The 144,179-nt window shown below is 44.2% G+C and overlaps 1 protein-coding gene across 2 annotated transcripts; it reads left to right on the top strand.

The window, feature by feature from the left end:
• The first annotated feature begins 34,322 nt into the window (after positions 1-34,322).
• LOC145417414 (uncharacterized) lies at positions 34,323-99,724 on the top strand. 2 transcript variants are annotated; one of them, XM_080286099.1, is made up of 6 exons: positions 34,323-34,867; positions 94,436-96,584; positions 96,826-97,078; positions 97,554-97,653; positions 97,887-97,986; positions 98,262-99,724. In XM_080286099.1, exons 1-6 carry the CDS (start codon positions 34,865-34,867, stop codon positions 98,372-98,374), a joined length of 2,718 nt encoding a protein of 905 aa, XP_080142225.1. In that variant the 5' UTR covers positions 34,323-34,864; the 3' UTR covers positions 98,375-99,724. The 2 variants fall into 2 exon arrangements, with proteins under 2 accessions (XP_080142225.1, XP_080142231.1); XM_080286105.1 differs by lacking the exon at positions 34,323-34,867 and adding an exon at positions 52,888-52,906.
• The last annotated feature ends 44,455 nt before the right edge of the window (positions 99,725-144,179 follow it).

The raw sequence follows: 144,179 nt of genomic DNA, 5'->3' as shown, positions 1-144,179 counted from the left end.
TGCCGCCGGAACTTCCACGACCAAAACTAATTTCAGCCGGAACTAATCTCACGGTCGGAACTAATCTCACAGCCAGAACTAATCTCACGGTCGGAACTAATCTCACAGCCAGAACTAATCTCACAGCCGGAACTATTCTCAAAGCCGGAACCAATCTCACAGCCGGAACTAGTCTCACGGCTGGAACCAAGGCCAAGAAAATAAAAAAACTACCCGTACTGGAAAGAAAATGGGACCTCTCCTGTACGTGACGTCACTCACTCCCCTCCATGCCCGCTAAGACGAGAGAGAGAGAGAGGAAAAACAAAAAAAATTGGGAGAAATGGAGTTACCCCGAGCTAAGCCCTGTATTGGACTATATAGCCCCGCTAGGGTTACAGGAGGGAGCTACCCCTCCCGGCACGGCAGCCCGGGCGAGGCTCGAACTTGCAATCCCCCGATCTCAAGTCCAGCGCGCACCACTGTGCTACCGCGCCCCACAGAGAGAGAGAGAGAAAGCTAGGATACCCATGTGAATAACGCGTAGTTCAGTAGTTTCTCGGCATTTCAGAAGAATGTTGTGCAATAGTGACTGCTCACACACACACACACACACACACACACACACACACACACACACACACACACACACACACACACACACACACACACACACACACACACACACACACACACATTCTGTCTTCTTTCCCTCTTTCTCACACTATTTCTGTATTCTTTCACATTATCTCAATTTTCTCACATTTCTCGGCCAAGATGGTGTGACATGTATCATAAATTTCGTATATTATCTCAAACTTTATATAATTTTGGTATTTTGTAAAACATAAAAGGTGTGATATTTGGACGACAGAGAGAGAGAGAGAGAGAGAGAGATGGTGTAAAGAAGTAATCTAAAAGCAAGCTCTTCTCAATAGGGTGGAGTCAAAGGCTTTTCGTCTCATTAACTCTCCTCCTCTTACTGACTCCCTTCAACCTCTGTCTCTTCGCCGCACTGTTGCATCTTTATCTCTTTTCTATCGCTACTTTAATGGTCACTGCTCCTCTGAACTGTCTGCTTGCATTCATCCACCTCTACGACGGGCGCGTAGCACCCGTCTGGCAGCAAACTCTCATCCCTTTTCTGTCCAACTCTCTAATGCAAGAGTTAACCGTTACTCCCAGTCTTTCATTTATGCAACAGGTCAGCTCTGGAACTGTCTCCCTCTGTCTGTGTTTCCTTCTGCCTATGATCTCCAGTCTTTCAAACGTAGTGTGTCCAGGCATCTCAAAATGATCGGATCTTGAATTTGGCTCTCTATTGTATTTTGTTTTTCTCTTGGAGGGAACTGTTACTGCGGGCTCATGGCCTTTGGTTCCTTCTTCCTCGCATAAAAAAAAAAAAAAAAAGTTGCATAAAAATCACAAGACTGTAGAACTGGAGCAACACAGAAGCAGAACTTCCCAGGATACAATACTCTTGAACACAGAATAGAAGGCTAATCTGCTCACTGGTGTTTAAGTAGAATCGATTATTCGTAGAGGTAAGACAAGAAGAGTACATGTAGTTCGAGTAGGATTGAGCTTAGTGACATGAATAGAAGAAAGCTACCCTTGTGAGTTAGTGGACCGAGTGATCTTGTCGACAGAGAAGAAAGAATACCATACTCTTTTTATATTCACTTGGCCTACAGTTGTTGTCTAACCATTATGAATGCCGAGTAGTAAGTATACATTAGCACTAGAATACGATCCTTGTCGTGAGGAATACCTCTGGAAAGGATGTAGACCCATATATATATATATATATATATATATATATATATATATATATATATATATATATAATATGGCCAAGTTGGGGAGAAAGAAAAAGTATAATACTACCCTTATAATAATTGCGTGTAGTAATGTGCTGGTATAAAGGTCAGAAGCACGGGAGGGGAGGGGGCTGGAGGTTCTTCCTCTTGCACTGGCGTTTGGATATTGCCGCTAGAGAATCAACAGTATTTAGTGGTCAGACAGCGGTAGAGGTTTCGTTGCACCACAGCCTTAGCCATTTATTTTGCACAGTACACCTTGAATATTCAGTTGTATATAATTATGTTGTTTTAATATCGACATAATTTGCATCAAGGACGTAGAAGAGGATACTAAGGTATAATGAGCAGAATAATCCGCTAAGGACGAGGTGCTACGAAACTCCAGTCACTTACAATGCCACCCAGTATCCCTTTCCGTTCTCTGAGTACTGTTTCGCCAAGAGTCTTGCGCTAGATATCTCCAATCACTTGCTGTTGATTTTGTTGTTGTTGCTGAACCCCGGTCTGTCTGTCCGAGCAGACCCGTCGACCACGGATAAGCAATTGCATTTGTTGGGCCATCCTACAGGTACTGTATAGTACATACACCGTGTAGGGATTCGGCACCCCCTTGAGGTAGGGAGCGACTAACCTGGATCGGACCAGGGTCCTTCCACAGTGAATTGCAGGGAAATATGGGGAGGTTCAGCACCCGGATAGACGCTGCAGCTGTCCCATCCAGGTGCACAGTGCCACCACGTGTAGGTTACCCTCCCTCCCATATGACCAGCATGAACGAAATTGACAGAACTGACTATTCTGGCTATTTATAGGACAGACAGGAAAGCAGGGACGAAGCAGGGGAGAATAATATGACAGACGAGCATTGGAGAGAAAGAGAACAGGGAGGGGACAGCACGAGGGAAAGAAGGACACGAAGGACAGAATTAGAAACAGGACAGGGGGGAGGGGAGAACAATAAGAGCGAAGGAGGGACAAATAAAGAATACGTTAAAATAGAGGAGGACAAAGTTACAGGACAGAAAGAGAAAAGGGAGGGGGACAGCAAAAAGAAAGAAAGAAGGACAGAATAGCTGCAGAGTAGAGAGGGGACAATAAGAGCGAAGGAGGGACAAATAGAGAGAACGGTAGAATTGGAGGAGGACAAGTAGCAGGACAAAAATACCAAAGGCATTACGAGTAGGGGGGAGAATTAAGACATGTAGGACAGACAGAGGACAGGGAGTGGGGGACAGAAGTGGATTGCCCTGTCTAAGTGTCGGCTCCCTTTAAGACGTTACCACCACCCCTTTGTCCGTCTCTTAGCCGCAGTTCCCCCTCTCCCTTCCTAAACCCCCCCCCCTCACCCACCCTGCACCTTAACCGTCTTCCCCTCTTCTTTCCCCATCCTTTCCCCCTTTCCTCCCTTTCTCCTTTCTAACCCCTATCCTCCTCTTTCTTCTCGTCCTCATCTTTTTAACCCCCCTCACCACCCATCCATCCCACTCCCTTCCCTCCATCCTTCCCCCTCTCCCTCCCCATCACGCATACCTTCACTCCCCTCACCTCCCTAACCTACCCATACCTAATCCCTTTTCATCCCTTATACCGTGGCCTACCCATACCCTTTTGCTCCATTTGCCTTCTCTTCTTTCGTCTATCTATTTATTAATTCAGGTTCCTGATTGGGTGGCACTGGTTGCTGATTGGGTGGCACTGGCTGCTGATTAGTGGGCACTGGTTCCTGATTGGGTGGCACTGGCTGCTGATTAGTGGGCACTGGTTCCTGATTGGGTGGCACTCACTGCTGATTGGGTGGCACTGGCTGCTGACTGGTTGGCACTAGCTCTTGACTGGGTGGCACGGGCTCTTGACTGGGTGGCACAGGCTCCTTGTTGGGAAAAAGTTTGACTGGTGTTAACTGGAGTAGAATATTTAAGAGTTGTCCCGTCTGTGAGATGGTTAGTGGTATTCGTATTAACACTCAGGCGTCTGTACACATTGTCAGTTAAATGTAATCGTCTGCCTTTAATCTTCTGCCTTTAAGTGGAATAGAATACTAGATTTGTTCCGACCATGAGAAGGCTAATTATAATCAATGGGGCTGTTGCTGTTTGTTCCTCTTTATATTGTATCCTGTAGTCTGTCCTTTCGTTTTCTCGTATCCTCATCCTCGTTTCCTTGTCTTTCTCCTTCCATCCCATTTTGTTCACCACATTTTTTATGCATTTTGGCCTAGTCCCCCTCCCACATACTTCCCTCCCCCTCCCCCCCGCCCACCTTCTCGGCACCTCTTATACAGCCACCAATATACCCATACAGGCTCACCGCCCCCTCTCCCCCTTCCCTCGCTCCCCATCCTCCCCTCTCCCCCTTCCCTCCCTCCCCATCCTCCCCTGTGTTCTACCCTCTTTTTACAACCCCCACCAGATTCCTGTGGCCCCCTACATCCCCCTGTCTCCCCCCTCCCCTTACTCTTCCCCTCCCTTCCTCTCCCTTCTAGCCGCCCCTCCCTCCTACCTTTTCTTCCTCTCTTCCTCCATTCCCTCCTACTTTTTTCTCTTCCTGTGTTTCTTGCTTCCTCCCTCCCTCTCTCCCTCCCTCCCGTCCCCCATTCCCTCCTGTTTTTTCCCCTATTTCTGCTTTCCCTCCTTCCACCGTCTTTCCCTTTCTTCCTTCTCTCATTCCCTTCTTTCTTCTTACTTTTTCTTTCTTTCCCTTTTCCTTCGATTTTCTTTTCTCTCGTTCCCTTCCTTTCTCTGTCTTGTATTTCCCCTTTCTGTTTTTTTTCCCTCCTATCGCTGTCTTCTTACTGTTTTCTTTATTTTTCTCTCTCCTTCATTTCTTCATCTCTACCAACGTTTGATGCAAAGACCGAATCCTTTCCTTCTTCCGTTCTTCTCTTTCCCCTCCTTTCTTCCATCGCCCTTCACTTGCTTCTGTCCCTCCTTCCATTTTTCCCCCGTCCTTCCACCCCTGTCCAATTCCATCCATCCTTCTCTCCTTCCTCCGTCCCTCAGTCCCCTTTCCCTATCTCATTCCTTCATGCATCCCTCTTCCTTCCATACGCCTCAGTTTCCCTTTCCTCATTTTTTTTCAATTTCTTCCATCCCTCCCTTCCTGTTTCCCTTTTTTTTTTTTTTTTTTTTTATATAACTTCCTCAGTCCTTCTTCCCATCATCTCACGTTCACCCAGCCATAGTTTCATCCCTCCATCCATCCCGCTTATTCCCTGCTTCCTTCCCTCCTTCCACTCCCCTCGCCACCCTTCCTCCCTCTCCCATCCCTCCCCCTCCCTTCCCCCCTACTCTTCCAACCTCTCTCCATTTTATTACCCTACGTGATTTTTATTGATTTTTTCTCTCTTATTCCCAGGTAAACTCGGCCCAAGAATGTGAGAGTCGGCATCTTAAACCAAAAGGAGACTATTACCTGGTCTCCCTCGTACCTGTATCCCTCTAGTACCTGTATTCTGCCTGTACCTGTGGCCGACTTAGGTATGTTACAGCCATTTATGTGTACCTCCATGAGCTTCTTGGCTGAGGATGATTCATTGCTGCTACGAGATGAGGTGTGGAAATCAGAATGTTTGGTTGAGACTTATTATGGTACCTGTCTTCCTCTACCTGTATCCCCCTCGTACCTGCATCTCAGTGTACCTGTTGCCGTTTAATTATGTTAATCTTTTATGTACCTGCCTAAGTTTTTTTTTTTCTATGATGTAGCGCTCGAAAAAGATGAGGAATTGAGAATATCTAGTTGAGATTTTGGCAATATTTCTACTATTGAGATATTACAGTTTTTCATGCATATTACTTCGGTTTATTTTTAATTTATTTACTTATTTTTATTATTTTTTGGAGGATCTTTACGCTGTTGCCCAGATCAGTCTCCCCTCCCCTACACCTCCAAATGTCTCCTAATTTACCCGGCCGAGGATAAGCACTCACTCAAGAATTTCGGGCTAGGCACCACCAGACGATTTTATTCTGCAGAAGAAAGAGAGAGAGAGAGAGAGAGAGAGAGAGAGAGGTTGTTACTTAATATAGATTTGCCAGAAGGTGTGTTTTATCAAGGCTACTCCACACATCATAGGAACAGATAAGGAGTTTATTGTGGTCATTAAAGTGGTGTTTTGTGTGTGTGTGTGTGTGTGTGTGTGTGTGTGTGTGTGTGTGTGTGTGTGTGTGTGTGTGTGCTGTTGGGGAATTGTGAGGATTGTGTGGGTGTCAGAGTGGTGGAAGTGAGGGTAGTTTTGTGAGTGTGTGTGTGTGTGTGTGTGTGGTATGAGGGAGGTATGAAGGTGGTATGGGGTGGTCTGAGGGTATGAGTGGTGTGGTAGAAGTATGAGTGAGATATAAGGGTGCGGGGAGGTTTAGTATGCGTGTAAGGGTGTGGGGGAGAAGCGCTAGAATTTTTGGTTGGTATAATTTTGTGCGACTGGTGTTAGGTGGTGGTGTGAGGGTAGTACGAAGTATGAGGTGTAGGGTAGGTGTAAGGATGGTATGAGGGTGGTATGAGGTAGTGTGGATAAGGTAATAGGGTAGTGTGGAGGTGGTGTGAGGTGTGGATGAGGCTTCAGGGTGGTGTGAGGGTGGTGTGAGGTGGTGTAGGTGACGTGTGAGGGTGGTATGAGACGGTGTCGGTAAAGTAATAAGCTGGTGTGAGGGTGGTATGACAAAGTGTGGATGAGGTATAAGGGTGGTGTAAGGGTGAAATGAGGTGGTGTCGGTAATGTAATAAGCTGGTGTGAGGGTGGTGTGAGGTGGTGTAGGTGAGGTATAAGGATAATATGAGGTGGTGCCGGTAAGGTAATAAGGTGGTGTGAGGGTGGTATGAGGTGGTGTAGGTGAGGTATTAGGGTGGCCAATATATGCATACTCACGCTCTCACTTTTTCTCCACCTCTCTCTCCACATAATCACCTGCCTCGCCTCCCACCTCCTTTATTCTCGTCTCTCTTATTCCTCTTACTCGTCTTCCATCTCTTTTATATTCCTCTTTATTTCCTCCTCTTCTGTGCGGTATCACATGCTTTGTAAAAATTTTGATACGGAATAAGCATGCATAAGTAAGGAGGAGGAGGAGAAGGAGGAGGAGGAGGAGGAGAAGAGCAGGAGCAGGAGGAGGAGGAGGAGGAGAGGAGCAGGAGGAGGAGGAGGAGGAAAATACAGAAACTGGGCGAAAGAGCGAAGAGAATCGGAATCCACCATTTCCTTCCTTTGTTTTCGTTTTTTCCTAGTTTTCTTTCTCTTTTTTCTTGTTTTTTCCTTCCTCTCTGCTTGCTTTCTTTTTCCACGTTTCTCCCCTTATTTCTCTCTCTCTCTCTCTCTCTCTCTCTCTCTCTCTCTCTCTCTCTCTCTCTCTCTCTCTCTCTCTCTCTTTCTCATTCGCTTTATTTCTGTGACTCACGCTGAGATTCACCCACTCTATTCCTCTCTGTCACACTTCCCTCCGACAGACACACACACACACACACACACACACACACACACACACACACACACACACACACACACACACACACACACACACACACACACACACACACACACACACACACACACACACACACACACTACGAGATGAGATTATACACCACAGATCCTGTTTATTTATAGAGCCATCGTAAAATTGCCTCTGTTTACAAAAGTTACGTCATACCCGTTGCCTTAGGAGTGCTCGTCACGCCTCTCATTCGGCGATTTATTGTACCTATAACAACTTAGCATCCTTTAGTATTTTATTGAGGCAAATAAAGTCGATACCAGTAATAAAAAGGTATACCCTCTATGTATGTGCCGTAGCTTTAATGTGTAACTAACCGGAGAGAATATTAATGTTTGACAGGGAAAATAAGTCGCTAAAGGACATACTCTGCGAAGTCGCCTGCGTCATCATAAAGTGACGTCATCCTCCTGACACCTAGATGGTTACTATTACTCTTAGCTTTTATGGGCATTATCTTTCATTGTTGTAATTTTTTTTTTTCGTAGTTACATATTGCACCAACGGAGTCATATTATACTGATGACATGCACAGACTCTCTCTCTCTCTCTCTCTCTCTGTATGTATATATATATATATATATATATATATATATATATATATATATATATATATATATCCTTCTTGAATGATCAGCAGTAACAATAGATTAACGTTAGATTATGATGCTAGGTACGAAGAAATTATGTGAAGATGTAGATCCTAGGCGCTGTCTTTTTCTGCCACTGACCTACGTGAAATGAGCTGCAAATAAACGAAATCTGGGCCAAGTTAAGGTGAAAGACCTGTGATTATGTTATTTATGCACTAAGCAATAAAACTTCATTACAAATTTCTCATGCTTACATTTCTTCCCAGCTCTGTTTGATTTCAGGAATACTTATAATGTTTTGTTCATTGGTATAACTTATAGGAAAAACACCCAGACATTTCCCACAACAGCGACACGCAACTATACCTTTACTCTCCAGGTCCCTAACTTAAGGTTCTAGGTGCGAACAGACTAGATTAAGATAAAGAAAACCAAATCCTATTGGTCTGGTGGTCTAGCAGAGAATCGAACCCGGGACTTCCATATGTTGCGTGTTTATAATATTTTCGATTGAACCACCACTATTTCCTTGGTCGACTCTAGTTTGTCCATCTTAACTTGGCAGAGATTTTTGTCCTTTTGCTGCTAATATCTCGTAGCTCGGTGGCAGAAAAAGAGAATAATTTAGCTCGACATCTTCCCCATGGCACTTCATCGTGACTATTTTTTTAATCTCCCGCGAAATCTCAGCATTCAAGACGGAAAGGTGGGAATATTAGGCCAAGTTAAAGTAAACAGAGTATAGTATCTTATTTATGTTATCTGCCAGGCTGATAACTTACACGTATAAATTTTGAAACGCATTTTTGCCTCTCAGGTGTGTCAGGTATTCCGGTGCACCTGGGCTGGCGAGGCACAGGTGTTGTAGGTGGACACTTGTTGCCTCAGCCACCACCCCCACCTCACCTCACACCTTACACTCGTTCACATACACAAACATGAATTATATCTCGCCAATAGTAATAATAATAATAATAATAATAATAATAATACTGTAATAATAATAATAATAATAATAATAATACTGTAATAATAATAATAATAATAATAAAAATTGGATACCGAGCTTTCGTCTATTGTTTCACGACACCTTCAGGGTAAAAAAACTCCACGTACACAAACATGCATATACACACACACGTACACATATATATACACGTGCACAGACACATCATAAACATAAACACACACATACATATATTCATGGAAATACAGGTACACGTAGAACCAGCACACACACACACACACACACACACACACACACACACACACACACACACACACACACACACACACACACACACAATCATTAAGCTTTTCAGTGAACAGAACCAAACTTTAAACAGTGCAGTTTTTATAACATCCGTCCATTGTTTCAAAATACATTGCACTCCTGAAATGTCAGTTTATATATTACTGTTTTCATTAAATTTCTTCTTACGCAATATCCATTATTTGTTATCCCTTCCAGTCTTGTTTTTCGATAACATTTATAACTACCTAATTAGCTGATTTTTCTTTCTCGACACGTCCTCAAATATTTAGTTATTCATCCTTACTTATTTTTATTCTGTTACTGATATACACTGATAAATATTCCGTTTTCAATTTATGATGGGGTAAAGAAGCAGCTTAGAGTATATTTGCCTAGTTTCGCGTCTACACGGTTAAATAATGGTTTCACTGATCGATTCTTTTTAGTATATAAATTCGCTCGTGGTGAGAGGAATGGATGTTGAGCCCTTCAGAACGATAGGTCAGGACTTAGACGCCTGGAAGTCCTTCTGTCGGGCCCCCTCCCCACCACTTCCAGCATGCAGAGTCAGGCAGTACATACATACATGCATAGATAGATAGATGGATAGACAGGTAGATAGATGGATAGATACGGTAAATAGATAAATGTGGATATAAAGAGACAGCTAGATATGTAGGTAGATTAAATACAGATAGACAGAAAGGTAGATAGATAGACAGATTGATGGCTTGATTGATTGATTGCTCTGGTGCTAGAGGTAGGAGAACCTCATTCTTGTGGGCTTAGGAGGCTCACCAACACTTTCCTTCCAGTTCATTTATGCTGATATTTTTCTTTACGTTTATAACCATTAAAAAAAAAAAAAAAAAAGACAGGATATAATTAACCAGTTGCTTTTATATCTTGTGTTTCCTGACGGTGAGCCTCCTAAGTCTACGAGAATAGGGTCCTGGAAGAGTAGGGATAGACGGAATGAGGGAGAGAGGAAGAAGGGAGAGGATGTGGATGGTGTGGATGGCCATGAAGGAGAGGGAAAGAGGGAGGAAATGGAAGAAGGAAGTGAATGTCGATAGCAATGGAGAGGGAGGGAGGGAGGAAGTGGAGATGAAGGGTAGAGATGGACAAGGGAAAGGGAAGAATGAGGGAAGGGAGAAGAATGAGTGACGGAGGTGTTCAGGTTGAGGGTGAGGGTGGGGAGTAGACTGAGTTGGGATGGGGAGAAAAAGAGAAGGGGAGAAAAGGAATGAAGATGAGGGAGGAGGAGGGGAAGAAGGAGGGGTTGGAGTGGGGATAGGGAAGCGGAAGGAGAAGAGTGTTAGGGGTAGGAATGGGGAAAAGAGTAGAGGGGAAAGATGATGGGGATACGGATGGGGGATGAGGGGGAGGGATGAGGGAGGGCAACTTGTCACCACCTTGTTCACCACTGCTCCCCTTTGTTGAGTCTGCTGTGTCGGCCACCCAGTTATATACACATACATATATACACAGACATACATACATACGTACGTAAGTTTGCACGTACATGCATACATACATACATAATGACAGTATGTAGCCTACTCTCTCTCTCTCTCTCTCTCTCTCTCTCTCTCTCTCTCTCTCTCTCTCTCTCAGAGACACACAAACACACACACACACACAAACGCGCAAACACGCACGTATATACACATGTACACACAGGAAAACATACATGCAAACGAACCGACATTTAGGGTACAAACACATAACGTAAATAAAAATGTATATGCACATTTTTTCCTTTTCAGGTTACACTATGATAGTCTCTATTCTCCTTTCACACTTTCCTGTAAAATGTCCACGCCAGTTTTTCTATACTGCGTGGTGTTCTTTCTGACTTTTTCCTGCCGGCTTCGGCTGGAGGATTTGGAGGGCGGGGGACAGCCTTCTTCTTTGCTATCCTTATCTCATTCTAGTAATTCAGTTACTCTTCTAGGAGCTGCCTAGCATGGGCCAACCGGCCTACTGCAGTTATCCTCTCTTCTTATGTTCTTATGTTCTTATATTCATATACTGTACATCAGATTAACATGCAAACAGAAACACCCGTAGTCTTTAAAAAAAATCTTTTACATAATACTTACGAATATTCTAATATTAAATTACAAACTAGCAGTGCGTGTCCATGCACACGGGCGCTTGTGTGTGTGTGTGTGTGTGTGTGTGTGTGTGTGTGTGTGTGTGTGTGTGTGTGTGTTTAAGGCACTTCTGTTTTAGCCCTGTCAGTGTTATGGTTGAGCGATGGCAATTTTTCTTGCTGAAGAAAATCGCAAAGCAGATTACACGAGAGAGAGAGAGAGAGAGAGAGAGAGAGAGAGAGAGATATTTATGATTATGTAAATGCATCTCGTCTACCTGTCCTATTGTTTGCACCTGCACGTGCGAGGTACAAGTGATCCACTAGCAAGAACACGTGTTGTTTCGTTCACCTGTCTCCTGTCACGTGCACCTGTGTGTGTGTGTGTGTGTGTGTGTGTGTGTGTGTGTGTGTGTGTGTGTGTGTGTGTGTGTGTGTGTGTTTTATATTTGGCATGCATACAAATGAGAAGGAGGAGGGAGTGCTGCCTGTTCATGTATGTTTTTTATATTTTTATTGTGCTGAGAGAGAGAGAGAGAGACTGAAGAACGAAGGAGTTAGCATGTTCTATCTTGCTCAACCTTTGGTACCTATTCACCCCCTCTCCCTAGCCCATCACTTCCCCCATACCCTACTCTCTCTCTCTCTCTCTCTCTCTCTCTCTCTCTCTCTCTCTCTCTCTCTCTCTCTCGATATATTGTCCAAATGGTCTATATATTGGCAGATGGAATTTAACGTTGAAAAATGTAAAGTATTGAACATGGGGAAGACCATCGTTGATATTAGGTGTAACTTAGATAATAAAGAAATTAATGAACCGGAATGCGAGAGATCTAGGAGTCATGGTTAGTAAAGCCCTCAGACCAAGGCAACAGTGTATAAATGAGAGAAATAAAGCAAATAGGGCCCTAGGATTTATTTCGCTAAGAGTGTGCAATAGAAAGTCGAAACTCTATCTAAATTAGTAAGACCATGTTCGGAACCTTTCGTATGAAGACAGACTGAAAAGACAGATTTACACTCACTAGAAAGGCTTAGCGTAAGGGGAGATTTAATTGAGGCGTTTAAGTGGATGAAGGGAATAAATAAGGGAGATATTTAGCAAGGTACTTAGTGAGCATACAGAACAAAACTAGAATTAATGACTTCAAACTTGACACATTCCGTTTTAGTATAAGGAAATAGGTAGAAATTGGTTTAGCAGTCGAGTAGTGGACGAATGGAATAAGATAAGAACATAAGAACATAAGAAGAGAGGATAACTGCAGTAGGCCGGTTGGCCCATGCTAGGCAGCTCCTAGAAGAGTAACTGAACTACTAGACTGAGATAAGGATAGCAAAGAAGAAGGCTCTCCCCCGCCCTCCAAACCCTCCAGCCGAAGCCGGCAGGAAAAAGTCAGAAAGAACACCACGCCGTATAGAAAAACTGGCGTGGACATTTTACAGGAAAGTGTGAAAGGAGAATAGAGACTATCATAGTGTAACCTGAAAAGAAAATTTAATTTTGAATTAGTATTGGTTATAATATTTTCTTTATTCTATATCCACCCCTTATTTGTCATATGCTTATCTAGCCTATGCTTGAAACTCTCAATGGAAGAGGCAGCAACTACTTTACTAGGTAGCTTATTCCATTCGTCTACTACTCTATTACCAAACCAATTTCTACCGATTTCCTTTCTGAAACGGAATTTTTCTAGTTTGAAACCATTATTTCTAGTTCTATCCTGTATGCTCACTTTAAGTACCTTGCTAATATCTCCCTTATTTATAACATTCATCCACTTAAACACCTCAATTAAGTCTCCCCTTACTCTACGCCTCTCTAGCGAATGCAGACTTAGTCTTTTCAGTCTGCCTTCATATGACAGGTTCCGGACGTCATGTATCATTTTAGTCATTCTTCTCTGTACATTTTCTAACGAATTAATATCCATTCTATAGTAAGGACACCAAAATTGTACTGCGTAGTCTAAATGTGGCCTTACTAATGCTAGATAAAGTTTCAGTATTACTTTAGATGATCTATTGCTCACGCTTCTCGAAATAAATCCTAGGACCCTATTTGCTTTATTTCTCGCATTAATGCACTGTTGCCTAGGTTTAAGGTCGTTACTAATCATACCTCCTAGATCTCTCTCGTATTCAGATTTGCTAATTTCTTTGTTATCTAAGCTGTATTTAGTATCTCCAATGGTCTTGCCTACGTTAAGTACTTTACATTTTTCAACGTTAAACTCCATTTGCCAAGTTTTAGACCATTTGGACAATGTTTCGAGGTCTTTTTGTAAGTAATGGCAATCGTCAGTCGAGTTAATGATACGCCCTATTTTTGTATCGTCGGCAAATTTGCTGATTCTGCTATTGACTCCTAAGTCTAGATCATTTATATATATGATAAATAATAAGGGACCGAGTACTGAACCCTGTGGTACACCGCTAGTTACTAATCCCCAGTCCGACTTAGTTCCATTTATTAATACTCTCTGCTTTCGTCCTTTCAGCCAGGATTCTATCCATTTTAAGATATCGCCGTCTATACCGTGTGCTCGAACCTTTCTAACTAACCTTTCGTGTGGGACCCTATCAAAAGCTTTACTAAAGTCCAGATAAATAACATAGACCTCCGAGTAGAATGACAACAAATTTGTGAGGCAGGATCGTCCTTGCCTGAATCCGTGCTGACTTTCGTTTATAAGATTAAATCTTTCTAAGTGTTCTCTAATCCTATTTGCCAAAATTGACTCTTAACATTTTTCCTACTATTGACGTTAGACTTATCGGACGATAATTCGACGCAGCTGATTTATCACCCTTTTTAAAGATGGGCACTACGTTTGCGGTTTTCCACGCCTCTGGAACTTCTCCTGAACTTAAAGAGTCATTAAATAACGTTAAAAGTGGCTGACATAATTCTTCTTTGGTTTCTTTTATAATTTTTGCATATATATCGTCCGGACCTGGCGATTTTTGAGGTTTTAACTTGTTAATTTCTTTCAATACGTCCTCCTTACTAATGGTTATTTTACTAAGAATATTTTCCGTATTCTCATGGTAAATATTTGCTGCTTGAGGAACCAGGCTTAGATTTTCCTTGGTGAATACTGATATGAAATAATTATTTAGGATGGAGCACATTTCTTTATCTTCACTGGTAATGTCACCTGATTCTGTTCTGAGTGGTCCTATCCTATCTTTATTTTTCGTTCGGTACATTTGATAAAAACCCTTGGGGTTTACTTTTGATTCACTTGCAACCTTAATTTCATAACTTCTCTTTACTTTTCTTATCTCCTCTTTACTTCTCTATTTAAAATTGTGTACCGGTTACGTAAGTGTTCCTCTCCACGTTTTATTTTTCTATATATTCCTTTCCTTTGGCCTATGAGAGATTTTAATCTGTTGTTTAACCATCTTGGTTCTGAATTGTTAGTTCTAAACGGTTTTGAAGGAATATATCTATCTTGGCCTCCGTATATTATATTTATTAACTCGTTATACTTCTCACTGGTCGAACGTCTGTTTGGTACTGGAGCTGAGTTAATTTCCGTCACCTGGACTACATTCCTATCTACCACCTCCTCCCTCACAGACACCTGACGGACAGCCCCACGTGCTTCCTGCGCCTGACCTATGACCTGGGGATCCCCACTAACCTGACATTCCCTCAAATAGCTAATCTCCCTGTGGAATACCGTTCGAAAATAAGCTCTTAAGCCATCGAAATCTCCTAGACGAAAATTAGGAACGGTGGAGGTATTTTCAGTGGAACAGACATCCCAAATAAATTTGAACTTAATTTCTTCACGATCGCTATTACCAAGTCGTCCACCAACCTCTATATCGCTAATGATATTTTCTTTATTAGCTAAAACCAAATCTAGTATATTATTACCTCTGGTGGGCTCCCTGATATACTGATAAAGGAAATTATCCTGTACTACCTCTAGAAATTCCTCTGACTCTGCATCTCCTGTCTGATTTCTCCAATCTATCCTTGGCAGATTAAGGTCCCCAACAATTATTACTAAGCTGGACTGTGATGCTTTCCTAATTTCCTCCCAGAGGTATTTACTATCAGCTCTACTTAATTTAGGAGATCTGTAAATTGCTTCTAAGACTAATTTCTCCCTATTGTTACTAATTTCAACCCAGACACTTTCTGTGTCCCTATTTACTTTAATGTCTTCTTTATTGTAACAGATTAATGAATCCTTTACATAAATAGCTACCCCTCCCCCCTTTCTTCCCTGACGGTTTGACACAAAAATATTATAGCCTTTTATCTGATATTCTGCTAAAAATTCTCGAGTGTCTGTATTCATCCAAGTTTCACTAATAACGGCAATGTCTATTTTCTCTGTACAAATTAAAGCCCTCAGTTCATCCATTTTATTACGTAAACTCCGGCTGTTTGTGTAGTACACTTTCAGATTATTACGAGTAGTTATGCCTTTACCTTGGCATTTACTGTTATTTATTTTATTACTAACTGGGAAACTCTTTACTTTACTAATATAACAATTTTTTGTACTATCGCTTATCGCCCTTCTATCATCGCTTGTTCTATCATCTATCATCGCCTGCTCAATTTGAGGTGCCTGAGTGGATGTATCTACACTATTGGTTGAACTTTTGTTCTTAATTTTGCAAGTATCGATGCATCTATCCAAACATGGTAATAATGATTTCTGACTGTAGTTGCTGCATCTTCCTGTACACCTACTTCTCAATCTCGAAAAAATCCCTCCAACTCCCTGTCTATCATTCCAGCTAAAACAGTAACTCCTTGCCTGCTAAGATGAGTCCCATCCCAACTATACAAGGCACTTCGTCCATAAAACCGGTCCCAGCTGTCTATGAAAGGTATTGCATTATCTTTGCAATACCTTTCAAGGCGGCAATTAAACCCTATTGCCCTGCTCAACCATTCCCTTCCAACCCGCCACCTTGGTAAAACACCAAGCACTACAGGGGTTCCTCCCCTCCCTAACCTTTTCTAACATCAACTTGTACCTTTTCCACAGTACCTCACTCTTACGGCTACTAATATCATTGCCTCCTACACTGAGGCACACAGTGGGTTGTCACCACTTTCCTTTACGATATTTGAAATTTTATCTACCACATTAGCCACCCTGGCCCCTGGAAGACACACATGTTTAGCGAGTGGAGTATACATGGCCCTGTTCAGATATCTCACCTGGGAGTCTCCAACAACAACAACATTTTTCTTACCTTTCTTGTTCTGTTTATACTTACCTGTACTGGAAGTTCCCTCACCGTCCTTCTCCTCTACTTCCCTTTCTGCCTTCCCTTCACATTCGTCCCGTAGTGTGTCGAATGTATTAGTTGTCTTAATTTCCATTTGCTTTTTAAGAGTGAACTTCGTTGCACCCTTGTTAACTAGTGTCCAACCTTCAGCCTTTTTCTCTTTCTCCTCCAACATCTCCTCCAACAATTCCCTCATCTGTGCCTTCTCCTGCCTGAGAATTTGTACCTCCCGCTTCAGTTCGAGAAGTTCCTCCTTTAATTCAAGGTAGTCCTTTTCAGTACCTGCAGTGGGGACACAGCTCTCTGCCGAGGAAGCCATTACGCACTAGTTCACACAAGGTAGCACACACTATCACGGGTCACTACGGGTCACCACAACACACACACTTATGGTGTAATTGCTGCCCTTTCCATTGAGAGTTTCAAGAATTGTTAGATAAGCATATGACAAGTAAGGGTTGGATATAAGAAATTATAATAACCAGTACTAATTCATTCTCTTCAGGCTACGGTATGAGAAGTCTCTTTTCTTCTTTCGCACTTTCTTGTAATATGATCACGACAGTTATTTTATAATACGTGATATTCCATCTCACATTTTCCCTCTGGTTACTTTCATGGGCGGGGAAGAGCCTTCTTCTTCGCCATCCTTCACTTATTCTATATATAGTAGTTTTGTCACCCTTTTAGGAGCTGCCCAGCATGGGCCAACTGGTCGGCTTCTCTTCTTATGTTCTTCCATTTCTTGTTTTATCATATTCAAAAGTAAACTCACTGTCACTCAACCCGTCCTCTCCTCCCTCCCTCTTTTCTTCGTTTCCCATACACTTCCTCATAATTCACTTTTTCCTTCTCTTCCTGTTATCATGCATTCATTTTTTACCAGCCTTTCCTGTCATCGCCTCCATCCGTCTTCCATCATCCTTCTCTCCTCCCTCCTTAACTTCCATCCCCTTCACTTTTCCCCCTTTTCATTTCCAATCATTATCTTCACTTTCTTCCCCTTCAATGAACCTTAACTGCAACAGCAAACACAACAGATAAAACCACCACCACCACCACCACTACCACCGCTGCCACCACCACCAACACCAACAACAATCGTACAGTGCAAGAGAAAAAAGAATTACTACACCTCTGCTCTTAACCCCCTGATAGACCACTCATTCCTTCGTGTGAATTGTGTGTACTAATTTACCAGCAACAAAGTCCATCACTGCCACAATGAAATAAATTAATGGCTTTCTCCTGCCTCGATTCGTATTGCTGTTGTTAAGGATGTGGTGTACTTGTTAGGGAAGAAAAGTAGATGTTCATATATTATTTTATGCTGCTGGAAGGTGATTGGGGATATATATATATATATATATATATATATATATATATATATATATATATATATATATATATATATATATATATATATATATATATATATATATATATATATATATATATATATATATATATATATATATATATATATATATATATATATATATATATATATATATATATATATATATATATCACTGTATCTATCCTATCCTTATTCTGTTTTCCATATAATCCTTCATAAACACTCCCTATTGTTTTCCATAATTCATAAGAACATAAGAAGAGAGGTTAAATGCAGTAGGCCAGTGTGACTAACATATATTTACCTATCAGATCCTTTTCTTCCTCTTCATCCATTTTACGCCTATATGATAATCTCAGTTTACTTACAAGTACTATTTTCCATCTTTCCTGGCCCGTCAGCTAATAATAACATCCCTCCACTCCCACTCCCTCCCCCCCGCTCATTAAGGCCACTCCTATCACACTCCCTTGGGCCCACGCAGATTTTTCCCTCCCTCCCTCCTGCCTCCTGCCTCTAATCCCCTCTCTCTAATCTCTGCTCCATCATTCTCTCACTCCTCGCCACCTCACTTCAGATATCACAGCAGCTGATGCGCGAAAAATACCCCATATATGAGAGTGACAACAGTAAACAAACGTCCAGGGCTCAAAGGAAGGTGAATAAGTGAGCCCTTCCTTTGCTGCCCAGTATTACCCCTCCCAGTGTGACCTTTCCCAGTGTGACCCTTCCCAGTATGACCCTTCCTTTTGCAGCGCAGCATGAACCAGTCGATCTGCTACAGTTCTTCTCTTGACCCACTTCGTATGTATTCTTGTGGCGCCGTTATGTTCTTATCCCCATAAACTGTACAGATAGATGCCTACCCTACAGTCCTTTTACCTTCTCTTAGACCACCTTTTTGTCCTTTTGCAGCTAATTTTACGTAGCACAGTAGCAGAATAGTACTATGGCACCACAGCTTCTCCTTGGCACTTCTTCATGACTAGTTTCATATTCTAGTGTTAATCAGTTGGAAAGAGAAATTTTTGGCCAAATCGGAGTGAACTGCGTATATTATGAGTAGACCAGTCCACTCAAGTCTCCCGTCAGCATAAATTCAACGTCCTGAATTATATACATTTTTGAACTTAATCCCCCTTACAATTAACCCTTTTGCCGCGACTGACCTACTTTGCAACTTATTTCAACTAACGTCAGACTGTTTTACTACTCTCTGAGGAACCCTAGGGCACCCAAGATCTTAGAGTATCACGATTAACGTTTGAGCTGAAAGTGAATAATTTCATATTTTCTCCTTACAACTGACGATCTTATCCACATCTTTGAAACTCACCGCAACTCAAGGGTTAAGATTTTAATCACCCCTGACTCCACCTTTCGAAGCGATTCCAAATTTAGCTGTCTTAATCCGTCCTCATTTGGAAGATTCTAAATGTTATACCTCATTTGTCATTTATATCCTTCGAAACTATTATTCCCGGTTCTATCTTTTAGTACCTCACTTTTAGTACCTTGCTACTGTCTCACTTATTTACTCTCTTCATCCCCTTAAAAACCTCAATTAGGCTACCCTTACCATACACCTGCCAAGTGAGTGTAAATTTAGAGTTTTTAATTTGTCTTCATATGAAAGGTTCCGACTATCATGTATCATGTTTGTCATTCCTCTCTGTACATTTTCTAACCAGTTTATATCCAGTTTATTATACGGACACCAAAATTGCACGGCTTAGTCGAGCTGTGGCCTTACCAGTGCTAGATAAAGTTGCAGTAATACTTTACATGTCCTGTTGCTCACACTTCGCGAAATAAATCCCAGGACACTATTTGCTTTATTTCTCGCATTAACACACTGTTGCCTTGGTTTAAGGTCATACTAGCCATTACTCCTAGTACCCTCTCGCATTCCGATTTATTAATTTCTTTATTATTTATTTAGTATCCAGTATCACGAGTGGTCTTGCCAATGTTAACCTACATTTTTCCACGATTAATTCGATTTGCCAAACTTTAGACTTTGTTGGTTTTATTGCGTGTACTGGTTTGGTGGAAACTAGATTGATGATGATGATGATGATGATGCTTGATGATGATGATGATGATGATGATGATTGATGATGATTTTTCCTGTTCCACTCCTTTGGTGGGAATTAGAATGATGATGATGACAAATCCTGTTGCACTCCCCTCCTCCCTCCATCACTGTTCTTCCTTTTAGCCTCTTCTCTTCATCTTTGCTATCCTTGTCCTATTCTAGTAATTTAATCACACTTGTAGGACCTATCTAGCATTGGCCAACTGTCCTACTTCAATTATCTTCCATTCCACCCATCAGCTCACCTCCTGCATCCTAATCTCACCCTCTCTCTCACTCTTCTTTGTATTCTGTCTCACATTCCTCCACTGTTTTTCACTCCTTCGTCTTCCACATTCCTCCTCCCCCCATATTTCTTCCTTCTCCGCATTCCTCCCCCTCCATCTTTTTCCCTTCGCTTCCACATTTCTCCCCCTCCTTTTCTCTCCTTTCTCCCCCCAACACATTCCTCCTCTTCCCGTTCTCTCCTTCCCCTTCCACATTCCTCCGTCTCCCCCTCCACATTCCTCCCCCTCTCCTTCTTTACCCCCCTTCCACATTCTTCCAACTCCCCTTCTCTCCCTGCCCTTCCAGCTTCCTTCTCCATATTCCTTCCTTCCATATTCCTTCCCCTTCTCAGTTCTCTTCTTCATCCCTCCACCTACCTCTTTCCTTCCTCTCTCTCTCTCTCTCTCTCTCTCTCTCTCTCTCTCTCTCTCTCTCTCTCCACATTCCTCCTCTTCCTCTTCCCACCTTCTTCCCAGTTCTTCTACCCATCTTCTCCCCTCCTGTTTTCATTGTTCTCCCTCACTCTTCCCCAGTCCTCCTCTCCATAAACCTGCCTCAACCTGTACCCATTATAATTGTGCCTATTTTTGTGTCTACCTGCGTGTGGGTGCGTGTTTTCTTGTGTGTGTGTGTGTGTGTGTGTGTGTGTGTGTGTGTGTGTGTGTGTGTGTGTGTGTGTGTGTGTGTGTGTGTGTGTGTGTGTGTGTGCATTCCTTTGCCAATTTCCTCCTCTTACATCTTTTCCCTTCTCCCCCATTTAACACTTATCCTCTTCCCCCTTTTCACACTTTTGCCTTTTCCTCCTCCTCTCCATCCTACCTCCCCTCTTTCCCTCCACTTTATCTCTCTTCTTCCTCCCCTCTCACTTCCCGTCTTCTCCCTTATCTTTTCCCTAAATATTTCACCTTCCGTCAAACCATTTCAATCCTCTTCTCATTGTTCTGTCATTCTCCAGTTTGTTTGTAAGTCTTTCTATTAATAACAAAGCATGACCACCTAAAAGGGATTGAAAGTTCTGTGTAATCTGTGTAACTATGTATCTCCTCCAATTTACTGATCTTCCTTTCTCCGTTATCTCCTCTTATATGGGTCTTTCACTTCCTTCTCCATTCTAAATTTCTCATCTTTCCCTTCCTCATCTTAACTTTGTCTCCCCTTCTCCTCCGCTTCCCTTCTCTCCTCCTCCTCCTCCCCCACCCCTCAAAGCTTCATCATTCTTTCTACATGTCTGCATCTCCCCTTTCCTTCTCTCTCCCTCTTCCACATCTCTACTCCCCTTCCCTTATTGTCTGTTATTATACCCCTTTATTTTCCCTTACCACATATTCCACATTATCTATTTCTCCAGTTATTCTCCCAATTTACTTCTATCCTTCCCCCTCCCATCCACGGTCTTTTCCATTACCCTATTCTCCCCTCCCTCCCTCCCTCTGCCTCTTATCCACCATGTACCCCTCTCCCCATCCCTTTATCCCCATCCTCTCTCCATCTACCTATCCCCCCTCCCCTCCCCGACTCAACAAGCTTCAACCTGCATGACCAACTCTGTGAAGGGGGAGGGGAGGGAGGAAGGATTGTTGAGGGGGAGGGGAGGGGAGGGGAGGGGGAGAGAAAACAACGTGGATGGGAGGAGGGAACGAGGATAGGAAGAGAGGGAAGAGGAAGTCAGAAGTGGTGGAAGGAAGAGAAGAGGAAGGATTTAGTGGAAGAGGTTATGAAAGGAGGGAAAGGGAGGAGAGGGAAAAGGAGAGAGGAGTAGGGAGAAGGGGATGGGGAGAAGAAGAAAGGGTGAGGGTAGGGGAAGGGAAAAGGGAAGAGAGGGAGAAGAGAAAAAGGGTAGAAGGTGAGGTGGGGGGGACGAGTAGGGCTTCGGGGGAGGAAGGGGTAACTCGCACCTATAACACCTGTGCCTATTATAATGGTACCAATTTTTGTGTTTGGACCAGTGTGTGTGTGTGTGTGTGTGTGTGTGTGTGTGTGTGTGTGTGTGTGTGTGTGTGTGTGTGTAAATATTCACGTGCGTGCTTATATGTAAACATGTGTGCGTGTGTATCTCCAGAAATGCTTGGTCGCGGATCGGTGTGCGTGCGCGTGCATATACGTGTTTATCTACGGAAACGCTCCGCTGCATATCGGTGTGCGTGCGTGTTCATTCAGCGTATGTGTTGGTGCGTGTGCGTGTGGCTCCCTCAGACCATTACGAAGCCTAGTTTAGTGTTTTTTTTAGTCTTTTTGCGGGTGTGTTTGCGTGTGTTAACCCTTTTGTGTGTGAGTGTGCTTGTATTTATCCATTTGCATGTTAATTTGCGTGTTATATTCCTGTTTCGAGTGTGTTGAGTGTTTTAGCCCTTAGTGTTTATTTTGTCGAGTCTTCGTGTTATCCCGTGTGTGTGTGTGTGTGTGTGTGTGTGTGTGTGTGTGTGTGTGTGTGTGTGTGTGTGAGAGAGAGAGAGAGAGAGTGTGGAGGGGACAGGTGTGTTTGGCTGTTAGATGGGCAGGTATACCCTTTCTCAGGAAACATGAAGGAGAGAATTTTACAAAGCCTTTGCCAAAATCGGAACACGAGTGACCGTGTGAAGGATTAAGAGGTCCCCTCGGGATTCTGGACCTTCCTCCTTCCCTCTTCCGTTTTCTTTCCTCTACACACACACACACACACACACACACACACACACACACACACACACACACACACACACACACACACACACACACACACACACACACACACACACACACACACACACACGACGCTTAAATAATAAAACAATGTGTAGCCTCTATTTATCTGTCAGTGTCCTGATATCGGTCCATATGAGGAGGGATATAGGATGGGAGTGGCCCGGGTCGGAATGTGGGGAGGGGTTGGGAAGCCATGAAAGATGAAGAAAAATTATTTTATTTTATTGTTTTATTATTATTCTTTATGAAAAAACATAAAGTGATTTACAATAGTATTACTGATCGAAGGATCAACAGTAGCATTTCCTTTATAAATATTCATTATACTCTAAAATTTCCCTTGAAAATACAATCTCTCTCTCTCTCTCTCTCTCTCTCTCTCTCTCTCTCTCTCTCTCTCTCTCTCTCTCTCTCTCGATATTCATGTCTCCCTCATCTAAACCTTCTTCACTGGTGGAATCATTCCCCACGTTAATGGCGAATTCTTCGACCATGTGATTGCGCACAATGTCATTTCTGATATATTCCTGTTCTAGCTTTCTCGTATGCACCATACATTTTTGCCAGTTTTTTGGTGTCACTTTCCTCACTGCATTTCTTGTGATGCTAGAGAGAGAGAGAGAGGTGAGGAGTGACCACCTGTCCCCTGGGAATGACCAGCCCCCCCCTCTCTCTCTCTCTCTCCCTCCCTCCCTCCCTCCCTCCCTCCCTCCCTCTCTCTCTCTCTCTCTCTCTCTCTCTCTCTCTCAAGGTTCTGTAGTAGTGAATAATAATGTCAATGCAAAGTATAATTTAACTGTGATATAAGTATTATAAAATAATAAAATATTGGAATATATTTATTGAGAACAACTACAAGAAGTCCCCTCGAGACGTCAGCATGTGGAACTGTCATTAATTCCCTGTGGGCCAATTAACGTTCACCTTCATACATGTCTACACCCTTCTGCCACAATATTCGCCATAGATTCCACAATATTTCTCCTCATCTTTACTTTCCAATACAAAGCATACCATTAGTCATGATAATGATTGCACACACACACACACACACACACACACACACACACACACACACACACACACACACACACACACACACACACACGAGAGAGAGAGAGAGAGAGAGAGAGAGGGTAGATGGGGGAGAGAGGAGGGAGACAAGAGAAAAAAAAAAGTTGCATCCAAAAACAGGAACCACAGTTCATATTGACCTGTGAGCATAGCGGGTCACTTATACCCATTCATTGATTGTGTGTGTGTGTGTGTGTGTGTGTGTGTGTGTGTGTGTGTGTGTGTGTGTGTGTGTGTGTGTGTGTGTGCCTCTTGCCCTCAGGCCTTGTCCCTGGCCAGCCTGTATTCCCACAGGTCGTTAAATCAGATGCCTTCGGCCTTTGACAGTGACTTTGGAGTAAAATAGACGATATTCTACATTCGTTTTTCCTGAGACAGACTTTAGTAAGTGGAAGGTTGAGTGAAGAGTACAAGGGTGGGTAGGAGAACATAAGAAGAGAGGATAACTGCAGTTGGCCGGTTGGCCCATGCTAGGCAGCTCCTAGAAGAGTAACTGAACTACTAGAATGAGATAAGGAAAGCAAAGAAGAAGGCTCTCTCTCGCCCTCCAAACCCTCCAGCCGAAACCGGCAGGAAAAAGTCAGAAAGAACACCACGCAGTACAGAAAAACTGGCGTGGACATTCTGTAGGAAAGTGTGAGAGGAGTAAAAGAGACTATTATAATGTAACCAGAAAAGGAAAAGGAATGAATTAGTACTGGTTGTAAGATTTTTTTTTTTTTTTTAATCCACCCCTTATCTGTCATATGCCTATCTAGCCTATGCTTGAAACTCTCAATGGAAGAGGCAGCAACTACATCACTAGGTAGCTTATTCCATTCATCCAGTACCCTATTGACGAACCGAGTTCTGCCTATTTCCTTACTAAAACTTAATTTTTCTAGTTTGAAACCATTACTTCTAGTTCTGTCCTGTATGCTCACTTTAAGTACCTTGCTAATATCTCCCTTAATTATTCCTTTCATCCACTTAAACACCACAGTTAAGTCTCCCCTTACTCTACGCCCCTCTAGTTAGTGCAGATTTAAGTCTGTTTTCATATGTCAGATTCCGAACATCATATATAACTTTTGTCATTCTTCTCTGTACATTTTCTAACGAATTTATATCCATTCTATAGTAAGGACACCAAAATTGTTCGGCATAGTCTAAATGTGGCCTTACTGATGCTAGATCAAGTTGCAATATTACTTTTGATGCAAGGCGAGACAGAGAGGGGAGGCATGAAGGCTGGAGGAGGCAAAGAGAGGCAGAGGGGGAGCAGGGAAGGAAAGGGGTGAGGCAAGGATGCTGGAGGGTGGGACAGGGTGGGGAGGGGGTGATAATCGTTCACAAGGACAGGTATGCAATGTGACAGATGGAGGGGACAACACGCAGGAATGCAGGCACGCTGAGGCAGGTGCACAAGCAGAGCAGGCAGGCAGGCAGGCAGACTGTGAGGCAGTGAGGTAAATCAGTCAAAAAGAATGCAGGCCGATAGGGATCCAACCGGGCAGACAGGCAGAGCAGGCAGGCAGGTAAACAGTGAGGCAGGTCAGGTAGAACGGAAACAGGCAGATAGTGAGTCAGGCAGGCAGAGTGGGCACCAGCAAGCGGTGAGGCAGGTCAGTGAGAGGGAAAGCAGGCAGATTTGGAGTTAGTCAGGCAGACAGAAGCAGGCACATGAGCAGAACAGGTAGGAAGGCGGTGAGGCACATAGTCAGAAAGAAAAGTTGGAAGGTTGGGAGCAAGTCACACAAACAGACAGACATGCACAGTAGGAAACAGGTAGGCAGGGGCAGACAAACAAGCAAAGGAGGTAGTAGGAAGGTAGACGCAGACAGAGAGGCAAAATAGAAGCAGACAGGATGAAAGCAGGCAGACATAAAAAAGACAAGTGGACAAGCAGAGCAGGCAGTGGACAGGCAGGGAAGGGGGCGGATATACCAAGAGAGCAATCGGAAAGCAGGTAAAAGAGGAAGGAATGAGCGGGGATATTCGCAGGCCAAGAAGAAGAAAAGTAAGCAGTCAAGCAGGCAGACAAGTAAGCAGGGAGGCGGTAGTTAGGTAGAAAGATTGGTTGGCAAGCAAGGCAAGTGCACAGTGAGGCAGAGACTGAGGAAAGCTAAGTGGCAGGGAGGCAGACGAGGAATAAAGAAGGGATTTAGGCGAGTCATTTTGAAGCAGGCAAGCAAGCAAGCAAGCAAACAAACAAGCAAGCAAGCAAGCAAGCAAGCAAGCAAGCAAACAAGCAAACAAGCAAGCAAGCAAGCAGGCCGAATCAAGCAGGAGTAAGGCTTGTAGATATGGTTAGGTTTGGGCAGACAGGTAGGTATATGGGAAGTTAGGAATGCAATTAGACAGTTAGGAATGCAAGCAGGTTGGTATGTAGGCAAGGAGGCAGGGCCGTTAGTCCGAAGGCAGACACACACACACAGGCAGAAAGATAGACAGGTAGACAGGCATGCAGGTACGCAGGCTAGTCAGTCGAAAACCAGGTAAGCAGGCTGGTATCCATTGAGGCATGCAGGCAGGCAAACAGGCAGACATAGTACGGCAGCGAAATACAGACAGGTAGGCAAGCAGACAAACATGTAGACAGGCAGACAGGAAGCCAGACTTACAGGCTTGCAATAAGGTAGTGAGGAAGACAGCTAGGCTGGTAGAAAGGCAGGCGAACAAGCCGGCAAGTTGGTCAGGCAGAAGATGGGTAAGCAGGCAGGCACATAGGCTGGCGAGGTATGCAGGGAGGCGCAGGCAGGCAGGCAGGCAGGCAGGCTGGCTGGCTGGCTGGCTGGCTGGCTGGTCAGTCGGAAGCTAAGCAGGCAGACGGGCATGCAGTGAGGCAGACAGGCAGGCAAAGGCGGCCGTCTGTGCCCTGAGGGAGTTAAGGGGGGGTAGGCAGGGAGGGAGGAAGACGGGAAGAGGGAGGAGTTGCAAGAAGGGGGAAGGGGGATGAAGAGGAGAGGGAGAGGGACGATAAGAAGGAAAGCAAATAGGAAATTGAGAGAGAGAAAACGGGAGAGGAAAGTGGAGGAAGAGGGAAGGAGGGGGAGAGGAGAGGGGAGAGAAGGGGGAGAGGGGAGGAGAGAGAAGGAGGAGAGGGGAGGAGAGAGAAGAAGGGAGTGGAATTTAGAGGCGCAAGAGTGAAGACGGTGGGGGAGACGAAGGGAGGAGAGTGAAAGGAAAGATGAGGGAGAAGATATCGAGAAAGAAAATGACAATATAGGGAGAGAAGACAGAGTTGAAGGGAAGGGAGACAGGGAGGAAAGGGAGAGGGAGAGAAGGAAAGAGAGGAAGAATGAGTGAGGAAGAGTGAAGGAGAAGAAAGAAGAGGAGAGCATTGGATAATAAAGCAAGTGCAGGTGAATCGTTATTATCATTATTAGTATTAGTATTAGAGGAGGATCACTGTAGTAGGCAGGTCAGCCCATACGGACTCATAATAAAGGAGATGAAGAAGAGATTAAGAAAGTTAGGAGAGAACTGAGTGAAGACGAAGGTGAGGAAACAGAAAGGGAGGAAAAGATGAAGGAGGAGAAGGAGAGAAAGGGAAGAAGGAGGAGAAGGAGCAGGCCGAGGAGCGTGAGAGGAAAAAGGGAGGATTGTGAGAGGAGAAGCAGAGGGAGGGAAGAATGGCAAGAGAGAGAGGGAAGAAAGGAAGAAGAAGGAGGGAAGAGAGAGGGAGGGAGAGAAGAAGGGGGTGTGATATTTCCTTAAGTTGAGGTTACCTACTGACCACACGCTTCTTCCTCGCTTCTCCTTCCTCTTACTCCTCTTCTTTCCTCGTCATTCTCTCCTCTTATTTCTCCTTCCTTCTTCCTCTTCCTCCTCTTGTCACCATTTCCGCTTTTTTCTTCTTTTCCTTCTCTTCCTCCCGTTTCATTTCTCCCCCTTTCGTCTCCTTTTCCTCCTCCCGCTCTTCTTCCTCTCACTGCTTCTCTCCCGTTCGTCTCTATTCTCTCCTCTTCCTCTTCCCATTCATGTCTTCTTCTCATCCCCCTCTTCCTCGTCCTATTCTTCTTTTCCTGTCCTTTCTTCCCTCTTCCTCTTCCTCGTTTATTTGCGTATCTCTCATCTCCCTCTTTTACTCGTCGTCTTTGCATCTCCCTCTCGTTTCAGTGACTCTTCTTCCTTGTCTTCATCCTTCTTCTTCTTCTTTCTTTCTTTCTTTCTTTCTTTCCTTTCTCCCTCCCTTTAATTTTATTCTTTTTATTGTCTTCGTCTCTCGTTTTTTTTTTTTTTTTTTACAATTCTTTTAGCTTGTCTGTTTTTTCTGATTCTTTTTAATCTTATCATCTTTATTATCGTCCATTCTTTTTCTCATTCGTTTTGCATCTCTCTCTCTCTCTCTCTCTCTCTCTCTCTCTCTCTCTCTCTCTCTCTCTATGTATGTACAGTATATAATCGCTTTTCATGTTTTCGCATTTTTCTTTTTACCTTGCACATCATTTTCCTTTTTATTTCCTCATCTCTCTTCTCTCCCTTCTTCACTATCATTATTTTATTCTCTCCCTGCCATCTAAGGGTGAACGTATCCAGCCCTCCCATTGGCCAGCCTCCCCCCTGTGTCCCTGCCTCTGATTGGCCGCTCCCTCGCCCTCTAAAAATAGCCCGAATTCTGATTGGCTCTCCTCGCTGTTTCTGTGTACGTGATTGGCGGCCTTATTATTTGGCGTTTTGGGGGTATTCTGCGAAGGGAAATCTGTTTAATAATAATAATAATAATAATAATAATGATAATAATAGTAACTGAACACCGATAATAGTAAGATAAGAATTGTTTATCATCATTTATTATTATTATTGCTATTATTATTATTATTATTATTATTATTATTATTATTATTATTATTTATTATTATTATTATTATTATTATTATTCCGTCGTTTTACTTCACACACCACTCGTATAATTTTCATGAATCGATTTATTGTGCCTGACGATTACCGCGATCCCGTCTCATTACTGTCATTATTAGTTTGTTGCGGCAATTTGCGTGTTTGGAGCTAATGGTGTTCTGTTCCTACACATAATGGCCTTATATGACGGCTTCTTATTTATCATCATCATCATCATCATCGTCGTCGTCGTCGTCGTCGTCGTCGTCAATACACTTCCAGCTTTTCTTCATCATTATCATCATCACTCTTCCAACTTTTCATCATCACTCACCATCATCTTCATCACTCTTCCAACTTTTCATCATCATCATCATCATTATTATCTCTTCCAACTTATCATCATCATCATCACCACCACCACCATCATCATTATCATCATCATCATCTTCACTCTCTTCCAATTTTCCTTCATCATCATCATCATCATCATCATCACTCTTTCCAACTTTTTATCACCACCACCACCATCATCATCATCATCATCATCATCATCATCATCACTCTTTCCGACTTTTCATCATCACCACCACTATCATCATCATCACTTTCCAACTTTTCATCATCATCGCCACCACCACCACCACTCTTCCATCTTTTCAAAATGAGTTTGGTAGTAATCAGAAGCAGTACAAAATAAATAAATAAATAAATAAATAGGAACACTGCCACCCCTCTTAATCACTCAGTAATTAAGCGTTCCAGATTTCTCAATAGATTTAATGGTACTTGAAAATAACGAAGGAAAATTAATAGGCCCTTCTTATTTTCCTGATTTTCTTTCGTATTTCTTTTCCTGATTTTCTTTCGTATTTCTCAAGTCTACCCACAGCCTTATTATTGATCGTATTCTCAGTGGCTCAGGAGGTTTCGTCATTCCTTTTCCTTAACGATTTATTTTGGACATTACCCCTCAGTACCCTCTTTAGTGTTACTGAAACTCTGTCGGTATTATGACGGTATGGAAAGGATAAGAACAGGAATTTTAAAACGAAGAGTAAATCGCTAAGAATGTGGTGCTAAGAAGCCACCCCTCCTAACAGCAGATGGACTAAAGATGACCTGACAGTAATCCAGATGATGATGATGATGATGATTAACACTGAAGTCACATATGAAATAAATCAGGGCGATGATGATGATGTGAGGATAAGGATGTGGATTATGTTGATGATGATGTGAGGATGAGGATGAGGATGTGGATTATGAGGATGAGGATGAAGATGACGTGAGGATGTGGATAATGATGATGATGATGATAAGGAGGAGGAGGATGTGAGGATGACAATGCGGATGATGATGATGATGATAGTTAATCTTTGAAAATTTATCACAACTCCGAAAATTTACAAGTCTAAATCCGTAAAATCCTCCCTTAATAGTGTAAATCTGAAACCAAAAAACAATGCCAATATTTACAAATGATTTCCTCCCCCATTCTTCCTATCAGTCTTCGCCGGAATCAGTATTAACACTCTCGGGCTCATATGACTCTTGTAGCTTAATAAAATCGTCTGGCGTTTAGAGAGTACTAGAATTTTCACGACAGGTTAATAATGTAAATCTGAAGCTAATACCCAATACCCATGTTTTGCCAGTAATTTCCCCCTTCTTCCTGTCCATATTCGCCCGGAAATTTCACAGTTCACCCAGCTCCCTCTTCCTCCATCAGGCCCTCCTTAAGTATTGGAGGTCCCTCGGGTATTGGGGGTGGGGGTATTGTGGGGGTGGTGGTTGGGGGGTTGGGGGTAGCTAATGGAAGGGGGAGCCTAATAAGACATTTCCTCTCTCTCCATCTCTCTCTCACCCTGCCTCCTGTGGTCTACCTGTCTTTTCCCCTCCATCATCATTGTCTTTCTTCCTACCTGTCCATCTTCCTCTCTCACCTTGATTTTATCCCATCCCTCTTGCTTTTTTTTTTTTTTTTTTTTTTGTTCCTCTCTCTCTTTAATCTTTGTTCTTATCTTCCCATCCTTCTCACTGAATTATCAGTTTGTCGTTTCTTCATATCCATTCTCTCCTTTTTCTCCTCCTCACATTTCCCTCTTCTCTTCTCCCTCCCCCCTCCCTCCCCTCTGACCCCCTCTTCCCTTTCTCTTAATCCGGCCTATTTACCCCCACCCCTTTCTTTCTGTCCTTCCCTCCCCCCCTCCCCTAATCCTTTCTCCCTTCACTCTCTTCCCTTTTCTACTCTTCCCCCAATCTTCCTCATCTACTTCTGTTCATCCCCATCTCTTCCTCTTCTTCATCTCTACCTCTTCCTTTTTCCTCAGCCGGTCATCTTCATCCTCCACCTTTCTTATTTCCTGGTTTCTTTTTTTTTTTCCTTTTTTTTTTCATTCGGCATTGCCCTTGCTTTTTTTTTATTTAAGTTATTCTTGTTTCCTCAGGTCCGTTTTATTCGCCCTGGGAGTGACCCGAGAAGTCAAGAATTTAATAAATGTTTTATTTAACCCATCCACTTGAAAGAAAAAAAAACGTACCCTAATCTGAATATAATTGTCTGGAGGTAGCAAGAACAGAGTGTAAAAAGACGTCATCAGTGTGAATAGATTTAGGACCGTCCTACTGAAAAACTGAGACTGCGAAAGTGTAAAAAGGACCCCAGTTATTGATGTTTATTTCTGAATTATGTGATAATGATACGCGTTTGATCTTACCTTCTTATTCCTGACTGCACTTTTGTAATGTAGGGCGACAGGTGTTACATACTTTCTCACAGATTCGTCCACTCAGTTTTGATGATGCAAGCCTTATACGTTTTGAGTACGTTTTGCCTCGTGAACGTGAAGGCTACGGGATGATACGTTGCTGTTTTGCCACGTATACGTAAAGGTTACAGGGCGATACGTTGCGGTGACACTGGACTTGTACTGTACTTGCTTTCCTTGAGCGACTAACATATCTACGTTTGCAGTGTATTTTGGGTGGTGAACGGGAAACTCAGGGCGCGACGTACGTTTCGGTAACAGTGGATATCTGGCGTATGATTATCTTCCGTGAGTGGACGATACGTTTAGTGAAGTGAGGATGCGACGTACAGCCCATTCACCACGATGACGTAGAAACAATTAATTCTTTTATTCAGCTTAAGAGAAACTGATGATGGGAGAGGCGTTAATGAAGTGAATACGCAACCCCTCTAGGTCAAAATCTCCCTCATGGTGTGAATTAAATCGTCCAGTGCTAGCAGGAATACAGTATGCAAGACGTCCTCGGGATGAAGGGTTGAAGAGCAATATGCAGTAGTTACTCTGTAGACTTTTCGGAGACTCTTTCTCTCTCTCTCTTTGGTGATGATTTTCGAGAGCAATGTAATTTTTTCACCCCGATGGCGTATTTTTCTTTTTATTCCAGTTTCAAGACGATTTTCTTAACTAATGAGACCCTAGTAGTAATGATGATGATGATGATGATGATGATGATGATGATGATGACGATGATGATGGCGATGATGATGATGATGATGATGGCGAGAATGATGATGATGATGATGATGGCGATGATGATGATGATGGCGATGATTTCAAGTAGATCTCATGCTGATAATATTCTAAGAGTGTAAACGAACTATTGCCCGGCAGTAAAAAACATGATAAGCCTGACCGGATGTTTTTAAATGAGGTCTGATAATACTAGACGCGTAGCCTAGAAATGCCTAGCCCTTTACACTACCCTATTTACGTCTTCTGATTCTTCTAGTTTACGTCAAAATGGGGAGAGGTGTAGATACGAGATGTGGAAATAGGTAGAGGCAAAGACTAGGGGCAGGGAAGCGTAGTGGGGGAAAAGGGGAGCTTAAGGATAGAAGATAGGAATATAAGAAACAGGGAGGGATGAGGGGTAAGAGGGGGATGAAGGTGGATGGAAATAGGCATAGGTGTACAGTAAATAGGGAAGAGAGAGAGAGAGAGAGAGAGAGAGAGAGAGAGAGAGAGAGAGAGAGAGAGGTGAAGGGGGCATACAGGGTGAGGAAGGAAATAGGTGACTACAGGCGGGTCAGAATGGTAAGTAATAGAGGCAAGAATGAACACGTGTGAGGGGGGAGGAATTAGCAGTCAGGGGAGGTGGGTGGGGGGAGGGGAGGAGGGGGGAAAGGTAGAGGGGAGGGACGTGGGGGAGATGGGGGAGGGGCGGTGGGGGATGATGGGGAAGGGGTAGTGGGTGGGAGGAGGGGAGCTGGTGGGGGGATGGGGTTGGGGAGGGGGTGAGGGGGGTTGAGGGACGGGAGGTGGTTAGTTTGGGGGTGTGGGGATATGGGAGTGGTAGCTGAGTAGTTTAAGGGAACGGGTATGGTAGTGGTAGGGGTATGGTAGTTGAGGGGTGGGGGTAATGGTAGTAAAAGTTGAAAGATAATGGCAATGGAAACTTAGAGGACAGGGAGTATGGTAGAGGTAGCTGAGTAGTGCAGGGATGGGGGTATGGTAGTGGAAGGTGGGGGAGGATAGGGGGTATGGATGTTAAAAAGTAAGAGTATGGTAAGTATGGCAGCGGTGTTGTGCTGAGGGATGGGAGTATGGTAATGTTAGTTAAAGGGAAATTGAGAGGAGGGGGAGGGGGTTGAGAAAGGGAGGTTGAGTAATATGAGGGGGGGGTAGAGTATCCCTTCTTTCCTCCTGTTTTACGTTTTTCCTTCCGTTTCCATCCTCTCCTACATTTTCCTTATTTTCTTTCTTCCTTTCCTCCCTTCATTCTTCCTGCTTTCCTCCTAATTTTCCATTTCTTCTTCCATCTCTACGCTCTTTCCTCTCATTCTTTAATTCTTCCTGTCATATCATCCTTCTTCCCCTCATTTTCCTCCCCTCATTTCGTGTCCTTCCTTCCTTCCTCCCTCCTGTCCTCCTTTTTTCTCTCTTCTTCCCTCCATTCTTGTCCCCTTTCCTTCTCCTCTTTTCCATCTCGGTCTTGCTTATCTATCCACACTCGCCGTCTCTCTCTCTCTCTCTCTCTCTCTCTCTCTCTCTCAACTTGTAATTCCCTGCCTCGCTCTTCGTCTCTCCCCCTCCTTCCTCCTTCACCTCTTTTTCTCCTCCAAATTCACCTCTCTAGTCATTTTCTCTCTCCTTCCCTCCTCCACGTCCATTTACCTCCCTCTTATTCCTCCTCCTGCCACCTCTCTTTCCTCCCCTCCCCTCCCCTCCTCCTTGCTCACTAGTTTCCTCCCTCCGTATCTCTCCTCCCCTCCATTTCCCTCCCTCCTACCTGCCACCTCTTTCCATCCCTCTCCCTCTCCTACTACCACCTCTCTTTCCTCCCTCACCAGTTTCCTCCGAGTCTCTTTCTCTCCGTCCCTCCTACTCCTCACCTCCGTTTCCCTCCCTCCCTCTCCTTTACCTCCCTCCTTCTCCCACCTCCACTTTACAGTCGCGCAGGCCACAGCGCAGGAGAGGCTAACCCGAACGGACGCCTGCTCACCCCTCAGTTCGTTCTCGGCTAGCAGGGAGTACGGACGCGCTCGCTCCTCGTTCGTCCGTGTTATTCCATCGTCCCTAAGCCCCCCTCCCAAAACTAAAATTCACCTGAAAACAAAATTGGCCCAAAAATATTATACACAAAATATGGGATTAAATTGAATAGTTCCTGGTGCAATAATTTAATTTGTGAGGTGTGAATTATTAAAAAAAAAAAGTGCGGAAAGAACCAGTGATTTGAGAATTGGAAAAAAGTGAAATTGGTTGGTTGGTTGTTTTCCCTCCCCCCAAAATTGGTGATACTGTGCTGAAACCAAAGATCCATACGGAATAAGTGTATCCATATAACAAAAATAATACTTAGTAACACGAGGGAAGGGGTGTTGTAACCTAACTTGGATGTAACTTAGACTTTACGAACCTACCTGGAAAAACTCTCTACGGTCAGTCTGAAGGGATTTATTTTACATACTGTGTGCCCTGGGATAGTGTGAGCTCATGGCCGGGCGGTGAGGAACATTGCTAGCCTCCGGGACGACCAATTTTCGGATCCGAGGAGCAAGGAACTGATATAGCTGCAGCCATGGTAAGTCTTTTAAAAATATCAAAAAAACTAAATCAGTCTTTAACAAGTATCTAAAGTTAGTACATATTTAAGATTCATAAAATTGGGTACCAGTGAAATATGAGCTACGGTAAATTATCAGACTGATTTACCTGTAATTGGTTTTTAATTGGCAGTAATTAGCCAGTCATATTTCATTAGTAGTTGCCCCTGATAAATGTTTATTACTCTGTTAATCCATTTACAGGCGACTAGTTTATTTTATAAGTAGCATCCAAAGTGTAATTTATCAAAAGTTCATGTTTTAATGCAGGAATCAGAATTTTTGTCATTGGCTAATTTTTAAGATGGGACATGAACGAACACAAAACAACCAATCCACAGTAACTCGCATCACAAAATTCACCATTTTCTATCCTCAGCTATAAACCACAAATATTCTTTTGTCACTTTTAGCTCATCTGTAAATTTCGATGTATTGCGGTGATTGGACTTGTAAAGACTGTTTTGTAATGCGATTCTGATAATATTTGGTCATTGCATGCGCACCAGTCATTTGCGTATCGACTTCCATCACAATAGCTTCGTGTGTGTTGTAGCTGCTCACTCCTTGTGCAGCACCTGTCGTATTTTATTGTTCTCGAGACACCTGCAGAGGACAGGTGTCGCTCGCGTGCTGATCATTTGCTGGGGCCCCCACTGGTTCTAAGAGCTGGTTGCCAGACACCTGTAGGGCGATGATATCAGGTGTGGGGCCCGTTTGTTTACTACACACAGCGCCGCCATGTTAGAAGTTGTCATGTTTACTTTTTCTTGCGGGATCGCATTTTGGTGTTTTAAGCGAATAGTTGATTCGTATTCCACTGTTGGGAATTTGTTCTTGCAATATGGTAATTGGAATAATTTTTCCTCTGTATGTTGTTCGGAAATACTGACATCACGGTAAAAAGCATGCTGTTTTCGTATCCAGCGCAATCCAGTTTTCGTTTATAGATCAGTTTCATTTGTAATTGGAAAGTTGCATGCCGGTATTACATTTTGAAGTAAAGTATATTCAGGTGTTTTGACAATGATGGTGGCCTGACAGGTGGTTCGAGCGTCTCCGGTAGCCGAAATTATGCAAATGCAAGTTAACTCTCGCTTTAATAGCAGGAAAAAGTCATAGTTAGAAGGGGCCAGTTTTGACCGTAGATGGGATTATCGTGGGAAAATTTGCCAGGGTTGGTGCGGGTGATGGATGACTTATGGTAATCTATGGTAATGTGTAGGGTGGGTCCCTGTGAGAGAGTCCGCCGCTGCACCGCTTGAAGCCTATTTACCACCCGCCTTCTTCGTATCAAGTCGGATTTGCCCTTGTTGTTTGGCCAATTTAATTTTGACGGTAGTGATGGTGGGTTTGCTGTGCCCATTTGGTCTCGTTAGTCTGATTTGCTTTTAGCTTCAGCCATTTCAAGTTTAGACTCACTGATATGCTCACATCGGTATGTTAGGCTGCTATACTTACCTTTAGCCAGCTTATTTGGATCGGTGTGGATTTATGTTCATTCAGCCTTGTTAGTCTGATTTTATTATTTTGGACAGTTTTAGTTTTTGACTGTTCTCCCCGTTTAGTTTCGTTGGACTGATTTATCTTTGGCCAATTTAATTTGTGACGGGTGACTTTGTCCCCATTTTGGCCTTGTTAGGATTATTTGCATCTCGGACAAAATTTAATACTGAGTGTATTTTGTTTGCTTATTTCGTTCCACTAGTCTCATTTGCTCATATTTTAGCCTGTTTGTCATGCTGACGGGTTACGGCAGTGTTTCGATGATGTGCTTCATCTAGTTGCACTACTCCAGTCGAATTTTTCTTTAGACATATTTTATCAAGAGTCGTATACTCAGTAAGTAGGAATTATCTGGTGTTGTTTAATATGGACGAATATACCCAGTTTTTGTCATTAATTTGCCAGCATATTTATCAAAGAAAATCATTGGACAAGGTTGTAAAAACTTAGGGCCTACTGACAAATTCTTCTAGTTATTGTCGAGTGCTTTGGTATGAAAAAGGGTTCGCATGGTATTATTGATAATATTTGCAGCGTAGCCTACATATAAGTGTATAAAAACCACACGACTGTAGTTGCCAAAACTTCTTGTTTGAAATTTGATCAGTGTGCGGTACCGTAGCCTGTATTTAAGCGTGACCGGTGTCCGTAATTAACGCATGGTCCCAAGAAATTTAAATGTTTTGAGTTTTTTTTTTTTCTGTTTTCAGACGTTACTGGTATACAGACCAGTGATAATATCCGTAAAAACGATATCCTGTACTAAATTAAATTAATCAGTATTAAGTGTGCCAGGAAACCTGTGTGTTATGCCGATACATTGTTAAAGTCAGCGAAGCGTTTAAATATCCTAACGATTTTTGCTATGATGTGTGATTATGCGGATTTAATAAAGCTGAAAATTTGAGGTTACCTTATCTCACATTTAATTGACTTTTAATGCATGTACAGTGCGGTCGGTAAGGTTAGGGTTTCAAGTTTAGTTTACACAGTTTTCACATGCACCTACTTAGATGTCAGAGTTTACATATAAAAGCGAAATTCTAAAGTTGATCTGGACACCGGTAACACATTTACTTTGTGTTCTGCTCAATATTTGAAGTTGTCACGATATTTATGTCTGTATAATCATGAAACCTGAACATGCTGATCTTAGGTACATTACCCTACTGAACTCAGAACTAAGTTACTGTAGGCAGCATGCACAGGGTATAGCATTAACTCAGATTTGATTTAAGCATACTGCGTGTCATGGCGTGGACTAGTTTCTAGCTAAATTTTAAAGTTAGCAGTATTTAACCTACCTGTACAGTGTCTGTAGCTTACGGAACCTTCTTAGACGTATAGGCAAACATGTGCACAGACTCGTGTGTTGAAATTTTGCCGAATATGAAAACACAGGCAGGGCATTTTCACAAGTTCTGGGGAAAAAAATAGTGTCATTCAGTGAAACACACGATAGTTACCGTTAAAAAAGCTTTAACTTATGAAGCACGGTGCCTAATCACAGCTTCCTACTCTGCATAATCTTAGCGTACGTAATCCACACAGAAATCACAACATTGTAGGCAACAAATCTGACCGCACTCTTGCCATCATCATCTCCATAATTATGAGGCTTGTCAGTACATACAACAGTAATTATATTTTAAAATCCAAGTTTCGAGTTATGAAGCAAAGTAACTAGGCCACCCGCATTATTTTAAACTGACAGCTTAGATCTCTGTAGTTTATGACACAGCTTCGGAACGAAAAAAAGAATGATTTTGAACAACTACGGTATATTCAGACATTTATGCCCTTGAGAGAGAGAGAGAGAGGTTTGGGGGGATATATGTAGTGGTCGCCCGCCTCTTAAGTAGGTCACACGAGTGCTTTGAAGTTTTTGTTGTCGCGGTGTAGAATTGCTCGGAGCGACCGGAGTTAACAAGCAGTGTGGAAAGTGCTTAGGCTATGAGGGGGTGGTTGTGTTGTGATAGCTCGTTTGAACAGTAAAGTGGATTTTTCATAGTAGCTTATATTTCCATTTTCCCCCACATAAGCACTACCGGTACCGTCTTTTTGTACAAGATGTTTTTATCTAATTGTATTGTTTTCATATTTTCCTGCGTTGTGCTTGATATCTGTTAATTGTGTGACTTGCTGCTAAATTTCCCATAGCCCAGGAAAATCGTCAGCTTAGCCAGAAAGTAGCCTATATAGGGTACTCAATATCAGCAAAAGTAGTCAGGTTCAGTTGTTTATAATCTTTGTGTTTTGCTGCAAGTTTTAATATGTTGTGCTAGTATATATATATTATACATTTATAATTGTGTGTGTGTGCAGTATATCTTCAAGCATGTTTGTGTTCAGCGATGAATCTCTGGTTTAGTCATTTTTTTCCCCAAACAGATATCCACTCTGTAATTTTGTGAAAGTGCCTTGTTATCAAACGAATGGACGTTGCTTATCTCTCCGGGTTATTTTGACGTGAATGAGTGATGTTGGTGGATGCAGATAAGCCACTGACGTCTGCTGACAGATCGATAGAGATGCCATTGATAAGCGACCGATTCTTGTCTAAAGGAGGACGCATAAACTCTCGTCTGTTTTGATTATCTGTTTTTCGAGGACTCGTTTTCGTAAACTGGGGATGATGTGTGTGATTTTTACGAGTTTTTTTTTTTTTTTTTTTTTTTAATCGGTGGTTACTTAATTTCTGTCGGAGTTCAGGGATGTTATTTCTGAAGTTTGCGAAATTGTATTCAGTCGTGTGTAAACTCGTACCGTAAGGTATATATGAACGTGTGTTTTGATGTCGACTGGTTTTCGAACACTTGTAGGTTGGTAAAGTGAAGTTACTATTTTAAGATACAATTCCCGAAGTGTGCAATATTTCGTATGTTGTAATACCTGGTAGTGGTTCAGTGCGTGAGGTATGGAGTGCAGTGTTATAAAGTACCCCGCCGTTTTGTTTTTCTTAAATAGTTCGATGTGGTAATTTCCAGAGTTAACGAGCAGCTGTAGGTGTATTGTGTGGTATCAGTTGTTTTTTGTTTACTGATTTTGTACGTTTTTTTTTTTTTTTTTTTTTTTAACGCAAGGATTAATATTATCGGTCCGTAATTTACAGTATTTTTCCTCGTGTAATCTGGGTTGAGGATGGCATTTCTAAAGTTTTCCAGGTGTAGTTTTTAATTAGTATTGATGTGTTTAGATTACGGGTGTTGCACTAACTTTGGCCCTGTATGAGTGAGGTGTAGTGTTATTTGTGGTGCAGTGAATGCAATTAAGACAAGGAAGGAAAGTTATTTGGGATAAAGAGAGGGATATGAGGGGGACAGGGCGTGATTATCGGAGGGAGACAGGAAAGAAGTGCGGGACGATGTGAGTAACTGGTCAGTGTGATTGGTTACTGATTAAGTGAAAGAGGGGACTAATTAGGAAGAGAGAAGACAGTGTGGGAGTGGAGGAGGGTGGGGGAGAGAGGAAGAAAAGTAAAATGTTGAGACAAGGAAGAACAGTGATTAGCTAGGGAGAAGAGAGGGACATGGAGAGTGAGTGGGAGAGGGAGAGAGTGAGTGAGGGAGGGAGGGAGCAAGCGGAAGAAGGACCACGCTGTCTACTCGCCACAACTCTCTCTTTGTTCCCGAGGCTGTGAGAGGGAGGGAGGGGGGTAGGATAAGGAACAGCCATGCTACGCCGGAATGCTTCATGCTCATCGTGGGAATGAACTGGGCTATGGAGATTTATGTTTTACAAGGATGTCTTCAGTAGGTATGTATTTACGGTACTGTTGAGTTTTAGTGCTTAGTACCATATTGTATGCTTTGTTTTTGTTTACTAAGCAGTTTTGTAATGTAGGCTGTTAGAGCCCTGATATAGCCTACCCGACTTAGGCTGGTGATTTTGTCATTTTCATCTATAAGCTGTTTCTGTGTTTGATAGGCTAACCTGTGGATGTGTTGAATCTGTGAATAAACTGTATACTGGTATGATATGCTATTGCTTACGGTCTTATTTGCTAAATCGTCCCCAAATCCAGGCTTTCGATATCGTAGGTATGGTAGCTACACCGTAGAAGTATCACACCATACCGTACAGTACCAAATGGTACCAAGTTGAAAAGTTATCGTTCGTTGGATTGACGGACGTTAGCAGTAGATCAGTGATATTATCAGTTCTTCATATAATTTATATAGGGTACCAGTATGCAGTTGTCGGGTATTTTTCACCTTTAGACTGTTCAGTCACCTATGCATACTTAGTGGTTACAGTGAGGAAAAAGTAATAGATCATGGTGGACGAGTATTAATACATACAAACTAGTTTGATTTACTGGTGTGTATAACACAGGGTGGAGCTAAAACGTCGTTACTGAGTAGACATATTGACATGGAGCTCTTTTCTTTTGTAGAAGCTGTCCGTAACAGCATACGTCGTCAGACAAAACTCAGACAAAAAATCCCACCGATAAACATTTCCTGCCAGAGAAATTGGGTTATTAGTCTAGGTTATGAATCCGGGTTATGTAGATTAATGTGCATAAACAGCTTAATGTCACGCGTTACCGCCAGCTTTTAATGTATATGCAAATTGAAGTGAGGTCCAACATAATTCCGAGTAGAGTCCTGTTAAATTACGTGTTTTGAAAAGGGAGATTCATTAAAGCTGTCACGGGCATGCATATATTCATGACATTAGCATGATTGAAGAGCTCTGCAGGTGTTTGTACAAGTGCGAAATGGTTGGCAGGAGTTTGTATGTTTTGGTGTCTTGCGTGTGTTTGTTCCCATGGCGTATTCGGTTGCGTGTGTGTTTTATGTGTACGGTACGGTACTCTCTCTCTCTCTCTCTCTCTCTCTCTCTCTCTCGTGTGTGTGGCCTCGTACGCTTGTTTGTGTGCACCGGCGTGTTTGATTACAGAAGCGTCGTGTTTAGATGATGGTCCAACTCATGCAGTCGGTATTGAGGACTTTTGTGTTTAACCCCCCCCCTCTCTCTCTCTAACCTCCGAAATTGCGACATGGAGACATTCCTCTTGGCCCTAACTGCGTGATATTGGCTCAACAAAATACAGACTCCGTTAATATTGAGGAATGCTGAGTGAGAGAGGAGGAGGGGGGAGGAGGGAGGGCGACAGTTTATGGTACCAGTATATTCTAGTGTTTCGCTGATGTAGAGAAAATATATATGCCACTAAAAATTACGAGTGGAAAGGAAGTTAGGGGTGCAATGAATAATTAAAAGGTAAAAATCGTGGCGGAAAGATCATATATATCAAAAGGATGAATTTTTAAACGAAAGAGAGAGAGAGAGAGAGAGAGAGAGAGAGAGTCTGTGTCAGCGTTGATGTAAAAGAATGCTAGTCTATTTACTTTTTCCACTTGCACGTCTTGAGTGGTACGGTAAGCAATGCGGGTTCGGGGAGGGGTAGACTCGTTTTTCCCGCCTCCGTGTTGCCGGGAGCCTCAAAGTACCGAGCCCCTATGTGGTGCAGTTTTTAGGGTAGTCTAGGCCATGATTGATGACGTGAGTGCGGGTGTGAGAGTGGGGGTGAGTTAAGAGGACACAATGCTGCGATAGTTGGAGAAGGATTGTTACCAGTAGGGTTGGAATTGCTTTGTACTCCCCTCCTTTTTTCTTCTTTTTGTGTGTGTATATGCTTGATATGAATTCCTTCTGTGCGGGCATTTTTACAGTAGAAAGTAATCTTTATAGTTAGGACTTTAAGTACGGTACTGGCAGCTTGAATTGTTTTTTGCTTCCTTTTAACTGTTTTAACAGTGAAATTTGTTGTACTTTTTGGTTGCCACTACGATTTTATTTCATATCAGCTTAGGTGAGAAGTTAAAATGAAACAGTTAGACCGAGTGATAAATATGAAAAAAATGAAAGGAAGGGAGGAGACGGGGGAGGGGGGTCAGTCTCGTCTACGTGATATAGGCCTGCTTAGAGTAGGCTAGTGGAGAAGGTTAGGCTAGTGGACAGATTTTGGAGCAGGGTGTATGTGGCTTTTTTGATAAACATTTCCGGTAGCATAGCTATGGGAACGGAAGGCCAGGGGTAATGGGGGAGAGGCAGAGAGATGGAAGGGGGGGGAGGAAGAAGAGGCAGAGAGAGGGAGGGGGAAAAAGAGGAAGAGGTGGACAGGGATGGGGAGTGGGGGTGGAGGGAGGGGGAGATGGTGGTGGTGGTGGTGGGGTGGTGGGTTAGTGTTGGAAGTGTTATTATTCATCATTTCCGCCCAGGCCCCCCACCCCACCCCACCCTACGGTAGAGTTGAAATGTCAGATGGGGTAGTGTGTGTGGGGTGGGGGTGGGACTGTGGGTTTCCTGGGTCAGTTGTTGCAATATTTTCCTTTTTTATTCTTTTTCCTCCCTTACGGTATGTCTGTGTGTGGATGTACAGTACATTCCTACACTGATTTAGGGTTTTCTATCAGCGTGCGTCAGTAGATTGTATGTACCGGGGATCTATGTAACCATCTAAGTAAGGTTCATCTAACCATTAGGTCTCTCTCTCTCTCTCTCTCTCTCTCTCTCTCTCTCTAAAGCGTTTCATAAGATAACGAAGAGGAAAGGGGAACGTTTCATATCCTAAGATGGCGATGACGAATGCTTAAAGGTCAGTGGCTTAAACATACGGTAATTATTAACCTTCAGCCTGGGGATGTCTAGTCTATGGCTCTCCCTTGTTACCATATATATTGGGCTCAGGGAAAAAAAAAAAATGACAATAAAAATCAGGCGTTACCGGTAGTAGAGTTATCCCCCCATCAAAAAAGGTCGTGCTGAATGGGTTAAATGGCATTTGCATAAAGAACGGGAAAGTCAGGATGGTACGTTTCAGTGACAATGTATCCTTATTCTACCGTGCTTTTTGTCGGTGGACGGTGCGTTTTGAAAATGGGAATGTTCACGTAATATTTAAGAGCACTGTGGTTATTATGCAAGCGTTTCGTAGCTTTTGTGAGGTTGAAGTGATCCGGGAGCAGTTAGGATAAGTTTATAGATATTTGGGAAAATATGAATGTGAAGCTTCAGGGATCGGGATGAAACATTACTGGAAGATTAATATTTGTGTGGTAGCAACTTTTCAGAAATTGACTGCTGTGTAGGATTTTTTAAAATGGTGTTAGATGAAAACTTGACATGAACACTGTGCCTGTCAGAAGGGATTACAGTAGTCTACGGTATATGATTCATTAGCTACCGTGTTCTTCAGTAGCAGTGTGAAGTTGAAATAAATAATTTCTTTACACACTATTAACAACGACAAAACCTAATGCGATCATCCCAACGAAAATCGGTCCGTTTCGCTTCATAGCCCAGGAATGTAAATGAAATATTGAGCGGGGGTGTACAGTACATGTTACGCCTGACCGGATGTTTTTGGTTTAGTCAGATAGTGGACGGACGCGTGGCTACGGTACGGGTTATATTCGTGGGGTTTTATTTTTACAGGCGCAGCATTAGGTGTGTGTGTGTGTGTGTGTGTGTGTGTGTGTGTGTGTGTGTGTGTGTGTGTGTGTGTGTGTGGTGAACCAGTGTATACCACTGCCTGGATTATACATGTCCTATTTACGTTCATTGTTGCACGGTACTGGTCTGGTCTCGCTTCATTGGGATTTCCCTTCTTTTATCTCCTCTATTGGATGTCCTTCAGGAGGCGATTCTTGGGCTAAAAAAAAAAAAATGAACACGGGTACCTATCCCAACCGTTCTGAAGCCACTACTTCTGATGTCCATATGGTTGAATTGAGGGCAGTCGTTTTTGCTCATCAGTAACTTTTTTTTTTTTTTTTTCTGGGAAGAAGGAACCAGAGGCCACGAGCCCGCAATACTGTTCCTTCCAAGAGAAAAACAAAATACGAGAGAGACAAATTTATGATCAGATTATTTCGAGATGCCTGGACACTGCGTTTTGAAAGACTGGAGATCATAGCTAGCAGGAAATACAGAGGGAGACAGTTCCAGAGTTGACCTGTTGCATAAATGAAGGACTGGGAGTAACGGTTAACTCTTGCATTAGAGCGTTGGACAGAAAAGGAAAGAAAGGTTGCTGCTAGACGTGTTCTGTAGCTCCATAACGGTTGGGGATTAGACCCATGTTCACATACCAGTACCGGTATATATATATATATATATATATATATATATATATATATATATATATATATATATATATATATATATATATATATATATTGCTAGTCTCCGAGGATCGCTTCAAGTGCGTCAACTCTTGAGACGTCATGTATCTAATCTGCCGTTATCTTATCGTATACGGTACGTAGCTATGCCTGATTCTTTTTATATGTTTGTTCCTCTGTCTATCCTGTACTATACTGGTATAGCCAACCGTGCTGTTTCTCCCATGTATCAACCAATCTTCTGTCATCAATATGCTTCACACCCTTCGTATCCTCCACGCAGTGCGGTACTGGTAAGTGAGTTTTTTTTTTTTTTTTTTTTTTTTTTTGTAAACAGACAAAAGTTCAATATTGCCTGCCTGAATAGGATCCAGATCACGCCGAAACTTTCTCGGTGGATACAGTAACCAGGAGATACTGTGTCCATATTCGGGTATCAGTATAATTCCACAAAAGCTCAGCAATTTCCCATGTTCCACGTAGCCCAAGCCCATGGATATTGCGTACGTGCCAGTGTCAGTAATGTGGGGCTGGGAGCTTCTGGGAATGAGCTGGGGAAACTTGAGATAGCTACAGCCTATGTTAAGAGTTCCAGAAAGAGGTGAGTTGGGTAAAGCTGGTTACTGTCGGAAACGCTTTTGTTAGGCTCGTCTGTATCTTGCATAATCGAAACTTACGGTGTTTGCCCTTGTTGATATTGCTGCTGTCTTATAGGGTACGATACATATTCGGTACATTGTGTGTGTGTGTGTGTGTAATTCACCGGGTCGGTCAGGATCACTTGATGGTCGTGATCGTCAGCTTTTACCCTCCCGGAAGGGAGCTGAGAGCTCATATAGTCCGATCTAAGGGCAAGGCTGTGACCTTCACACACGCACACACCCGTCCCCTTGCTCAAGGGGGACAGTAACCACCCACTTCGTCAGTTAAACTTTTCGCAACCTGAGCGAGGCGCGAACTCCCGTCCACCAGTCGGCAAGCGAGAACGTTACCACTGCACCAGCGAGCGGTGTGTGTGTGTGTGTGTGTGTTCATTTTTGTCAGCCTGTGGGCATTTGGTATACATTCGTCTGATGCGGTAGAGCTGGTTGTCTGTTTTTGTACATGGTCAGAACACCTGTGCACTACTGTTCAGGTGTATTGTTCGGTACGTTTGCAGGTGTAACGTGGGATATGCGCAGCTTGTATTATTGTTCCTTTCTCAGCTCTGTGCTGTATGTTTTGTAAAGGTGTCATTTAATTTTGAGCTTTATGCAGTCGACGTAAAATGCTGGGCAGTTAATGTACGGTAGGCTAATGCAATTTACCGATATTTTTTTTTTTTTTTTAAAGGAAAATCTCGTAGCTGGTACACTTTTTGGTAACATAACCATCACTAGTGTCTGGGTGGGGGTATGAGGTGTGGAAAAGGATATCCCGTGTTGTAGGGCCATAAAGAAAAGTCGGTTGAAGTGTTTGTTGCCGGTATATTTGTGAATGTGGGGCATTAAAAGAAATATCGGTAATCGAAAATATTTTGTTAACAGTAATTAGATACTGCCGGTAAATTGGCAGTAATTAGATACGGTACTGGTGGTAAGGTAGCAAGGAAAAAAAAAAACGAAATTAGAAATATACGGTACGCTAGCATTGCAATTTCAAAACTAGTGAGCAATTCGGGTTTTAAAAATAGCACACCCAGAAATCATGATATGATATGGTAGATCTTAAAAGTAGTTAAATCAAGCGTTTGAAAATATAAAAGATTATTCACGTTGAAGATAAATCTTGAAATATGGGCTTCAAATGTCATAAATCGATTAAGCATGTACAAAATAATATATAAGCTGCTAGATATGTTTGAATTATATAGCCCAACACGTGAAAGGCCTATGCTTTCGTAATCTGCATTGGCTAATCGGCAGCCAGTATCTGTACTTGTATTGGAATCCGCATAATCAGAGTCAAGTATCGGCTGCCACTAAATCCTGGTCGTGTATAGTTCATCAAAAACAGTGCCGCCTGTTCTCTCTCTCTCTCATATATATATATATATATATATATATATATATATATATATATATATAATCACACACACACACACACACACACACACACACACACACACACACACACACACACACACACACACACACACACACACACACGTCTCTCTTCCTTCCCCCACTCTCTTCGCTTTCATCCTCTCTTTTTCTCTCCCTCAAAAACCCAAAGCCACATGAAAGGCGTCCGTATCACCCACGTCTAATACGACAGCGGTTCACGTATCGGAAACAGGGAAAAATTTGCGCACTTATCACGGAGGTGTGATAAGTAGCCTAGCCCCTCCTCCTCTCATCCCGTCCTTCCATTTTCTTTACGCGTTCCGCGCCTTATCTTATCAAGGGGTACCGATAGTGCTTCCTGCCCCAGCGCCTACTGAGGGTTGTTCAGTAATTAGGGGCTTAGGAAAGGTTGTTAGGTAGATAGAGGATAGACTTCGGAACAGAGGGAAGGTTATTTGGTTGATAGTGGTCCTAGGAAACTAGGGGACTTAAATCCAGCTTGATTTTTTTTTTTTTTTAAGTACTTACCATACCCATAAATTGAGTTTGTTCTTGCTAGCTTAAGACTGATATTAATCTTGAAGGCGTTTTGTATTGACGGGATGATGAAGGCAGTATCTTCTAGTTTCGTAGTTTCTTCTGAGAAAATCTGGAGATAACAAGAATAAAAGAACACGTCATCGGTTTGGATGGGTTCAGTTTCATATATCTATTTGCACTTCATGGTTCTTCGAAACACCATTGACTTGAATCGCATTGTCTAGGCGTTTCGGTTCCCCTGGTTCGTCGTGTTTTGGCTCCTCCCGCTCGTGGTGTTCAGGTGCTCGTTTTTGCCTGTTGATGCTGATATGGGTTCACAGCTACACATAGAGTGCCTTAATTGTGGTATTTCCATATAGTCTGATGAAACATTAGGTAATTATTTATCAGCACTTCAGTTGATTTTAAGGCTCGAACTAATGAAGCACTATGTCCAGTTCATTATAGCCTACTTATATTGTTTAATACGGTACTGGTCTCTAATAAGGTTTTGGCACAGTTTCAAAAGGGTGATTATAAAGGAGCTTACGGCAGTGTTGAAATCACCCGTAGCTGCTGTGATTGGCTTACTTAGAGAGAGAGAGAGAGAGAGAGAGAGAGAGAGAGAGGCCAGTATGGAAGAGAAAAAAAGGGTGGGGGGGTGATTTTGGTGACGGTACCGTACCACACAACACCCCTATACCACTTTCCCCATCCTACCTTACCTGCACGGCACCGCACACACTACTCCGCCTGCCTCACCTTCCCCAACTCCTCTACATAGCTCACCACTTAACACCATGTAGGTATATTTTGTTTACATCCTATACACCCGTTATGCACCCTACCTCACCACTCCTAAAATCAGCCCTCGGCGAGCTACACCTCTTCCACCCCTGCACCCAGACTACTACAAGATTATCACTTGGGCTTACATCCTCCCGTAATCCTCATTACACAACACTTTTCTCCGCCTAGAGAGCCTCCAAACTTCATCTCGATACTGTTTACCCCATATAATTCTGCACCGTATACCTCTTACACCTTGAACTCCTCACCGTCCTCCTACACCTGGCCTACACCCTCGCCGCTACATAGAAATTACTTGTTAATGTAATTTCTATCGGGTATGACAGCGTAGAGGGTGTCCGTGATGTGTGGGTGTGAGAATCGGATTGTGTGTGTGTGTGTGTGTGTGTGTGTGTGTGTGTGTGTGTGTGTGTGTGTGTGTGTGTGTGAGCCGTCGGGTAGGATCTCCCCTCCGGCCCGGGTCAGGTAGCGTGCGGAGGGTGGCCGGGGGATTTAATTGTGGGTTGAGGTCTTTTGATGAATCCCCACTTACCCCCTCTTTCTACCTCTCCTGTCCCCCATGTGTGTGTGTGTGTGTGTGTGTGTGTGTGTGTGTGTGAGAGAGAGAGAGAGGCCGTGCGTGCAAGAGGGGTGCAGGAGTGGTAGGGAGAGTGGTGGATAGATGCAACAGGTCCAAAATCCAATCTCTAAGAAAGACATAAGCGGCATTCCCTGTAAGTAGTGAAGCGTCGGGAGGAAACGCCCCTACCTGCCTGCCTGCCTGAGCGCGCGGTCTGACTACATTGCCCTCTTACACGCTCCCCATTTTCGTCCCTCCCTCCCTCTCCTTCCGTCTCGTTTCCCCGGTATTTTGGGTCTCGTTTGCTCGTGTCTGGCCTCCCGGTTGACCAGTTTGTTGTCCCGGTTTATGCTAGGAAGGTGCTGGGAGGAAGGAAAATTAGGGTTAAGTTAGGAGTTGGCTGGTCTCTGTCAACAAGAATTCTGGGTTGTGGGTGGCCTTAGCGACCCCGCCCCCCCCTCCCCTCCCCACCCTTCCACCACCCACCTCCCTCCCTCCCTCCCTCCTTCCTTCCTCCATCCGCTGAGTCCCTCCCTCCCTTCTCTTCCTCCCTTACTTCATCCTCCACCTCACTTCCACCCGCCCTGTCTGCCTTCTCTAAGTTTTGTTCTTTCTTGCTTCCACCTTGTTCGCTCCCTTCTTTCCTCCCCCACACCCCCTCCTTCCTTCCTCCTCCCTTCCCTTTTTTTCTCCCTCTCCGCAATCTCTCCCCACTGACGCACTTTCTCTCTTATCCTATCGCCTTTCTACCTGTCTCCCTCTCTTACACTTCCCTTCTCAGCCCTCTCCTCCAAAGCCTACTCTCTCTTTCTCTCTCTCTCTGCCACTTTTCCCGTGTTTTTTGGGGGTGTTTGTCTGGGTGGGTTCACGGGAAGCGGGTGTTTTTCAGGTGGTTGTGGGTTAAAAGGCCTTCCACGTACCTCGCTTGGGTGATGGTTGATTGTGGTAGTTTTGATGGTAGTTGTAGTGAGTGGTTTTGATAGTGGTAGGAATAGTTGGAAAGTAGAATAATGGAGTGTTAGTCGAAGGAAAGGTTCATAATGGTAGTCCTGGTAGCAAGTGGTTGCTGAGAGTAGTGTTGATGGAGTGGTTGTAGGTATGATCGCTGTACTGTTATCGATATGACTGACACTGATGGTAATTGTGGCAGCTGAGTGGTGTAGTTAAGGTGGTGGTGATAGTGGTAGTAGATCTGATGATGGTAGCTATTGGTTATGATCGTGATAGGTGGTATTAGTGACACTGGGAATAATTATTGTTGTTGTAGGCTACTAGTGATTGGTATTGGTCTTCTGAATCTGTTTTGGAAGTGGTGATTCTCTCTCTCTCTCTCTCTCTCTCTCTCTCTCTCTCTCTCTCTCTCTCTCTCTCTCGTGTTAGGAGTGATATTGATAACAAAGGTGGTGGTGTGAGTGGTGAGTGATTGTGGTGGTCATTATGGTGATAGTAGTGATGATAGACAGCTGTGGCCGTGATAGCCCAGTGGTGAAAGCTTATAGATAACTCCTGGACACACACCTTCCTTTCCACCTTCCCTTCATCCCTATCCCCTCCCCCCCTCCTCTTCCATTGTTTCTATATCTCCCATTCCTTTAGTTCCTATTCTCCCATCCCCTTCTCCGTCTCTTTATTTTTCTTCCCCTCATTACCTTCTTCCTTTTTCCTCCCAGCCTTCCCCCTTTCTTTCACTTTCTCTTCAACCCCTCTCACCACCCCTGCCCCCTTTTCATCCCTCCCCTCCCCCACCTCCCTTCTCCCTCCCCCACCTCCCTTCTCCCTCCCCCACCTCCCTTCTCCCTCCCAATCCTACCTCCCTCTCACCCTCCATTCTGTCACCTCTCGCCATCCAGTCTCCTTCTCCCCCCTCCCTTCCCTTCTGTCTCCTCCTGACTCCCTTTCCCTCCCCCTTCCCCCCCTCCCCCCACTCCAGTTCCACTTTCCTGCCCCGACCAGAACGTAGCACACCATATCACTTCCACCTTCTCTCCCTCCGCTTTCTTTTGTTTCTCTGCCTCAATGATTCTTTAATTTCTCTTCTTGTTTCCTCCTCCTCCCGCTTCCTTTTAGTTCTTTGGCTTTTATTCCGTCTGGCTTTGTCTTGCAGTTTCTTCTTTCCTCAAACTGTTCTCCATTTTCCTCTCATTTGTAGTTCACATTCTCGTTCACATTTTCATCCACTCCACACGGTTTACTTCATCTCTCGTCCACCCCTGTTATTTCTTTCACATTTCTAATTTCACGTCCTCCCAGACTCGTCCTCCCACCCCCCCCCATTTCTCCTTCGTCCACTGCCACCTTCTCTTCCACTCGCCCCACCTTATCGAGGCCCCAGAGGACGAGAAGATATTTGTACCCTGATCACATTTTCTGTTGTGTAGTGTAGTCAGTTTCTCCAGCGTTCGTCACTGGCTGGCCCGGGAGGAGGAATGTGGGGGAGGGGGGAGAGTAGAGGAGGGGAGGGGGGGAAGTGAAGGAGAGGAGAGAGAGAGGTGAAAGAGAAGGAAGAAGGGAGATGTGTAGGTGAGGGAAATGGGAAATTGGAGAGGGGAAAGACGGACAGGAATGAAAGGGAAGGAAAAACTTAGAGGAGGGAAAAAGACTGGAAGGTGAAAAGATAGGTAGTAAGAGAAATTTAGGAGAGAAGGTAATGGGGAAAGACATTGCGGCTGAGAAAGATGCAGTTTTGAGAGTAACAAATTAAATCAGATTAATTTTATTCAGGCCTCGTCCACAGTAATACGACACCACTGTTAATGCATTCTTCATTCTCTGCTAGTATGAAATAGCGACATTAATTGATGGAAATGCGAAATGCCAGGTAGCATACACATTATTTTCGTTATTCTTTTGTTTGTTAGTTGCATTGACTGATTATTATGTTATGTTGTGTGGATCTGCTTTATCACGGGAGGTGTACTCTGAAGGGGAAAATACTAAAAAGTGTTTGATTGCAGTAATTGTTGGGAAATTTCCAAGTCCATACGAAGGAAATGTGTACGGTCAGTTCAGATCGTTTTTTTTTTCTTTTTTTTTTTTTTTTACATTCCATCCTTGGTATTCGTTACGTAAGCTTGGGATCGGTAAACTACAAGTAGGATGTGTTTGTTTATTGCGTTTCGTTTTACTGCTGTTGTTATTGGGTATTTTTAGATAAATCGCCCACTGATACGTTTAAGCGTATGGAGCAGCAAAGCCGAAGCAAAAATATATCCCACATGGACGATCCTATTATTGTAATGTTTTTGTGTGAGGGTGTGTGAGACTTACCATTCCAGAGTAACTCACTTGTTCGAGCTAGGTAAGTCTCTCCCACCCTCCTGCCTCCCTCCCTCCCTCATTCTCTCACTCCTCCCTACTCCATAATCCCTCAGATAGCGCTGTTTTCCAATCTTGTACCTCGGTTTAATCCCTAGCTAGAGGTAGTTTAGTGTGTGGGTGATTTGCTTCAGTGGGTATCAACCAGGTTCCCTTGGATGAAATGGAGGAATTGAGTTAATTGTGGCAATGTGTGTAGTTCTCCCTCTTCCACCTCATCTCCCCCTCCCCCCTGCCTCCATATCCTCCTTGTCTTTCACCAAATACCGCCATATCTCGATTATCATGCCTTTATACGTCAAAAGCAGTGTCCTGGTGGAAGCCTAAATTACATCTTTCATCCCGGGATCGTGCGCTGAGATAATGGTGATTTTTCTCAGCGTCGGAGGTCCCGAGAGATAAGAGATATTAAATAATCTGATTGTCTAATTATCATACACGCAGTCCCTCCCCCACACCCTCCCTCCTTCCCCCCTACCCTTTCCCAGTCAACCGCAGACAGGTTGCTATTGGCTTCCATCCCCCAACATAATATTGCACTTTGTATAGGGTCATTTCAACCCCTCGGGGATACTCCAACAATGCGGGATGGGGCTAAAATTCTCTCCCAGACAGACCCACATAACAACAGGCCAACACGAGGGCTGTCAACAAGGGTAGGAGGGGAGGGTGGAGGGAAAAAAATAAGAAAGAATAACAGTAGAGTGGTGGTGGTGGCGTTGGCGGCGTGTGGCAACTGCGACCATCACTACGGACTTGCTCCTGCTGCGCTGTGCCAATATGGATGACTCCCTTTCCCATTTTGTTTCACTCGGCCGTGTATCGTGCGGCCAATTACCCCTGTGAGCGGTAACTATCAGGATAATTGACGAAAACGCGTGGGGGCCCGGGCCAGTGTTAAATGGACCAATCCCCACTGAGTTTACGTCTTGTGGGGAGGGGGGGGGTACAAGGTTGCCAGCCCCGTCTTGAGATCCTTTCCAGTGACGGTATTGTGTGTCTATTGTAGGGTGGTGTTTGTGTGTGCGGCGCGCGGAATATGCGAGTTTTAGGCCCCTGAAAAGTGAGATCCTGTTCGCTGGTTCTTCGTTCGTCGTGCCCAGGTCAAAATCCGGACACGCGTCGGAGGTACGTTAATTCTGCAGTCTGGCCGTACGATAGTTTTTGAAAGGTAAGGGAGGGGGGATTGTGGGTGGGCGGGAGTTTCGTAATTGTCGGGAGGGGTCTTGTTTACCTGTGTTAGGGAGAGCTCGCGAGTTTACCTGTGTTTGGGAACTCGCCTGTCTACCTCTGTTTCGGACTTTCTTATGCATGTTTGGGAGCGCAGTTGATTACCTGGTACTTACGTTTGGAAACTGGCTTGTTTCTTCACATGTGAAAATGTTATCGAGAGCATGTATGTTTACCTCCAGTGTATTTGGAAGCTCCTTTGATGAGCCTGCCTGTTTGGAGCTAGCGAGTTGACTTACATTTGAAAGCTTGAGAGTTTATATATCGCTACCTGTGTTAGGGAGCTTGCGAGTTTACCTGTGTTTGGGAGCTTGCTAGTTTACCTGTGTTTGGGAGCTTGCTAGTTTACCTGTGTTTGGGAGCTTGCTAGTTTACCTGTGTTTGGGAGCTTGCAAGTTTACCTGTTTGGGAGCTTACGAGTTTACTAGAGCTTGGGAGCTCGCGAGTTTACCTGAGTTTGGGAGCTCGCGAGTTTACCTGTGTTTGGGAGCTCGCGAGTTTACCTGTGTTTGGGAGCTCGCGAGTTTACCTGTGTTTGGGAGCTCGCGAGTTTACCTGTGTTTGGGAGCTCGCGAGTTTACCTGTGTTTGGGAGCTCGCGAGTTTACCTGTGTTTGGGAGCTCGCGAGTTTACCTGTGTTTGGGAGCTCGCGAGTTTACCTGTGTTTGGGAGCTCGCGAGTTTACCTGTTTTGGGGAACTCGCGAGTTTACCTGTTTTGGGGAGCTTGCGAGTTTACCTGTGTTTGGGAACTGGCGAGTTAGCTGTTGGGGAGCTCGCGAGTGTACCTGTTTTGGGGAGCTTGCGAATTTACCTGAGTTTGGAAGTTCGCGAGTTAACTTGTTTGGGACGTCGCGAGTTTACCTGTGTTTGGAAGCTTGCAAGTCTACCTGTGTTTAGAAAATCGCGAACTTACCTGTGTTTGAGAACTCGCGAGCTTATAAAGTACAAAGGAGTACAAAAGAAAGCAAACAGCAACAGACCTTATGGTCCTTTCGAGGCTGTTTGTTAGAGTAGACTATGACAATACGAGATCTAACTCTACATGCTGAAGGAGCCGGCAAGTTTACCTGTGTTTGGGAGCTGGCAAGCTTACCTGTGTTTGGGAGCTGGCAAGCTTACCTGTGTTTGGGAGCTGGCAAGCTTACCTGTGTTTGGGAGCTGGCAAGCTTACCTGTGTTTGGGAGCTGGCAAGCTTACCTGTGTTTGGGAGCTGCCAAGTTTACCTGTGTTTGTGAACTTGCGAGTTTACCTGTGTTTTGGAGCTCGCGAGTTTACCCCTGTTTGGGAGCTTGCGAGTTTACCTGTGTTTGGGACCTCCCTTGTCTACCTTTATGAGTGCGGCTTTTCTGAGTATATGGGCGTCAGCTTTGTGTTCCTATTTTGAGAGCACCAGTATTTGGAAGTTCGCTTTTTGTTTTGCCGTGTGTGGGGAGCTGGATTGGTTTGTTTGCCTGTTTATACTGTAGTTTGCTTACCCATATTTGGGAGATTGCTTGCTTGCTTTCCAGCATTTACTTCAGTTATTAATCTGTATTTGCGATCTCACTTGTTGACCTGTTTTGGGAGCTCTTGTGTTAAATCACTTTGGGAGCCTGTATTCTTGTATTTGGGATCACACTTGTTTTCCAGTGTCTGGGAGCTCTCATGTTTACCTGTGTTTGGGAGGCCTTTGTTAACCTGTTTATAGCACATGTTTACCCATGTTTTGGCCTCTATGAACGTCTAGGAGCGGTATTGTTTCATTTTTCTGCGAACGTTTATGGATGGGCAGGATGGAAGAAGAGATTGGTCACGTACGAGATGGAGGGAAGTGACCCAAGTGACAGATGGGGGAGGGAGGAAGAAGTCGTCACAGATTAGGGTTAGAAATGTTAAGAAATTATCATGTAGATGTTTATGTACCGTCAAGCAGCTGTTTTAAGGTTCATGATACATAGGAGGTCTGGGGTCAGTATATCTGCGGATATGATTTCTTGATGAAGACCCTATGCATGTACCGTGAGGTAGATAGATAGATAGAGAGAGAGAGAGAGAGAGAGAGAGAGAGAGAGAGAGGCTATATATATTGGGTATACACGGTATATGTACCCGTATGTACAATTGTGATTTCGTATTTGATACTTCCATTTTTATCCAATCACCAAACCCCCACCTTGTGCCTGTTTTCTTACCAGTCCTCACCTAATCCTTCACCTCCTCTCTCTCACCATTCTCCTCCTCACCTTAATCTCTAGTGTCCCTTTACCCCTTCTACTTTCATCCTTTTTTTATCGCTTTGTTCCTCCTCCACACTATTTAGCTCATTCTTGCACCAGTCTTCATTTTCTAGCACCTCTTACCCCTTCTAACATCCTTATTCATGTGGCTTCACTCATTCAGGTCTGCCCTATTACAAGTCTTCACTCCGATCTCCCCCTCCCCACTTTCCATCTAGTTACTGTAATCTCTATTCTTCCTCCCAGCTAGCCTGTCCCCTCTCCATCTAGCCTGACAGGTACCGTACCTGTCATCTCTTTCCAGTTTCCTTTCTACCCTGTTCCTTCACCACTCTTCAGTTCCTGGTCTTCCCATCTAGTCTGTTATTGCCTATCCCCAACTAGCCTTCGCATCTATCTTTCCCCTTACCTCGGTCGCCACTGCATTTCCCTTCATCTAGCGTTTTAGTTGTCTATCTCCCATCCCTTCACCTAGCCTGTCCCGTTGCCCTTCAACCCCATCCCGTCACCAGTCTTCACTTTCACTTCCCTCCATCTAACTTACTAGCTATTGCGTATCGCTCCTCCCTCCACCTGGCCTGTCCCCTTGTCCTCAACTCTATTCCCTTGCCACTATCTTCACTTTCTAGTCCCTACCCCCCACCCCACCTAGCCTACTGTTGCCTACCCTCTCCCCCTTCCTAGCCCACTTGCCTATCCTCTCCCCCTTCCTAGCCCACTGTTGCCTACCCTCCCTGCCTTCCTAGCCTACTGTTGCTTATCCCCCCTGCCCCCACCTAGTCTGTCCCCTTGGCCCCGTGAGCCCCGCCCGGAGCGGCCACCCACCCGTAACAATCGCTAACCACCGCCCCAGCATCTGCCACCAACGACGGGGCATTAACCACTCCAACATGTACTGCTCCTCCAGTCACCCCTTAACGTCTTCATTTTCTAACCCTTTTAACCCTTTCAGCCCGAGGACATCTTATACTTCTTTTGCTCCCCGTTAATTTTACCGGTGTGCAACTTAGGGGAGGTGTTGTATTAAAAGGTTAGATTATTACCTCAGGTAAGTTTATGCAGATTTGAGACAGGTATTCCAAGGTTCAATCCCATTTTATGCGATGCTGTCCTTTCTTGTATTCCTGCTACACCATACCTTCAGATTATTATTGACAATCTCAGGGAGGTAGATAGTCCAATCACCCCCATTCATTTTGTCTTAATTTCACGGCATCATAGTGAATGAGTTAACGTCTTCCTAACCCCTTTTGACTGCCTTCGCTCTCAGGAATGTTAATCTATGCATATTTTGCCTTTCCCCCGTTTCTGGATTCTACTTACCTCTTTCAGAATAATGGTAGTGGGAGTAGGGTTAGGATCTTGATGATGACAATAGACAGGGACACTGTTGCTAGGTTCGGTCATTGTTTGCTTCAGCCAGGGATGGAGTTAGTGGGTATGGAAAGTAACCGTAGCTCCTTTCGACGTTACTGACTAGACACCCTGTAGGACTGTCAAGGATATCATGGTATATACAGTAAGTTATTTATGTTTATGGGCTGTGATTTTATCCTTGGTAGCGAGGGTATTCTCATGACGTGTGAAATTGTGTGGAGCGAACATGACTCGGTTATTTTTCATATTACCTTTATGGTAGATTATTAAATGCAGGTGTACAAAAATAAACGTGTTTCACTATTGACAACGTAGGCCTAGATTTGTGGGAATGATGACTGAAGTTATCCCTGCCCCGGTAGTGATAAAGTTATGGTGGCCTAAAGTTATCCTAGGCATATATTCGTGATTAACAGGTAGCCTAAGTAAGATTAAGATAAGAGTGAAATTGTCATACCCGGTATATTTATTGGTGATTACCCGGTAGTGATCAGTGAGTTCAGGATAATGGTGATGTGGTTACGATTCTTTGTATTGGCATGTCATGGCGTACCAGCTCGTGGGTGGTAAGGGCGGCCCCATGAATATGCACGAAGAAGGGGCAATTTATCCGGAATTAGTGCGTCAAGGACCCTAAATGGTCGTTAGCGCAATTACGTAAGGGATAGAGCCATTACGTGACTGGCTGTTAGGGCCTCGGGGGAGACCTGGGATTGACTCCTCTCTTTACCTGCCTGTTGAGGGATTGGAGAGAGAGAGAGAGAGAGAGAGAGAGAGGGGGGGGGATTTTTTAAGTGAGGAGAGGCAGAGGAAGACTGAGAACAGGATTGGAGAGGACAAGCAAGGTTGGTGATGAGGTAATTACAGGTAGCGTGAGGCAAGAAAAGACATGGAACTAATTCAGTTTCTTACCTGCTTAGTTGTGGGAAGCTGCAGAGAGTCAGAGGAAGTGCGAGAACAAGGAAAATAAAAAGTTGAAGAAAAAGGACATTCTTACTTCTCGAGCGAAGACCAAGAGCAAGGTGAAGGAGAGGTCAATAGTGAGCTGTCAAGAATGAGTTGAAAATATAGTTTGATGTTGAGAATACATGAGGGAGGGCGGCTAGGATGGACAGGAAAGATTTGAGGTGATTATTGTGACCATTCCAGATGAATTAGCAAGATTTGGATGGGCCTCTGCGTTAGATGGATAGAAAAATAAACAAATAGCTTGGTTGCCTGCTTCTAGAGGTGTGTGTGTGTGTGTGTTTAGTACATATAATCGTGCGAAATAACCTTAGTACGGTATTTTCCATTGGGTAAGCTCCCTATGCCTTTTAGTTTACCTGAGTTCTCCCACACGTGATTTGCAGGTGAGGGATGCCCGTTTGCAAAATGGGTACCTGCGTTTGTTGGCCTTTCCCTTTCTTGTCTCCGCAGATCTCGCCTAAGCCAGTCAGAATATCGTAAACGGGGTAAGACAGGCTTATTCGGAGTCAGAGTCTGGTCCGCTTGTTTACCGGTGCACTAAACTGGCGACGGGGAGGGTGGTTCAGAGTACATTTTACAACCTCTTTGTGTTCGCTGGTTGGCTGGGTGGTGGGAGTCCGTGGCCCATCAATGCTATGGCGGGGTGGCCTTGCTAGGAGTCGCGGGCGTTCGGTCGCTGGCCTTGACTTCGGCTTCGTTTGATCGCGAAAGCCAGAATCCCTACTTGTATCTGACGCTGTAAATCAGTCTGAACACGTTTATAGTGGTAGAAGTGCAAAATTGCTTGAAGGTAAAACTGGGGGAGCCAAGTATTGAAGAATAAGGCATATTTTCTCGACCATGGGCAGGCATAGGGAAGAGGGGTTACGGTGCATATACGGCATTCCTAGATTTTCCACCCAAGCGACTTTTGCATATTTTTCCCGCCTTTGCTGCTTGGAAGACAAAAGACATCCAACCTTGGGGCCCCGGACGGTAATTAGCAAAGCACGTGGCACTACTGTTTACAAATCGTCGCCTGCACGGAACGCCCCCCCCCTCCCTCCACCTCTTCTCCCACCACCAGCACTTTGTGTAGTGTTTATATTCAGACGTGATTTATGCTTTAGTTCCCCCTCTCCCCATCCTATCCATCGCTTATTTTATTTTTAATTTTAATCGCCATTTCTTCATGTATGTTTTCACTTCCATTACAGTATCTTCCTATATCCGCTTGTTGGTGTTGATTATATTCAGGCGCTGCTTGACTTCCTTCTCGCCCATTCCTCAGTATCCCATATTTTGTTATTCAATTTTAGTCTTCTGTGTATTTGCTTGTATTCTTTTTTCGTTTATCTCGTGCATGTATTCTTTATTTAGCATTTCTCTCTCTCTCTCTCTCTCTCTCTCTCTCTCTCTCTCTCTCTCTCTCCCGCTGTTTTTTAGTGGTTGAAAATTACTGTGCTCCTGGTTGGCTGTTCGGCTTTCTTTTGTTTTTGCGAGTAGTTGAAGTACAGTATATATGAAACCAGCCAAATATTTTTACAAGTTATATTTTAGGATGTGTTTGTCGCCTCGGTTTCGGCTTTGTCCCGTTTTCGAACTCTGGAACCGAAGCCAAACTTGCAAGATATTTTCCTCTATTTACGTTTGTTATGGACGGTGTTTGACGTTTTTGGACTTTGATAGGCCTGTTTATCTGATTTTTTTTTCTTTTTTATGTATCCGGCTCTGGACGTTGACTAGACAGCCTGTTCCCTGAGGCTTAGCGTAGTAGATGGCGGGAAGGGATGAAGTGGGATGGCGGGAAGGGTTGTAGTGGAGTGAGGATTACGATTGTTGATGTCCCATTGTTACAGCCACCTTGGACGATATTTAGATGAGGCAGGTGGATGTTGATGAATGGATTGATACCGTGGAGTTGATATAGTAGATGGTGTAAAGGGTGACAGATAAAACAGCAGATTGTTATATTAAGTTCTAAAACTGTTATCCTTATATCCCTATGTAGATCTGGTAACTTAGATGTACCTGGTATAATAAGATACATGGATCAACAAGTATAATTTTGTGTGTGTGTGTGTGTGTGTGTGTGTGTGTGTGTGTGTGTGTGTGTGTGTGTGCGTGTTTTGACCTTGGCCGGGGTGTGTGGAGTGTGTAATGGGTGGCAATTGTGGAGTCAACATTGTGCTCCAGTGCCCCTCACCTCGCTTCCTGCCTGCCTCGCTCACTACCTCCCTGTTTCCTCTTTGCCTTCCTCTCTCACTGCTTGTCTGTCTGCTCGTCTGTATCTTTACCTACGTCGCGACCCACATTTCTACCTTCCCGTCTGGTGCGTTTTTACTCTACATGCATGTCTTCTCCCTACCTACCTGTGTCCCTGTTTCTTCTGTAACCCCCCTCTCTCTCTCTCTCTCACAGAATTTCTTATCCAACCTGCCTATCTATAATATTTCATTCTCATACCAAACTGTCTTAAAAATCATTAGGTTTCTTGTTTTATCCATTACTGTGCTTAGTCCCCACCTTTGTTTTCCTTCCACCTGCGAGGATTCCTACCTGCCTTCCTGCTGACCTACCCACTTACCTGCCTGCTGTTTCCTCTGTATCCTCCTTACTTTCGTCTTCATTGTATTCTTCATTTTCTGTTACCGGGTATGTTGGTATTGTTCTTTTCCTCGCCGATTCATTTTTTCTGTATTTTGCATCATGCATTCCTTTTTCCCTCAAACCTTATCCGTTCGCAGATCTTGTTAGTATAGCCTAATTACCCTGGTTTTGCACTAATGAGTTCCGTTTTATGCTGATAGTGGTTGGTTATAACAAATATAATGCACAAAGGTATCATTAATGAAACCTTGAAGCAGAAATTGTTTTTATTGGGAAGAAAACTGTTTATATCTACGTACCGGTAAACATATTGTTGTGATATCGTACTGGAATTTCCACTCTAACAATCTGTTCTATTACCGGCACTCTCCTAATCAGTCTTTTTATCATCCAATCACAACGTGGCCTTCCTTAACAACCCAATTAGACTCCCCTGTCCACCAATCAGGAGGCCCCTTTATCGCTTTTCTTGTTCGTTTGTCCAGTCAGTGCTCGTTTGCCATCCTGTTGTCTTTCATGTCTTCTTTGGGCACCTGAGAGAGAGAGAGAGAGAGAGAGAGAGAGAGAGAGAGAGAGAGAGAGAGAGAGAGAGAAATAACTGTACGTTGAAATAACAGGCAGGAGAAACAATAAATAAGAGATAATAGGAGAGATAAAATAAGGTGCTGTGACGAAAGGAGGAAGTGATAGGAGATAGCTACCTAGTGCTATAATTAGGGCGGGTTTAAAGATAAGGGAGTGAAGAGATAGAAGGGACAGGATGAGATGCCTAAGTATATAATGAATAGGTTTCTGTCTTAATATCATTATTAACTTAGGCAGAATTTAAAGCGTCGAGACAATAAGATACATTAGATGGGAGGTGCAAGTACAGAGATAGTAAGGATGGGGAGAGACAGGTAGTTAAATATGCTAAGCATATAAAATGTCAGTACCGGTATGTAACTTCAAACCGCATTGGAACAGAATAAGAGAACTAAAGATTAGACGTGAGATAGGTATAAAATCCTTATGTCCGAGATGGCTTAATGGACTAATAATAAGACTGCTGGTATGAAGTATAAAATGTTTGGGCTTGGAGTAAGAGACAGAAAGATCAGATTAGAGACGCGAATGAAATATGTCTTACCTCCGAGACAGTTTAATAATAGACTAACTGCAATATTAGTAACTTTAACAATACTAGATAACACCAGGACATGGAATAAGGCACGGATTCAGCGTAGAAACTTGCGAATCCCTTACCACTAGAGTTAGCACAATAAATAACGAGTACTGGTATGTCATTAGTAACGAAGCGAAATAATTAAGTAAAAACCAAGGCAAATGATCAGATTCCTTTATCTCCGAATTGGCTTATTAGCTGATTGTTAGTAAACTCAACAGAATTAACGTTGATGCATAGAGATACATAGATTAAATTTACCGTAATAGTTGATTGCCATTAGTAAAAATCGAATGAACGTGGGTTAAACGTAAGATCAGATTATAAAAAAAATCTCACTTCCATGACTGGGTTTGTTTTGGCCGCACGTGCCGACTCTATTGGTTACTCATCGTTGTGTCTGCCCTTTGTTGACGTTTTTACCCGGCGCCATCTTTTTTTTGCACTCGCCTTTCTTCTGTTTACATTTGGGAGCCGTGCGTTGGGCTCTGTTGCTTTTCTTTTGTTGTTCTCTGTTGTGATTTTTTGTGACCGCTCTTTTTCTTTTGGTGAGGTAGTGGTTTATTTATTAAGTTATGTATTTTAATTATTTTAAGTTGGTTGTCCACTGGTAGCATATCACCCTGGCGACTGGAAGATTTCGTGTTTGTTTCTTGGTCCGGTCAGACAGGCACAAAGATTGTTTCCTCCCTTTTTCCATGTTTAACCAGCTGTATAATTGGAAACTGATTTGAATTCGATGATTAAGTGTCGTTTTCATGGGGTGGAATAAGCTTTAGCAAAAATAAGTAAATAGATAAATAAACACTGCCGTAGCTCTTGTAGTTGGTAAGCATTAGTCCGAAACCTTCCTCTTTGTTATTCTCTGTATCGTGACACATCGGAGGCAGGGTGCGCGAGGAAGTAGTAAATTAGGGAGCTGAAAGAAGGCAGGGAAAAGTGAAGGAAGTGGCAATTACGGACGATAATGAGGGGAGATAATGCCAACTTATTACGAGGATGTGACGAGGGACGAAGAGGAGCAGGAGGGTGAGAGAGGAAAGAGGATGAGGAAGAGTGGAAGGTCATTAACAATAGGCTGAGGGAAGTAAGAGGGGAAGAGGAGCAGGAGGTGGGAGAAGAAAGAAATGTACTGTGAGAGGGTGAGGATACAATGGTAGAAGTAAGAGGAAGAGCAATAGCCTTGGGGTTAGGATAAGGAAGAGAAGAGAGGAGGAAGGGGAACGGGAGGAAAGGGGAAGGGAGTTGGGGTAAGAGAACAGATAGAAGATAGGATGAAAAACAGAAGAGAATAAAGAAGTAGGGGAGGAAGAGGGAATAAAAAAGAAGGTAAGGGAAGGAGGAAGATCGCGAGCGAGAGAGGGAGATGATATTCTTGGAGATGAAAGGGAGGAGAGGAAGGGAGAGATAATGAGAGGTATCGTTGAGTTAATGATGTAGCATTAGTGTAGGAGTGTTCTCAATTAGGAAGGACGGTGGGCGGTGTGGGTGTGGTGGAAGGAAGTGTTGAGACAGGAACTGAAGGAACAAAAACAAAATGATAGTGAAGAATGAGACAAATTAGAGAAAGACACTGGGGGGGGGGGAAGAGACTGGAATATATAGTGAAATGTGGGACGAACGAAAACGGATTAGAAAAAGGTACCGTGAAGCTAATTGAAGGGAAATAATATAGCCTGTGTTAAAATTGTGTCCAGAACTAAAGGAAAATGAGAGAGAAAAAAAGCTGAATAATGGCGTGCGAAACGGGAATCTATGGCAAAGGATAAAAAAACATGGTAAAGAAGAATTATTACGAAATTTTTAAGCAGTGCGGTGAATAATAATTACACCGGAACTTGACATAACACGCTGCAATAAAAATTTCTGTAAACAAACGTGAAATACTGATACGGGAAGACGATAAAAAGACCAAAGAAAAACGAGAGAGAGAGAGAGAGAGAGAGAGAGAGAGAGATACAAGGGATGGAAAAGTGTGTGGGTGTCACCTTGACTGCTGCTACTGTTATTGTGTAAAGCTGCTGTTGACTTATTTGTTTTTCTGTTAAATTGCTGTTACGCTTGTTTCTACTTCTGATATTGTTTGTATCGCTTGTTTGTTTAGCCATTGTTGGTGTAGACTTGTTTGTATTATTATTGTTGGTTGCTGTTGTTTGTTCAGTTGCTACTGTATCACATTGAGAATAGTAATTGCCTGTTCTAAGACTTTCCTATTCTGCTAAATAGTACTGTTATGACTTAGTCTACTATATTACTTTGACTATCTTGCTTCGACTCTCATAGACCTGCTATTACTGGTTATGATATGAGGGTATTACTAGCCTGTTACTGTTAGACTATTACATTTACTACTAGGCTGCGATTTACTACGATTTTTTTTTTTTTAGTTACATATTAACTTGCACTCCCTCCAGCCGATCCTCTCAACGCCAGAACAATAGCCAGCCTTCCAGCGTTGATAACTCCGTGTTGATGCGTTGATGTCATTTCGCCACTCCCCTTCTGCATCGATGTTGATTTCGCGGTGCAGTCTCTCTCTCTCTCTCTCTCTTTCATCCAATGACGGTGCGGAGCTTCTTTCTTGTTACCGTAAATAAAATTGCCAACGAAGGGAAAAATTAAGTAAAGAGATGGTCTCCTCTAAATGATTTAACAGCACTCAGTAGCTATTAATTTTTTCTTATTATCTCCAGTAGGATAGTTTTCGCTCTTTGTTTTCTCGTTTCTATATTATCATACTTTAATCATCATCATTTTTGGAACTTCTTGTCTTTCTTTACAGCTGCTGCGTATATAACTTTTTTTTCCTCAGTTATTTAATTCCGTCCAACTTATTTCATCTTTTTTTTTCAATTTTTGTCTTCATTTGTGTGTGTGTGTTCTCTCATGCATTCGTATTTCACTTCTATTTTCCGATTGTTTGTCTCTGATCTTACTTTTCTCTCCGTATTTTTCATGTTTCTTCATTCACCGTTATCATTTTTTGCCTCTCACGTCCCCTCCCGAGTGAGCTCCCTCGCGGTCCAATATGATTTCCGTCAGCTGCTGGGTAATCAAGAGGAAGAGGAAGGGAGGGGGTGGAGGGAGGGGAGAGAGTGGGAGGAAGGATGAGCTGTAGAAGAAGAGGGAGAATGGATGATGTTGAAGGACGGGAAAGAGGGAGATAAAAGAAAGTAAGAGGGGGAGAAGGCAAGATGTGAAAGAGGATGATAAGAAGGGGGAATGGGAAAAATGGAATAGTAATATGGAAGAGAAAGAGGGAGGGCGAGGGGATGAAGGGTTGGTGGAAGAGGAACAACGGATTATCAGAAGAGGGAGAAATAGCCGAATAGAAGTAAACAGAGAAGTAGGAGTAACAGAAGATTGAAGAGATGGGGAGTAAAAGAGAGGTGGAATGAAAGGAAGAAGGGAGAGAGGAGGAATATGAGGCAGAACGATGAGAGGAAAAGACAGGTGGGAGAAAAGGTGGTAGGGGTGTGAGAGGAGGAGGGAGAAAATTGAGTACTTCTCTCGCACCATGTTTCTCTCTCCTTCCCTCTCTACTCCCACTTCCACCCCCCGCACGCACACGCACACACACACACACACACACACACACACACACACACACACACACACACACACACACACACACACACACACACACACACACACACACACACACACACACACACACACACACAATTTTAGTTCATTCTCACTCACCCATGTCCATCGTCCTCTGTTCTTTCCTCTTCCCTTATCTTGTTCCTTCCACTTTGCTTTGTTACCTCCCCACCTCCCATCAGTTTTTATCCATATTCTTGTGCTTCCTTCATCCCTATTTTTACCATCGTTTCCTTTCTCTTGCCTCTTTCCTTTTCTCTATTCTTCCTTCCGTCACCCCCTGCATTCCCTTGTATTCTCACTTTTTCCTCACTTCCCATTTTATCTTTTCCCTCTTTCTTTGCTGTTTTAATTCTTCATACTCTAAGTTTTTCAAATTCAGCTTTTCTGCCCCACTTCATTTTTCCCTCCCTCAGCCTTCCCCCCCCCCTTCTCTCTCTCGTGGCAATGTGCGGTTGAGTGAGTGTTGGTCTCAGTCGCACAAGCAGGGAAAGTGGATCAGTCACACTAACTTTAGCCCCCACCCTCCCCACTCGGCTTCCCCCTCTCTCCCCACCCGGCTTCCCCCCCCTCTCCTCCCTCCTCACTCTTCCTCGTGTTACTCTTAGCCTCCTCCCACACCTCTTCCACTCTTTACTTTAATTCTCATATCCGTTCTTATATATTCCTCTGTTTCACACTAACTTTAGCCTTCCCTCTCACCAACGTCCTCCTCTCCATCTCTTGCTACTCCATATGTTTCGCTTGGTTGTGTGTGTGTGTGTGTGTGTGTGTGTGTGTGTGTGTGTGTGTGTGTGTGTGAGGGTGTACTGTATGCATGTATATATGAGGTGTGTAGCGGAGGTGTAGGTGTGGGAGTGGGGGAGGCACACCACCCACCTCGTGTCATTACCTCAGCTAACGAGCGGGATTACCATAAATTATTGTCACCCCCCCTCACCCCACTCCCCCCTCTCACTACTCCCACCTTCCACCTCTCCCACAACCCCAACTCTCCTCTCCCTTTTCCTCCTCTCCCACAACCCGCACTCCTCCCGACACACTATTCCCACCTTCTCCCACTCACAACTCCCACCCTCACTCTCACCACTTTCTTGCATAGTTTCCCCTTCTCCCTTGTTTTTCTCATTGCATGGTTTCCCTTCCCCTTTTTTCCCATTCATCTTTTCCCACATCAGCTTTCTTTTCCTGTTACTCTACCATGAAAGGCTGTCGAGTGTTGTAATTATTTTTAATGGTTATCGGGGAAAATAAATATAAACCATGTACTCCTCGCGTGACGTATAGAAGATGGAAGTTGAAGGATTACAACCCTCCACATCTAAGGAGGAGAAATCAATAACATCGACGTACATTTGCATTGGTATCGTTTATATATTAGCTTGTGTTATACCTATGTAAGTGTTGCTTATTTTCCACATCTCGTCTTACTTGTTGATAGTAGCCACAGATGGTCGTAGAATGGGATAACAAAAGCCTCTGTAGTGATTTATATCCAGCATGACCAAGAAGGGACAGGTAGATATGCAGTAAGGGAAGGACGTGAGAGGGATGGATGGAGTCTACACTGTAATTCTGTGAAGTAGCCCAAGGTTTGTGTTCATGGGAATGTTGAGTCACTGGGAGAATGTGTGTAAGGAGAGAGAGAGAGAGAGAGAGAGAGAGAGAGAGAGAGAGAGAGAGAGAGAGAGAGAGATTGTTGTTATTTAATATGTATGCGGTACTTACCTGCCGTAGTTTCTATAGTAAAAAGTATCGCTGTAAAAGCTGTAGCCCACGAAACGGGAGGCAGCGTAGTTGATGACATGTACGAATTGGTGTTAATAGTTTCCCAGGTGATTGAATTGGTAATGAGAACCTTTTATACTTAGTTGATGGAGTTTATGATGTGTAACTACCTCTGCTAAGATGACTGAATTCGTACCGGTAGCTAAGTCGACCAGCTTAAAATGACTGGATTAGTGTGCAGACCAACTAAAAGTGATTGGATTTGTAACTAGACCAGCTAAAAGTATTAGGTTCACGAGAGAAAATTATTGGATTCGTATGTAGGTCAGTGAAAAATTGTTGGACTCGTAAATACACATTATAATCTCGTAAGCATATCAACTAAAAATTACAGGGGACGTAGCTAAGCCTGTTCTCTCTTCACCTCTCTCTTCCATCTCTCATTTCCTCGACTTCCATAGACCACAACCCTCCTTCCCCCTCCCTCCTTCCTTCGCATTCCACAGGCCCCATTCCACACGTCACCCATTAGCTCCTTCATCCTTAATTACCTTTCCCTCACCCATTATGCCCTCCCATCCCCCATTATTCCCATCGACTCCTTTAGCCTATTTTTTTTTTCCCCCTTTCTTTTTTACCCCTCTGTTCCTTTCGTCTCTTTTCCTTAGCTGTACTTAGCCTGTCTCCTCAGCTGTATGCTTCTTCCAGTCCTGTATTTTTTTTTTTCCTTTTGTAAGCTCTCTTCCTATTTCTTTCTACTCGTATTATCAACTGTTTACCTTCGTCAGTCAGTTTAGCTATCCTTTTCTCCATCCATTTTTCTTTTCTTAGTGCTTCCTCCTGTCTTCTCTTATCTCTTAACTTTCCCTGCTTCTCTTTCAGGTTATTCGAATTGGTAGCTTATAGATAGAGCATTATAGAACGTAAATTTTCATTTTCAGTCTGACCCATGATCTTTCCATGTCAGTTTTTTCATGCTACGTGGTCGTCCTCACCTTTTCCTTCCAGTTTAGACTGGAGGGTTTGGAGGCGGGGTGACCCTTCTTGTTTTACCATCCTTATCCTTCAGCGTGTAGAATTAGATCTCGTAGTCATAATCTATATACCTTGTAACAAGCAGCCTCGAAAGGACCATAGGGTATGTTGCTGTTTGCTTTTTTGTATTTCCTTCCCTCCATCCATTCCCTCCTCACATCTATCCCTTCCTTCCTTCCTTCCTGAGGCCAGTGGGATACGCCCTACTTTGTTGTATTGTTTATTCCCAGTAATTATCCTCGGTTTTAGCATTGTGGGAGAGAGGAGAGAGAGAGAGAGAGAGAGAGAGAGAGAGAGAGAGAGAGAGAGAGAGAGAGAGAGAGAGAGAAAGGGGGGAGGAAGCTCTATAGTAGTACCAAACCAATAATCAATTTATGGTGTAACTGGATATGTTGTAATGAGAGAGAGAGAGAGAGAGAGAGAACGGCGATTGGTGGTGTGTATAGTCATACGGTACTGTATTTCCTTTTGCCCTTTTACACAAACGTTCATTCTCTCTCTCTCTGTCATTGGCGTCACGAGTTTTGCGTAATGCATCTCCACTCCTCTCATTTCTTCCCAGGCTGTCCATTTTAATGTGATATTTTAAGTACTCTATACACTCCATTATTCAACCTGTATTCTCTTTTATTCTCCATGTTTAATATTTATAGTACAGATTTTGCAGATGTCTACTTTTGGGCGTTGTCTTGCTTTTCTGAATTTAATTTTTAGTTTTCTATTGGCTTATTTTGTGTTTATTCTTTGTCAGTTTTTGTCTAGATTTGATACTGTGTATTTTAATGTTCTTTTTTTTTTTTTTTTCTCAGGATATTTTAACAAACGGATCTCTCTCTCTCTCTCTGGATTGTTTGGAGGGCGGAGGAGAGCCTTCTTCTTTGCTATCCTTATCTCATTCTAGCAAAGTTACTCTTCTAGGAGCTGCGTAGCATGGGCCAACCGGCCTACTGCAGTTATCCTCTGTTCTTATGTTCTCTCTCTCTCTCTCTCTATCTCTCTCTCTCGCTCTCGTCTCCCTGTTTCACCTTTTCATATTCTTTTCCTCGCACATTTTTTTTCTTTGCATCTTCCTTCCTTCTTGTGGCTGTTTGACCTTTGCAGTAGAGGCGTGACGTGGGGAGATGGGGAGGAAGGGGGGAATAGGGAGAGGGCGTGGGGTTGGGTAAGTGAATGAGGGGTGGCGATGCGGAGGGGTTGGGGGAGAGGGTGTAGTGATGGAGGAAGTGAAGGGAGATGGGGTGGGGGTGAGGAAGAGATTGACGGTATGGGGAGGTTAGTGAGGGAAGGGCAAGAAGAGGGAAAGAGTGCATAGGGGTTGGGGAGGGTAGTGAAGTGACGATGGGAGTGTTAAAAAGAGGAAATGGGATTGGGAGAGAGCTGGAGGAGGAAGGGAGATATGAGATGAAGGAAATGTCAGAAGAACGGATAGAAAGTGGGGAGGGATGAAAGGGTGTGTAGAAGGTGGAGGGGAGGGAACAAGGAATAGGATGGAAGAGAAAGTGGATGGGGAAAAAGGTGGTTGTGGTAAAAGGAGAGGAAAGTTTAGAAGTGAGTGGTATAAGGAAAAAAGAAAGAGAGGAGGGGAAATGAGAAGAGGGAAGAGGATGGTGGAGTAAGGGAAAAGGGTGGAGTAAAGGGGAAAATAAGACGAGTGGAGAGGAAGAGGAGGGAAGTAGAGGTGGGAGGAAAGAGCAAGAGGGAGATAACATGAAGGATGCTTGAAGGTGAACGAGGGGTGATAAATAGGGGGAGGTGCGATGGAGGTGAACAGGAATAGAGAGAGAGAGAGAGAACGCATGTAATGATGGAGGTGGGGGTGCTGGTCAGAAAAGGGCACGGAGATGGGGGGTGGAGGGAGGAAAGGGATGGAGAAAGGGAAGAGAAAAGATATGGATAGAGAAAGAGAGGAAAGGGGAGAAAAGATAGTGTGGAGGACGAGAGAGAGAGAAAGAGAGAAGCAGAAGAGTAACGCTACGTGGCCCTGAGAAGAGGCGAGAAAGTTGATATAGGTTGTGGGAGGGGAAGGGGGAGGAGGGTGGGGGGGAGAAGGGAGGTTAGGATGAAGAAGGTTGGAGGGGGAGGAGAAAGAGTGAGGGTGATGTTGGGAGGGACTGGATGGAGTAGAGAGAGAGAGAGAGAGAGAGAGAGAGAGAGAGAGAGAGAGAGAGAGAGAGAGAGAGGCTGGGGATTGCAAGTGGGAGGGAGGGATTACAATGAGAAGGGTGAGGGAAGTAGAAGGTTAAGAACAAGTGGGGGGGAAAGGGTTGGTGGGAAGTCTGTTTATACGCAGGAGAGATCTGGCATTGGTGAGAGAGAGAGAGAGAGAGAGAGAGAGAGAGAGAGAGAGATTCGGCTGGATCAGGAGTTGAGCAAGCTGGAGGAAAAGTAAGAGAGAGAGAGAGAGAGAGAGAGTAGATTCGGCTGGATCAGGAGTTGAGCAAGCTGGAGGAAAAGTAAGAGCGAGAGTAGACCAGAGTAGAGTGAGGTAAGGTGAGGGGCCCAGGGGTGTGGTGGTGGTGGTGGAGGAGGAGGTGGTGGAGCGAGAGTGGAGTAAGGTAGGGTGGAGGGAGGTTAGGTGAGGTAAGGTGACGGGGCCAAGGGTGTGGTGGTGGTGTGGGTAGGAGTAGTGTGGTGGTGGTGGTGGTGTCCAGAATTGAGGCCACTTCGTCCGTTCGTCTGTTTTTAGCTTACAGTAGTTGTTGTGTTAATGCTGTATTCCACGTGGCTTAGCAAACTTCACATCAATTCTTCCTTACCGATTTATTTTGCGTAGTACACTTTAACCTTCCTTCGTACTGCTTACATCACTTTAATTACATAGTTTGCATCAATAACGTACAAGAGAGTAATTAGGCTAGGCGAAATAGCAATTCAAAATAAATCGCTTAGGAAGAGGTGTCACTACTTAATCCATCTTTTGTTATCTGATTATTTTACCCCTTCTACTTGTGTCGTTTTTCTGTTGCTGGCTTTATTGGTGTTATTTTCATTTGATTTTTCTTGTTCAGCTTAATTTGTTACCCATGTGTATTGTCTTCGCTGTCTGATTTTTTTCTTTCCCATTTCCTTACACTCATCTCCTAGTCGCTCTTCTTTTGCAGTCCTTTTCCTTCGTTCTTCCATTTTCTCCTTCATTTGCGACCCACTCCCTCCCCCTTCTCCTTTATTCCCTCTTTCCTTCCTCTCCTTTAGCGTTTCTTCACATATCCTTCTTTCATCTCTCTTACCCTGTCGTCTGCAGCCCCTTCCCTCCTTTTCCCTTAGCTCTCTGTCCTTTCTCTCTTCTCCACTCCCGTCTGCTCCTCGTCCCTCCTCTTTTAGACTTCCCTTCCTCCCTTCTCCCCTCCCTCCCCATGCCGCCTCACCTAATTACACACTAGAGGTTAAAATCTGTCCACCCGTCTTGATTATATGTCTCTCTCTCCCCCCACCTCTTCCCTTCTCTCCCCACCATCCCACCGTTTCTCCTCTTTCTTATCCTCTCCTTCCCGCTGTTCCTCTTCCTTTCTTTCCTTCTTTGTCCCCTCCATCCTTCCTTTCCCCATTTCTTTACCTTGTCCATTTCCTCCTTGCTTCAATATATCTCTCCCCCATTCCACCCACTTTTCCACCCTTCTCCTAGCCCGTTAAAGTTGGGTTTGTATTTGTTTTTGTATTTCTTTTCCTTGTCGCACTGGTGTTTGAAGATCTGATGGTCAGGAGAGAGCCATTCCGTGTTCAATCTCGTCTTGTAAATATGTTAGATCTTTTAGCTTTTTCCCCATCAGATAACCTCCTTTACAAGCCAACAGTATCGCAGTTACGGTACATTCTACCTGTGATCCGTGCCAGTGCTTTGTACTTCCATTCCATTGCCATCTCCATTTTATCCCCCTCCTCCATCTCTGCCTCATCCTTTCCGTCCCTTCTCGCCCATTCCCTTGTTTAGCCTATTCCTTCCCTTTGTCCACCCCTCAGTCATCCCCTCTTTTTTTTTTTTTTTAACAACATTTTCTCCCCTTTCCTATTCTGCCACCACATTCTGTTCTGCGTCCTTCATTTTCCCCACTTCTCTTATACCCCTCCCCCCTCTCCCACTCTGCCTCCTCTCCCTTGCATTCCGTTTCCACACCGCCCGCCCTCTCCTTTTCCACTCCGCCTTCCAACAAACACAATTGCGAATTTTTCCGACCGACCCATTGCAAATCATCCGCTTATCGCTGCCGGAGGGGCGCTGGGAAGGGGAAGGAGTAGGGGAGGGGAGGGGGAGCGCAGGTAAGGAGGGGGAGACGTGGTAGGGAATGGGGGAAGACGGGAAGAAGGAGAGACGGGAGGGGGAGTCAGGAGATAGGTTGGTAGGGGCTGAGGAGTGGGGGAAAAGGAAGTGAAGAAGGGGAATGAGGGGTAGGGAGCGGTGGAGAGGCCGTGTGAGTAGGGTGTGAAGGTTGAGGAGGAGGGAGACGAGGGGGGGGGGAGTAGGTAGGAATGACCAGGTAGGTAGGTGAGGAGGGGAGGGGAGGGGCGATTATTGGGTTAAAGTGGGAGGAGGGAAGGTAGGCAAGGGGAAATTAGAGGGTAGGAACTAGATATAGGTTGGTTGGTCGTTAGGGGAGAGAGAGAGAGAGAGAGAGAGAGAGAGAGAGAGAGGGGGGGCTCGGAGGTGGAATGGAAAGCGGGAAGGGAGGGGGTAAGGGAGAGTTTAAAGGAAGGTTGAAGGAAAGTGGGAGGGGGGGGGAGGAAGGGAGGTAAACTGCATTGAAGATTGACGGGGAGAGATAATAGAGAAGAAATGTGAAAATATGGAAATGAAGGGGGAGGGAGTGAGGGAGGGGAGAAGTGCTGGAGAGGTGGGAAAAGAGGGAGAAGGGTGGATAGGGAGGGAAGGAAAGAACGTGGGTAGATAGGTATGTGAGGAGCGTGGGAGGGAGACAGTTAGGTAGATTAGCCTATGGAGGTAGGGAGTGGGCAGTCAGGGAGTAGGTGCGGTAATGGAGAAGGGAGAATAGACAGGTAAGGGAGAGAGCCAGAAAGGGAGATAGTTAAGGTAGGTAATGCAGAAGGAAATAAAAAACCATGCAAAGAAGCCAGACTAACATACATAGGCTATTCGTCATTTTTAAGGTTGGTTGTTGTCAGATAGATGTAGACACTAACACCGATATCGATATAGTGAGCGCTAAAACGCGCACGCGCGCGAACCCCCCCTCCCCACACACACAACAGACCCAGTGTCCCACTCAAGGATGCTTGTTAGAGAGAAAACTATGAATGTATCTATTTCTGTGACATGAAGCTCAGAACAGGAAAGCAAGAAAAGAGGGAATAGGAGGACAGGAGGGAGAGGTATTGGTATGTATAGTGAGAGATAGGTAGGTAAGGAGGGAGGGAGAGAAGTAGGCAGGGAGGGAAGCCGATTCCTTCCCTTCCTTAGCAATTTGCCATAACCTTGGTGGTCTGGGTAAGTACGGGTGGTCCCCCTCCCCGCTTACCCTCATCTTCACCCTTCCTTACCCTCCCCCCCTCCCTCCCCCCATACCCTCATCCTCCCTTCACCCTTCCTCCCTTACACCCACATCCTGCCTCTTCTCTTCCCTTTAAAGTCTTCCCAGGCTTAGTCTCCTTGCCTTCTTTGTCCCCTTCCCTTGTTTCATATGCCGGTATGTATGTATCAACGACTAATACAAAAATCATTCGATGTTCTACTATGAGAGAGAGAGAGAGAGAGAGAGAGAGAGAGAGAGAGAGAGAGACTACAAGTGTGAATGGTTAGGACAGGTGTGTGTGGAGGCGTTTTATGTGTTTACCTTGTGTTATTGATGTTGTGGCGTGTTGGGACAAGTGTACCATAAGTTCGACAAGATATACAGGGTGTCGATGGAGATACAGGTGTAGGTGACGAGTATAGGTGTAGCTAAGTGATAAAGGTAATAAATGTATGAGGAGAAAGGTGTGAGTGGCCGGCTTAGGTAGGTGTGAGACTGTATAAAAGCCCAAGGTGATAAGTATTAGTGTACGGAGGGAATGTGGTGTAAATGTTTTTTGGCGAATTCGATGCTGGTAGATTGTATTGCTGTGAAAATGTGATCGAAATTGGTGTATATGTTTATGTTCTTTTAGCTTACCATAGTTGAGTTTATTGATATAATGGTTGATTCAAATATTGGAATAAGTGTGTAAAAGCTCAGGTCGCTTAAATACCCAAAAACTATTTGAATACTGATGTGCCCGGCATTGTAGCCTACGAAAGTGGTTGGTCATAAAAAGTACAGCACTGTAGGTGATTAAGGTTGATTTGGAACTGATATATCCTTACCTCTTCCCCATGGTATCTTTCTCATTTCGTTCATGCTTTTTGCAGGCTATTTTATTCAGATTTGGAGACCCATACAAATGAAGGAGTTAATGAGTATAATTAATCCTTGCAGTTCGAAAAGTTCCTCCCAAGATGAATACTGAGGAAAAGCAAAAAGAAAGAACAAAACACGTCGGTGCACTGAAGGAGTTGAGAGTGATGTAAGTCATGTCCCGGACGGATGTGCCCATAAATGGTCAACGTAGGAGCAGATGACGCATTTGACGTTCTATATCGTAGGTGTTGCTGTGAGCGTAGGTTGTGGCCCAGGAGAGTTGTCAGGTGTGTGGGTGATTACGACAGGTGTTTAGGGTTGCTGTAAGCTTTATGTTGAACTTATGCACCCTTTTAATGCTCGACGTAGGGGCAGGATTGGATGACGCATTTTGATGTTCTATTTCGCAGGTGGTGTTGGCCAGGTGAATTGTCAGGTGTGTAGGGGACTGCGACAGGTGTGGGTTGGTGTTGATGGTGTGTGGGGAGGGGGTGCAGACGATAAGAGGGTAAATGGAGGGTGGAGTTGGTTGGATGCGAATGGAACCCTTGTACCTATATGGCTATCAACGTCTATAGTTTTTGTTTTCACTTTTTACTGGGATTCAGACGTACGATATATATTTTTTAAAATCTGTGGCACCCTTTTAAATATATGGTTATCTGCATATAGTTTTTTTTTTTTCCTTTGCTTTTTAAACTGGGGATCTGAGTTACGGTAAGGATTTTGTTTTGCCTTTTCACCTGCTTGCTTCATATTTTCTCGTTCTAGTTTTGAGCATTCTTCTGTTTTCTCCTTCATTCTCATATTATACTGTTTGTGGTTATATTTTGTGCTGGTTTTTCTTGTACATAATACTCTTGTCTTTTGATCCTCCCATGTTTCTTTGTTTTTCCTTCAGTTCACGTAAGCTATATTGCTGCCACCCCTTACTGTTTTTTTAAAGTTTGTCGTCGTTATCCCTTTTCAATCATTCCGTTTCCTTTCCTTACATCGGTCCTACGCCATTTCTCTCCTCTCCCACTTCTATCCCCCTTCATCACATTGCCCCTTCCCTCCCTCTTCTATCCCCCTTCATCACATTGCCCCTTCCCTCCCTCTTCCATCATCCCCCCTCCCTTCCCATTCCCTTGTCATCGGAGGTCCTTGGATGTCGGTCGCACCCCATTTCCTTGTGTGTGTGTGTGTGTGTGTGTGTGTGTGTGTGTGCACCAGTTCCGTATCACCTTCCATCTCGGTCAATGACGTCATCATGAGTTCCCCGTTGCCATGCCGACCATTACGTCATCACCAGCCCAGTGACGTCATTGGTTCAAACGTTTCTCCGTCTCCCGTTTCATACCGAAAGATTGACGTCAGCCGGATTTAGAAAGGTTATACTGGGAATTACACCAGTGGACAGTTATACCACATTTTTTAACATTAGATCTAGTTTGTTATTCATACTGTGGTCATGAAATTACCATACCATTAAATTGCATCGTGCCGGTCACACCAGGTTATACCAGGAATCATACCAGTGTTGAATCATACCATTTCCTGTTGTAGTCATAGTAATACCAGATTTTCGTGTCATACCAAAGTGTTATTCTAAGAAGTGTCCCCCCAGTGTTCACGGTTGTATATCTTGAAGTGTTGAGTCATACCATACCACTTCTACGCTTCATACCAGGAGTGTTATAAAATCCATTCATACCAGGCACACCAGCATACGCCTCAGTCAGTCGTAACATATCCTCATACCGCTGTGCTGAGTCATACCAACACAATGAATCCTACCTTCGTGTGAACATCCCAAGGCGGTGAATAATACCAGCTAGTGTCATACCATTGTAGTGAGTCATAGTTCCGTGACGTCATTCGTGGCTGGTGAGTTTCGTGTCATACCAGTTTATATACCAGATGTGGCTTAATACCAGTTCGTGTAGCCTAATACCGATATCGGAAAGTTCCTCTTCTCGTTTCAAGTTGTTATACCACTGGCGTAAGTCATACCAGTTGCAGTATCCTGTTCATAATAGTCGCCATACCAGTAGTGAATCATACCAGGTCGTGTTTAGCCCACACCACCCAGATATACCGATTTGTGATACAGGTTCTTGTGTAAATACCAATATGGTGAGTCATACCAGTTCACTTTCATGCCTGGTAGCAACGAATACAGTGAGTCATACCAGCTTCCTTATACCAGTCCAGTGTATCTTGTTATCTTGAGTGGCGTACAGTACTTGATATCAATATTTATGAAGGGAGACAAGAGGTCCGGTTGATAGGGTGATAGTGGTGTTGTGACGACTGGTGTGATGGTGGTGTGCTTTGCTGTTTGTGGTAGGGTGGTTTGTGCTGTTATTGGTCGTGGTGTTGTGGTAGCTGGTGTGTTGATGTGGTGGAATGATAGTATTGTGGTGGTGGTTTTATTGCTGGCATGGTATACCTATTATTAGGGTTGGATGGAGGTTGCTGATGTGGGTGTGGCTGCAGTTGTTGGCATAGCTTGCTGGTGTAGATTGTCAGTGGTGTGGTGGTTTTTATGGTTGTGTGTGTGTGTGTGGTGTGTGTGTGTGTGTGTGTAAGTGAGCTAAATTAATCTCTTCATTTCCCAAGAGTAAGTCCTAAGATTTTTTTTTTCACTCCACTGTCATCACATTTTTGTCCTCCACCCCTTTATCCACGCTCCACCTCCCTTTCCTCCTGCCACCCCCTTTGTCTTCCCCCCCCCCCGATCCCCCTCCCGCCACCCCTTCCGTCCTTGGGTCCAAACAGTAGACCATCACTTCTCACGCCTCCTGACGACACACGACACCCCTCCCCTCCATCCTCTCTCTCTCTCTATCCCTTCCCCTCCCACTCCCCTTCCTTTCCTTTCCCTCTGTTGCTATCTTTTCCTCTCCCTCCCTCCCTTTCTTCCTACCATTCCTTTCCCTCACTATTCTTGCTTTGCTATCCTTATCTTCCGTTTATAGAGTTAGATAGCTACGGTATCATGAGAACCATTACGTCTTTTGCTGTTTGCATTCATTTTTACTCGGTCATTTTTCTCTCCCATCTCTCTCCCCTCCTTCTCAACCCCTTTCTGGCTACTTTCCCCTCCCTCCCTTCTCGTGCTCCTTTCCCTTCATCACCTCCTCTCTCCCCTTTCTTTTATATACATATCCTCCCCCCATTTTGCACCCTAATCAGTACTCCCATATTTCTACCCCTCTTTCTTTTGCCCTTCCTCTCATAGTTTTCTTTATCCTCTCCTTTTACTTCACGTTTTGACATTACTTTTCCTTGTCCTGTATATGCCATTCTGTTATCACTACACTTTTTATTCCTTTCCATCATTTTACGTCATTCATTCAGTTAATTTGCCTTCCTCACGTATCTTACATTATTTTTCAACCTGTTCACCATTCATTATCTACCTATCCGACATTTCCTCCTGCTGTCTCTATTTCCATGACCCCCAACCCAACTCTGCATATTTTTGCCCTGTCACCATCATCATCATCATCATTTCCCCCACTCCTCATAATTCTCCGTTCCTCCATCCACCATCTTCCCTTCCTCTCCCCTAGCTTTTTGCCCCATGTCACCCCTCTCCCACCCCCGCCTCCGTTGCTACTGCTCTTTTTTATTGTCTCATCTGGTTCACACTCATACACACTCACAGATTCACACACACACACACACACACACACACTTGAATCACAATAGCTAGTATACTTTGTGTATAACGTAATTATCATACACATAATTAACATTCATATATTCGTACGTAATCGAAACACACACACACACACACACACACACACACACACAAGGGGAGTGACACGAGAGATGATGTTTGGAGTGTCACCTTTCTCTCTCTCTCTCTCTCTCACTCAGTTCGTTTTTTGTACCGTACAGTAAGTCAATGCGTCTCTAGTTTTCATGTTCTCCCATTTTAGCCTTCCCTTTCCATTTCTTTCCTTTTGTTTATTCCCCACTCTTACATTTTTTTCTTTCCTGCATTACAGGTATAATTATTCTTCGTTTACTATTTTGTCAGTTCTTCCCTCCTTTTTTTCTTCCCTCCCTCCTTTGCCTTCCTTCCCTCTCTGGCCTTCATCTCTCATTCTTCACACGCTCAATCAGTTTCTCATTTTCATTTTATCAACGCATATTTCCATTTCCTTATTCTTTTGTCCTGTCACTACTGTCACCTTTCCTTCATTGTTCTTTTCCATTCTTATGTCCGCTGTACCCCTCTTCTAATTCCTCATTTCCTCTTTTCAGTTCGTTTAATTTGTTCCGTTCAATTTATCCTTTTCATAGGCTAATCTTTCTCGTCTCCTACGTTGTTTGTAATGTACTCTTCTTTGGATAATATTCTTCCACTTGTCATCCACTTTTGTTGTTTTCTGTCTCCTTTTTTCTGATCCCCCTCAAATTTTATTCTTTGTATATATACAGTATATTCATGTTTTCTCCTAATTTTCTTCCGATTCCTTTGCACTTGGTTTTCATCCCTTCCGCTATGTCCTACTTCTGTATTATTATCCTGTCATTATTTTTTTTCTTCCCATCCCGTAGTTCACTTTCCTGTCAGTCACTTTCAGGTTCTTGTCTCTTCCTCCCTTATTCCCTTAATTCTTTTCTCCAGAGTCGTATAAGTTATTCTCGTTCTCCCCTTACCAATGTTTGTTAATCCTTGACTGTGTTTAACTTTGTTTCCCCCTTTATCACATGTATATTCTTCATGTTTTCTTGTCGGCTATTCTTGTATTGATTGTCTTGCCCTCCTCAATTCCCTCTTTTATCTTTGCTATCATCATTATTTCTCCTTCAGTCTCCTGTTTTCTCCCGTCATTCCTTGCCTCCTCCTCCCTCCCTGCCTTTTTTCTAGCGGTGGAAAGGGAAAAGTTTTATGTAATGATATTGGTTCTCCCTTCTTTCTCCTCCTTTGGCACTTATATCTTCTCGTTTTCCCTTTATTGTTTTCTCTGTTAATCCTTCTTTCCCATTTTCATTCATTCATCTCTGTCTTTCCCTTTTGCTCCCACTCTTCCCTTTTATACTCATTCCTCTCATATCATCTTTCCTGTCCCTCACCCTTGCTCTTGTCCCCGTTTTTCCCCTCCTTCTCCCCTCTCTTCCCCTTCCCCCCACCCACCCCCAGCACATGTGTCCCCAAGAAAGGCCACTCTGTCACCACCGAGCGCAATAGGACCTCGCCTTAACCCCCCCCCCTTTCTCCTAATATTCACCCCTCCCCTCCTGTCCTCGCCCCTCTCCCCCCAGTATCTCCCTTCTCAGTGCCTAACATCCTTGTTCTTGCACTCACCCCCATTTTCTCTCTCCCCTACCTTTTCTCATCCATATCATTCTCTCTCGCTCTCTGGTCCCCCCCCCCCCCATTTGTCTCATTTTCTTCCACCTTTTGTCTCTCATCCACCTCCACCTCTCCACTCCCCAACATATCTCCATCCAACCCCTTACCTCCTCATTTCTCCCCCTCCCGTCTCTCCCTCTCTCCCCCTCCCGTCTCTCCTCCCTTCACCCTTCTTCTTCAACCCCCTCCCCTCACCCTTCTTCTTCTACCCCCTCCCCTCACCCTTCTTCTTCTACCCCCTCCCCTCACCCTTCTTCTTCTACCCCCTCCCCTCACCCTTCTTCTTCAACCCCCTCCCCTCTCCCCCTCCCTTACCCCTTGCCAACTCATTTCTTCCCCTGTTTGTTTGTCTTGTGTCTCCCGGTCTTAATTGTTTGGGGGTGTTTGTGCATATGCCCCGTGTTTTTGTTAATGTTTTCGTTGGCATTTTTAATATTTTCGGTTCTATTACTTAAGCAGATGTGATTTTTTTTTTTGTAAGTGTTTTGGTGTGTGTGTGTGTGTGTGTGTGTGTGTGTGTGTGTGTGTGTGTGTGTGTAAGTTTTCTCCGTGTCTGCGTGACGTCACTTCCTGCTGGATCAGCCTCTGGCTAGCGTTGAAATCAATGGACGGCAGACCTTGGCTATTGTGGCTTCTACACCTTTATTTCCACCTTTTATTTAGTCTGTCATCATCATCATCATCGTCGTCGTCATCATCATCATCATCGCCGCCGTCGTTGTCATTACCTGCGGATAATAGTTCATTTAAGTTATATACTTTTAATTACTAAGTTGTCAAAGTATGGGTATAAATTGACATAAGCGGAGAGATAGAGAGAGAGAGAAGGGAAGCTCTACTACACCCTGGCCACTAATTAAATTATGGTGTAATTAATTGTTGTAACAGCGGAAGAGAGAGAGAGAGAGAGAGAGAGAGAGAGAGAGAGAGAGAGAGAGAGAGAGAGAGAGAGAAATTAGGCTAACAACACAAAGTATCCTTGTATATATGAAAAACAAGTAACAGGGCAAAAAATAACGCTACACGACAATCTGATATGGATTTTCTGAAGCGAGTAAAATATACATTAGTTGAAAAGAAAAATGTGGGGCCATCTGTAAGTAGCTAAGTAGACAGTAAGCCTATCACGTAGCTAATCCCGGTCCCAGTGAATCATTAAGTTGAATAAAATCGTCTGGGATTAGCTAGTATTTATTGCAGAGTATGGCTTGGGGGTGGCAGGTTACTAACATGGCCGGATTCTCTCATTTGTCACAAACAACTATGTGATCCGTGCAACTCTACCTCACACCCACATAGGCCCTTTACTATAAGTCTGGGCTCTCTCTCTCTTTCTCTCTCATAAGCTTGTAGCCCGTAACACCCCGCTCACCCACATGTCCCCTCTCTCACAAGCCTCGTGTGTGCTAGTAAGGTCATGAATGAAAATAACAAATGAGTGTCGCGCGAAACCCAAGCCAGCGCTGGTCCCAGGAAACCGGACACCGCATGGCCGCCCTCCCGCCTCTCTCCCCCTCCCTCTCCTTCTTCCTCTGTTCCTCTCCCCCCACCCTTCTCCCCGCCTCCCCTTCCTCTCCACCTGCCTCCTAGCCTCGTCCCGCCCGCCTGCCTGCCTTCCTGCCTCCCCTTTTGACGTCGCTTAGGCAGAGATGACCTTTTAATCTCCCTCTGCTGGGTTGAGATGGGAAGTAACTGCCTCGACGCCATCTTGTCACTCCCGCTCTGTGTTGATTTTGGCGGGTTTTCTTGCCAGTGGGATTGAGTCTGGGGATGGTAATGGTGTTTTAAATTCCCAGACGGAGAGATGGGAGGGAGGTAGGGAGGAATGGTAGGGTGAGGGGTGGGATGGGAGGTAGGTGGGTGGAGGAGGGGGAGGGAGGGTGTGGAGACGCGCAAGCTTCTCTCTCTCTCTCTCTCTCTCACCGATGCAGATGGTGTTTGGATCGCCTTTCACTTTTCGAGAGCCCTTGTGAAGAAAGTTCTCTTGTTCTCCCCGCTATGGCCGCCCTTATAATTGCTGGGATTATTTTTATAGGGGGCAGATTCTTAGCTTTAGGGATCAGGGGGAAGGGTTAGGATGTAAGGAGAAAGGTGTAGGCGGAGGGTGAGGGGTGTGGATGTTGGTTAGGGTGAGGATGTGTTGATGTGTGTGGATTTAGGTCAGATTGAGGCGGGGTAGTTGTGGGTATGGGTATGGTGTCAGGGTGTGCGTGAGAGATGTAAGATGATGGTGAGGGGTGTGGGTACGGGGGTAAGTTAAGGTGGAGATTGGAATGTTAACTAATGGTGAAGAAGTGTAAATGTCTGACAGAAGGTGAAAGGTGAAATGGTGTATGTTGTAGATGTAAGTTGTGGATTGTGGGTTAGGGTGAAAACTTTGTATTTGGGGTATGCAGTGTTGGGTCTAGGAGTGCTGGGTGAGGGGTGTGCGTGTAACCTATTAGGTGTGGGTTTAGGGTGAAAGGTTGTGGGTGTGGTGTGTGGATAAGGATGTGTAGTACTGTAGTTAAAGGTTAAGGGTGATGTGTGTAGTGTGGGTGTGGTTGTAGGTGTTGAGAGTGAGAGAGGGGTGATAGGGTGATGCACAACGTCTTCTCAGACTACTGAGATATCTGTAGGGTGTAGGGATGATGATGAGAGTGATAGGTGAAGGTAGTGAGAGTGAAATATGCAGGGGTTTTGGGTGAAGGTGGGGCGTGTGGTGAGAAGTGTGGTGTGTGTGGGTGTGGAGAGTTGCGGTGTAGGTGAAAGTGTAGAGGTGGGGAAGAAAGGTCTGACGGTGTTTGTGTGGTTGAAGATATGGGTGTTTGGTAGGATGAAGGGTGTGTGTGATGTGTGAATGAAAGGTATGCTGGTGTGTTACTTGTATGACGTGGGGTGGATAAGCATGTGAAAGTTAGGAGTACACGTATGAAGTGGTGTGGGTTTGTGTGAGGTTAGGGAGTATGGTGTGCGTGGATGGTAAATCTGGTGTGAGTGAGGATGATGAATGTGGATGTGAGGGACAGAATGTTGGTGTGGGTGGAAGTAGCTAAGTGAGGGTGTGAGGGATATCACATGATCGGCAAGGGTGAGGAGTATAGGGCTGAGCTGTGGGTATAGGGGTCCGATGAGGGTGTAGGGTTAGCGGCAGGCAGACAGGGAGGTAGGTAAGCTAGGGTAGAGTGTAGGGTTCAGACGGGGGAGTAGGGTAGGGTGGAATAGGGTAACCTTGTGGTGGTGGGTGGGTGGAGGAGTAGGGTAGGTAAGTGTTGGGTACGAATCAAGGGTAGGGCTGGGTAGATGGATGGATGTGTGTGTGTGTGTTTGTGTAAGATGGATATAGTGGCGTTTTGTTGTGAAGTATATTAGCAGCTACTAGGGTGTGTTTCCGTGTATGTGTGTAAAGAAAAGTGCAGTTTGTGTGGGATCGTGTAGTGTGTGTGGGGGTAGGGTACGGAGTGGGTGTTGTTGCGGGAAGGTGTAAATGTCAGGGATGAAGCTGCGAGGTGTAGTGTAGGTGTGGTTGGGGTGTAGGCGTGAGACAAGGGAGAAACTGGTGAGTGTGTGGCGTTGGGATTGGTGTGCGTTTGGGTGTAGGTGTAAGAGATGAGTACTGCTGTGACTGCTTGTGTGGGTGTAAGATGATGTGGGTTAAGGGTACTGTATACACTAGTCAGTCTTATAGTATTTCCTGTGCTGGTTTAGGTTCCGTATTCTGTACTTAAGAATTGCGGACAGTTTACTTTGTTCGTTACCGTATATGAATTGTTTTTATGTTGCTATTGATTCCTTAGATGGATTTTATTGGTACCTGTCCGCTGACTTAGGCTACTGTGTGTTAATGTGAGTCATTGGTATTTAACATGTAAGTTGGATTGATCATTAAACTGATTCATAAATAGACTCTCTCTCTCTCTCTCTCTCTCTCTCTCTCTCTCTCTCTCTCTCTCTCATGCGTACCGTACCTAAGACGTGACCCCCATACGCATCCCCCCGTTAGATCCACTGTAACATTTAATTGCGTATATCAACAGTGTGCGTACCTGAAGGTGGGAGTGAGAGGAAGAAATTTAATGAGGGTCGATTGAAAACGGAATTGAGGGAGGGGGGTTTCATGAGAGAGGATTTAGTATTGTAATTTTTTCCTACACTGAAGTTTGGTTATGTGATCGCTCCAGTGTCAAGCTCTCACATATATACACAGATTTAATCCTTTCCGTACGATGGCGCCTTTTTTTTTTTTTTTTTTGCTGACGCCAGATGCTTTTTATTCAGTCTGGGTGGAAGCTTTAGTAATCGTTGAGGTGTGTCCTGGCTACATCTAACCCCACTAGTTCGAAAGTTTGTTTCTTATGCTTAATATTGTTGTCTGGAAATTGCAAGAAGTAAAGGGGTGAATCACACACACACACACACACACACACACACACACACACACACACACACACACACAAACCGCAATTGAGCGTGTGACTCACAGCGAGTTGGTTTTGCTTCATCTCAGGGAACTCAAGTCAGGAGAGAGCGTAGTATGGGGAGGGGAGGGGAGGAGAAGTAGGAGTGGAGGAGGATGAGGCAGCAAGGGGGGAGGGGGTATGCTTGATAGAAGGGGTGGAGGAAGAGCCTGGAGAGAAGAGGTGGTGGTGGGAGAAAAAAGCGAGGGAAGGAGGGAGAAAAAGATGGAGAGAGAATGTGACAGGAGATGGAAAACGGTGAGGGGAAAGACGAGAAACAGAAGCCAACTGAGAGGAGGAGGAAGAGGAAGTGAGGAAGAAGGGAGGTGAAGGAGTAGGAAGTAATGGAAGAGGAGGAGGAAGAGGGAGGAGTAGGAGAATTGAAGGAGGAGGAAGAGGGAGAAGGAGGAAAATTGGAGGAGGAGGAAGGGGGTCGACTGTTGCGTGGTCATACCTGAGTCACACTTGCGTCACACACACACACACACACACACACACACACACACACACAGAATGTGCAGTGTGTGTGTGTGTGTGTGTGTGTGTGTGTGTGTGTGTGTGTGTGTGGTTACGAACGATAAATAAATGTACTGTGATAATGTGTTACCGTGGTGTACGTGCGTATGTGAAGGTGGTGTGCCTGTTTACGAGAGCAAAGGTGAGGAGACGGGACGAGGAGTGAATGTGTAATGATGAGGGATGTGAAATTAGCATGTGGTGTGTCAGGCTGTGTACTTAGGGAGAGTGGCCAGATGGTAGATGGTAGGAGGGTATGTGTATGTAGATTAATGCATGAGTGTTGTTAGGTATGCTGGAGAATGTGTAGGAATGTGTATATTGAAGAATGCAGTAATGTTGGTGGGTATGCAGGAGAATGTGTAGGAAGGAATGTGAAGGAGAATGTGTTGAACAGAATGTACATTATGACGAAGACTGTGTAGGAAGGAATATGGACCAGTTAGCCTAAGTAAAAAAATATACCCACATTTGAAACTGTTTGTGAGGATATACGGGAACAGTTTCGACCTGCCTTGGATCTGACAGTAAGCACAGTTTCAGTATGTAGGACAAATTTTTCATGGACCAGTCTGAATACAACACTGCAAAATCTAGGCACATGGAGGTTTGTGAAGTATGATAGAGTACGAATTGTGTCGGAAACTTGGTTGATAATAAATGGACATTTAGGGAGCGGTAAAATACGATGAGGTGATGAAACAGGCTGAAAGAGCAACTGCGATAGGGAAGAGAAATAAATAAGGTAATGAAAGAGGGTAAAGAAAATAGGGAATAGTGGGAAAAAAAAAAAAAAGGATGCTGGAAAGAAACGGTGAACATGGAACTGAACATGAACGGATGGAAAGGAAATAAGGTGGGGAGAGGGAGGGAAGAAATGTGCGGAACGTAGGGAATGATTGAATAATATGGTGGTGATTTTGGTGATAGCGTGGGAGATGGGTGATGATGGGGTTGAAGATGGATGTTGGTGGGGAAAGGAGAGTGAACAGGATGTAAGGTACACTCGTTTACGCCAATAAAAGCATGATACGAACGAACTGCGCGCGCGCACACACACACACACACACACACACACACACACACACACACACACACACACACACACACACACACACACACGGTATACGATACGCATCCATGTAAAAATACCAAACCATATTCTCCCTCTCCTAGACCTGTCATTCTTTAACAAATGGAAGTTACACGTATAATACGCATATTTCTGACTGTTAACTCCGATCTCTCGGAACACGATAAAATGAACAAATCGAGTCTCTCCCAGAACACGAGAACACGTGAGATCCTTTGCATAATAGTTCCACTCGCATCTTCCTTAGTGCTAAATCATAGTTGTTAAGTATACTCTTGTAGCTTGCAGTGCGAAAGTACTTAATGTGACTGACCAACCGGGCCGTCCTGGAAATGCTCCCATATCTAAAAACAGGTGCAAACTAGAGTAAGCAAACAAATAAATAGGAAAGAAGACTGAGGTAGAACTCTAGGAAGAAATGATGCATATCGGTTCCAGTATTTTTTCCTTCTCCCGTGTGGGGAAGATATGTAGGAGTGACGTCATGCTCCGTGGTGTGGTCCGTGCGAGAGGTGGGGTGTGTGGTGTCTCACTAGTGCCCCACACAATACCTGGAATTCCCGCAGTCTCAGCCCTCTTATTAACTTTTTATTTTGCTCTGCCACGGAATGATTTTTTTTTTTCCCCCCTGAACCCTAGTGGTTTATATTCTTCAGCCTCATCATGATCTCCTTTGGTCCGAGGGTGTGTGAAGTGTATTAAACAAGTGGATGATGAGGGACTTCTTTACAGGTATCACATGTTTATACCACAAAGTTATGGAGCTTATTACGGTAGGGAATTTAGAGGACAGTTACAGACTGCCTTTATCGCAAGTAAAACTTAAATGCTGTGTCTTTCGTGAAGATTTGATGGATCCAGAAATTCAATAGTTAATTTGCAGAATACATTTCAGGTGTAATTTTCAACTTAAAAATCGTTTTCACGACGTCACACACTTTTAGAGCTACACAGTTCTGTCTATACTTGATTCTTATCGGATGTCTATTAAAAGTTTCTCTGCTAGTGTTTTCTCTGTGCAGCTGATTACCCTGCAGACTTACTAAGCTGTCAGTCAACCTCATCATCGATGGCCACTGCCTTAACATACCATAAATCAAGGACCTTGCCATAAATTATGCGGTCCAACCCCAAAACGTTAGTTGAAACAATAACATTTCTGAACTAGCATTTCTGCATTACTGCACTCGGTACTTCCGTCTACTCCAACAGCTAATGCCAAGGATTTTAACCTTTAGTACGATGACGCCTTCTTTAGTACATTCCCGGTATATATCCAGACAGTTTAACTTAGATGTCACAAACTCAGTGGGCTTAACAAGTCATCTGTTCACTAACCTCTTCACTACACTGGGCCTCTCCTAAACTGAATAATATCGTTTGGTATTAGCAAGACTAAATGCGGTGAATACGTCACGGTACCGAGAACTTCGAGCTTATGCAACCCCGAGTAAAATTGTGCGGTAGAAGCATGACTACATCAGTACGCCACAGTACTGGGAACCTTCAGCCACCTGATATAAGCTCGACGTCAGGTATCCTTGAGCCAGGAACCAGTATAACCGGACCCCTCTCCTACTGCGCTCGTTTGTTTGTTCCGATTGGGTTGTGGGGTTTCCAGGCGTAAACTAAGTCGGTAATTTTGTTTATCTAAATTTATTCTGCTGTTGGTTTAGGGACTTTCCAGGCGTAAAATAATCCGATAATTTTGTTCAATCTAAATTAATTTTGCCGTCAGTTTGGGCAGTTGTCAGGCATGAACGAACTCGATAATTAAAATACATTATGTCAGTGACTTCATAGCAGTGGCGTCCTTTTTACGCCGATTGGTGTCACCAGTGAGACTGACTATAAAATATGAATGGATTTCATATAATAATCGTACTGAAAAGTTAATTTGAATGCCCAACTTGGATATAACAGGAATAAAGTGTCATACTAAAAGTATAAGTCTTGCTCTACGCCATTTCAACCTAATACGAGTATGAAGATTGAAAATTAATCTTATTTTTTTTTTTTTTTAATCTTAGCCTACTCAGTGTGGTATGAGAAAGAAAAAAAAAAAAAGGTTGCGTGTGTGTGTGTGTGTGTGTGTGTGTGTGTGTGTGTGTGTGTGTGTGTGTGTGTGTGTGTGTGTAAAACTATTTGCATTTTCTCTAGTGGTATATCGTACAGACTTTACGCCGCATTTATATTGGCTAGAGGCTCTCCAGCACGTAACCAATATATTTCCTGCACTGGCCTGTGATGCGCTGATGGTCTCCTGTATATTACTTCTCACCTAAGTCGACATTAAAGAGATGAATACCAACCAGAGCATATGAAGGTAAAATAGGTATCTTCCTAAGACCACGAGAATACATCCCTTATCTCATTCTTATGAGGGTAGGAAGCGTGGCTAGTAGATTTTTTCCTCTTTTTTTTTTTTATATCCATGTGTAGGTTTTTTTTTTTTATGCCCATGTCCTGTATGAGACAGCCCTAGCCCTGGCATGTATTCAATATGGACAGTGGGTGTTAGCGCCGAAGTGGTGACATGTGGAGGTCTACTGGGCCTTGGGATAGGCTACTGCCCCCGAGATATAGGCCCTGAAGCCTTTGCCCAGAGTCGGACACACACACGCACACACACACACAATATATATATATATATATATATATATATATATATATATATATATATATATATAGGCAGTAGATAAAATTCGATATCTCCTTGTATAAACTCGTTCCAAACTCGCTCTATCCTGGACTGACTAAAACTCGTACTGGTAGGGGAGGAATAGAGATGATTCGTATTTTTTTTATTTTTCCTGGTAGTCACAGATAAATGCTAGTATCTCCCCCCATGACTTGTGTTTATTCCATACTAACTTTCTCAACTTAATCGAGGATAATTGTAACTCCAGACCTAGCTACTAAATTGTCTGGCGGTGCAGAGGGGAAAAAAATAGATAAAGGTATGTGAAGATTGTTTTTGAACGATAACCAATGTGATCCCCAAGCTCTTACGCTGTCATCATCAAAAAAAAAAAAAAAAAAAAAAAAAATGGCGTACTGGAAGGCCTAATCGTTATAAAATCTTTCGACAGCTCCAAGAATAAAACAGAGACAAACGATATGACCCCCTCGAGTGACGCTAGACTAACAGCAGTAAGCATCATCATCATCAGTAGTCACCCCCATCTCTGTAGCCTTGATATGTGGGCAAAGCAAGGTGGTGGACAGCAGGTGGTGTGCGGTGGGGCAGGACGTGGGGCCAGACGGGTGGGGTGGAGGTGGGGGTAGTGGTGTGGTCGGGGGAGGAAGTTAGGAAGGGGTGGGGTGGGGGCGAGTCTAACCTGGCCCCAGTGATCTTTATCGTGGTGTCCTGACTGACTGTGCGTATTGAGAGAGAGAGAGAGAGAGAGAGAGAGTAATCGGAAAGACTAAAAGAAAAAAGTAGGAAAAATAAAACTTGTGATTGGTACCACGTAGAAAACCAGTCCGATATTGCATTATAATTGTTCAACGTTCTCCATTATTTTTTTTTATTGTATTTCTTTGGGTCTCTCCTTTGACTTCCATTTGCATGCATTGTTTGCGTTTCCTGTCTTACATTTCTTCAATTTTCTCCCACTTCATTTTATTCAGCTGAGAAACATAATCGTCGGCGGTAGCATCCACAATAAAAATTTACCTTTAACTGCTTTACTAAGAGGTCTGCCCATGGATGTTTAGAATGATCTGATGAGAATAACAAGAATAATCCTGCTGTACTGGTTTTATTAGGCGTTTCTGAAGTTCCCTTAAAGCTAAATAAAATGATACACTGGTCGAAGAGCTGAAGGAAAACAGACGTCGCATTTAAGGCGTTAAGGATATTCAGTTCCTGGAGGTGAGGGCATAGCGATAACCAGTTTGGAGGTGCGTATACGCTGTTGTGGTTGGTTGGCTAGGAGGTGGGCCAGTAATATGCAAATGTGTACGTCAGAGCTGTGGTTGTTTGGTGGAGAGGAGACAAAACAACAGCTATTATTTTATTGAAGGAGTTAGGTGTGTATGGGACTTCAATTATTTTCTGGTGTATAGGAGGAAGAATATGGTTAGCTGTTATGTAATTACAGAAGTTAATGCTATATGTATGGACCTGGATTACTAGCTGTTTGAATGAGCTAGAAAGAACATTGGCCCTCATTTTATCGATACCCGTGGAAAAAGAGGGCTTGTATTTAGCAGTTTAGCATAAATTATGCAAGCAAAAACGCTGACATCTTATCATAGAAGCGTTTATTACATTTCCGTACCTGTATACTTGTTCTAGTCTTCGTAGTAATTGTATGAACATTACTACTTTAACTCGCCAATTGTGTGTCGGCATAATAGTCATACTTCCGAGTGTTTTTATTATTTAAATGAAAAAACCATGTCAGTGTCCGTTTTGCTTGCTGCGTAGACGTATGATTGTTTCGGAAGGATATGTGATGAAACATTTGCTCTATTAGTTTGCTTAAGAGAAAAAAAAAAATGTACCCTAAGTGATTTATTTTTGAAGATTGTTAGTATTTGCGTATCGAATTTTTTCTGGGTAAAGAAAAAAGGAAAAACGTACCCAGAATGTACTGTATACTTTTTGTCTTTACTTTGCCTAACAGTCAGACATTTTTCTCAGCTGAAAAGAGGTTGTGAAGAGATAGGGGAGATTGTTCCTTGATCCAGCGTTACAAGGGGTCTCTTAAGCTTCATAAAATTATCTGATGTTAACAAGAGTAAATAACTACAAAGATATTTCCTCGGGCCGAAGATATTAATATAACTTCGGTAATAACTGCTTGCGTAGCCGGCATTAAACTATTTGTTGTTCATTCCTTTGTGGTTGCGTGTACAAGGCGATTTTTTTTTTTTCAATAGCTTGTGTAACCGAATTGCATTTTTTTTTTTTTTTTTTTTGACTGGTGGCGTTTGGGTGTAGGACTGCTGGTTATTATTATTATTATATTTTCGTTAGGTTTGCGTGTGGGAGGTTGCTGGTGTGTGTGTGTGTGTGTGTGTGTGTGTGTGTGTGTGTGTGTGTGTGTGTGTGTGTGTGTGTGTGTGTGTGTGCGCGCGTGTGTGTGCGCGCGCGCGCTCTGGAGTCATTTTTTTTTTGTTGTGTGTTGTGTTTGCGTGTAGGAGGCGGTCGTCACTAAGGGTTAGGTAATTAACTGAGTATCCGGGGAAGAGCGAGGGAGGGGGGGGGAGTATTGATCCTGGGTTTGGGTGTGAGGGGATAATTATGGGGTTGTTGGGGAAGTGGTATTACCCTCATTGTACCATCGTTCCTGTTCACCCACAACTTTTAGCTAGAATTCAGTTCCTTCCTACCTTTTATGTTTCCCTAAAACTTCCTTCTTTTCTTTCTTCTTTATCATCGAAACATTTCTTTCTGCTTTCTCCTTGTTCTTTCTCTAAAACTTTTTTCTAAACTCTGTCCTTGTAACACTATCAATACCTCCCCTCTCCTGCCGTCCCCCCTGCGTGTCTTTTTAAAATAATTTCTGCAACTACTTTCATCCTTCAGTGTTCGCCTTAGTTTATTCTTCTCTATTTCTCATTAAGGATTTCCCCCGCCTGTTAAACTTATTCTTTCCCTCATTACGAACAAGTTGGGACTCTACCATTCCCTTTCCTTCCTCTCTTGTCCATCCTTTTTCCCTCCCTTCCACGTCCACCCCCTCATCCTACTCTTCTCTAAACAAGGTCTTTCTGACACAGTTAATTTATTTATATTATCGTTTCCTCGTTTTGCATTTTATCCGATTTTACTGTGCTCTAAATTTTATCTATTCTTGACTTTAGTGTAAGTTACTCTGCTGTAGCTGCTAATAGTTTGTCCGATTTTACGCTTCTGCCCGCTTTTTATCTCCTCGTCCAGCCTTGTTAATCTCTTGTTACAGGCTTTGGTTATCTCTTGCGCCTATGTTTTGCCTGGGTTCTGTTTTTTCTGTTTTGTGTATCTGCATTCTTGTCTGACTCGCTGTTTATCTTTGCCTCATCTGTCGCTGTGCTTTGCTTGTTTTTCATTTTCGTTTTTTGCATTATTTGGAGCTTAATCCTTTACCCAGGTTCACAACGAGATTAAAGAAGTTGGACGAGTGATGGGATGATGATGATGATGATGATGATGATCTACCGGTACTGTTATTTTGTGATAGCTATTTTTAGTTTCCTTGTCTCTTTCTTTGATTCATATTAGCAGTGCTGTTAACCCATCCAACTAAGGTCAACCAGTCGAGTTCATCGACGGTGGCAAGAATGGAATTATACAGTCTTCACACTGAAAAGTAAAATCTTTGAATGTAGTCTAACGAAAGTTTGAACTATGATGATGTGATGCTATAACGATGATAATGATGTCGACGATGATTTGGAAGATTTGTGTGTGTGTGTGTGTGTGTGTGTGTGTGTGTGTGTGTGTGTGTGTGTGTGTGTGGCGGGATGCACTGAAGTAAAATTATAACTAGTGAACTACGACGGCCTGTTTTTTTTTTTTTTTTTTCGCGGGTGCAATGAACGAGCGATGCGTCTACTCTAGCCTCGTCTCCCTGATGATGATCTAGCCAGCTGACGGCCTTATGTTACTTCAATTTGCATCTGCCGCGAAATCATGGGCTGCCGCTGCTGCTACTACTAACGGCCTGACCTCAAACCACGCTGACACAAATGAATGCTGTTGAAAGAGGAAGGGCGGGGGGGATCTTAGTGGAGCTAGGGATAGTAGGGAGAGAGAAGCGTAGTGGAGGGAAGGAAGGCGGTTGTAGAAAGTGGAAGGAATGGGAGTGTAGTAGGGGTTGACAGAAAGTTACTGGAGCGGGGGGAAGAAAATATCAATGGTTGTGGGAAAGGAGAGAAGTGTTGTGGACGAAGGGTAAGAGATTGTAGGGAGAGGCGGTAGGGAGAGAAGGGAACCGTGATAGTGGGAGCAAAAGGTGTTTCAAGAAGAACAGGACAGTGGGGGGGAAGAAGGGCACTGAAAGAAGAGAGGGAGAATGACTTTTTTAATTGGTAAAAGTGTGAAGGAAGACGAGCGAGTGAATGGGCATTGTAGGGAGGGATGAGTAGTGAGAGAAGGAGGGTTGGTAAAGGACTGGGAGGCGGGGATCTATATGTGAAGGAAGAGGAGAGTGATAGAAGCAGTGAAAGGGAAAGAAAAAGTTTTGATTATCGACTGAGTGTATATTAAACTGCTTCGGTATGTTTGTATGTCGCGTGCGTAGTGTGTTGATGTATATTCACAAGGAATCCTCATGTCAGGGATGTCCTCATATTACAAGTTTTTCAGTACAAATGATACTGTATATAGGAAGAAACTGGCAAATTAGATTCATAGGTAGGTAGACTTACTAGCCCCCCCCCCTTTTTTTTTAACTACTTATGGATGGATCAGAAAAGTCAGTAAAGATGACTGATAACGAGGACGTTTATGTTCTGCAGTGAGGGGATCTGATTTTTACTTTTATGGTTCCCCCTTTTGTTCTGCCTTCGTGTTTTTTTTTTTTCCTTCGATGTTGCGTTTGGAATCTCTCCGCAAAACAAAGCATAGTTGTCGCAGGAATAAAATAATAATAATAGAACTATACTGAAGGAGTTAAAAAAAAAAATCAGTGTAGCAGTTAAGGGCCGGGGGGGGGGGGGTGATGTGGAGAAGTAAGGTCGGAGGGGTCGGGGAGGGTTTTGAGGTGGTGGGGGGGGAGGGGTGTCGCGTCAGGTAACTGTTGTCGGGGCTCTGAAATTCCTGCCGTCCCAGTCAGTGTCCAGCTTTGGGGTGGGGAGTAGGGGGAAAGGGACCTGCAAAGGGGGGGAGCGATTATTAGGGGGAGGTATTTAAGGGGTTGAGGGAAGTGGAGTGCAGTAGGAGGTCCTGGAGAGGGAGGAGTTATAAAAAGATGGAGAAGGGGTGGAAGGACGGTGGGTTCGGGGGAGGGACTCTGCTCTTATGAGGAATGGGGAAGGAGGTTAAAGGGATAGGATATTCAAGGGAAGAGATTTTAGGAAGTAAGAGGAAAGGGGTTTAGACTTAAGGGAAGGGAGGATGGCGTTGAAGGAGAGCGACTGACGGCGATGTGATGAAAAACAAGGGAAGGGAGATAGGGAGTGAGCGTGTGAAGGGTACGGGAACCCACGGGTGGATGGGTGTGGAGGGAGATAGATGGAGCATTGGGGAGAGGTGTGAGAGGAGGTGGGGTGCACGGGAGGGAGTTACGGTGTTGGGAGGGGCTGAGGAAGAGGCGCAAATAGGAAGGGACTACAGAAGAAGCTAGAGGTGGGAGGGGAATGGTGGGGAAGGAGTTAGTAGTTGACTGACTAAAGAAAAGGGAAGGAAGGGAAAGAGAGGATGAAGGAATACAGAGGAAAGCAAATAGCAGCAGACCTTATGGTTCTCTCGAGGCTGCTTGTTACAGAACAGACTATGATTACAAGATCTACTTGCTGAAAGGTAAGGATAGTAAAGCAAGAAGGCGGGCAGGGAAGAGGTAAGGAGGAGCAGTGAAGGGGAGGGAGGACTGGCATGACAGAGGCAGCATCGGGTAGGGCCAGTGACCTGCACCTGCCCCCCTCCTGCTCCGGTACCCTCCCTTTCCTCCAGTCCCCTCTCTTTCCTCCGCCGCTGCCCGCCCAGTCACCAAACTAACCCCATCCTTTCCTTCCCTCTTTCTCTAAAGTCTAACTGAATATTCCTTCCATCTTGACCTCTACTTCCATCTCTTATACCCGTCTTTCGCTCAATTCTGCTTAATAATGCGCATATATTTAAACCTTTACGCATTTCTGTCATGTTGCTCTTTACGTTGTTCAAGTCCTTTCACAGCTCTCAAAAGGTACTTGGATTTCTAGTTCTGAGTCTCTCTGTCTCTCTTTCTCTCTCTCTCTCTCTCTCTCTCTCACACACACACACACACACACACACACACACACACACACACACACACACACACACGCACACACACACAAAACCTGGGATGAGCTACCCGGTAAGCCGTTTGTTTGTGTTGCAGGACCCGCCCAACATGGACCTGGAGATGTTTGAGGCGCTGCTGGCCAGCATGCAGCAGTCGCTCCCACAAGGCAACTACGACGAAGTGGACGACGACGACGATGACGATTACGATGACGACGACGATGACGAGGATGATGACGACTACGAGTATGGTGGTGGTCATGAACACAGCATCCACACCATGGCCAACCCATACAGCAGCGGCGGAGGCGCTGGTGAGGGTGGAGGTGACATGGGCGGTGTGGCACTGCCCACCATGCAGACCATGAGCATCCTACAGGGTCTCCTCAACATGAACCCCAGTGCACTCCAAGGGGGTGTCCAGGACATGGGAGGTGCCATTGGGGGTGGTATGGGGGGGATGGGTTCGGCCATGGATGGTGGTGCCGGCAGCTTCCTCTCCAATATGCCATCCTTTCTGCCAGCAGGTATGAACACCGAAATGGCTGGCACACTGGCAGGGGCCTTTGCTGGGGGGATGAATGCCCTCATGGATGGGTTTGCAAGTGCTGGGAATGGAGCTTCTGTCACTGAGTACAATGATGACGACATTCTTTCTGAGGACGAGGATGAGGATGAGGATGAGGAAGGTGATGACGAGGAGCTCGATGAGAGGAGTGGCCTTGGTACAGCAGCTGCTGCCGTGGCAGGTGTGGCTGCTGTGGGTGCTGTAGGTGGCATGATGGCCTCAGGGCTGTTAGGATCCAGTCATGGGCCCTCTGCCCCTGGTCCCCGTATGGCACATCAAGACCTCCCTGCCCTTCCTGCCCCTCATGTTGCCCATGGTTCCCGCCCACCCATAGGCTTTACACAGAACTTCAGTCCAGCAGACTTACTGAATGCAGCATCATCCCACAGCCAGCTGCCCCCCAGCATAGCTGGTGCAAACCCCTCCCTGCACCACACTGCCATGGCACCCAGCATGAGTGGCGGCAGTGTACGAAGTGTTGATCCTCTAGCAGGTGTGTCCATGGGCCTTGCAGGAGTGGCTGCTGGTGCAGGTATCCTGGCGCCAGTCGTCAGCGGCCTCCTCTCTGCCACAAACAAGCCAGCAAAACTTGACAACTCTGATGCCTCCAGTGTGACCTTGGCTGATAATTCCCTCAACACATCCACCAAGACGTTGCCTGCTGACCATTCCACTGACTCAGTGGACACGGCAGCAGTAGCCCTGGATAAAACTCATATCTCTTCGCCCCGCAAAGAGGGTGCAAAGCCTGCTGCTCCTCCGGAGCCCAAACCAGACACCAACAAGGGCGAACCAACTAAGCCTGCAGCACCATCCACTAACAAAGACACACCAGAGAAAGTGGAGGAAGAAAGACCGGCAACGAAAGAAAGTGGCGAAGAGACAACAAAACCTGCCAACCCCAAGGATGACCCTGAGGATGACAAGGCCAGTGTGGGTGCAGACTCTGTGCCAGGCTCAGAAGAGGCTGGCGATGGCAAGTCAGACACAGAAAGTGTCAGGAAGAAGACTCCTTCACCAGTTTTGGTTGGAAAGCTTGGCCGCCTAAGTCCTACTGGTAGTGAATCCACACCCGTCTTGGAGAATGCCAGCTGTGCATCCATCACAGACTTGGCCAGTGCCACAGAGTCCATGAGGGACTCTGACACTGACAACCACTCTGATGCCCATAATGTAACCGCAAATCTATCTGACTTAGACAACGACATCCACGAGGCTCAGCCAAAGGTGCACCCACAGCAGCACGTTCCAGTAGGGGCTGCATTGCCAATTGTTTTGGAGAAGCCTACGTTTGGCTGGCAGTCTATGGTGGGGTTAGATACAGCCAAGGAGGCCCTCAAGAATCTCTTTATGAGTGAGGCATTCCCTGAGGTGTATGAAGGAACTCATGGCACTTGTAAAGGCGTTTTGCTGTTTGGGCCATCAGGGTCTGGGAAGACCTGTTTGGCCCGTGCATTGGCCAAGGAGGCTAAGGATGCTGTTCTCGTTGGAATTTCAACAGCATACCTGGCAGCACAGCCACCCCTGGAGGCCCCAAAGGTGGTACGCTACCTGTTTGACAGTGCCCGGATGCATGCTCCAGCAGTCATTCTCTATGATGAGGTGGATGCTCTCTGCTATGACCCCAACAGTGAGACAGCAATGAGGGCCAAGGCAGAACTTCTGGCTCAAATCAGAGGTATAGTGGCTGTCTGTCTGTATGCAATTTGTGTATATGTTACTGTTATAGAATTTTCTCTTATCACTAGCACTGAGATTCCATAGTGTGTAGCATACTGCAGGATGCATTTTTCAGTACCGTGGATATTGTGAAACAAGAATTACACGCACATGGAAAGGTGATGAATTTTCTTGTGGGTTTAATTCTTCCATACTGCAGGAGGTTTTTAGTACTAGTAGTCTCAAATATATTCCAACAGGCCTGACCACCCTGAACCCGCCATATCCAACCCAAATGAACCCCACGGACTTCAATGATGGCATCATGGTACTGGGCACAACCAACCAGCCGTGGCTGCTGGAGGATAAGCTGCGGCGGATCTTCACGTACAATATTCACGTGAAGCTCCCGGGAGAGAAGGCACGGGAGGAGCTCTTTAGAATGTTCCTGCAGCAGCTCCAGCACTCCGTCACGGATGATCAGTTCAAGTGTCTCGTAGCCAAGAGTGAAGGGTAAGAGATGCTACTTCTTTCCCCCAGTATTTGTCTAAGCACACAGTACAGTAGTCAGTACTTGCAGTGTAATGATTTTTTTTTTTTTTTTTTTTAACAGTATTCAGCACTTGCATTATATCAAATTTAACCCCAGGAATCATATTCTTTCTACCCCAAGACTTTCTTTTTTTTCCATGGTTAAGAGGTTGATTAAACCCTTCCAGTTCAGAAACTTTCTTGATATCAAAAAATTGTCTGGGGGCAGTAAGAGCTAACGGTAAAAAATAGCTATGCCCTTAGGCTCAAGGGTTCCATTGGAGAACATATATTCATCATACCTAAGCCACTAACGGACGCTTTTTTTCAGGTTGAGGGAAATTTCTAGTAAAAAAGTTAGTGAAAGCAGCATCTGATTTTTTAGAGAGTTATGAGGTGCATTTTAAGGCCTTTCTCAAACTAAACCTTATACCTAACAGATAAATCTCTCCACCAGGTACTCTGCTGCAGACATCAACCATGTGATCAGACAGGCGGCGCACAGAGCCACAGAGCCCAGCAAATATATCCAAAACACTCCGAGGACTGTCAGCTATGTAAGAGCCGATTTTGTGAGAGAGAGATAGAGAGAGATTTTACTGGGGTCTCTGCTGGTGTTTATATCATTTTCATATGAGATTTCAAAATGCATGTAAAGTGTATACACAAATAAGTCTCTAGAGAATATTGTCAATTTCATTCACAGTTAAAAAATATAAATATGGGAAATTATGCTAATTCTGGAGGAACTTATTACACGTCTGACCCTCTGTACCTATGTACCTTGCAGGATGACCTTGCCACTGTGATGACCGACTACAGGTGTAGGTTTACGGAGGAAGCGTCTGTCAAATACCAGAACTACATCAAGGCCGCTACACACAGATCAGGTCAGTCTTCAATCTTCCCTCCGTTGATGCTCCTGAGAATCATGTACATTTGCTGAGATTATGGATGGAAAACAAAAGTCTTGTTTCTTTTTACAGTGTAAAGTACGACATCCGTCAGCATTATGTATTTGGAAATGAGGGTTTTTATGTGTAAGCTTGAAGATGCTTCTGTAGTGGTTTTATTAGTGAACCATGATATGCCTTATTTCTCCCAGTTCTTAGGCAGTTCTAACTATTGTTGCATCTCTACAACTTGTTTTATCAATCACCCACAGAGGAGCGGCGGGAAGACAAGGGGGAGAAGAAGGGGAAGCCGAAGGGCGTCAAGAAGTTCGGCCAGAGGATTGCAAATTCCATTGCTGCCGCGCTCGTTGCTGTGATAGATTAAACTGTGTTTAGATTATAGTGAAAAGACAGATCCTGGCGGCGGTGCAGGACGAGGCTGTCACTGAGTTGTCAGCTCGGGTCACAGCTGCTGCGTGTCACAGGATGTTGTAATTAGCTCTGTACAGTCTGTCTGTGATGATCCATTTTTTTAAAGTAATAATTAAGACGTGCACTGGCCATGCCCCGAGCTGAGCCAAGGCAGAGTTACGGTGTTCCATCTCCGTTTGGACTAAGTGTGGCAGCCCAGCCCTCGCCAGGGTCGGAAGAATTTAGTCACTCGAGTCATTTTTCCTGATCCCCACCACCACCACAACAACCACCATCTCCAAGCAAATGTTATGCCCGCCCGCCTGCCTGCCTTATTTCTGCTTGCCTGCCTGCCTGCTCCCCATCCCCCCGCAGCCTGCAAGGTCCCCTTCCCTCCCCGGCAGCTCACAGTGTCGTCATCTGTTTGTGCAGTGAGGTCATTTATTACCAACATGAGTATTTGTATAGGGATGTCAAGCTGTGTGCCTCTCTGAACATTTGTGTTGCTTATGTGCGAACTTTGTAGTGCTGAGTGCTGACGTGCAAACTTATGTAGTGCTGAAGACTGTATTGTTAAAACAGAGCATGATTTTGTGGATAAGCAAATAATTTCTGAAGCATGTGAGCATGATAGAACATGAGTGACCTTTGTGTACAGTCATGTGCAGGCTGATCATATCTGTTAGTTATATGTGTTCCATAAATGACCATCAAATTTAGGGGCATGCTTAGACCCTCACATGCTCAGTTTTAATAATACGGCCCCGAGTGCTGACGTGCGAACTTGTGTAGTGCTGAGTGCTGACGTGCGAACTTGCATAATGTTGTGCCTGAGTGTGGTGCAGACGACCACCACAGACTGCATGTGTGGTGCTGCCGGATACAGGCCACTGACGGGGACCAACCTACTCTGAAAGCATTATGAAGTGAAGGTGTGGGAATTTTGAGATGCCTGGTCTTTGTTGTACAAATCTTCTTCGATAGATAATCATCCATTTCGCCTAAGTCACGTGATCTCAAAAGTGCGTATGCGATAACTCCATTTATTATTACTTAGATGAAATGTGCTTTAGTGATTTAAAGTGATAAACATACAGTTAGTGTTTTATTATTAATTATTATTATTGTTGTCATGCAGGTGGCTTAGAAACTTTTAATACAAATAGGACAAAAAGACAACAAAATTATTCCCCAAGTTCTGGAGTGACTAGAGGTGAGGCATCAAGAGGCCTTCATCGCTGCTGCAGCCGGCCAAGGATAATGTTTCATGATAAAAGCGCCATGTTCAACTGGAAAAACTATATCTACATTTGGGAAAGTTTTTTTTTTTTTTTTTTTCCCAACTTCGACCATCTTCAGGCAATCTGTCCAAATGTGGGTATAATTCTTCCAAGGATTTTGTGTATGCTGGGCATAATCACCTTGGTAGTGGCCGGTGTGTCGGCGAGGCTGGCTGCATTGCCGTGGCATTCTTTAGTGCTGGGGGTTAACTGCTTTGGTGCTCATCTTTTACAGATCAGATTAATTATCGCTCAGGTGGGGGGTCAACTGCTTAGTGTAGTAACTGAAATTTAGTTTGATATTTTGTATTGCTCATAATCGACCCCCGCTCCTCCTCCTTTGGATTGTTTTTCAATAGAAGTTACAGTAATCAGTGATCACACCTCAAGTTGAACCTCCAATCCACCTAAGCCGCAGCAAGGGCAAGCTTAGTAAAGTTTGCAACAAGCCAGTTCCCTCCAGGTCACACAACTGGTAAGGCTGCCACTTGATACTCCATTTTGCTTCATTGTGATTATCCTTGTAATTATTATTATCTTATTTTGTGTGTCTGCATTTGTGTGTTTGTGTGGAAGGGCACTGGTGACAGGAGGGTCAACAACCCAGCACAGATGACCCTTCGCCCTCCTAGTTGTATAGCAAAATGTAATATTGTGGTGAGTGACTGCAGTGATGATGGTGCAGGGCGGTGCTTATCCAAGGCTAGGGTGGTGGAATTCTGCTTTCTGCTTTAAACCCTTGGTCATGTTTTTCTTAAGACTTGATTTTTTTGGTGGGTTATGGTATCATAATCAGTAATGTATCATATATGGTATAGATATATATTATTATTATTTTTTTTTTTGGCTTGACTTATGGGATCCTATGGACTTTATAAGTGTCAAGTCCCTATGGAATTCCTTCACTTGTGGCCCCGGGGTGAGCACCCAGCCTGCTTTGTATACTAAATTCAGCTGCCCCTGTTTCGCTTATTTAGAAATATGGATGGCGAGCATTCCTCCTCCTGTCCCTCCCCTCCCGCCTTCCCTTTGCTATCCCCCTAGCCCCCCTTGCGGCCGCCCCATGCCGTGCCACACCATACCGTACCTCTACACAGTCCTAGCGGCAGTGTGGTGGTAGGTGTACAGAGGTGGTCACGGCTGCTGGGTGAGTTGTCAGGGCCCATCCCCTCCATCCCTGCTTCCCTACATATCATTGCACGCCAACTTCCAAGTGCACCGCCCATCTTGAATTATGAGAGTTTACTTGTAATTTCAAATATTGCATTTACAGAGCCTGTTTTTAGCCTGTAGCATTGTTTGTGCTTAGCTGTTAAGGATGTAAAAAGCCTGGAGACTGTGTGACAGTCCTGGTGTGTGAGAGGAACTATGGTGTCGCCACAGATCTTTCTGTGCCGAGTGGAGGGCATGTTGCCCGTCCCCCCTCGGCCACCCAGCGATCCCCCGTAGTTGTAAATGTTGACTACCCCGTCCTGCCCCACCCGCTCATCCATTCCCTTAAGTTCTTGTTGGTTATAATGTATATGGGTGAGGCTCCTCACCCACATCCTGCTGCTGCTGCTGCTGCTTCTGTGGAGGCTTGTCCCCCCACCTCGGGAACTGATTGTCATGGGTGTTATTGTAGTTGAATACAAGATTATATTTGATCTGAGAATAACTTTTTTTTTTCTTTAAAGAAACATGACGCGCACAAACCCCTCCCCCCCACCACATTGTTTTTCATCCATGTGTTAATGGTCCCTTCCCCCCTCCCCACCCTGCCTGGGCCCCTGTGGTGCCCAGGCCTGGGGTGTCAGTGCAATAAGCGCTCTGTTTTGACTATTTTTGGACGACGCCTGATGCTTGCAGCTTTTGCGGTGGTCAGTTTCTCTCCCTTCCCCCAACCCTACCCATCCCCACCCCCCTCAGTTGAGCAGTGTGAACACCTGATCATATTGGCTGGCTGGCTGGCTGTAGGTTGCGTGAACGGATGAAAAGCATTGGTAATTACTGTAATGGGCTGTAACTGTTTCAGTATTTCTTTCATGCAGTGTCCTACTTGAAAGGCACATGTGTTAAAGTTTGTAGATGTGCTTGCTTCATGACCCTTCTTTCATTGTGTGGAAGGTGTGTCTTGACGTTACCCTGATGTCCTTAGCCATGGGAGTGTCAAAATTTAGTTTCCATTCCATTTCAGTACATTAATTGCAGGAAGATCAGCATTAAAGGATAAAATGAACCAGATGTTCACACTTAAAATTCATGGGTCCACATATTTATTCTGAAATGAGCCAGTATGCAGTAATTTCAGCCAAAATTCTGATGACTACAAAATGTTAACTTCATAACACTTATTATTACCCATCATTCTCATTCATCAGCGGGAATTAATGGGTTTGTCCCAACGCTGGTCAGCTGCACCCCTCCTTCCATTTTTTTTTTTTTTTTTTTTTTTTAAATTATTTTTTTTTTTTTTATAACCATTCAGTGTAAAATGTTTTGCATTCGTTGCTCGCATTCCCTTCAGATTATATTCACTGCTTTTGCATTCACTCCCTACCTTCCACCTGGTGCTGTTGATCAAGAGATTAAACTTCGTCTGTGCCTGTATAGGGAGTGAAAACTGTGTGTGTAATTGCGGTCTGATGGTGAAATGTAGGGTCGTTTCTCTGTATGGCTCCACTGATTTCATATGGCCTCTTCTATTATATATTTTGTACATCACACGTAAATAATCAATAATGCAAACATTGAAAAAAAAGATGGAAAATAAAAAGGCACTGCTAATTATCCAATGCCAGTGGGAATTCGACCAGTAAACTTTTATCTGACAGACTGGATTTGGGTCACGTGTTAGCAAGACAGTAAATGTTGGTGGTTGGTGTTCAGCCAATAACTACTTAATATACCCTTTTGTTCTCCCTCGATACTCCAGCAATAGTGCGTCATTTTTAGTTACATGGGTTTTATTGTTGGTGTACATATTAAGGGGCTGTATTCTAGTTAGCATAGTGGAGAATAGGTAGTACCTACTCCTTTGCAATATATTTGCATATCTGACCTTAACATTCTTGTATGTTATAATTTAAAAATCAACATAGTTTGCCTCAGTAACATACAAGAGGATGTTAAGGTTTACGGTGCTAAATAAATCGCCAAGTAGGAAATGTACTGAAATCTCTAAAGCCACTTAGAATATCACCCCATAAATATTTTATGCCCCCTGTTCAGTGTGTGGCAGGTGCAGCGGTAGTGATGTGTTCCCAACGTCTGGCACAACAAGCCTCAAACACCTACCCTAGAGCTTCCTTCCCCATCCGCTCCCAAGACCCTTACCATTTATATGTACAAATCTGTCCCCTATCCCTTACCTTTCAGCATCATCCCTATCCACTCCAAACTACTGGGTGTTCTTTTCAGTCTCCCATTACCCTTCCAGGACACACACACACACACACACACACATTTATTTACTTTCTTTCCCCTTACTATTCCAGGACTTTCACCCCCAACCCTAACCCATTTAGGTTTTTCACTCTTCCCCCATATCCTATCGGACTTTTCACCCTATTATCCTTCCTTCCTCCACCCCATTATCTTTCTTCCATATCTTGTACATCCTCTTTTCCACATCCTTCCCCTCTCCAAAGGCAAGTGCGTGCAAGTGTTGGTGAGTGACGCTCCCTTCTCATGCGCTTTACCGAGGCAGGGACACAAGATGCAATATACTGATGCCGCTTCAGTGACATATTATTATGGTTATGATAATCATTTGTTCTCATTGCTGCTTCCCTTCCCAATCAGCCTCTATGTTATCCAGTGATTTTTGTTGAATGTTGTCCTTTCCACTGTCTCGTGTGTCCCCAAGTTCTCTAAACCACAGCTCTTGTACCATTGTTCCTAGAGGCAGCTGTGGGTTCTGAGTACTTCAGCATCCCTAAGAGAGGTGTTTTGTATAACATGTATTTTGTAACACGTCTTCCATCATTTGTTGTTGTTGTTGTTTCTAAAGAATCTACATGCTTCTTGTCTTCCACATAATGAACTGGGTAGGTCCTGCCCTCTTCTCGCACAGGGACGTGAACTCATGAAAACCCATGATTTTGGTTATTTTGCAAGAGATTCTCCAGTCATACTTTTATTAATTGTAATTTCTTGTTAAGCTATGGCAAGGAGAGCGTGTTACATTATTACCACCCTGTACTAATTATTCAGCCACTTAGCTAACGCTTTGCTCTGCCTGTTACCGATGCAAGAATAAATGTTTCGTTGTGTATTGCGGCTCTCATGGTTGGGTGAAGTCTCACTACTTCATCCTAAATGTTATCATATGGTTGCTTTGTCAACTGATGTATTCCGCCAGCCTGTGATGGGAACTCAACTATATTTTCTCTCATTCTGTTATACATGCTGCTTGGGTTATGTCGGAAGAGTCCAAGAGGAAGAAAAGGTTAATGAAGCTATTATCATTCCCAGATGAACTGCAAGCAAGGGTTTAAAAGAAGTCTTTAAAATATACAAGTTCAATCTGCTCTACCTTATCAGTGTGATATAAACTGGGTGTTGGGTTGGGTCTCCGAGTAGTTCCATCTGTTTTAGAAAGTTTTTAAGTTTCACTTTGTCTTTGATATTTTGAGGTTATTAAATTGGTTCAGAATGGATGAGAGATGGTGAAGCTCGCTAGGCCCAACTCGATGCCTTGACGGTATCAGAAACTGCAAATCAACTGTAGGATCAGCTGGTCTAATAAACGTTATTTTATTATTGCCATATTTAGTGTTTTAATGATCAAAGCTCCTTATACCTTCTGACCAACCACGGGGATTTAGCTCCTCCCAAACCCTCTCCAAGGGGTTACCCCCTCAAACTCACCACTTGAGGGAGTTTACCCCCTCCGGCCTGCTCAAAGGGCAGCTAACACCCTCTCCCAAACCCCAGACTGAGGATTTAGCTCTTAACTTCCAAACCCATAGGGGGTTTACCCTCTGCCAAACTACCCCTTCAAACCTCATCCGGGGGTAGTGTACCCTCTTGCAACTCCCCCACCAGCCCTGAGAAGGGGTTAAACCCCTTCCCAAATAGCCGAAAAGTTTACTCCCAAAACCCCAAAATCATAGTTTACTCCAATTCCACCAGAGGTGGACTTACCCCATACCCAAACCCTCGAGGGGGGGTTTACTCCTATTCTGAGATGTGGATAACACCTTGGAAACCCCTCAGAATGGGGTTTACCCCTTCCCAAACCCTCTCAAGGGGGTTACCTATTCCAAACTCCCGAGGGTGAATCTAACCTTTCCCAAACCCCTTCAAAGGAAGTTACCTCCCTTACAATCCCACCTGTGGAGAGTTTACCTCCCTCCCCAAAAGGGAAGTGTACCCCTTCCCATCCCTCCAAAGAGGGTTCATTTCCTCCTCAAACACCCTCCAAGGGGGAGGGGTTTATTCCTTCCCAAACCTTTCCTGCGGGGGTTAACCTCCTCTCCCACTCCCCAGAGGAGATTTTGGGAAGGCCCAAAAAACTCCTAGTGCATTCATCCCCAATCCAAAACCGTTCAGGGGGGTTAACCTCCTTCCAGACCCCAAGGTTGGGTTTAACTCCTCAAACCTCACTGAGAACAGTTTACTCCCTAAATAAAACCCCCACAGGGCATTCACCTCATCCAAAACAACCCCTAGGGTGCTTACCTCCTCTCTAACCCTACGGACGACGCTGAACCTTCCAAATTTTTCTGGCTGGGGTGGAGGAAGGGGGTTACAGTAACTTACTCAAGAGAGGTTTGCTACAATTTCCACACCTCCTAGGAAGGTTTACCTCATGGGGCTAACCCTCTACCTACGGTGGCTTACCCCCCCCAATTCCCCCCCCCCCTCCCCCGAGCAGGTTACCACTCTAACCTCCCTGAGAGAGACTTAACCCACCATCAACAGGGGTTTACCCCCAAACCCCCAGGGTGGTTTAGCCCATATACCCCCGAGGGGATTTACCACAACCACCACCACTTCCTGCAAACCCCCCCCCCAGGAGGGTTTATCACCAACAGCATCCCCCAAACCTAACCTCCTCAATGGGGTTTACCATCAACTCCCAACCCAACCCTCCAGGAGGTGGTATCACCATCATCACCACCCCCAGACCCAACTCCCAAGAGTAGGGGGTTCCCACCTGCCCAAACTCCACTCTCCCCCCTCCCCTCCAAGGGTAGTTTACCACCACCATCAACCCACGAAAACCACCCTCTCCCCAACTCACCTCCTCAAGGAGAATTTACCACCACCATTACCCCCACTAGTGGAGTTTACCATTATCCACCGTTATCATCTACCTCAAACCACCCCATGAGTAGAGTTTACCACCATCCTAGCAAACAAACCCTCCCTTAGAGGTGTTCACCGCAACGAACACCCCCTCAAACCCATCCACCCAAGTTGGATTTATCATCACAAACCCAACTCCTCCCCCGAGTGTGGATTACCATCCCCCCCAAATTCAAGCCCTTGAGGAAAGTTTACCAGTACCACAGCTCCCCAGAGGGGGGTTTACCACCACAAACCTCCCAAAACCTTCCCCCTGAGAAGGTTCACAACCACCACCCTCACCAAGCCAACGTACCCAAAGGGGTACGCCACCGCCAACCACCATTCCAAACCCACCCTCCGAGGAAGGCTTATCGTCACAAACACCCCCCTCAAACCCACCCGCCAGAGTGGAATTTACACCATCTCAAACCCACCCGCCAGAGTGGAATTTACACCACCCCAAACCCACCCCGTGGAGATATACCACTATCATCACCCAACAAAACCTACCCCATCGTGAGGGGTTTATCACAATCACCACATCCTGAAACCACCACCACCAATGCCCCACAACCCCAATGAGAGGCATTTACTACCATCACCAGTTCCTTGACGGGGATTTACCACTACCATCACCCGCCTACCCCTCCCCCCTCACTCCCCCGTGACTTTACCACCATCACTTCCCTTAACCCATACCCCCGAAGGAGGTTTACCACCACCACCACCTCTTCAAGTCCCTCACCCCCCAAAGGGGGTTCACCGCCACCACCAGCCCTCCAATTCCATCACCTCAACGGTGTTCACTGTCACCACCAACCTTACTAACCCTCACCCTCGATGGGGTTTACCACCACCTCCACTCCAAACGCATACCCCATGGGGGTTTACCACCACCATTACCATCCACGCACCAAACCAAACCCCCCAAGGGTGGTTTTCCACCACCACCACCACCCTGCCAAATCCACTCACCCAGAGAGGAGTTAATTACTGACGAAGGGTAATTTACCACCATCACCCACCCCCAAACCCAACTCCCCCAAGGTAGGTTTACCACCACTACCAATACTACAAACCCAACCCTTGAAAAGGGGGATTTCCACCACCATCACCCCCAAAATAACCTCCTTCCCCACGGGAGATTTATCACCACACTAACTACAAACCCAACCCTTGAAAGGGGGGATTTTCATCACCACCAACCCCAAAATAACCCCTTCTCCCAAGGGAGACTTATCACCACCCCAATCCTCCCAAGAGCGGTGTAGTTTACCATTACCTACCCCCTGTGGGGTTTACCACCACCAACCCAAACCCACCCCAAGGGGGTTTACCACTACTATCACCCAACTAAAACCACCCACTCGAGAATGGTTTATCACCACTACCACCACTTCCTGAAACCCACCTCCACAAGAGAAGTTTACCACCATCATCTCACAACCCAACTGAGGGGAGCTTCCCACTACCACCACCAGCCCCTTGAAGGGGATTTACCACTACCATCACCCGCCTAACTTCCCTCCCCACTGGTGGTTTTACCATCACCACCACCATTCATCAAAACATAACCTTCGAAGGGGGTTCACCACCATCCCCCCAAACCCGATTCCCGAAGGATTCATCACCACCACCCTTAACCCATCCCCTTGAGGAAAGTTCACCACCACCACCACCCTTAAGGGGGTACACTACCCTTCCAATCCCATTCCCTGACGGGTGTTTACAGCCATCAACAACCCTACCAACCCTCACCCTCGACAGGGTTTATCACCACCATCTCAAAACCATCCCCTGAGTAGGGGTTCACCAAAAAACACCCCCCAACTCCGACCCCCTGCAGGAAGTTTACCACCACCACCGTCCTGCCAAATCCACTACCTCTATCCAAAACCAATTCCCCAAGGGGAATTATGCCACCAACACCCACCCCCAAACCCAACTCCCCAGAGGTGGGTTTACCACCACCACCACCAACCCAACCCCAATGCTCGCAAGGGGAGTTTATCACCACTACCACCCCCAAACCCACCACCCTGTGGGGGTTTACCACCACAAGCCCGAACCCACCCCAGGGAGCTTACCACTACAACCATGCAACCAATCCCACCTACTTGAGAGGGGTTTAACACCATCATCACTATCTGAAACCCACCTCCCCTTGAGGAGTTCACCACCACCACCACCACCATCCCCTCGAAGCGGATTTATCAATATCACCACCCACCTAATCCCCCCCCTCCTGACTGGTGGTTTTACCATCACCACCCGCTAAAACCTAACCTTCAGAGGGGGTTCACCACAAACCCCCATACCCGATTCCCGCAGGGTTTACCATCACCAGTACCTCCCTTAACTCACTTCCTTGGGGGAGGTTCACCCCAAGAGCCACCATCAACTTATTCAAATTACCCCCCCCCCCAGGAGAGTTCACCACCACCACCACCACCCTCCAATCTCATTCTCTGACAGGTGTTTACCACCATCACCAACCATGCCAACCCTCGCCCTTGACGGGGTTTCCCACCACCACCCCAGACCCATCCCCTGAGGGGAGAGGGTGTGCCAACACCACTACCCACCTACCAAACCCAACCCCCAAAGGTTTGTTTACCATCACCACCACCACCCTGCCAAATCCACTCGCCCAGAGTGGGGCTAATCACTACCACCTCTACCCAAAATCACCTGCCCAAGGAGAACTTACCATCAACATCCGCCCCCAAATCCAACCCAACAGAGGCGTGTTTATCACCACTACCAACATCCCAAACCCAACCCTCTTAACAGGGGTTTACCACCACCCCAAAGATTTCTTACCACCCCAACCCTCCCCAGAGTGTGGTTTACCATCACCATCACCAACCCCAAACCCATCTCCCTGTGGGGGAGGGTGGTGAACCCCCCTTCCGAGGGGGTTCACCACCCTCCCCCCCAAACCTGCTTCCCGAAGGGTTCACCATCATCCCTGCTATCTGAGGGGTTCACCACCACCACCACCATCACCAACAACAACAACCTCCTTTTCATATCCCCCCCCCCATGGAGGTTTACCATCACCACCACCACCCCACCAATCCCATCCCCCGCGGGGTGTTCGCCGCCACCACCAAACTCTCCCAACCCTCACCACTGATAGGTTTTACCACCACTACCACACACCCATCCCCCCCTGAAGGGGGAGGGGTTTGCCAACACCACTCACCCACCAAACCCAACCCCCAAGGGTGGTTTACCACCGCTGACCCAAAAACACCTCGTCAAGAGAAGTTTCCCGCAAATACCCACCCCAAACCTAGCTCCACCGAGGTGGGTTTACCACCAACACCAACACCCCAAACCCAATCCTCGCAAGGGAGATTTATTACCACCACCATCAAAGCAAACCTACTCCCCTGACAGTGATTTACCACCTCCCCAAACCCATCTCCCCGAGGAGAGTTTACCACCACCACCACCACTAACCCTTCAAATTCAGTCCCCCGACGGGAGTTTACCAACACCACCATTTCAAGAGTTTTCCACCACCACCACTACCCAGGCAACCCACCCCATCGAAAGTGGGTTTACCACCATCACCAACTCAAACCCACCCTCCCGAGGGGAGTGAAGTACCACCACCAACAGCCCAAACCCACCTCTCAAGAGGAGTTTTACCACCATCACCCTGAACTCGTTCACCAGCACCATCAGCTTCCTCAAACCCACCCCCTGAGGGGGGGGTTCCCCACCATCAACACCCTTCAAGCCCGTCAACTGGAGGTGAGTTCCCCCCCCCATACATGTCTACCGCCACAACCCCCCCCCCCCAGTAACGTTTATTACCACAAGAAATCCATATAGAAACCCAGAATTACATCACCACAACTGCAAACTCACACCCCCGATGGGGATATTGGGTATTACTGTCGCCCCAAGCCCCCTTCCATGTGAGATAAACCCCCCCTCCCTCCAGAAGATTCACATCCCCACCATCACTCCCAAACCCAACTCCCCCGATGGGGGCTTACCGCCACCACCCACAAACCCACTGCCCGAGGGTGATTTACCACCACCACAACCCACCTCCCAAAGTCCACCTCCCCAAAGACAGTTTACTGCTATCATCACCTCACAACCCCATCGAAGGGAGTTTACCACCCCCACCACCACCACCACCAGCCCCACGAAGGGGATTTACCACTACCACCACCTGCATAACCCCCACCCCCCCACCTCCGTGGTTTTACCACCACAACCACCCTCCCAAAACCTACCTAGAGGGTTTCTAGGATTCTGAATTCCTAGGGGGATTCTAAGGTGTCTAGATCCTAAGAATTCTAGGTTTCAATAGGGATGCTTGGGATTCTATATTTCTAGAGGAACTCAAGGGATTACGTTTCTAGCTGAATAGGGATTATAGTTTTCTTGAGGGATTTTAGGGTTTGTGGGTTTCTAGGATTCTGCGGATTGTAGGTTTCTAGAGGGATTCTACTGATTATAGGTTTCTAGAGAGATTCTACGGATTTGGGGTTTCTAGAGGAATTCTAGGGATATCTCGGTTTCAGGAGGAATTTTAGGTTTCTAGAGGAATTATAGGGATTCTGAGGCTATTACAAGATTTCTAGAAATATTGAGGGATTCTAGGGATTCTGTTTCTAGAACGATTCTAGGGATTCTACATTTCAAGGATTCTAGAGATTCTAGACTTCTAAAGGGATTGTGGGTTAAAAGCGGAATTCTAGGAGTACAAGGTTTCTAGAGGGATTCTGGGTTTCAGGAGGGAGTCAACGGATTCGGGGTTTTGAGGGATTCTGCAAATACTAGGATTTTCAGGGATTCTAGGTTTGTTGAAGGTTTTCAGATTTACATCCCAGGCAGGATTCTATAGATTCTAGGTTTACAGAAGGATTTTTTGAAGTCAAGGTTTCCAGTGATTCTAAAGATTCCATGTGTCTAAAGGCATTCTTGGAATTAAGTTACTAGAGGGTCTCTATGGATTCTAAGTTTCTAGAGGAATTCTATGGATTCTGGTTTTCTGGAGGGATTCTAAAGATTCTACGTTTCTAACGGGATTCTCGGAATTCTGGGTTACTGGATGGATTCTCGGGATTCAGGGTTACTAGATGGATTCTCAGGATTGGGGTTTCAGGATGGATTCTCGGGATTCTGGGTTTCTGGATAGATTCTCGGGATTCTGGGTGGATTCTCAGGATTGGGGTTTCAGGATGGACTCTCGGGATTCTGGGTTTCTGGATGGATTCTCGGGATTCTTGGTTTCTAGATGGATTCTCGGGATTCTGGGTTTCTTGATGGATTCTCGGGATTCTGGGTTTCTTGATAGATTCTCGGGATTCTGGGTTTCTGGATGGATTCTCGGGATTCTGGGTTTCTGAATGGATTCTCGGGATTCTGGGTTTCTGAATGGATTCTCGGGATTCTGGGTTTCTGGATGGATTCTCAGGATTCTAGGTTTCTATATGGATTCTCAGGATTCTGGGTTTCCGGATGGATTCACGGGAGTCTGGGTTTCTGGATGGATTCACGGGAGTCTGGGTTTCTGGATGGATTCACGGGAGTCTGGGTTTCTGGATGGATTCTAAGGATCCTGGGTTTCTGGTTGGATTCTCGGGATTCTGGGTTTCTGGATGGATTCTCAGGATTCTGGGTTTCTAGACGGATTCTCGGGATTCTGGGTTTCTAGATGGATTCTCGGGATTCTGGGTTTCTAGATGGATTCTCGGGATTCTGGGTTTCTAGATGGATTCTCGGGATTCTGGGTTTCTAGATGGATTCCCGGGATTCTGGGTTTCTAGATGGATTCTCGGGATTCTGGGTTTCTAGATGGATTCTCGGGATTCTGGGTTTCTATAAGGATTCTCGGGATTCTAGGTTTCTGGATGGATTCTCGGGATTCTGGGTTTCTGGATGGATTCTCGAGATTCTGTATTTCTGGATGGATTCTCGGTTTCTTGATGGATTCTCGGGATTCTGGATGAATTCTCGGGATTCTGGGTTTCTGGATGGATTCTCGGGATTCTGGGTTTCTGGATGGATTCTAAGGATTCTTGGTTTCTGGATGGATTCTAAGGATTCTGGGTTTCTGCATGGATTCTCAGGATTCTGGGTTTCTGCATGGATTCTCAGGATTCTGGGTTTCTGCATGGATTCTCAGGATTCTGGGTTTCTGCATGGTTTCTCAGGATTCTGGGTTTTTACATGGATTCTCAGGATTCTGGGTTTCTACATGGATTCTCGGGAGTCTGGGTTTCTGGACGGATTCTCAGGATTCTGGGTTTCTACATGGATTCTCGGGAGTCTGGGTTTCTGGACGGATTCTCAGGATTCTGGGGTTCTAGATGGATTCTCGGGATTCTGGGTGGATTCACGGGATTCTAGGGTTCTAGATGGATACTAGGGATTCTGGGGTTCTAGATGGATTCTCGGGATTCTGGGGTTCTAGAAGGATTCTCGTAATTCTGGGTTTCTGGATGGATTTTCGGAATTCTAGGTTTCTAGATGGATTCTCGGGATTCTGGATTGATACTCGGGATTCTGGGTTTGTAGATGGATTCTCGAGATTCTGGGTTTCTGGATGGATTCTCGGGTTTCTGGGGTTCTAGATGGATGGTAGGGATTCTGAGTTTTAATATGGATACTGGGATTCTAAAGGGATTCTAGGTATTCTATATTTCTAAAGGGATTCTTGTCTTCTAGAGGAATTTCAGGTGTCCAGAGGGATTCCTGGTTTCTACAGGGATTTTCATGGATTCTCGGTTTTGAGGTTACAGGTTTCTAGGTTATTTCTACGGATTCTAGGTTTATAGTGATACTGTATCACTGGTGTCTAGAAGGATTTTAGGGATTATAAGTTTCTAGAGTGATTCAAGATTTTTGGAGGAATTATAGGAATTATAGGCTTCATGAGGGATTTTTGGTATCCCACGGCCCTAGAGGCATTCTAAGGATTCTTAGTTTCTAAAGGGATCCTATGGATATTTAGATTTCTACAGGGATTATACGATCTTTGGAAGCATTCAAGGAATTCTGTCTCTAGAGGGATTCTAGGAATTCTAAGTTTCTAGACGCATTCTAGGGATTCAGGGTTTCTAGAGCGAGTCTAAAGATTTTGGGTTTCTTGTAGGATTCTAGGGATTCTGGGATTCTTGGGGGACTCTGGGATTCAAGGTGGATTCTAGGTTTCTACAGGGTTTGTAGGAATTTTTGCTTTCTAAAGGGATTCTAATGGCTCTACTTTCTGAAGGCACTGTAAAGATTTGAGGTTTCTAGACGGATTCTGGGGACTTAGTGGGATTCAAGGATTGTTTCTATATGGAATCTGGGTTCCTGGAGGTATATACAGAGATTCTGGGTTTCTAGAGGGCTTCTAGGGATTCTAAGTTTCTAGAACAGCGTTACTTAACCTGGGGTGCTAGCACCCCCAGGGGTGCTGAAATCAATTATAGGGGGTGCTGGAAAATGCTGCATTATTGTTGTTTTTTTGTTATTGGTTTTGCTTAGTATTGGCATCCTTTTTTTTTTTTTTTTTTTTTTGAATGCATAAAATATACAGTTAGGAAGTACTTCACATCACTTTAACCCTGCAGTAGTGTAGCAACTGTAGCCCCAGTACCCATATGTAAAGGGGTGCTGGACTGAGACCTTATTACAGGGGGGTGCTGAGGTCGGAAAAGGTTAAGAAACGCTGTTCTAGAAGCATTACAGGGATTCTGGGTTGCTAGAGGAATTCTAGGTTTTTAAACGGTTTCTCGGTTTCAAGGGGGACTGGAATTTGGGTTTCTAGCGGGATTTTAGGGATTCTGGGTTTCTAGACGGATTCGAGGGAATGTTTTGTAGAGGGTGTTCTGGAGATTCGATGTCCATGAGGGGATTCGAAAGTCTAGGTTTCTAGAAGGATTCTAGGCATTGAAGTTTCTAGAGGGATTATACGGATTGTGGGGTTCTTGTAGGATTCTAGGGATTGTAGGTTGCTAGAGGGATTCTAGAGATTCTGGGTTTTTAAGGAGATTCTAAGGATTCAGGGTATCAAGGGGGGATTCTAGGGATCCGCAGTTTCTAGAGGGATTCTGGAAATAGGATTTTGAGAGATTCTACGTTTCTAGAAGGATTTCAGATTCTACATTTCAAGCGAGATTCTATAAATTCAAAGTTTATAAGAGGATTTGGTAGATTCTAGGTTTCCAGTGATTCTAGATTCCACGTGTCCTGAGGCATCTTGACTTCTGAAGGGATTCCAGGAATTCTAAGTTTCTGGAGTTTCTATGGATTCTAGGTTTCCAGACGGATTCTATGGATTCCAGATTTTCAAATAAATTCTGGATTCTGGGTTTCTTGAGGGATTCTCGGGATTCTGGGTTTCAAGACGGATTCTTGGGATTCTAAGTTTCTAGACGGATTCTAAGGATTCTGAGTTTCTAGAGGGATTCAGGAGTTGTCAAAGAATTTTAAGTATTCTGATATCTAAGGGGATTCTGGGCTTCTACAGGAATTCCAATGTCTAGAGGGATTCTAGGTTTCTGGTGGGATTCTAGGGATTCTAAGTTTTGAGAGCAATTCTAGGAATTCTACGTTTCTAGATACTAAGTATTGATGCCTAAAAGGATTTTGGGTTTCTAAAGGAATTATAGGAATTTTAGGTTTCTAGAAGGATTATTGTTTTTCCGGGGCTCTAGAGGCAGTCTAGGGATTCTTAGTTTCAAGAGGGATCATATAGCTTTTATGTTTCTAGAGTCATTCTGAGTCTAAAGGGATTCTAGGGATTCCGGGTTTCCAGAGGCATTCTAGGGAGTCTGAGTTTCTAGAAGGGTTCCAGGAATTCTGGGATTGAAGAGGGATTCTAAGTTTCCAGACAGATTGTGGAAATTCGTTTTCTAGAGGGATTCTATGGGTCCCAGTTTCTAGACGGATTCTAGGGGCTCTAGTTTCAAGAGATTCTGGGTTTCTAGATGGATTGTAAGGATTTAGGATTTCTAAAGGGACTCTAGTATTATATCTACATGGAATCTGGCTTTCTAGAGGTATATAGAGGGATTCTGCAGTTGCTTGAGGGTTTCTGGGTTTCTAGAGGGATGATAGGTATTCTGGGTTGCTTGAGGAATTCTAGGTTTCTAAAGGGCTTCTCGGTGTCAAGGGGGACTAGATTCTAGGTTTCTAAAGGAATTTTTGGGATTCTAAGTTTCTAAACGGATTCTAAGGAGTTTTCTAAAGGGTTTTCTATGGACTGTAGGTTTCTTGGGGGATAATAGGGATATCAGGGTTTCTGGAGGAATTCTTGGTTTCTAGAAAAATTACAAGAATTCTGGGTTTCGAGATGGTTATAGGGATTCTGGGTTTCTGGAGGGATTACAAGGATTCTGGGTTTCGAGATGGTTATAGGGATTCTGGGTTTCTGGAGGGATTACAAGGATTCTGGGTTTCTAGGGGGATTCTAAGGATTCCGTTTTCAGAATTATTCTAGGGATTCATGGTTTCTTGGGGATTCTGGGTTTCAAGAGGAATTCTAGGGATTCCGGGTTTCTAGAGGGATTCTGCGAATACCAGGTTTTCGATGGAGTCTAAGTTTCTAGAAGGATATCAGCTTCTACATTCCGAGTGGGATTCTATGGATTCTACGTTTATAGACGGATTTTGTGGTTTCTACATTTCCAGTTACAGAGATTCTAGGGATTCAGGGTTTCTAGAGGGATTCGCGGGTTCTAGGGGGATTCAAGGAGTATCTATATGGAATCCGGGTTTCCAGAAGAATTCTAAACATTCTGGCTTTCTAGAGGTATTACAAGGATTCTAGATTGCTCGAGTGTTTCTGGGTTTCTCTATTTCTATAGGGACTGTGGATTTCTAAGGGGATCTTGGGGATTCTGAGTTTCTAGATGGATTCTATGGAATCTGGTTTTCTGGAGGGTTTCAGGGGGTTCTAGATTTCTAAGTTATTCGAAGGATTGTTTGTAGGACTCTAGGTTTCTACAGGGATTACAGAGATTCTGGGTTTTCAAGGGAAGTCAAGATTTTTAGAGAGTATAGGGATTCTGGAACTGTAAGGGGATTCTAGGTTTCTAGATGGATTCTTGGTTTCAAGAATATCTAGGGATTTAGCATTTCAAGTGCGATTCTATGTACTGTAGGATTATAGAGGAATTCTGAGTCCCTAGAGTCTAGGCTTCTAAATTCCATTCTCTAGACTCAAGGTTAATGGAAGGATTATAAGTTTCTAGAGAAATTCTGAGGATTTTAGGTTTCCAAAAGGAGTCTAGGGATTTCATGTTTCTAGCAGTATTCTAAGTATTTACGCTATTCTAAGTTTCTGATGGGTTCCTATGGATTCAAGGTTTCTATAGATTCCATGGATTCTAAGCATCTACATGGATTATACGGATATAGGTTTCTAGAGGGATTACATGGATTCAAAGTAGCGAGAGAGATTGTAAGTTTCTAGGGGGTTTCTTGGAATTCTACGTTTCTAGATGAATTCTTATGATTCTAGGTTTCTAGAGATTGTAGGGATTCTGGCATTCAAGGATTCTACGAGTGTGATTCTAGAGAAATTCAAAGTTTCTAGAGGGATTCTGGGTTTCTAAATGGGTTTTGAGGATTCTAGGTTTCTAGAAGGATTCAATGGCATCTGGGTTTCTTTTGGGATTCTGGAGATTCTGGTTTTCTTGGGGGATTATGGGGATGCTGAGTTTCTAAAGGGAGATTATAGGGATTCTGGATTCTGTTTGTGGTGTTCTAGGGATTCTGAGTTTCTAGAAATATTCAGGGTTTCAAGAGGGATTCTAAGGATTCTGGGTTTTAAAGGGATTCTAGACGCATTGTAAGATTTAGAAGAATTCTGAATTTCTAGGATTCTCCAGATTCTAGATTCCAGGCGGGAATCTAGAAATTCAAAGTTTGGGGAAGGATTCTATGTTTCTAGAGGAATTTTGGGATTCCAGGGTTTGTTCCTAGCGAGATTCTTGGGATTGTTTCTAGAGGGACTCGGTTTCTAGATGGATTATATTTTTGGTCGATTGTGGGATTCTGGGTTTCTAAAGGGTTTCTCGGTTTCTAGTAAAACTATTAATTCTGTATTTCTAGAAGGATTTTAGGAATGTTTCAAGAAGGATTCTAGGGATTGTTTCAAAAAGGTTTCTAGGGATTCTTGGTTTCTACAGGGATTCTTAAGACTCTGTATGATTCGAAAGAATCTGGGTTTTTAAGGAATATTAGGGATTCTGGGTTTCAAGAGGGATTCTAGGCATTATGGTTTAAAAGGGATTCTACACATTCTGGTTTTTTGAGGGATTCTACGCATTCTAGGATAGTAGAGGGATTCTGGGTTTCTAGAATTCGAGATTCTACATTCCCGACAGGAATCCATAAATTCAAAGTGTCTTAAATTATTCTAGATTTCTAGAAGAACTCTGGGAATTTTGTATTTCCAGAGGAATTCTAGCGATTTCAAGTTTCTCAACGTGTTCTTGGTATTCTAAATTTCTACGGGGATTCTACGATTCTTGAGGGTTTCTATGGATTCTAAGTTTCTAGAGGAATCCTAGCTTTCTTGGGACTCAAGGTTTCTAGGAGAATTTTTGGTATTCTAGGTTTCTAGATGGATCTTGGGATTCTATGTTTAGAGGAATTCTAGGGATATATTTCTACAGGGATTCCAAGGATTTGTTTTCTAGATAGTCTCTAGAGGGATTTTGGGGATTCTATGTTTCTACAGGGATTCTATTGATTCTGGGTTTCCAGGGGGATTATGGGGATTCTGGGTTTCTAAAGGAATTCCAGGGACTCGGGATTTCTGGAGGAATTCTAGGTGTCGAGGGTTTCTAAGGATTCTGATTTTCTACAGGGATTCTGGGTTTCTATTGGGATTCTCGGCATTCTGGGCATCAAGAGAGCTTCTGGGTTTCTCGAGGTATTATATGGTTTTTGGACTACTAAACCTATTCTGCGTTTTTAAAGGGATTCTGCATTTCAAGAGGGATTTTAGGGATTCTCAATTTATAAATGAAATGAACTGAACTTAACCTACACCTCATTCTGCTGTCTAGTCTAACAAAGCTAAATCTAACCTAACCTAACGAAACCGACCTGCCCTGATCGCACATACAGGTAACTTCACCTCGCCTAACTAAGCTGAGCCAAATCTTAGCTAACCAACCCAATCGAAACTAACCAAACATAAAGGGAGGGGAACAGGATGTGAGCATGGGTAAGGAAGAGATAGGATGAGTTATGGGAATGAGAGAAGATGAGTATGGGGATAGGAGATGAGTGGTTGGGGGAAGAGAGAGGAGTGGGTCATTATGGGGAAGAGTAGGTGGGAAGGGTTGGCATGGGGAAGAGTAGGTGGGAAGGGTTGGCATGGGGAAGGGTGAGTATGAGGAAATGAGAGGAGGGAGTGTGTATGAGACAGGGGAAGAGAGGGGTGAGAATGAGAGGAGACGGGGAATGAGTATTGGGAGGGGAGACGAGGGATGAGTAAAGGGAAAGAAGAGGAGGGGTGAGTATAGGGAAAGGAGTGGTGGGGTGAGTACAGGGAAAGGAGTGGTGGGGTGAGTATAGGGAAAGGAGTGGTGGGGTGAGTATAGGGAAAGGAGTGGTGGGATAAGTACAGGGAAAGGAGTGGTGGGGTGAGTACAGGGAAAGGAGTGGTGGGGTGAGTACAGGGAAAGGAGTGGTGGGGTGAGTACAGGGAAAGGAGTGGTGGGGTGAGTATAGGGAAAGGAGTGGTGGGGTGAGTATAGGGAAAGAAGTGGTGGGGTATAGGGAAAGGAGTGGTGGGGTGAGTATAGGGAAAGGAGTGGTGGGGTGAGTATAGGGAAGGGAGTGGTGGGGTGAGTATAGGGAAAGGAGTGGTGGGGTGAGTATAGGGAAGGGAGAGGAGGGGTGAGTATAGGGAAGGGAGAGGTTGGGTAAGTATGGAGGAAGAGAGGGGAGGGACTGAGTATAAGAAAGGGAGTGAGTATAGGAAAGGGAAAGGAGCGGTAAGTATGGGGAAGGGAAAAGACGGAATGAACACAGGGTACGGAAACAGGAGTGAGTAGGTTAGGGGAAAAGACGGAGTGAGTAGGGTAGAGAAAAGAGGGAATGAATATGGGGAAGGGTAAAGAGAAGTGTTGGGAACAGACGAAGAGAATATGAGAAAGGGAAAAGGGGTGAGAATGGGGAAGGAAAACGGAGTGAGAATGGGAAAGGAAAAAATGGGAGTGAGAATCGGAATGGAAAAAGGAGTGAGAATGGGGAATGAAAAAGAGGAAGTGAATATGGACAAGGGAACGGAGGGAACGAGAATGGGAAAGGGGTGAATCGGTCCAAGCTTGTGAAGACTGTACCCACCTTCTAATCATAAGTATTACTTAAGACTAGAATTCTACAACACTTCATTCGCGTCCAAACACCAGTCCCTCGCTGCACGACTGCCAAAACTCAAGAAATTTCCAACTGCTCACGCCTCATTTAAACCAGGATACAAATAATCCAAGAAGCTCTGAGTAACCAAGGCAGCAGGAAAAGATATATAACAATTACAGAACGAAACCACTAAAAAATTAAATGAATGTAAGTGCAACGTGATTTGGGGATGTGAGCTATACGCAATGAGCTAAATCGCGAAGGGCTCCTGTGACCTGCTCTTCGCTGTATGAAAATCGCATGACGTTAGCAGGAACAGAATACTTGAATTATCCTGACCATGGGAGGCTCCTCTGACCCACATCCAAATGAAAATAATCTTCAGGTATTAGCAGGAACAAAATACGAGATGGAAGTATGAAAGGGATAAGAAAGTCAAGCTTCTCTCTTCTACGGCTCATCGTACGATATCTTTTCATGATTTTTCCTCTTCTTCCTTTCTTCATCCTATCCTACCTTCCATTCTTTTCTCCTTATATTTTCTCTCAATTCCTCCCCCTCTCCTTGCCTTTCGTTTCCTCACCCCATGCTCCATTTCTTCTCTCTTTTCTTCACATTCCTTCATCTTTCTATTGCTCACTTTTCGCCCTCCGTTTCTTCACCCTATCCTCTCCCTCTTCTCGCCTTCTATTCCCGTTTTCATCCTCTTCCCTTAGTCTCTTCATCTTATCGTCATTTTCCTACTTTCCTCTCCCACTGATTTTCGATTTTTCTCCCCATCCCCCCACTCCTTTTCCTACTTTCCTTCTCTCCCATCTTGAAGCCTTCCTTTCATCTAATCTTCCCCTTTATTTCCACTCCTCTTTCTTTTTTCTTCTCTCTCTTCCTCCTTCCCGTGTCCGCAGTGTTTCTCCCTTTGCTTCCTCATTCCCTCTACCCTTCGTTTCTCCCTATCCTTCTTCCTCCTTCCCTCTACCCTTCCTTTCTCTTTACCATTTCTTCTCTGTCCCTATTCCCTCGATCTCTCCCTATCCCCCACGTGTTTTCCCTATTTCCTTGCCTCATCCCCTCCATTATTCTTCCTTCCCCCTCCCTCCGCTTCAGTCAGTCTTTCCCTAATTCTTCTTCCTTCCTTTTCACATTTACTTTCCCCTAACCCCCCCCCCACTCTCTTTCCTTATTTTTCCCCCTTCCTTCTCATCCTCTCCCCTTCGTTTCAGCCAATCCTCTCCTATATTCTTCCTCCTTCCACCTCCCCTTCGTTTCAATATATCATCCTCTCCTCTGTTACCCTATTTCCCTCCCCCTTCTCCCCATATCTCTTCTCACTTCTCAATCCCCCTCTCATTGCCCAGCCTTCCAGAGCGTTCACTTCCCCCCCCCCCCTCTCTCTATCTATCTCTTCTAGGTCCTCCCTTCTCCTTCCGCCCTTTCCCTCCCCTTCCGTCTCGTTCTCCCTGTCTCTTAATCTCCCTCTTCCTTCACATTCTCTCCCTCTCCTCGTTCCATTTCTCCCTTCCCCCTATTCTAACCCCCCTCCCGCAGTGTCCACCCCCTCTTCGCTCGTGACCCGACACCTGGCGACCTTTGACCTCATCTCCCTCTGACCTTTACCAAGCACAGTTGCCAGTCAGTCTTTCTGAGGCCAAGATTACGCCCGGAAACAGAGAGTGAGAGACGAGACATGTGAGAGAAGGAAAGATAGGTGAAAGAAAGTGCAAGAGTGAGAGAGGAGAGAGTGCAAGAGTGAGAGTGGGAACAGTGCAAGAGAGAGGAAAGAGTGGGGAAGGGGGGACAGGAGCAGAAGGAGAACGGGAAAGGGAGAGAAATGGGGGAAAGGGAGAAAGTGTGTGCAGTAAGTATGTGTTGGGGGGAAGACAGAGCCATGATAGATAGATACTGAGAGAGAGAGAGAGGGGGGGGGGGCTGTGTGGATAGGGAAGAAAAGGAATGACTATCAGGGATTTGTGTGTGTGTGTGTGTGTGTGTGTGTGTGTGTGTGTGTGTGTGTGTGTGTGTGTGTGTGTGTGTGTGTGTGTAAAATACTACTAATTTAGCCGTCAGGTGGACAAAAAATGCACTAAGATTTTTCCTTCATTTACCCAGCAGGAAAATATCACATACAAAGAGTGACGAAATCAGAAATATAAAAAACAAATAACGTCAAACTGGAGAACTATCATAAAAAAAAAAAAAATCCTCCTACTCCCCCACACAACCCACTTCTACAAACACACACACACACACGGACTCCACCAGTTACGCCACCTTCTCCCCCCCCCCTTCCATCTCTCTCGCAACTACAACTTATAGACTTCCCACTTCCTCACTCCTCTAAAAACTGGCCCCCTCAACTCGTCTCCCCTCCCTGTTCTCATACCACCACCCCATCTATCCTCTCCCTCTTTCCCCCACCCACTCACCTGTCTTCACCCAAAGTTCCCCTCCCTTACCACAATCCATGTTTGCCCTCCCCCTCCCTCACCCCCACTCAAATGATCCCTTCCCCTTCTCTCCCTCCCCTCTAACTCAACATACCCCTTAACCATGATCTTTCTCCCCCTCCCTATCCCCACCATTTTATCTTCTCCCCTCCCGCCATCCATGAGGTTCCTCTCCCTTCACCAATTCGAGTATACCCTCCCTGTTTCCCCACTCAAGCACCCCCTCCCCCTCCCTTACCCAGTTCCTTCCCCCTCGGCTACCTCAACCCACCTATCTTCATCCCCTCTGCCTACCTCTCTTTTCCTCATTCCTCACCAATTTTAACTTTTTTTTTCTCCCCTCTCATCATGGGCTTACTTCGAAAGGATGGGGTTAAAGAGTGAAAGTTTGGTTTAGCTAGTACGAACAAATGAAAATGCTGGCACAGCTCTCGTTCTCCCCACTCTCCCAACCCCACCACAGCAACCTCTTATCTCTACTCTTAGTCCCACCTATGTAGGCCCTTCTCTCTCCCCCTCCTCCTCCCAAAATTCGCCCCACTGACCCCTATCCACTTTTCTAACCTTACTCAAGTCTCCTTCCACCCTCTCCCACTCCCATGACCACCATTCACTCCCCTAACCCCACCTATGTACCCCTTACTAACCCCTCCACTATCACCCACTTTTCTTACCCCACCCACCCCATCCTTCCAAGATCCATACCCACTTTCCTAAACCCGTCTAGGTACTCCCCCTCCCACTCTCTTCACCCACATACTATTCTCATTCCCATCTTTCTCGGCCCCCTTTTTTCCCGTTCCACCGATCCCCACCAACTCACTTCTCCCTCCCCGAATCTCAGCCAGTCCCTTCGTCCTCCTCACTTCCCTAGCACCACATAAATACTCCCACCCCATCCACTCTCCTAACCCTTCGAAAGTAACCCCCCCCCCTCCTCTCTCTTTCAACCCCCACCCACTCGCCTTCCTTGTTTTGTGGGTGGCATTTCGTATGTATGTGGAAGCAAGACACAAGGATGACCACCCTAATGACCTCTGACCTTATGGCAGTCGTGCAGGATGACCACACTGCTTGACCTACTTTCAGGGACTCTCTTCCACACGCCTGCCTCCTTCTCTCACTCTCTGTCTCACTTCGTTCTTCCTCTCTCGCTTCACTGTTACTTCTCAGGGTCTCTTCTACACCCACCACACAATCGATCTTATTCAATCGTTCTCACTTTACTGTTATTGATGTCTTTAGTATATGCTACACGCATATCGTCTTTACCCTCAAAACCTTGACTCTCATACCCTTTTCACATGTCGTACACCAGCTTACGGATCTGCTTCCCAACTAGCTTTGTAGTTTTTCTAGTTCTGGTACGTTTTCTTACTTTCCGTGTTCATATTACTGATTTGTGTGAGCCTTCCATAAGTCTGTGCTTTTAATATTCCCAAGTCACTTTTTCTATGCTGCTGAGAAGTCACACTTTTTCCTATTACTTTCAGACGGAGAATTTGGCGAACTTGGTAATGCTTGTTTCCTTTTAATTCGATGACAAATTTTTGTTTTGCCTTTGCACACTCACAGATCTGTATCAAGTTGTTGGTTATTATCACATGCATTACCTATATCTTTACGAATTGTTACGTCTACGACCTGGATATGGCAGTATAATTAACTTTTTCAATCTTACCGTCAGCGACAAGCACCCTTCACGGTTCAGTATCAAGGTCCAGTATATCTGCCTGATCTGAGGAAAGATGAAATTAATTAAGAGTGCTTTGAATCATCACTTTTTTTTTTTCCTTACTACCGATGTGTGCTGCCAATTTCAATGTATCAGCAATGTTGAATACTCTGCTGGAGGCCCACCCTCAATACCACAATATAAATTAAGAAAAGAACAGGTCCAAACAGTGAATCCTGTGGTACACCATGAGTGACAGTCATCCAGACAGATGCCTCTCCATTTACGACATATCTGTTTGCGCCCGGTAAGCAGGTTGTCAATTCACTCGTACAAACTACTATTTACACGAAGCGATTACAGTTTCTCTAGTAGTCTTTCATGAAGAACTTGAACCATTTGATTGCAATGAATTTCTTTGAGCTGAATAAAATCGTCCGTCGTATGCTCAGGAAAATATGAAGATCTTTATTCTCAGCCAAAATTAATCGTGACGGTTCCTTAACATTTTTGGCGCCGCAAGTTTCCTCCGTCCATGGTAAATCTCTGACGTTAACGAAAATGAATTACAATGTACCGTATTTTATTCTCAGCTAAAGGGTCAGCAACTGCTGCTGAAAATCCAAGAGGCCGAGGAGGAGGTGAGGTGTGTCTTGGGGCAGAAAGATGGGCTGAAGAGTTGGTGAGTGGGGGAGGGAGTGATAATGAGAGGATGAAGAGTAGGGGAGGGAGTGATAATGAGAGGATGAAGAGTGGGGGAGGGAGTGATAATGAGAGGATGAAGAGAGGGGATGGGATTCACAGAGGGGAGTGATAAGGGGATACAGAGGAGGTGGGAAGGGGAGGCAGAGGTGGGACGGGGAAGAAGATGAAGAAGAAGAAGGAGAAAGGGCAAGGGAGAGAAAGAGGGAAGTGGGGCGAGAAGTAAAAGGAGTTGAGAATGTCATGAATAGGATCAGCTAGGGACCTCGGACACGTGACCTACTTCCGCTAAGGGTCACAAAGACAAACAAACATACAGTACAATCCTACACACACACACACTGGTAATCAATGCACCCGACTATGTTCTCTCCTACACCCAACATTCCGATACCAGCGAAAAAATTATTTAAAAAACAGGATATGTGGCAGGTATTCACTGACAGCCTTCGTGACGTATGCAGGCTAGTATTTGAGGATTTCCATTACTTAGACAAAAAAAAAAAAATATCACGAATTAATTTCATTTAAGTTAAAACAGTGTAAACTTTATATCAATCTCTCTCTCTCTCTCTCTCTCTCTCTCTCTCTCTCTCTCCTCCCTCCCTCCCTCTCTCTCTCTCAACCTTGCTGTCCCTGAGATAGCCCAGCATTCCTGGTAATATAAAGCAGATCTATAAATACCCTGTGACGGATGACCAAACACGACTCGCATCTACTTAACATGTCAGATTAGTCAGGAAGGAGGGAAGGAAAGGAGGAAGGAAGGGAGGAGGGTCAATAAGGAGAAAAAAACGAGTTTAAGAGAAGTAAGAAAAAGTAAGACGATGAGGGAATGTGAGAGACAAGGAAAAAAGTGTATACAATAAAAAAGTCTGCAAATATCCTGTCACTTCACTTCACACACACACACACACACACACACACACACACACACACACACACACACACACACACACACACAGCATCAAGATACACGCACTTCGGATTGCGATGAGAAAAATGGACAAAAATGGCTTCAATACTGTGTGTGTGTGTGTGTGTGTGTGTGTGTGTGTAATAATAAAAATAATATTTTTCGGTTTATTTATTCATCGCTGCCAGTGGCTGAACATACGCAAGTCCATAACTTAGTATCCTAATCTAAGAGAGTCAACAGGCCGACCCTGGCTTCTCCTGAGGAGCGCCGACACACTACCAAGTCTCACTGAGGCTGGAGTGAGGCGTAGGCACAGGGGACAGACCGCCTAATCTTTACCTCGCTGAGTCTCGAACCCTTGCGGGGTCTTCCACCACAGTGCTCCCTGAGCTACACTTGACAGGTGAGATCTCATATCATCCATGCAAGCAGCGCGGTCTGCGCGAGGCTCGAACTCAGGTCACTTGAACTGGGAGTCGAGTGCTCAATTAACCGCGCCACCACTGTGTGTGTGTGTGTGTGTGTGTGTGTGTGTGTGTGTGTGTGTGTGTGTGTGTGTGAGAGAGAGAGAGAGAGAGAGAGAGAGAGAGAGAGAGAGACAGACAGACAGACAGACAGAGAGAGGCCGGGGGGGGGGGAGGTAAAGCAAAATGTAATAAAAGATAGAGCAAGGCAAACAAAAGTACAGTGGAGGGGGGGGACAAAGAGGTGTGAGGAATTAAACAAGACAGAAAAGAACAAGTGAAGTAATGTTTAAGAAGGAAGAAAGGAATTATGACAGAGGACTGGCAGAATATAAAGGAAAGAAAGAGAAACAAGGAGAGACACAGGGTATGTGATGGTGAGTAAGCAAAGGGAATGAGAGCGAGGACAGAGGCACGATAAAAACAGAAACAGGGAAAAAAAAAAAAAAATGAACGATGATATGTGATGGACAGAATAAGAGTCTGAGAAGAGTAACAGTAGAGTGAGAGGATGAAGGGGCAAGGAAAATGAACAAGAAAAAAATGCAAAAGATAATGAAGTGTACTGGACAGAAGAAGTCGATAAGAAACAGGTGCTCCGAAATCTCCAGAGCTTCTTAGAATACGACCCAAAGTGAGAAGTGACCAACCACAGCGGCCATTCCTCCCGAGCGGATACAAAAATGCTCGCCACAGTATCACATGTAACGAGAGAGAGAGAGAGAGAGAGAGAGAGAGAGAGAGAGAGAGAGAGAGGGAGAGAGAGAGGGGGCATCACCGATGACGTGAATCATAAATGGGCGAGAAAAGGCTGAACAAGGCAAAGGCAGGAGAGATCAATATAAAGAAAAGCAGACAGGAGAACAAATAATTTTATACATATAAAAACACTATAAACACATACGTAAACAAACATGAAAAAAGTAAGTAAACATCGGTATTCCTCCAAGAACAAAAAAAAAATCGACCTTGATTTTATATATAACGAATAGGAAGGGAGAAAAAGGAAGAAATTAATTAAGATGGTGAAATGGACGCTAAGTGACAAAGAAGGCGAGAAAAAGAACAATACAGAGTGAGAAGCGAACCACCACCGGGGCCATTCCTCTCGCATCGATATAAAAATGCCGGCCACAATATCATATGCCAGCCCCACCACCTGGCTCAGCTGTCCACTCCTACACGGCACACTGTCAGCGATACTCTGGTGGTGTCGCAGTGTGGTGGCGGCCCGCATGTTGACCTACCACACTGTCCTCTTGTGTCCTGCTCTCATATGACCCGGGCTGACCTCCCTCCCTCCCTGTCATTAATTCATCATCATCACCTGTGTCTTCCTGCTGCAGTGGCCCTCAAGTTGTTATATCCTCATATGACCCTCGTTGACCTCCCTCCCCGTCCTTAATTCATCATCGTCGTCCTCACCTACTTTGTCTAGGTAGTGTGGTGGTCAGCAAAATGACCTACCACACTGTCAAGTTAATAAATGTCGGATATCGTTTTGTTTGGTCATATTTTTAAGTCTCTCACATTCGCTCTAACTTGATTATAAAATATATGGCAAACGTAAACTTAAGTAATCACATACACTAAATAAACTTGGGAAAGGATGTAAGTGCGGGCTTTGATAGTATGTTGTCCCCTAAGTTAAAATATTGCACTGTTCTCTAGTCCTGCCCCAACCACCATCACTGCTATCCATTGTCCGTGATATTCTGGCGATGTCGCAGTCCTGATCGTGGCCTGCATATTGACCTCACACTGCCTTGCTTGCCCCATGACCCGAGCTGACCCCTCCCTCAAATCCTTAATTCATCATCACACTCCCCTGACTGTCTTACAAGGAGGATGTCATTAAAACTTTACTAGTTTCGTGGTGGCGGAATGGTGACCTGCAAGATAACCTACAACACAGCCCTGCCCCATGATCCTTGCTGCCCTCCCTGCTTTCATTTCACCTCCGTCATCATCGCCTGTCTTGGTGTAGTATTCTGGTGGTCACCCGCAAGTTACCCTGTCACACTGTCCTCTTGTCTTGTCATTTGTCCTGGCTAACCTTCTTATTTCTTCTCCCTTTCATCTTATCTTCCTTTTCTATATCTACCTTCCTCTCTTCCCTCTCCCATTATCATCCTCTTTCTCAATGCCTACTTCTTCCTCAGTAGGTCCCTCCCTCTCCTTCTCCTCAGCTTCCTCCTCCACATCCTGTCTCCTGTCACACCCAACTTAACTTTCTACAGTAACATTCTCCTATTTAAATTTTTCTCCTCATTCTTTTCTATTTCTTATCGTAGTCTCTCTCTCTCTCTCATCCTCACACTGAAGGTACACAATCGTCAGTCACAGTCCTTTTGTTCTGCCTACGTCTCCGGCTGACCTCTATTGTCATTTGTATTCCCCCCCCCTTCTCTCTCTCTCTCTCTCCACCAAAGCCGACCGGAACAAGGGTTGAATTAGTCATAGTCTTCCACAGGGACCTTGCTTGACCTCACACACAAACATCTCCTTCCTGGGGTCAAAGGTCTCTCTCTCTCTCTCTCTCTCTCTCTCGTCCATTTTTTTCCATCTTAACCCTCTATTCTTCTGTTACTTATTCTTTCTTTTTGTATATATTTTTCCTTCTTCATTTGTCTATCTTCGTTTTCTTTCCCCCCATGTCTTATTTGTCTCTCTAGTACTCTGTCTTTCTCACTCTCACGACTTTCAGCGCCAGGATTCGAATCATTATGCGGGCAGTTGACGGCACTCCACTCGTGTCCATCTACCATTTGTGGGTTGGTAGATAAAAAAAAGAATACCAAGAGAAACACAGTAGCTTTTATCTTTGGACAGAGGGTGAATAAACCGCCACTAGCTCAAAGGTCAAAGTTACGGAGGTGATCACCGTGGTTAAGCGCCTCATAATCTGCCTTTACCTGTGCCTTTAGCTTCTCCAGACTCAACCACCCATTTCCCTCCCCCTTTTTTTTGTAATTTCTTCCCGTCCTCCAATCCTGTTCTATATTCATCCAAGCTATTTCTTTATCAATCTCCCCCTCTCACCCAGTTCTCTCTCCATCACTCTTCAAGCTTGTAGCCAGCACCCGGTGACACGGCGGCCCGGTTTGGTGAGTCAGGTCAGGGGTCATGTTAGGCCAAGAGGAAGCAGGGAGCATAGAGACAGAGAAGGGTTGAGGGCTGGAGGAAGGGAAAAGTAGAGGGAAATGAGAAGGGATAAAGAAAAGAGAAAGAGAAGGGTTGGGGCTGATAGGAAAGTAAAGGTAAGAATGTAAAGGTGGGGGACAATGAAGAAGGAAAGAGAAGGGAGGCACTAAGGAGATGGTTTGTGAGTCATGAAGGAGAAAGTAATAGGAAAGAGAAAGAAGGAAGTAAAGAGATACAAAAGGGGTGAGGCTGACTTAGGAGAAAGTAATGGGAAGGAGAAGGGAGGAGGCAAGGAAAAAGAGGAGGGATGTGGCTGACAGAAGAGAAAGTTGCAAGAAAGAGAAGGGTGAAAGAGAAAGAGAGGGGGCTGCAACAACAGTCAAAAAGGAGTGAGGAAGTACAAAGGACATAAACGAAACTGATGGAAAAGGAGGAAGTAAAGGGAAAGACGGGGAAAGGAAAGGGGAAGGGGACGAACGGTACTGGTGGAGAACGTGGGAGCAAAAAAGGAAGAGAAGGGGATTTACCAGTATCATTTATATGAGTGGTTTTCATACTTCAGTCATCAGTATAATCTCAGAAGTGAAAAGACAGGGCACAAAAAAAAAAAAAATAAATAAATAAAGTAGTTTCCAGAGTAGAGGATGAGTCGACTGATTTACCTATCGAAGAGGAAGGTGCTAGACTGAGAATCCCAAGTTGCAAAGGTACGATAAACATGTATAGGACTGCAAAGGGGCCGGGTATGATGCATTAAAGGAAAGTCGGGTAGAAACTATCCCTACAATATATAGTTTTAATGTGTGTGTGTGTGTGTGTGTGTGTGTGTGTGTGTGTAATACCAGCGTAAGTACTGGCATGTATGTCTGGATTGGTACGGTACGGATATACAGTAGCATGTTAAAAGACTAACAGGTTTTTATCTCTGTACAAAGAAATTGATGGTTCTTGTTATAACTCATGTGTTCCATAAAATGCAGCTCCTTACTGGGGATTAGTCGTTCTATGCAGGTATCCCTTTTCCTTCTGTTCTTATATTGTTCAAATACTTTTACATTATACCCGAACTAAGTAACTACAATTATGAGAAGGATTTATTTACCAGATCAATCTCTCCAGCATATCTAACATAAATCATGAAGGAACTGGTATACACAGATTTCAATGGTCATTCTGACTTCAACTGCATTCATACGAACTCAGTGTTATCCCTTCCCGTTGGCCATGATTCTATCGTTTCAAAAATATCTTCATCAGTGTCAAGCGCCCTTATCTTTCAAATTAACCTCTCAGGAGGAGTCCCATGAAATGCTCTGAGTAAGTCGAGATAAACAGGATCATATATTTAATCGCTACATACCACCTCACATGCACGTCAGAGATGAATGTAATAAAGTTAGAGGATAGGTATGACCTCTCCAAAAGTCCATGCTTAGTCCTCTTGATGGTAACTATGATTTTTCATTCTTATTACTGACAAAAATATATTATATATATATATATATATATATAATTATATATATATATATATATATATTTGCGAGGGGGGGGGGGGATTTTGCCGCTAGAGGGCATAGATACAGCGTTCATTAACTCTTTCAACACAAGGTCTACCGTAAGCTGTATAAAATCGCCTGACAGCAAAAATAAACAATGTCCTGGTGACAATAGAGGTTAAAAAAAAAAAAAAAAAAAAAAAAAAAAAAAAAACACACACACACACACACACACACACACACACACACCAGACAAGGTTAATCCCCTTCAATTTAAAGACACTTTTCCCTATTTATTCCATACTACCAAACGACTTTACTGATCTTGAAAACGACCTACGTAGTGAAAGGGAAGAAATAATCTTCATTAACCCTTTAATTATAACAAAACCTTTCTAAGATGGATAAAACGATTAGGAGGTAACTAGAATAAAAAAAAAAAAAAAGACATCCTACTGAAGGGGTTAATCATCAAACTTCCCATTACTGCTGACTTCCTCGATATCACACTCCAAGCACTAAATAAAACCCATAATCTTCCTAAGTAAACAAATGACTTCCTACCCAAAGAATCACAATTTACCGGGAAACTGATAATTACCCTTACTCATGACCACACTAAAGAAGACTTATCATTAGTATTTTGTATCTTCCTCCGAGCCGCTTATCAAGTCCCACACAGATAACCACCCTATTGAATCCGTCTCTTATCGCTGCTCTTGCCAACCACTCGTCTCTCCCTCTCACCTGTCACTCGTCATATCTTTATCACTAACATGCTATCAACCTTGCTATCGAGACTACTAACAACACTTTCTCTGCCAACCAACGCCTCTGCATCACTGCCTATAGTCTGTTTTCACCCGAAGGAACTGGGCCACTCCAAGAACTTGAATATTAAGTCATGACTATGAATTTCGATGGCTCTTACTGTGGTTACAAGGTATGATGAGTCTCCTTGATTACTACTGTATACCCTCACTGCCCTAACTTGGCCTAAATGCTAGTAACGAAGTGCTGTGGACAGGATGCAGAGGCACAGTGTTGTCTTATTCTCTCACTGCGCTCCGTGAAATAAGCCGCAAAAGAATGAAAATCTGCGACAAGTTACTGTGAAAGAAAAAAAGTAAAATTCCTCATCCTAAAGTCTGACAACACTCGACATTAAACGAGCTGACAGGGGACTGGGATTTTCGTCATATTAAAACAAATACCCTATAGTTAATCTCCGTATCACTGTCAATGCCCTACTACCCCTACCGTTATCCTGCCAAGTACACAACCACTACCACAACCCCGCCACCATCACCTACCAAGACCCTGCTAACCACCCTGCCAACCACCGTATCTCTCATCAATCACCTGAGTATCGCTGCCACTAACCTGCTACCACCGTTTCCATCACGATTCCACTAACCACACTACCATTACTACCATTCATCTGTCAAACCACCATATCTCTTTTATCAGTGGCGTGTTAATCATCGTATCTTTGTCACTAATCTGATAGTATCGTTTCTATCATGGCCCTACTAACTAAACTACTGCGATTGCTGGGTGATAGTAGTAGCAATTGTGGTGGTGGTGGTGGTGGTGGTGGTGGTAGTAGTAGTAGTAGTAGTAGTAGTAGTAGTAGTAGTAGTAGTAGTAGTAGTAGTGGTGGTGGTGGTGGTAGTAATGGTCGTGGAGGTTAGGGTCATATTATGACAGCAGTATTGATAGTAGAAGTGACAGTAGTAGTGTTAAAGAGGTAGTACTAGAGGAAACGCTACTACGATCAGTGAAAATTATAGTAGTGTGAGGGAGACAGTCAAAATCGCTGTGGAAGTGGTAGTAGGAGTGACAATAATGTGGAGGTGGACGTGGTTGTAATGATGGTGGAAGAAGCAGGTGTAACAGTAGCTGTAGAAGTGATAATGGTAGTGTGAAGGAGACAGTCACAGCAGCAAGGGTAGCACTGATGGTAGTGGTAGTAGTGGTGGTAGCAGTAGTGTGGTAGTGGTTGTGGTGGTTGTGTGTCCGCCGAGAGAGGAAGGAACATATCGGGTTACCTCCTCTCTCGCTCTCTCTCTCTTGTCTTAGTCAACCCTGGCCTGGAGAATATTACACCACAAAGGACCGGTGAAAAATCGATAAAGAAAAGGAGGAAGCGAGGAATAAAGAAAGCGAGGATGAGAAAGAGAGACGGGAAAAAATGCTACGAAATTTGTGAAGGAAAGAAGAGTACGATGAAAAAAATAGGTGAAAAGGGAAGTTAAAAAGGATTAAAACAAATGATAAAGAATGACAGGAGGAGGAGGAGGAGGAGGAAATATACTGAAAAATGTAAGGCAAGGGGAGGGGTAGAATGTGAGGGGTGAAAAAAGGGGATAAAGAAAATAATAATGGAAGGTAATGGATATGAAAGTTGTGTTGGAAAAATCGGGGGAAGGAAGTTCTTCTAACTAAGAGAGAGAGAGAGAGAGAGAGAGAGAGAGAGAGAGAGAGAGAGAGAGAGAGAGGCCTATCACCTAAAAAAAAAAAAATAATAATAGAAATAATAATAAAGACAAAAAGTAGATCACAAGAACAAACTGCAGATTAAAAACAAAACAAAAATTACAGTATGAGGTGTATAATAGGAGTAAGAAGAAAAAAGAAAAAATCACAGAAAAAAATGAAGCACCAAGATGAACGCAAAACAGAACAATACATCTGGTGCGGTAATAAGACTCAAAAAAATAATAAATGAAAGAGAGAAGAGGAAAAAATATATAGAAAAAAGGGCACTGGAAGGAAAACATATAATATGGGATGAGGACGGAGAAGCGAGAGATTATTTGGTAGCAGAAAAGGAATTACAATCTCAAGCTAATATGCTCAGTTCTAAGCTAAATATAATCGCCTCAATAAAGTAATAAAGCTGTTCCGATCATGAGAGGGTTAAGTCGCCAATTATAAAGAAAAACTAAGATAAAATTAAACGAAAATCGCCGTTGGAAAGAAAAATGGTGCTGTAACCGAAGCAGCCAGAGGAAGAAGAGCGGAGCAAGAAAAGACAATTACAAAAGAAGGCGCAGTAACATTATAAGCTTAAGTGAGAAAAAACTGAAACACACACACACACACACACACACACACACACACACACACACGAAAAAAAGCCAACGAAGAATGCGTAATGAATGCTAACAAAGAACACAAAGAAAGGCACCAGTACAAGGAGCAAGCATTTTTTTTTTTAATCAAACAGTAAAATATAAACCTAAAAAATACCCAATTAGAAAACGTCAATGAAAAGGAGAAAAGCATAAAGTGGTAATGAGATAAATCAAAGCATTCCCGCCCCCCCTAAAAAAAAAGGGGGGGGGGGGGAGCACGTGTCCTTGCCATACATCTGGCGTACGGACTTACGACACAGAAAAAAAAAATAATTAAAAGGACATGTAAAAGACGGATCACGGCCAGACGCACGATCTTAGTGACGCGGTAATAAACAGGAAAATAGCAAAAGAAGAAAAAAAACACGTTCAATCACACAACCTCTGCCCTGCTATGAATCCGGTAAAGCAGGAGAGAGAGAGAGAGAGAGAGAGAGAGAGAGAGAGAGAGAAACGTTCTATATAAAGGAAAGAAGTGGGAATGATTTGGATGCCTTGCCATTTCTGTTGGCCGTGGGCTGAGGCAGAAAATGCTACCCTGTGAAAACGGGACTCATAAGATTAGTGGTTTGTGTGCAATGAATTTTTTTTCCTCCCGTTTCCTGGACGCGTTTTTTTTTTTTTTTTTTTTTTTAAGGCAACAGAGAAGGGCACAAACCACAAAACAATAAGTGAATACAACAACATATGGAAAACTAAAAAACAGTAACACAACGATAGGTATGTGTATCAGGAGAATAAGTAAAAAAAAAAAAAGCCAAACGAAAAAAAGAAGCAAATGAACAAGTACTGTAAAAATATCTACAGACAGACAAGTGAAAATATCAACAGCACAAGTAAAAATATAAATAAGTAAAAAAAGCGACCGAAGGACAAGTAAAAATAGATTGGGATGGTGAAAGAAATGTGTGTAACGCGAGAAGCCACGGGTAAGGGGAGAGGAGAGGCGACGACACACCTGGCCTGGTCTTCATTAGCGCAGGTGGTGGGTAGGCGATCGCTGCGGTCCACACTCCAGATCCACCCCCACAACTCCTTCCCCCTCATCCCTCAACTGCCCCCTTCCCTTGTCCACCCCTACTAGTTCCCCTCCCTTCCCTACCCCCTACATGTTCCCCTCCCCTCCGCTCCCCCCAGCATGTTCCCTTGCCCCTCCCCTAACACTTCTTTATTGCCCTCATCTGATCCTTAGCCCATTAACACTTCCATTTCTTTACCCCTTTAACTGTTCATCGCTCTTACTCCCTAATTGTTCCCTCCACCTCCATTCCCTAATCGTTTCCCCATCCTCATCCCTTACCTGATCCCTACCACACTTCCATACTGCTCTTCATCCCCTCAACTGCACCCTTCCTCCTTTCCATTTTGTAGCCGTTCCCCCCACCCCCACTCTCTATCTCCTCCCTTACCCAACAACCTCCACCTCTCCCCCAGTCCCTGACTGCCAAATCCCTCACTATCTAACTGATCCCTACTCCATCTTTCCCTACTTCCCACCGATCCTTCCCCCTTCTCTAAATTCATTCTTTCAAATCAGTCCCCTCCTCTGTCTCTGAAATAACCCCTTCCCCACCAATTATCTGCTCCAATATTCACTGATCTTTTCCCCATCAACAAAGACCCCATCCCCATCTCTTGACAGCTCCCCCACTCTCGACTGGACCCTTCCCACCTCCTTGATTATCTTCTCTTTCCCCAAACCACTCCCCCACCTCATTAGCCCCCTCCCTCTTCCTCTACCTTACCAATCTCTCGACACTTCTTTTTCTCAGTCTGTCCTTGCCATCTCCAGACTATTTTTGTCAGCACAGGTGAGGTTTTCCGAACTGGAGGGGTTACTATAGCCTTCACTAACCTCCGCAGTACCAGATGGCTCTCCTAAACTAAACAAAATCGTCTACAAGCAGCAAGAATAGCATCAAAATGACGCCCTCGGGCTGAAAGTACTGACTGCTCTCCGCACTCCTCAAAGTCTTCCTATTATAGTGTCCTGTGGTCAGTCTGGTGACTGGGGAATGGGGGGGGGGGGGAGTGTGTGGTGAGGTGATTGAGGCTGTTAGTGGTGGTGGAATCAGAGGTAAATGCTTGGTGGCTGTTTGGGAGTTGCCAAGACTGGATGATTGTGGTACGATGGCCATGTTTTATGTAATTAATCCAACAGCCTCTTGATAAACAAGTCATTTTTTCCTTCAGAACACCTGTCATCTATTTACTCTTTTTAGTGCACTGACCCACCTATAATCTATTTTCCTAGGTTAAAATTCTACATACCTTATACTCCTGTCACTTTTAGACGATTTTTTTCCTACTCAAGAAAAACGTCTTTCGTTGACTGGCCTACGTAACCCGTTAAATAACCACCAGTCAACCATAGTGCCTGCAAACAACCACCATTTGGGCCCTATGGCTGCTTTCACACTAGACACATATGATAAAATTATTGATGAGTATATACGAGATGGGTAGACAAAGAGTATACCGGCTGCAGCATGGAGTATGATTTGTATTGTGTGACTGTAAGTACTGGCTACCCATTAAGTCCGTTACTGTAGCTGAGGCTGTGTGTGTGTGTGTGTGTGTGTGTGTGTGTGTGTGTGTGTGTGTGTGTGTGTGTGTGTGTGTGTGTGTGTGTGTGTGTGTGTATACATTACTACTCACAAACAATACGAAATAACTTGGTCATCAAGCTGTAAACGAACTGCAGCTATGGTGGAGGAGCTGTTACCATAACACATCATCCGACTATCTTGCATGACTGTTATCAACCCTCCGCATCACACTACACGCATCTTCACCGCCCGTGGTGCAAATTGCGACTGGCCTAGGTAAACAGCGACCAAAATCAACCTTCCACACATCACACTACCCAACAATCTTCACTGATCGCGGTATGAATTGCGAGTGAACCAGATAATGGTGAAGAAAAAAATACTCTTTACTTGTGCTTTTGACGTCACTTTGTATTATTTGGTCGGTCTGAACAGTCTCATTCACAGCGGCAGTCTTAAAACGACAGGTTGAGGAAAGGTAAGCCCCCAAATTTCAGCCTTACTAATGGAACACATGATGAGGGTAAAGAAGAGTGAATATGGCCTATGTACGTCGCTGCAGGTACGCTACATCTCATCCTCGCAAGTACTCTAAAATTGGCTGTCAGTATCTGGGTGCTTGCCTTCTCCTCCACGACAGCAGACTGAACCATACCTCTACAAAATAATTTTGTGAAGCAGGCTTGACTAGTAGCATTCCTTGCAGTTGTCTCGTCTCGGCTGCTCAATTATGTACACCACGCTACACCTTTTCCTGCTACAAGGTGAAATATTCGGGTTATATAGTTCAAGTCTGAAGTAACGGTATCAGTGAATTGTGACCGAAGTTCCTATGACTGTATGAGAGTGACTGATGAGTAGAGTAACTGTTTTAAGGTGGTTGCAGTGAGTTGTGACTGTGGTATTATGATTCTTCGCGTGTTAGTTGTGGCTGTGCTTGTGACTGTCCAAGGTTGCGGTCGTAAGCTTAGATCATGGCGGAAGCGACGGTGATATCTTTTGACTGGCCAGTATTAATAATAGTGAATGGAAATAGTTTAACGCTTGGAAATACTGTGATATATTCTTAACCCCGTAGTGGGCCGAATGATTTGTGTCAAGTGCGTGTGGTACAGACATACAAAGATAGTTATGTTCTATGTAAGGAAGATCACACACACACACACACACACACACACACACACACACACACACACACACACACACACACACACAAAGATCGATAGATAAATGCAGAGTTAAACCTACATTAGAAAGATACATACACTGACAGATATTGACACAAAGATATAAACACACAGAAAGAATGACTGGCAGGTAGACTGATACAGATAAAGACAGAGAGGTGAGGTGGGGGTGGGAGTGACAGCGTGGGAATGGGAAGGTAGTGTGATAAGGGTGTCGGTGGCGGGATGGTGTGATAGATGGTGTAGCGGTGACGAGTGTGACTGATGAGTGTAGCCAAGTATACTATGTAGGATGGCGATATAACGAGTATGACGAATGATGAATATGTTATGCATAGGGGGTGGTGTGGATGTAGTATATGTATGTATTGAAGACTTAATGCGGATGTGACGAGTAAAAGAATGTATATGAATAGGGTGCACTGGGAATGTAGTGAGTATATGTATGTATGTATGTATATAAGAATGAATGAATGAATGAATGAATGAATATGTATGTATGTATGCGAGAGGGTGTGGTGTGGATGTGACGAGAATATGCATGTAATGAAGGTGTGGTGTAGATGAGGTAAGTATAAGAATTCATTAAGGGCAATGTGTGTGTGTGTGTGTGTGTGTGTGTGTGTGTGTGTGTGTGTGTGTGTGTGTGTGTGTGTGTGTGTGTGTGTGTGTGTGTGTGTGTGTGTGTGTGTGTGTGTGTGTGTGTGTGTGTGTGTGTGTGTGTGTGTGTGTGTGTGTGTGTGTGTGTGTGTGTGTGTGTGTGTGTGTGTGTGTGTGTGTGTGTGTGTGTGTGTGTGTGTGTGTGTGTGTGTGTGTGTGTGTGTGTGTGTGTGTGTGTGTGTGTGTGTGTGTGTGTGTGTGTGTGTGTGTGTGTGTGTGTGTGTGTGTGTGTGTGTGTGTGTGTGTGTGTGTGTGTGTGTGTGTGTGTGTGTGTGTGTGTGTGTGTGTGTGTGTGTGTGTGTGTGTGTGTGTGTGTGTGTGTGTGTGTGTGTGTGTGTGTGTGTGTGTGTGTGTGTGTGGAGGGAAAGGTGTGGAGCCGATGGAGATGTGCTGCGACTTTACATATATATATATATATATATATATATATGAAAAAGAAACTTCCAAAGCTGAGAAGCCTGGAAAAATAATCCGTTCCAAAGAACAAAAAACAAAACTCAAAAACTAATTCACCTCGAGATGCCTGGATAAAGCATTTGAAAGACTAGAGATAGTAAGAGGGAGGAAAAGACCTTCTGTATGTGTATTAAAAAAAAATAAAAATACGGGCAACTCTTATATTAGTATTTTCAATGAATCTTGTATATTTCAATCTTGATATCTTCAGACGATTTTATTCAGTTCACTGGAGGTCTTTCGAGGTGGAGGGTTAAGGTATAGCCTTCACTAACCCCCTTGACTGTTTGAGTTAATTTTTAAGCTGAAGAAAATCGTCTAGTGGTAGCAAATTATAAAAAAAAAGACAAAGATAAGAAAAAGAAGAAAAAGTCGCCATCAAAGCAAAGGGGGGTTGAGAGACCACGTAAAGAGTGAAGGGAAGGAATACACAACGATCCTTGAGACAGGTGTTGTGTGCCCGCAATGAGTAGGCATGCAAGAAGGGATCAGAATACCAATACCCAGCGTACATGCGACCCATCACTGCAAGACCACACACCGTGCCGCCTGTGACGAGTATACGCAATGAGTCGTACGAGGGTGTGGAGTGGGTGTCTAGGGAATGCTTATGAAGTGTGGGTGTGGCGGGAATGCGTATGACGAGGGGGGTGTGGTGTGGCCGTGATGAATATTACTGCAAGGAGTGTTAGGAATGTGTAAATACCTCCAGTCTTCGTTGCCAAGATCGTGTTCTAAGCGACTGGACATTTTGTAACGCCTCTCCCTTTGCCATTTATTTTGCACATTCCACCTCACTATCCGCTCGTCTGTCACTCATACAAACTACGTCAATACTAAACAAGATATAAACAAGTCAAGAGAATGTTAATGTGAAATATGCAAAATAAATCGCTAACGGGGAGGTGCTACGAAGCCTTCTAGAATACGGTTCCATACCAGGGGTTTGTTATCAGTTTATCAGAGCTTTTTCCTTAGTCTTAAACAGAGGGTATCAGTAGCCTAGCCCTGGGCCCCTAAGCTAAACAGAGAGAGAGAGAGAGAGAGAGAGTTACTGAATAGTTTGGAAAGAGAAGTGTGGCTGCAATCAAGGTCTATTGAATAAAGTATCTCATTAGACCTTGGCTGCGATAGGCTGAGGAGTGTGATGTGCATATAAGTGTGCGATCTAAGTGTGCCATGAGTGTACTGAATGTATATGATAGTGTGGAGAGGAAGGTGTGGCTACTGTGCTGTGTTTAGAAGTAAAGGCAACTCCATAATACTCTTAAGTGCAATATAACGTAAGTGTGCAATATAAAGGTGTTGAGACTAATGACCATACACCGTGCTATTGAATACACTGCAATACATGTAATAACATTAAAAAAAACTATAAATATGCTATAAAATTAATGCCACCTATACCCATCATTAACTCTATTAAAATTATTCCACTAATGCCTGTCATTACCACTATTAACTTGCTATTCCCACATCTATCATTCTCATTTGAAGGCAATCACTGAGACAAAAATAAATATCTAGTCTTCTCACAGTAATCTAAGTAAATTCACCGAGTCCTATAAACGAAACAAATATACGTGAAAAAAAGATGCCAACTTCAAATAAACCTTTAAAAATGACTTCACACACACACACACACACACACACACACACACACACACACAGATACATATACATACATATACAGATACACAAAGATACAGATATAGGTATGTCACAAAAATACACTAAATACAGAAGAATCCCCGGTTATAAGGAACACCACAAAGCAGACATTAGGCACCAACTGTAACACAAAAGCGAGAAACAATTATCACAACCAACATTTCGCAACCATCATCATCAACACAGCAAAACAGAGGTATGAGATGCAGCACCAAACATCACACTAATAAACATCACAATATTAAACACCCTATTCATCTTAGCTGGCAAAATGAATATTACGCAAAAAATATAACGAACACAAGAAATAAACATCAGGTATCACGAGTACAGGTAAAAAAGTAATTACCCAGGAAAAATACACCTTACCTTTCCCTCCATGTTTACGCTGGACACAACCCCTTCACTACGAGACGTCTCCCCTAAACTGAATTAAATATAATGGCAGTAACATGAATAACAAGAGATCGATCCTCAGGCCAGCGAAGTTGTTAAAGGAGATTGTCTTTAAGCTTTCCAGTCAAACTTGTCCTTGAGGTGAATTAAATCTTGCGAAAATATCAAACAATAAATAACTAATGGTGCCATCGTAGTGAAGGGGTAAAACAAACGCACTACATACCTCAACCAACATCAACCTCAGCATCAAGATCTGGAAAAAAATAAATAAATAAATAAATAAAAGGGATGACTACAAAATTCTCAAAAAGCAACAACAATAGTCGACAAAATCACTCCCGCAATAAATAATACAATGACCTGACCACATTCTTCAGCCCACCAATCCGGTTAAGCATTTTTATGTTTGCTATTACTATGTCAACACTATTTTATTAACATCAGGATATAATATTAAAACTGGAGGGGACATATATAGCCTTCATTAACTATTTCTTTACACGACGTCTCTTCTAAGCTGAATAAAATAGTCTGGTGAAGCAAAAACAGAAAAATACATCCTCGGGGTGAAGGGGCTACTTATCTACCCTGAAGTGTTAAACAAAGTAATGGCATAAATCAATATAAACATATCTATAATAATAATAATAATAACAGTAATAGTAATAATAATATATACAATAGCCTAGCTACTTTCTAACGTACCTAACCTGCTGGTATGTGGTGTCTGTTAAGTCTACGAATATGACTGGTTTTGACACACACACACACACACACACACACACACACACACACACACACACACACACACACACAAATCGCTATGGAGGATGTGTTGAAAAGTCTCCTACGCTAATGAGAACGCGCAATGTAATATAGTCATGTACAGGTAGACTTTAAATAGCAGAGCAACAGGTGCAGCAAGTGAGTAATGAGTGTGAGCTGGGTGAGTGCGTGATGTGGATTACTGACAAGTATATATAGTTATGAGATGAGTACTGTGAGATGAGCATAATGAGACTGTAGTAAAGTATGCATTATTAATGCATGAGTTAAGTGAGCACTACTAGACTAAGTGAAGTGAGCACTGTTAACTAAGCGACACAGATCATTATTATGTTGACTGAAGTGAGTATTATCTGAAAGTGTGAAATGAACGTGAATAAAATGACAGAAATGAGTACCATGAGAGGAGACATTAGTATTACGAGTGTGGGATGTGGATGTAATGAATGTGACGTGCATGGTAAGAGAGTAAAAATTGTCTACATGCTTTTAGCTTCAACTTGGCCTAAGCCTGTCATCTCTCCATCGTAGAGTTGTAGGAAGAGATTAACACAAGAATACGATGCTAGTCAAGAAAAAGTGCTATGTAGAGCCGTAACATCGTCTCTTTCTTAGAAGCCACTGAGCTCCAATGCAATACGCTGCTAAAGTGCTACAATCTGGGCCAAACCAAACTGAAGGAATTAAAGTATCAGTGACGTGTGATGATAGTGATGACGGGATGATGAATGTGCCTGTGTGGTGTGTAATGCCTGCTTAACCGCTTCACTCCAACGACAAATTTGGTGTTCTACTTATGCTACCACAAGACGCTTTTTATTCACCTTTCGAGAGATTTTTTCAAGATGGAAGAGTTTGATACACCCTACTGCAATGCCTTCAATAGCAGAGGGCATTCCTAAGCTTAATAATGTATAGCTTTGTAAAGGGGACGATACGTATGTTGTGGGTTTACTGATAGTGTGATGTGTAGTGATGATTTTTTAACACCTTCACCCCGATTACGTCTTCTGTAGGCCGAATACAATAATCTGAAGTTACATAGTAAAAAAAATGACGTCATGGTACTGAAGGGGTTAGGAGACTATCCCTTAACTACGATGAAATTTTAAATCGTAAGAAGAAAATAGAACGGAATTTCTCGCCATGAAGGGGTTAACGTGTGTGTGTGTGTGTGTGTGTGTGTGTGTGTGTGTGTGTGTGTGTGTGTGTGTGTGTGTGTGTGTGTGTAAGATACTACTGGCACCCTTGGAGACCCCCTACCCCCCAAGGCAGCTTTCTCTCAAGAGGTGACAATATCCGCCTCATAGGTCACGCAAAGTATACCACGCACTCACACGCAAACGCTCAGGTGCATGCTCAAGGTGACACACAGACACAGACACACAGACACAGACACACACACACACACACACACACACACACACTGTACTGATACATTGTGTCCTAAAAACCACCAACCACTTGCTAACACGAGTAATTCCTCAGGTGAATCCAAGAACAGCCATTGTCAAAAAACTCCACTTTTTCAGCAAAATATATATATATAAAAAATAAATAAATAAAATAAAATAAACCTGCTTAACCTGACTTGGGCCAATAAGATGTGTACTGCGCATTCTACCAATTAGGGAAAGCCGAGTCCTTTTATCAGTGAAAAGTACGTCGCTTGAAATGCTGCTTCATGGCCCTAACTCAAAACTGGCCTTTTTGGATTCTGACCCATCTTGCACTCTGCCGGGTACAACAACAGATGATTTTGTTGCGGAGAAAGACGGAATCCAATCATCCAATAGGTTGTAAATTATCTCCAATGAAAAGCTGAAAATTTATGTCAATCTTGGCTGCCATGGACGATCTTATATTTTACTCCGAGCACAGAAATCCCAGCACTCAAATGGTTAAGCTCAATCTCCTACGCCATTAACCCACATCACGTCCACTGCATATCACTTCTTCACACTATCCATCCACCATACTTATTTTACAATTTTTCAATAACTATCCTTTTATGTGTCATTCTTACACCTTGCCTCACATTTAACTACCTCTTCAACCTTAGTTCTAATCAACCTCAATGTCTTTTAATCTTAAAACGACCTCAATATTATTCACCTTATTCGTTTTATCTTCTTCTACGACGCTGGTCATCCACAGTTCTACGGTATCCACCACACTCTTGTTACAAGGAGTTCATTATTTTAGCCCTTTATTCTACTATTTCATTCCTTCCTCACACCTGCCAAGTTTTTTATTTAATCTATATATAACAACAGATCGCGAGTTATGGATGGTAAAGATGGTAAAGACTCGGCCAGTTTCCACTCTGTCCCAAACTTAATAAATGTGGATTCAGACCTCAACCTACCAGAAAAGCACACGAAAGTTTGATACACCTTTGAGACTTAGCGCATATTAATTAAACTCTCTAAAATCTGATACCTATATAGTCCTTGGATGAATGAGTTCTACTAATCGATACATCCTCGTAACAAATAGATATTGAATATTTGAACTTCTAAATGGTAACAGTAAGATACAAAAATGTGAATAATCAAACTTTCTATGTATTGCTAGATGAAGCTCCTGGATAATTAGTATGGATAATCAAGTATCTGGTTATCTTAAATATACATAATTTTTGCCATTATCCACGATTCTCTCTCTCTCTCTCTCTCTTACCCAACCAATACATCCCTGCGTTACCCAACACCTTATTACCCTGTTACCTCACAATCTTACCCTAGTGCCTGCCTCCAATACTTGTCCTCTCTTTAATCTGTTCTCTTGCACACTTTCTTTACCCAACTTTCGTCTTTCTCAATTATCTCATTCTTTACCAGTCACCCATCTTAACGTATCACCCTTCTACCCCTCTTTATTTACTTTCTCTCTATTTATTTCTCTTTTATTTCTTCCCTTATGCCATTTTCATCCTCTGCCTTTCACCAGATCATCCTGCTTTCTCCCTGTTTTAATTCTACTCTTTAAAACCGGCCATTTGTTCATCTTTATCCGTTCTCTCTCTCTCTCTCAATCATGCTTCATTCAGTAACTCCTTTCCCTTCTTCATTGTAATATCCAGTCTTTATCTAATGCCCCTCTTCCAGTTTTTATCCAACCATCCCTCTTCCCCTCCTCTCTCAATGTAACCATCCTGTACCACTGCTCCCTCTGCCTTTTTTACTGT

Source organism: Coenobita brevimanus, chromosome 14 (assembly GCF_032717465.1).
Source record: "Coenobita brevimanus isolate Jiangsu-jjx chromosome 14, ASM3271746v2, whole genome shotgun sequence".
NCBI lineage: Eukaryota > Metazoa > Arthropoda > Malacostraca > Decapoda > Coenobitidae > Coenobita > Coenobita brevimanus.
The sequence above is the reverse complement of the archived record's forward strand: the minus strand, read 5'-3'. Positions and strand labels throughout refer to the sequence as shown.

Excerpts from the sequence above, each read along its gene's own strand:
- LOC145417414 (XM_080286099.1), top strand. Across the intron at positions 96,585-96,825 it reads ACTTCTGGCTCAAATCAGAG|GCCTGACCACCCTGAACCCG; the intron begins GTATAGTGGCTG and ends ATATTCCAACAG. Across the intron at positions 97,079-97,553 it reads CTCGTAGCCAAGAGTGAAGG|GTACTCTGCTGCAGACATCA; the intron begins GTAAGAGATGCT and ends TCTCTCCACCAG.